At 41.0% G+C, this 144,179-nt stretch overlaps 1 long non-coding RNA gene across 1 annotated transcript; it reads left to right on the top strand.

The window, feature by feature from the left end:
- Nucleotides 1-25,863: 25,863 nt before the first annotated feature.
- Nucleotides 25,864-122,494, top strand: LOC132404805 (uncharacterized). The gene is made up of 3 exons (XR_009515679.1): nt 25,864-26,847; nt 116,880-118,037; nt 122,144-122,494. It is a non-coding gene; the product is annotated as an uncharacterized LOC132404805 (long non-coding RNA).
- Nucleotides 122,495-144,179: the final 21,685 nt, after the last annotated feature.

Here is a 144,179-nt window from a genome sequence, read left to right as displayed (position 1 = left end):
GTACTTCTATTGGGTTATGCATCGGTGTCTGATGCTGCTGAGGAAACAAGACAGCTTTGTCCAACCTTTCCATATAGATAATACTTCCAAATCTAGACATCATCCACACAATGCTGGAGGAACTCAGCAGGTCAGGCAGCTTCCATGAAGAGGAGTAAACAACATTTTGTGTGTGTTACTCTGGATTTCAAATATCTGCAGAATTTCTTGTGTTCATCATCAGAATGAACAACTTCTTCACCCTCTCCAAGGCCTCCACATCCTCCCTCCAACAGGTGACCAAAACTGTACACAGGACTTCAAATGAGGCATAACCTACATTTTGTACAACTGTAACATGACTTCATGACTTTTATTCTCAGATACGAAAGGCATATGCAACAGATATAATGCATTTGGCCTAACCAACTGCTGCCAGCTGGTAGAAGCTCATTGGGCCAAATGTCCTACTTCTGTGGCATTTGGCCCACGTAATCCTGACAAAAACCTTGACCTAAAATCTCCAAATTCATTTGTGAGTGTCTGAAGTAAGAATCAGCTAATATTTCTGTGTTTATTTTACATAGAAATTGGTTTATTACTGTTTTTGTCTGTGATTTAATTGGAGGCAGCACAGATGTTGCTAATTAAATTGAAAATTAGCTACTATGCTGTTTAGTGTTAGAAAATTAACCAGATACATTTTTGGTGACAATGGTGACATTTTTGCTGCTGTATTGTCCTATTCAGCAATCAATAACCATGTTCCCTTAATGATTCATGTAGTGTTTGGGCCATTGCTTAGATTAGCATTTACTGCTCTTCATTAATTGTCCTGGGACTTCTCTGTCTCCTTCCAAGATTCATCCACATGATGGTTTCAATCTTCTAAAAAGCCCTTAGCAACCTTTCACCCACATTGTTTTAACAGTGGAATTACATTTGGTATCATCTATTTGAAGGGGATAATTTTGTATATATGTTATTTATATGTAGACAGAGAGAGAGAGAGCAAGAGATAAGAGAGAGAGAGATAAATTCTAATAGCCTTGAATATATGTGTAGTGTCTCCTATGTTTGTGGATACTTCTTGATACTGAATCAGAAAAGAACAAGGAATGAATTTTAAAATGTTTCATTACGCACTTGCACTGCTCTCACCCAATAAAAAGAATTCAAGTATAGGGATTTTCACATTACCTTTCTAGTTAGTTCGCTAGAAATTTTAGTATCAACTATATTAAACACAGTTCTTGGCAGGCAATTTCTTTGAATTGGATCTTAATGAATGGAAAAATAGTCTTGTTGGTGTTAAGTTGGGGGCACCCCTCTAACGTCTGTTAGAGGTGGTGTGTTAACACAGTAAAACGAAGAGGAGAGGTTGGACAAACTTGGTTACTTTTTTTCCTGGAACATTGGAGACTGAGGAGTGACCTGGTTAGAGAATATCAGGTTACTATGAAAAGCATAGATAGGATAAATAGAGCCTTTACCCAAGGTGTAAATTTTAAAAATCCTGAAGATAAGAGGGGCAAGGCTAAAGGTGATTTACAAGTCAAGAGAGTGATAAGTGCTAGGGGGAAGTGGTGGAAACAGATACAATAATAGTGTTGAAGAGACAAGCACGTGAACAGGTAGTGGTTTGAGAGATCCTGGGATTGGGAGACTGTGTGCATGGGTGGGTGGAAGGGAGGAAGGAAAGGGACTTACTTTGCCATTGTTTTGTTGATAGTAGTGCTCAGCATTGTTCTGCTAAGTATTGTGGGCATGCTAAATTGGCCTCAGATTGTGCGGTGACACTTGCTGGCTGCCCCTAACACATCTGCAGTTTGTGTTGGTTCTCAATACAAACAACATGTTCCACTATTATGTTTTGATGTTCATGTGATAAATGAATCTGAATTATTTTGGATTGGCATCATGGTTGGTGCTGACATCACTGGCTGAAGGATCTTTTACTGTGCTGTACTGCTCTATGTTATAGATCATTCAAATTAATCCTGCAAATACCTGGCAGAATTAGTAATCCGTGTACTGGCTGTTCAGGCAACAGCCTTTCCCACAGGTTATTAATAAAAGACAAGATGTGAAGCACATGACTGTGAAGAATGTGTCTCAAACTGACCAATAATTGCAGGCTGGGTTGGTGGTAAAGAAGACAAATGCTTTGTTAACATTCATTTTGAGAAGACTAGAATTTAACAGCAAGGATGTAATGCTAAGGCTTTATAAGGCATTTATCAGACCATACTTTGAGAATTGTGAGCAGTTTTGAGTCCCTTATTTAAGAAAAGATATACTGGTATTGGAGAAGGTCCAGAGAAGGTTCATGCACATGATTAGAGAATGACAGGATTAATGTATGAGGAGAATTTAATGTCTCTGGGCCTGTACTCACTAGGGTTTAGAAGAATAAGGGGAAATCTCATTGAATCCAATTGAACGTGAAAGGCCTAGAGAGAGTGGATGTGGAGAACATGTTTCCTAAATTATAAGAGTCTAGGGCCAGAGGTATAGCCTCAGAATAGATGCATGTCTGTTTAGAACAGAGATGAGAAGGAATTTCTTTAGTCCGAAGGTGGTAAATCTGTGGAATTCATAGTCACATATAGCCATGAAGGCCTAGTCATTGCGTATGTTTAAAGTGGAGATTGATAGGTTCTTAATTAGTAAGGGCATCAAACATTACGGGGGGAAGGCAGGAGAATGGGGTTGGGGGGATAATAAGTCAGCCAAAATGAAATGGTGTTATAGACTCAACTTGCCAAATGGCATAATTTTGCTCCTATGTCTTATGGGAAAATACATATTATAAGGTGCAGTAGTCCCAAAATTTAGAAATTCTGTGCGACCAATAATCTTCAGAACTACAGGCAGAGAGGCTTGTGGATTGATGCTGGTTTTCTGGATGAGAGCTGGCTCTTTAATAGGGTCACTGGAACACTACCACCTGCGGGCACGTGTGAGGCCAGGGCTTGGAGGATGCTCTATTTCTTACCCCTTTCTTCCTGGATCAGCTGGCTGCCTTGCAGTTCCCTTAGGCACAATAGCAGAAGCAACAGTGCAGACAAGCTGCCAGAAGATAAATTGCCTGGAAGCCTTGGGTAGAAGCTTGAGGCTCTAGAAAGCATCTTATCATAAATGTTGCAGATAATGTAGTTGGAAAGAAACACACAGTTTAAATTAACAAACCATACACTTGTCCACCTGAATGAGAGAGATTGCTTTAAATAGTGCTGCTGCAGCATCTCTTCTGAACAGTTCCTGCATGTGATGAGAGCTTCTTAAAGAGGCTGGAACTGCTGCTACAACAGTGTGAACTTATCAGTACTGTACAGAACCCAATATTGGTCCCTTACTTAATTTGATAGTTTTGATATATGCCAATTCTGAGTTGGCTGACACCATCTCAAAATGGAATTGACACATATCTGTCTAACATTGAGCATGCGTGTTTGGCTCCCAGTATACACAGATCTAGCATCCAGTTACCATTTGACCAAAACAATGTGGCCACCATGAATGAGTATTTCTCTTCAGAGAGTGATAAAACATAGAAAATAGCCATTCATTCCTTAAAATCCTTTATTTTAGGTAAGTTATTTTGTAGAGGACTTTTGTGTTTGAGAATTCCATATTTCAGTCACAAGCTGGCTAATGGTTATTACTTTTCAAGGCAGGCTGAATGGATACCTTTCATTTTTTTCTTTTTAATTTACTATCTCCTGTCTGTGTACACAATTTGGCAACTCAGTATTGTAGTGTACTGCCACTCACTTGTCACTGCTTACCCTTGCATGGATTGTTAATCCTGCAGTGGCTCATGTTACTTGCCAAGGAAACACGTGAAAATACAAACCAAAATTTAAAAAAAGCCCAGGCAGAGCATTATCTATCATTAAATTCCTTAAACAAAAGGATGCATTAACTTCAACTTTGAAGCTATCTGTTTTATGTGCCATGAAAACATTTCTTCATGTTTTTTTTTACTTTAAATGCCTATTTTGAATAATCTGTTGTTGTTAGAAATGTAACACACTTAAGTTTGCACAAGCAAAATGCTGGAGGAACTCAAAAGGCTGGGCAGCATTTATGGAAATGAATAGACAGTTGATGTTTCGGCCCAAGACCATTCTTTGGTACCGAGAAAGAAGGGGGAATATGCCAGAATAAAAGGGTGGGGGGAGGTGAAGGAGATCTGCTGGAAGATGATAGGTGAAGCCAGGTAGATGGGAAAGGTCAAGGGCAGGAGAAGAAGGAATTTGATAGAAGAGGAGAGTTTAAGGTGAACAGATTTCACGACACATGGTGATGATAATAAACCCAATTCTGATTCTGAAAAGTTGAAGGGGAAATGAGAGGAAACTTCTTTACTCAGAGGGCTGTGAAAGTGAGGAATGAGCTGCCAGCACAGATGATGAATGAGAGCTCAATTTCAATGTTCTATTGCACAGAACTGAAAGAAGCTACAGGAAGTTGTAAAATTATTCAGCTCCATCTTAGGCACTAGCCTCCCTGGTGTCGAAGACATCTTCAAGGTGTGGTGCCTCAAAAAGGCAACATCCATTATTAAGGACCCCATCACCCAGGACATGTTCTCTTCTCATTGTTACCATCAGGTAGGAGGTACAGAAGCCTGAAGACACACACTCAGTGATTCAGGAACAGTTTCTTCCCCTCTGCCATCCAATTTGTAAATGGACATTGACCTCATGAATACCACCTCACTTTTTAAAATATATAATATTTCTGTTTTTGCATTATTTTAATTTATTTAACATAAATACATATACAACTGTAATTTATTTACTTTATTTTTCCTTCTATAATAACATACTGCTGCTACTGAGTTAATAAATTTCATGACACCTGCCAGTGATAATAAACCTGATTCTGACTTTAATGATGGGCTCTGTTCTAAGGGGGTAAACTTTAACTTCCTGATGTATTGGAAGATGGGAGTAATCAGGATACGCAGATTATTTTGCTGCAATTTGGATAGAATGAGTTCAACTCAGTCAGTCCACTAGTGAACTTGATAAGATTTCCTGAGCTATTGAAAGACTGTGTGTGATAATAATAATTCCACCCAGAATTTGCAGGGACTTGATAGTTTGATATATTCTCCATACCCAACGTGAAGGTGGAAATGGACTGCAGGCAAAGTAGAGTTTACTTATTCCTTGCTGATGTCATGCTGGCAGCAGGAAGGACTCAGGGAAAGATTATCTTCCCTGGTGACATCACTTCATATTTTCCATATTCCGTCTTTGCAACTGTTGTGGTTCTGTTCTGCATCTGATTTGCAAAGATTTCCTTCAACACCTGCAGATGACACTGAGAATGGAAGTGGCTACAGGTATTGAGAGGAACGTACTCCATATACCTGGCTTCAAAGGCATAACCAGTTTAATCACCTCAGTAAATCAGAAAAGGTGAGCACAAAGAAACTTTATTTAGATTCTGAGCTGCATGTTACTTCAACACTTAACTCTACCCCCTTAACCCCATCATCTCACAGCAAAAGACAGTATTTACTAATCCCTGTCAAAATACATCTGCTCATATTGCTCATCTTCAGTCTCACCCTAACTGAAGGGCTTTACTCTGCCCTTCCTGCCAGTCATCTGTCTCTTCTTTCCTTCCTCATGATCTCCTAAAGCACTGGGAAGAAGCAAGGAGCTAGAAATAGTTCTCTGCAGAGTTGGTTTGTTCAAAATATGTGGCCTTTAAAGATGGGACAGACTCATAGTTACCCAGTGATACAATTCTAACATCCAAATATCTCGCATATAACACTGATTTAGTTGAACTAGATTATAACAAGCTTAAAGTGATTATATGTAATCCATGTAAACAAAGTTTTTGTGACCTACCTGATGCATTTGTTTATGACTTATTGGTAAAAACTTACCAATGGTTCCAAATGAAACCTGCAATAATACCAAAGCATTGCAATGAACACAGCATAAAATGTATCCATCAAATCCATGGTCAGGAAAGCAGCAAAGCTCTGCCACCACCTGATGAGACAGCCTGAATGTCCAAAGGCACTAATATTCAGACATACTGAGGAACAAAACTTCTCACTGTCGACACAGTGTGTGCAGGGTACAGCCTCCTGCCTGTAAGATGCACCTGGATCATGATTCATTGCAGATCCTAAGGCTCCTCTGATTGCCCAGGCACCGTCAGTCCAAGTGATGGTGGCAGGAGTTACACCAATGCTTAGGTGAGGAACTCTGCTCTCCTTACTCTGTCTGGCCACTGTCAGACTCATCCCCTGTGTTTGACTCTTGGCACCTCCAATGTGGCCTAACAAACCACTCCATTGTTGCATCTCACCACCGTCTTCTCAAGGGTAATTAGAGAAGGTCAATGGATATTAACCTGATTGGCAATGCCAAAATCTTGAAAATGATTCAATAGTGAAGATGTATGATCAGCAGTAAGAGTTTTCAATCCATAAATATAGACCATGTATAACAAGATTAGCAAAAGGACATCCAAATCTTTAATAGAGGGATTAATGGACTCCTTGTGAAAATTAATGTTTTGCAGGATTACTCAAGAAAGTGGTAGTGAGGCCATAGTGATTAGAGTAGATGGTCATCTCGCTTTCTCTGCTTCTGCCGGAGTGGGAGCTCCTGCCATTGTAGTCAGCTCAAGAATCATATGCATCCTGGATTAAGTATATCGTGAAAAACCGCAAGTCACTTTTAATAAGCAATTAATGTATTTAAAACATCAATCTGTTTTCCCCTGTGAAGATTTCCAAATTTCTGCAGTTTATGCTCCAATTCAAAAACAAGTCAGCATGTTCAGACTATTCTTCCCAATTTATCCTTCCACCTGCCATAAACCCACCCATTCAGAGGAGTTTAAAATGCCACCCACATCATGCCCACTTCCTGTGTGTGCCCCTGACTTCTGTTTTAAATTCAGGAGAGCATTTGTGAAACAAGACAAAGAAAATAAATGTTTTATTTGCAAGACCTTTTGAATGCTTGATTTCATGCCAAACAACAGAAGTGAATATTCTTGAACAGGGTTAAAAGGTCACAGTTCTATCTGAGGATATAATCTAATTTACCTGGGCCCCTGCTCCGCTTTCCACAGGGATCGCTCCCTCCACAATTCTTTTGTCCAGTCATTCCACCCCACGAACCTCATTCCCGGCACTTATCCCTGCAAATGGCCAAAGTGCTAAACCTCGCAAACACAAGGAAATCTGCAGATGCTGGAAATTCAAGCAACACACACAAAATGCTGATGGAACACAGCAGGCCAGGCAGCATCTATAGGAAGAATTACAGTCGACGTTTCAGGCCAAGACGCTTTGTCAGGGCTAACTGAAAGAAGAGATAGTAAAGGATTTGAAAGTGGGAGGGAGAGGGCGAGATCCGAAATGATAGGAGAAGTCAGGAAGGGGAGGGAGGAAGCTAAGAGCTGGAAAGTTGATTGGCAAGTGGGATACGCAGCTGGAGGAGGGAGACGTTCATGGGACGGGAGGCCTAGGGAGAAAGAAAGTGGGGGAGAGCACCAGAGGGAGATGGAGAGCAGGCAAGGAGTGGATTGTGAGAGGGGCAGAGAGAGAGAGGGAAAAGAAGAAAAATAATAAACAAACAAATAAATAGGGGATGGGTTAAGAAGGGGAGGGGGGCATTAACAGAAGTTAGAGAAGTCAATGTTCATGCCATCTGGTTGGAGGCTACCCAGCCCGGTATATAAGGTGTTGTTCCTTCAACCTGAGTGTGGCTTCATCTTGACAGTAGAGGAGGCCATGGATAGACATATCAGAATGGGAATGGGACGTGGAATTAAAATGTGTGGCCACTGGGAGATCCTGCTTTCTCTGGCAGACAGAACGTAGGTGTTCAGCGAAATGGTCTCCCAGTCTTCATTGGGTCTCACCAAAAGGCCACACTGGGATTCACCGGACACAGTATACCACACCAGCCGACTCACAGCTGGTGTCGCCTCACCTGGAAGGACTGTCTGGGGCCCTGAGTGGTAGTGAGGGAGGAAGTGTAAGTGCAGGTGTAGCACTTGTTCCGCTTGCAAGGATAAGTGCTGGGAGGGAGATCTGTGGGAAGGGATGGGATGTGGTGAATGGACAAGGGATTCACATAGGGAGCAATCCCTGTGGAAAGCAGAAAGGGGGGGGAGGGAAAGGTGTGCTTGGTGGTGGGATCCCATTGGAGGTTGCAGAAATTACTGAGAATTATATGTTCGACCTGGAGTCTGGTGGGGTGGTAGGTGAGAACGAGGATGATAGATTGCCCTATTCCTAGTGGGGTGGTGGGAGGATGGGGTGAGAGCAGATGTGCATGAAATGTAAAGTGCCAAATCTGCCCATACACCTCCTCCCTCACCTGCATTCAGTGCCCCAAACAGTCCTTCCAGATGAGGCAACACTTCACTTATAAATCTGCTGGAGTCATCACAATTGATGACTGGTGGCATGGTTATGAATGTTCTAATGGTGTTTTTGATCTGAGAGTTCAAATGCATAATCAAGGGAGTATTAGGAGGTTTATTGAGTTAAGAGTTGCCAAATATTAGTACTCGGAATGCACCAATCAAAGTTGCAAAGGGCTATATACATACTCAGCAATAACTTGGTGATAGATACAGAGTTTCCTTTTTCTAAAAAATGTGTTCAGTGCTACTTCAAGGAGGGTCGAACCTAAGAAATATTCACGGGAAAGAAAGTTAATCCCAAAAATGCTGGAGCTTAAGCAACAAGAGGCTTCTCAGAGGGAGAGTAAATTCATCAAGCTCTATGAAAACTGGAAAGAACAAGTTAGAGCTACACGTACCAAACTTAAGGATGAGTGCTCCAACTAAGACTTAGGTGACATGATGGATGCTGTTGAAGGGCTGGAGACACAAGTGAGAGATGTATGAAAACGTACAATCCCAATCGGCACCTACTGAGATTAGAAGAAAGGTAGATTCCTGCACAACAGTAACAGCAGATTTGATGGGGCTAATGAAAATACGTATGAGTGAAGCGGGGCAAGAGGATTTTGATGCTAAGGCAGAAAACGCAAGACTTCATATGTTGCTTGATAGAGAGTATGCCCAGTTGATATTTGGGACTGCAATCTCCAAATCCACTGTTTGTAGCCACCATTCAAGCTGTATATCAGAACCTCAAAGCATTACAGCAAAAAGAGCAGAGAGTGCTGCACAGTTTGCTGCAAAGCAGGCCGAAATGGAAATGGAAGAGGCTATTGCTGCACAGAGGCAAGAACTTAAAAGACTGGAAAATCAGAGAGGTCTTCAAGTAATAGCCGCAAAGCTTAAGGTTTACTCTGAAGCTGACTCAGGTGAGGCCTTGTAGGAAAGTAGTTCGGCAAGCAGTGGGCTGGGCAATTGTCTTCCAATACCTTATAAAGACATTAAAGGGGGACAAACATGTAAGAACAATACCAATAAACGAACGAACAATACTAACAATGAAGCATCATTAGTACAAGCCCTACATTACACAATGGTTTTCACTAGACTTCCTACACCCCAGCCCTCAGGACTTCTCAGGGGACCCACTTAGGTTCATAGAGTGGAGCACAAGTTTTAAGGCATTGATAGAATGGTGATGCACAAATCCAGCTGACAGGTTGTCTATCTACAAAAATACATCAGTGGTGAGGCATGATCTGTATTGGAAGGAAGCTTCTACAGAAAGGACGATGAAGCCTAGGACCAGGCGTGGGAGGTTTTGAATGCTCGGTATGGCCACTCCTTCGTAATCCAGTGCGCATTTAGAGAAAAACTGAATAACTGGCCTGAGATTGGCTCAAGGGAGTCAGTTAAACTGAGACAATTCAGTGAATTTCTGACAGCCTGTAGCAATGCCATGCCACATATCAAAGGGCTTCAGGTGTTAAATGACTGTGAAGAGAATAAGAAACTCCGTGATTGGGTGACCTCTTGCTGGAATCACCACATCACAAAGCAGTTGCGACAAACGGAGGAATTCCCCGATTTCAAGGAGTTTGCTGATTTTGTGGCACAAGAAGCAGAAATCGCGTGCAATCCTGTAACATCCTTTCATGCCTTGAAGCCGACAGAAGAAAAGTCATCTAGAGACATGAAGTGCACAAAGGCTAATGCATTCATCACAAACGTGAAAGTGTTGGATAAATCAAACACAGTGATGGAAACATACAGTGCTGTGGAGAACACCTCAAAGGATTCAAACGGATCCAAGGAGGTAAACACTTCATTTTCATCGTCAAACCCAGTCACAGGCATGTGCTGTGGAGAAACCCACTCTATCCACAATCGCCAGAAGCTCTCTGATAAGACTGCGGAGGACAAGGGAAGGTCCATATTGGACAATAACCTGTGCTTTGGCTATCTTAGGAGAGGACACAATTCAAAGGACTGTTAGAGCAAAACTACTTGTGGCATATGTGAGAAGCATTATCCAACACCACTTCCTGAAGACCGTCCTTCTGCTGCAGCAGACACACCTTCCCATGTTATGCAAGCGGAAGCAAATACATCTTCCCTTTCTTGCTGCACAGACAGAGGCGATGGTGGGAGCACACCCATGAGAGTGCCTGTACGGATTTCTTCAATCACCACCCCTAAAACAGAGACCTCAGTGTACGCCTTACTGGATACACAGAGTAGCAACACTTTCGTAGACCAAGAAGTATGTGAGAAGATGGGGGCAGGATTAGAGCCAGTCAAGTTAAAGCTTACCACAACGATGGGAAAAGGTTCCATTGTTCAGAGTGGAAGAGTTAGTGGGCTTAGAGTTAGAGGGTTTTCCTCACAAAGTTTCATCAATTTGCCACCTGCCTATACCAGAGATTTTATCCCACTCGAACGTTCCCACATTCCTACACCTGAAATGGATAAAAGGTGGAAACATCTGAATGGAATAGCACAAGAAATACCAGAGCTGATGGATTGCGAGGTCAGACTCCTGATAGGCTACAACTGCACGAGAGCATTGGCACCACGACATGTCATCCCAGGAGGTGACGATGAGCCATATGCCACATCTAAACTGACCTGGGCTGGAGCTCACCACGGGTCGCAAAGTCAACAGAAGTGACAGGTCTGTGCCATCATGTATCTGTCAAGGAATTTCCACCATTGACACCAGCCACTGTCATTACAGCCCTTGACTCAGACTTCAGAGATACAAACCCTGGGGAAAAGAGCATATCACAAGTTGACCACAAGTCCCAGGTCAATGAGTCACAGTCTTCGGAAGTGCAATCCCTGGAGAACATGCTTACAGTTGAGAAAGGAGAGGTTCACAACTTGGGGCAAGTAAGACACTCACTGCCTGAGAAGCTTCAACAGTTAGAGTTTTGTCTCAGAGTGGAGACTTATGAAAAAGGTGAAATAATTATACAGCTTGAGCAGGAAACAAAAGCTTGACAGCAAGAGACTATAAACTTGAATGAAAAAGTCAAAATTTTAGAGGATGACAAATCTCTCTTCCAGGAAGAACTTGAAAATGCCCAGGAAATGTCCAAAGTCAAGATTGAAAGAGAGTACCTGGAGGCAGAATTACTAAAAAATGTCGACAAGATTGATCAATTAACTGAAGCTCTGAAACTACTTCATATGCAGAATAATTCACTTGTCAATGAATTAAATTGCTTCAGAGAAGAGAAATGTCATTTGATCAAAGAAAGAGAAGCCCAGGAAGTAAAATTGGTAAAAGAGGACAATTTTTTGGAGAGACTTAAACGGTTCTCAAAATGGCATATGGCATTGAATGTGGTTGCCCGGATCCAGCAACTAGCAAAAAGAGCCAAAACAGCAAGACCCATGAATGTCGAAGACAGAAGAAAGGCCAGTCTTGTGCTTGTAAAATTGGCGCAAAGGGATGCCTTCAAAGAGGAAATGCAAATACTGAGTCATGACAAACTGCCACACAACCATCCATTGTTCCAACTTGATCCAATATTGCAAGATGGTGTTCTCAGGGTGGGAGGGCAATTAAAGAAGGCTTCTTTACCTTTTGACTCGAAGCATCCGGTGATCCTACTAAGAGATGGTGTGGTCACACATCTGATCCTAGATTACCGCTATGGAAAAACTCAGCACCAAGGCAAAGGAAAAACCCTTAATGAACTGAGAGGAAATGGTTATTGGGTTGTTGGTGGCAGCAAAGTTGTGGCAAACTACATCAAACAATGTGTTATGTGCAGGAAAGCTCGCAGGCCAATAGAAATGCAAAAGATGGCAGATCTTCCTGCTAACCATGTTGATCCCTCGCCACCATTCTCATACTGTGGGATAGATTGTTTTGGACCATTTCACACTAAGCAAGGTTGTAAGGAGTTCAAGAGATACGGTCTCATATTCAACTATCTGTACTTGAAGGCAATTCACATAGAAATATTGGAAGATTTAACAACTGTTGCCTTCATAAATGCTTTACGGTGTTTTATAGCTATCCGTGGAGCTGTAAGACAAATCAGATCGGATCAAGGGACAAACTTTGTTGGGGCGAGAAATGAACTGACAAAAGGCTTAAATGAAGTGGACAAAGACAGATTGATGGCTTACCTGGCTGAAAAACAATGTGACTTCACCATGAACGTATGTGATGCCAGTCACATGGGAGGTGTTTGGGAAAGGCAGATCAGGACAGTTAGGAGTGTCCTAAGCTGAGTCCTCTCACGGAGTGCTGGAAGATTAGATGATGCTTCTTTGAGAACCTTCTTCTATGAGGCCTTGTCAATTATAAACAGCCGCCCATTCACCACTGACAGTATCAATGATCCCAAAGGCCTAGAACCTCTTACCCCAAACCATTTAGTTACCATGAAAACCTCTGGCCCGCTGCCTCCACCAGGAAAATTTATGGCAGAAGATCTGTATGCCAGGAAAAGGTGGTGCAGAGTGCAATATCTGACAGAGCAATTCAGGAGTAGATGGAAGGAGGAGTATCTAGCAAACATCACCCTCAGACAGCGCTGGCACTCTTCAAGACGAAATGTGACGACTGGAGATATTGTCATTGTTAAAGAGGAAGGGATTCCTCGCAGTGAGTGGAGACTTGGAAGAGTGCTTGATGTTTATGAAGAGGAAGATGGACTGGCATGAAGAGCCACAATACAATTAGGAAATAAAAGGCTAGGAAAAGAGGGTTAATGACTGATTAATCCATCCATTCTTGAACGTCCTATCCATAGATTAGTTGTCCTTGTAGAAAACAACTGTGTTTCAATGGAACTAATTTCTAAATTCCTACCGGTGTAGAGAGTTTAAAGTATCAGTTTGATCTCAGAATCTTTTACAAATACCAATTATTTGGTTCTGCAAGTTACTAGATTTATTCAAAATTTTGTATAAAGGTTATCATAAATCATAGTAATTTGGTGGGAGCGTAACTTTCTCAGAAACATTTTTCATTGCGATGTTTATTTTACATGTTTTTCACAAATTCATGATTATTTTATCATCTTAGAATATTTTATGTAAGGTTTTATTTAAGGACCAGAGTTTAATGGGTCACATGACCAGAGTTTAACAGATCACATGACCATAGTTTACTAAAAGCATGACTGTGGTATTATGGGTCAGAACCAACATGGAAGCAGAGGAAGACCCGTGGTCTTAAAGTAACTTTATTCTGTATGTGGTCCAAGTGGTGCACACAGTAATTGTTTATTGTTTTACATTGTGTATAATTATGTTGATGTGCCTTTATATGGACATTGTGATACGTTTTCAGTGATTTTATTTGATTTCAGTACACTTCTGTTGTGCTGATGTGTTTTGGCCGGACACTAGCTTGAGAGACTTTAAAAGACTGAGAGGTGTACATTTCAAACCTTTTATGTCTTTTATTTTCTTGTAGTTTTCACGGTGCTTACTGAAGAAAGAGAGGGAGAAATAAAATAAATCTTCAAGGACATTTGTACATTGCATGGCCGTTATTTCATTGGACCAGTGCAGTTACACCTCCCTCACCTGCATTCAGTGCCCCAAACAGTCCTTCCAGGTGAAGCAACACATCACTTATAAAGCTGCTGGAGTCATCACAATAGATGACTGGTGCAGCCTCCTTTACACTAGTGACACCCATTGTAAATTGGGGGCTACTTTCTCAAGCACCTTCACACCACCTGTCACAAGCAGTACTCCTCAGTGGCTAAACATTTTAATGCCCATTCCCATTCCAATGTGATGTGTAAGTTCATAGCTTCCTCTTCTGCCAAGATGATGCCACGCACAGCGTGGAGGAGCAACATCTTGTATTCCATCTAGGTAGCCTTGAACCCAATGGCATCAATATCAACTTCTCCTTCTAGTAAACAAATTTCATCCCCCTGCCCCCATACCAGATAGTGATGCAGCCTGTCAGAATGGTACATCTATAGATGCTTTTGAGTATTTTAGGTGGTGAAGCAAATCTCATCCTAATGAAATATAGCCGCAGGCTTTCCTTCTTTACAGCTGCATCGGTATGTTAGCTCCTTGGAGATCGTGACATCCAGAAACTTGAAATTGAAGTCTACTCTCAATGGTAAAAAAAGAACTCTAATCTCTAATGTTGTGTGAGGCTTTTTGGCAGAAGTTTCACTTTAAATCATCTCTGTGCTTACATGGAAAAACCTTATTGCAAAATGCAAAGAGCTTAACAGCTTCTGTAGATTTAGGATCTGGCCAATGTTTTCAAGCCGCTTTAGTAATCTAAAAGTTCTGTTATTGAAAAACTTAACATGCTTTTGAATTAATATGCCAGTACATTGAATTACAGCATTTCCTTAAAATAATGCAACATGAATTAACCAAAAAAACCTTCTCATTACGCTGTCTAAAAGTAGTGATTACCAATATATTGTGTTGTTATGTATTTTGAAAGCATCATTAATTACTACTAATATCACTTGTACTCTTTGAAAAGGCAAAAATTAAATCAGTATTTTCTTTCAAAAAATACCAAGAGGATTGTATATATATAATTCCTATAAATCATTTATTCAATGACACATAATAGAAAACTTCTTAAATGTTGATCTAATATACATTCACACCGAATTCTATATTAGAAATACATTTCTCAGATCTTATATTTGGGATTCTGGTGATGAACATACATGGAAAGTGAAATGACTGGGAATATTTCCATTCAACTACCTGGAATCTATTAGTTATAATTTTGTGTTCCTTTCATCTTTTATTTCCTTTGAACATTGGAATGAGTTCCAATTTTTATTTCAGTTAAGCACTTGTGTCTCTAAGCTTTTCTTAACAACTTTCTGATGTCTCATAATTGCATTCTTGCCTGTATAAGTTTAAATGGTTTCAAGTTGGGTATAAACCATGACTTGATAATATTTTCACCTCCAGTGTCTGAAAGTTAATGGGATCAAGGCCGACATTAAAGCATTGATCATATTTAGGTTGTCTTCAACATATCCTTGACTTTAAAATCTAATTAAAAAATAAGCGACTTAGCACCCTTATTGCTTAAGAATACACTGTGCTAAAATCCCATTGTGTATTTTGTCCAGTATTTTTAACTTACAAAATGTCTTCGACAAATAGTTTTTAAAGAAAGCATTACATGTGTAATTCAAGGTTGCCCCCACCTCCAAGCCACACCCCAGCCTGACCTGGAAGTAGATCACTGTTCCTTCATTGTAAATGGCTCAAAGTACTGGAACCCCTCCCCAGAAGCATTGTTGGTAAACCCAAACCAAACCTCAGGGGCTGTAGCAATTCATGATAACTCACCACAACCTTCTCAAGGGCAAGTTTTGATAGGCATTTAAATGTTGGTTCAGCCAAAAGGTTCTCATCCCTTGAATGGATAGAATAGAATGCCAGAATTGGCCAGAAGTCTCTGTTCAGTACTGAGGAAGAGCTTCATTCTTAAGCTCTTGCCTTTCAAATCTGTGACCAATGCTCGTGTGACTTGTCATATGGACATGAAAAGAAGCTGTATTCTTTCTTACTTCCTGTGCCGTATTTATCCCATAATTAATTCTAATGATTTGGTTATTATTCCATTAATGTTTTTAAAATCCACTGTGTAGAACAGCTGCTGTGGCTTTTTATAAAGGTAGCACTTGAAAAGTACATTACCTGTAAGATGCTCTTGAATGTTTAGAGGTCATAAAAATGCTTTATGAATTTTTTCTTCATTATTATTTCATTCTTTATGAACTTTTCAGGATATAATTATAGGTCAAAATGTACCTAGGTATATAAGTGCACAACAATAAGTTGGCCTGGAAATTTGGTTTTGTAATGCTCTTCCTTTTCTCTATTATGTAAAATTTGATTGGACACTTCCTGAATGATTCATCTTTATACATCCGTGTGATTTTGTTCCATTGCTGCATGAAGTGGCATCATTGTCTGTGTAAACCATTGTAGAACAAAATAAATTAATCAAATTGTTTTTCATATTGCTGGCACTTCTCTCTCTCCTCACGCTTGATGCACCATCAATAACTCACTCTGAGATGTAAAGGCGAGATATCGGCTTTCATTGACTGGAAGAAGGAACAAGCAGTGAGTGACCACCATACTACATCCTGGAGACTGAGAGGCCGGGCTCAGGCCTCAATTGCCTTTATACCGGGGTCTGTGGGAGGAGCCACAGGAGCAGTCAGCAGGGGGCGTGTCCAGGCGGGTTAGCGTAGTTCACCACATTCACCCCCCCTTTGTTTTAAAAAGAGTCCCCATGTGGCAAAGTTTCTTACAGGTTAAGTCTATCAGGTGGTCGAATCTGTCACTGCGATCTACGTAGCACCGGCTGTGAGTGCACAGATGCCGGTGGTGATTGCACAGGAGCCGGTGGTGGTGATTGCACAGATGCCGGTGGTGTTGATTGCACAGGAGCCGGTGGTGGTGATTGCACAGGTGCCGGTGGTGGTGATTGCACAGGTGCCGGTGGTGGTGATTGCACAGGGGCTGATGGTGGTGATTGCACAGATGCCGGTGGTGGTGATTGCACAGGAGCCAGTGGTGGTGATTGCACAGGTGCCGGTGGTGGTGATTGCACAGATGCCGGTGGTGGTGATTGCACAGGAGCCGGTGGTGGTGATTGCACAGGGGCTGGTGGTGGTGATTGCACAGATGCCGGTGGTGGTGATTGCACAGATGCCGGTGGTGGTGATTGCACAGATGCCGGTGGTGGTGATTGCACAGGAGCCGGTGGTGGTGATTGCACAGGGGCTGGTGGTGGTGATTGCACAGATGCCGGTGGTGGTGATTGCACAGGAGCCGGTGGTGGTGATTGCACAGGTGCCGGTGGTGGTGATTGCACAGATGCCGGTGGTGGTGATTGCACAGGAGCCGGTGGTGGTGATTGCACAGGAGCCGGTGGTGGTGATTGCACAGGTGCCGGTGGTGGTGATTGCACAGGAGCCGGTGGTGGTGATTGCACAGATGCCGGTGGTGGTGATTGCACAGGAGCCGGTGGTGGTGATTGCACAGGAGCCGGTGGTGGTGATTGCACAGGTGCCGGTGGTGTTGATTGCACAGATGCCGGTGGTGGTGATTGCACAGGGGCTGGTGGTGGTGATTGCACAGATGCCGGTGGTGGTGATTGCACAGATGCCGGTGGTGGTGATTGCACAGATGCCGGTGGTGGTGATTGCACAGGAGCCGGTGGTGGTGATTGCACAGGGGCTGGTGGTGGTGATTGCACAGATGCCGGTGGTGGTGATTGCACAGGAGCCGGTGGTGGTGATTGCACAGGTGCCGGTGGTGGTGATTGCACAGATGCCGGTGGTGGTGATTGCACAGGAGCCGGTGGTGGTGATTGCACAGGAGCCGGTGGTGGTGATTGCACAGGTGCCGGTGGTGGTGATTGCACAGGAGCCGGTGGTGGTGATTGCACAGATGCCGGTGGTGGTGATTGCACAGGAGCCGGTGGTGGTGATTGCACAGGAGCCGGTGGTGGTGATTGCACAGATGCCGGTGGTGGTGATTGCACAGGAGCCGGTGGTGGTGATTGCACAGGAGCCGGTGGTGGTGATTGCACAGGAGCCGGTGGTGGTGATTGCACAGATGCCAGTGGTGGTGATTGCACAGGTGCCGGTGGTGGTGATTGCACAGATGCCGGTGGTGGTGATTGCACAGATGCCGGTGGTGGTGATTGCACAGGAGCCGGTGGTGGTGATTGCACAGGTGCCGGTGGTGTTGATTGCACAGGAGCCGGTGGTGGTGATTGCACAGGAGCCGGTGGTGTTGATTGCACAGGTGCCGGTGGTGTTGATTGCACAGGAGCCGGTGGTGGTGATTGCACAGGAGCCGGTGGTGGTGATTGCACAGGTGCCGGTGGTGTTGATTGCACAGGAGCCGGTGGTGGTGATTGCACAGGAGCCGGTGGTGGTGATTGCACAGATGCCAGTGGTGGTGATTGCACAGGTGCTGGTGGTGGTGATTGCACAGGAGCCGGTGGTGCTTGCACCAGAGACGGAGGTTGTGCTGGTTCCGGCCTAACTGGAGGTGTCAGCCCACTAGGCGTCAGTGATCCCTCACGCATGTGCGAGGCACCTGGTATATACGCGTACGAAACGCCCGGTATAGGAGTGTCGTGAGGAGTCTGTGTAGGGCTCGGTGTACGCGGTGTCACCTCGGGTACAGGGTTCATAGTTACCGTGGAGTGTACGGGGTAGTGGTCTGCTGCTCTTGCAGGCACCAGGTCGCGGATGGAGACCGTGTCCTCCCGCCCATCAGGTAAGACCACGTAAGCATACTGGGAGTTCGCATGTAGAAGCTGAACCCTCTCGACCAGCAGGGAGTATTTATTACTCCTCACATGTTTCCAGAGCAGCACTGGCCCTGGGGATGTCAGCCAAACTGGTAGGATGGTCCCAGTGGCAGACATCCTGGGAAAAGAGAATAGGCATTTGTGAGGGGTGGAATTGGTGGACGTACATAACAGGGAGCGGATAGACTGGAGTGCCTCTGGGAGGACCTTCTGCCATCGAGAGACCGGCAACCCTTTTGACTTAAGGGCTAAAAGTGTGGCCTTCCACACTGTGGCATTCTCCCTCTCCACCTGCCCATTTCCCTGGGGATTATAACTCGTGGTCCGACTAGTAGCAATGCCCCTAGCCAGCAGGTACTGGCGCAGCTCGTCACTCATAAAGGAGGACCCTCTATCACTGTGGATATAGCAGGGATACCCGAACAGAGTGAAGAGCTGGTGCAGGGCTTTTATAACGGACGTGGTAGTGGTGTCGGGACAGGGAATGGCAAAGGGGAACCGCGAGTACTCGTCGATAATGTTGAGAAAATAGACATTGTGGTCGGTGGAGGGAAGGGGGCCCTTAAAGTCAACACTCAGTTGCTCAAAAGGGCGGGTGGCCTTGACAAGTTGCGCCGTTTCAGGACGGTAGAAGTGCGGTTTGCACTCAGCGCAGATTTGGCAGTCCCTGGTCATCGTCCTGATGTCCTCCAGGGAGTACGGCAGGTTCCGGGCTTTCACAAAATGGTAAAATTGTGTGACCCCCAGATGGCAAAGATGTGCATGAAGGGCGTATAGCTGGTCGAGCTGTGCGCTAGCACACGTTCCCCGGGATAGGGCATCAGGGGGCTCATTGAGTCTGCCAGGCCGGTACAGGATATCATAGTTGTAGGTGCCTAACAGCTTCCACTATGGCCTGGGCTTCTTTCTTCACCACGGAGTGCCAAATTTCAGAGCCCTGAAGGGTACGAGAAAAGAATGCTACTGGCCTGCCTTCCTGATTGAAGGTAGCAGCCAGTGCAAAATCTGAGGCGTCACTCTCTACTTGGAAGGGAATGGTCTCGTCCACCGCATGCATTGTTGCTTTGGCAATGTCCCCTTTAATGCAGTTGAAGGCCGCGCAGGCCTTAGCAGAGAGGGGAAAAGTGGTAAACTTGACCAGGGGTGGGCCTTGTCTGTGTAATGGGGGACCCATTGGGCGTAATAGGAAAAAAAACCCAGGCACTCTGAGGGCTTTGAGAGTGGTGGGAAGAGGGAGTTCTAACAGGGGGTGCATGCGGTCGGGATCAGGGCCAATGACCCCGTTTTCCACGACATACCCAAGGATAGCGAGTCGGATGGTTCTGAACACACACTTGTCCCTGTTATAAGTAAGGTTCAGAGCTTCCGCCACTTGGAAAAATCGTTGGAGGTTGGCGTCGTGATCCGACCAGTCGTGACCACAGATGGTGATATTATCCAGATAGGGAAATGTGGCCTTCAGTTGGCACTGGTCCACCATCCGGTTCATTTCCCTCTGGAAGACAGAGACACCATTTGTGACACTGAAGGGGATGCACAGGAAGTGATAGAGCCTGCCGCCCGCCTCGAAGGCGGTGTAGGGGCGGTCCTCTGGGCGGATGGGGAGCTGGTGATAAACGTATTTCAGATCTATTGTCGAGTACACCTTGTACTGAGCTATCTGGTTGACCATATCCGCGATGCGGGGTAGGGGGTACGCGTCAAGCTGCGTGAACCTATTGATGGTTTGACTATAGTCCACCACCATCCTATCTTTCTGCCCAGTCTGAACAACAACCACCTGGGACCGCCAAGGGCTTGTGCTTGGCTCGATGATCCCCTCCCCGAGCAGCCGCTGCACCTCCGACTGAATAAAGGCCCTGTCCCCCGCACGGTATCTCCTGCTTTTAGTTGCCACAGGTTTACAGTTGGGGGTCAGGTTGGCGAACAGCGATGGGGGAGGGATCTTGAGGGTGGAGAGACTGCAAGTGGTGTCGGTAGCGCAGCTGTCGGCATGGTGCTGGGTGGGACGTGTGGTTCGGTGTGTGTGTGTGGTCAGTAGCGGGGTATATGGCGAAATCCCACCAAACTGAGGATTCCTGACAGTGAGTGGTGGGAGGGGCCCGTCATATGCCATAGTCACACTTTCGAGGTGGCTCTGGAAGTCCAGCCCCAATAAAGAGGCATCATTGTCTGTGTAAACCATTGTAGAACAAAATAAATTAATCAAATTGTTTTTCATATTGCTGGCACTTCTCTCTCTCTCCTCACACTAACAATTTGTTACAACCAGAATGAGGTTCATCGCGGGCATGTTGTGTTGTAATTTGTTATCTTGTGGCAGCAGTACAGTATAAGACATAACATTTACTATAAGTTAGAAATAAATAAACAAATAACTAAACAGTGCAAATGAGGAATAGTGAGATGGTCTTCCTGGGTTCATGGACTATTCAGAAATCTGATGGCAGAAGGGAAGAATATGTTCCTAAAATTTTAGGTCATGGTCTTCAGGCTCCTGTGGCTATTGGTTCTTAATGCTTCTGACCCTTTGGCTTCAGGTCTGATTATCCCGACTTTACCACTGATTGTCCGTCCAGCCTCTCCAGTCTCTTGCTCGGTGGAGGATGATGATACTTTTTTGCTGGTTTGGATAGTGGGATCATGGCCTTGTTTCTGCTTGTGCATGATAGCGGGAGTTAGGAGGGGCTTGGGATTCTCTTGTTTTTACTGTCATTCACTCCTATGTTTTCAAGGATGAACGCAAACAAAAAGAATTTCAGGATGTATATTGTATACATTTCTTTGACATTAAATAATTCTACTGAAAACTATTGAAAAATTCACAGTCCACTTGACCTCTCCCTCCAGCTCAGGCATGGAAGCATTAGTGGAAGAATAAGCAACACACACAAAATGCTGGTGGAACGCAGCAGGCCAGGCAGGAGAAGGACTGTCGACATTTCGGGCTGAGACCCTACGTCAGGACTAACTGAAAGGAAAGATACTAAGAAATTTGAAAGTAGTGGGGGGAGGGGGAAATGCGAAATGATAGGAGAAGACCGGAGGGGGTGGGATGAAGCTAAGAGCTGGAAAGGTGATTGGCAAAAGCGAAACAGAGCTGGAGAAGGGAAAGGATCATGGGACGGGAGGCCTAGGGAGAAAGAAAGGGGGAGGGGAGCACCAGAGGGAGATGGAGAACAGGCAAAGTGATGGGCAGAAAGAGAGGAAACAAAAGGAGGGGGAAAAAAACTAAATATATCAGGGATGGGGTAAGAAGGGGAGCAGGGGCATTAATGGAAGTTAGACAAGTCAATGTTCATGCCATCAGGTTGGAGGTTACCCAGCCGGTATATAAGGTGTTGGTCCTCCAACCTGAGTGTGGCTTCACCTTGACAGTAGAGGAGGCCATGGATAGACATATCAGAATGGGAATTGGATGTGGAATTAAAATGTGTGGCCGCTGGGAGATCCTGCTTTCTCTGGCGGACAGAGCATAGGTGTTCAGCAAAATGGTCTCCCAGTCTGTGTTGTTATGAACCCCGTAACTGGGTCACTTACCAGCATAGATAGAGAGGTCCATTGAAGTCTGATGGTACTATTTTTAACAGTATTTATTGATAAAAATACACAAAATAATATCATTGCAACCATGCAGATGATATACGTCGTCAATACTAAATCTAAACTCGCGGGTATAATAATAATCAATAAGAAATAGCTCGATTGTTGTCTAGGGGATAATGTATTGTCCGATGGAAATATAAAAGTCACTGTTAGTTCGTTCACGCTGCAGCGTTTTGGTTTGAGAGAAAGACGGGTTTGAAACTTGCCCAATCCTTTCATGATGTTAATCCTTCGAGTCGTTGGGAGTTGGTTTCCCCGTTGTTAGCTAAAAGCCGTTTTTCCATGGTAAAGGGCACCGGTTCCGGGGCAAATGGAACCAAACGCACGTGGCCTCCCTCACCGGCTTCCGCTATTACGGGATCGCTAGCGTTTCTTCTGGTGCGTCTGAGGGGCTGTTCCCACAGACACTCTTTTATCCTGACTCACAGGGTCTCAGATGTCAGTCAGGTTGGGGTGATGCAATCCCTCCCTCAACCAGCCCACTTTGCCTGAGGGCTTCCACGTAGCACAGTATTGCAATACACAAGTTCGCCTTCAAGAGACAATGGCCGTTTCCTGTAGCTTTATATCGCCGGGGAACGAGACATTCCGCACGTCTCTCTCTCTCATTTCCTGGGTGTCCTGACCCAAATCAATAGTGATCTTGCGATTCTCACAAAGGAGGGGGATACCCCGCACCTTTTGGCCCCTCAGAGCTGTGGTACATTCATTACAGCATCGGGTCTCACCAATATATAAAAGGCCACACTGGGAGCACCGGAAGCAGTATACCACACCAACCGACTCACAGGTGAAGTGTTGCCTCACCTGGAAGGACTGTATGGGGCCCTGAATGATAGTGAGGGAGGAAGTGTAAGGGCAGGTGTAGCACTTGTTCTGCTTACAAAGATAAATGCCAGGAGGGAGATCGGTGGGAAAGGATGGGGGGGGGAATGAATGGACAAGGGAGTCAGGTAGCGAGTGATCCCTGCGGAAAGCAGGAAGAGTGGGGGAGGGAAAGATGAGCTTGGTAGTGGGATCCCGTTGGAGGTGGTGGAAGTTACTGAGAATTATACGTTGGACTTGGTTGCAGGTGGGGTGGTAGGTGAGGATAAGGGGAACCCTATCCTGAGTGGGATGGTAGACGGATGGGGTGAGGGCAGATGTGTGGGAAATGGGAGAGATGCATTTGAAAGCAGAGTTTGATGGTGGAAGAAGGGAAGCCCCTTTGTTTAAAAAAGGAAGACATCTCCTTCGTCCTGGAATGAAAAGCCTCATCCTGAGAGCAGATGCGGTGGAGGCGGAGGAATTGTGAGAAGGGGATAGCATTTTTGAAAGAGATAGGGTGGGAAGAGGAATAGTCCAGGTGTATATTGGTGAGACCCGACGCAGACTGGGAAACTGTTTCGCTGAACACCTACGCTCTGTCCGCCAGAGAAAGCAGGATCTCCCAGTAGCCACACATTTTAATTCCACGTCCCATTCCCATTCTGATATGTCTATCCATGGCCTCCTCTATTGTCAAGATGAAGCCACACTCAGGTTGGAGGAACAACACCTTATATACCGTTTGGGTAGCCTCCAACCTGATGGCATGAACATTGACTTCTCTAACTTTCGTTAATGCCACTCCTCCCCTTCTTACCCCTTCCCTGATATATTTAGTTTTTTCCCCCTCCTTTTTTTTCCTCTGTGTCTGCCCATCACTCTGCCTGTTCTCCATCTCCCTCTGGTGCTCCCCTCCCCCTTTCTTTCTCCCTAGGCCTCCCATCCCATGATCCTTTCTCTTCTCTAGCTCTGTATCCCTTTCGCCAATCACCTTTCTGGCTCTCAGCTTCACACCCCCCCCCCACCCTCCGGTCTTCTCCTATCATTTCGCATTTCCCCGTCCCCCTCCTACTTTCAAATCTCTTACTATCTTTCCTTTCAGTTGGTCCTGACGAAGGGTCTTGGCCCGAAACGTCGACAGTGCTTCTTATAGTTGCTGCCTGGCCTGCTGTGTTCCACCAGCATTTTGTGTGTGTTACTTGAATTTCCAGCATCTGCAGATTTTCTCGTGTTTGTAGTGGAAGAATAACCTTTGTTTGCAACGAGTGTGCAATGCCTGTCTGTTATCTACAAAGCCACGTGCTGCATCCATTTTAGAGCTTTGCTTCTGTGGGTCTCACACAAGGATGCTGTTGGTCCCTTCGCAGGAACACTTCATGCACTTCCTGAGGGCAACTGCTCATCTTTTATTTTTCACAATGTTTAATTGCTTATTAACAGAAAATTCCATTAAAGGCCAACACCTATTCAGAAAGATAAACTGAGTATTGAAATGTGGTGTGGGAAGAATCATAACTTTCCCAAATGTGAGTTTTGGTTTGTCTTATCTTTGATGGGAACCACTATGATGCTGATGGTGGAGTTGTTAACTCATTGCTACAGTGAGTGACCCAGGTTCAATACTGACCTTCAGTATTGTCTCTCTGAAACTCCATGGGGTTCCTCCGAGGGCTCTGATTTCATCCGAGTTCCCAAAGTCATGTGGGTTGATCAGGTAAGTGGCACTAACATGTATGTGAATTGTAAAATCTGTGGGGAGTTGATGGGAATGTGGATAAAAAAGGTGACAGAGGACAATAACAAGGAAACAGGATTGCTCTATAAACTGGCATAGGCCTAATGGATTGAACTGGTCTTCAGTTTTGTAAGGAAATATGACATATGAAATACTGTAGATGCGATGATGTCTGTTTAAAAATCAGCCAATATTCCCGTTAATAATAGTATTGCATTAGTTTGTGTTGTGAGACGTGTTTAATGCTCTGCAGTGATTGATCTTGGCTCTAATTTCCACAGCACAGTTGGCACTCACACTTCAGGTTTACACGTGATGAAAAGCTATTGCATGGCTCTGCAGTGACTCGATGGTTCCTGGGCAGGAACTCACTGAAATCTGAAATGCCAATCAGTGGCAGGGGAATAGGCAAGGAAAATTACACTTGCATTGCATTTTATTTGACAAATTGAGACTCTGAAAAATCGAGGTCATTTCAGCCACTTTGGAAACTTTATCCCTCATTTTATGGAAAACACATTGGAAAAATGGAAGGATGCTGAAATTTTAGTTTTGAAGCAAGACTAAAGAAACTGAGCAAACACGAGGAAATCTGCAGATGCTGGAAATTCAAACAACAACACACACAAAATGCTGGTGGAACACAGCAGGCCAGGCAGCATCTATAGGAAGAAACACTGTCAACGTTTCGGGCCAAGACCCTTCGTCAGGACTATGGGTCTCGGCTCGAAATGTCGACAGTGCTTCTCCTTATAGATGCTGCCTGGCCTGATGTGTTCCACCGGCATTTTGTTTGTGTTGTCTAAAGAAACTGAGATATTTTTCCAGTGAGATGGTACTTAGTTTTGTTTTAAACAAAGACTAAGATAACTACTTATTAAAGAGCTTGAGAATGCTGTGTTGGAGACAGTGATTAAAGAGGAAACAACAACAGTCTTTAAAATGAAAGTACAATAGATAAATACATATTTTTAAAAATAAATGATTTGGGGACGTCACGTGATGACGTAGGATCGAGACGCTGGAACTCAGCCCTCCCATAAAAAAGTTAATAAATTAATGTTTAAGTGAAGAAAAGTCAATCAATACTTTTTTAAGGTTACTTATAATCTACTCCGGATTGTTTTAAGCTATGCCTCATAAACAGAGGATGAAGAAAACTACTTCCGCGAAGATCGCTCAAGTTGGAACAGAATCAAGGCCTACTTCTACCGAAGAACCGCGGACTCAGGTACAACACACCACCGGTGAAACAGAAAAGGAGACCGCGGCAGCATCGGCCATTTCTAAAGGAAAAGATCAACGAGAACTGCGCAAGCGTAAAGGAACGAGCATGCGCAAACGAGTGTAACCAGAACTACAAAACCCAGCAACGACTGAAACCAACAGTAAAAGTGAGTCTGAGAGAGAGCCGGACTCTCTGGAAAAATCAAAAATAAATGATTTGGGCAAGGTGTGAAGGAACTAGGTATTTAAGTTTCTCAGAGAGCTGATAAAAAGTAGATGAAGAAGTGAGTCAAAAAAGAAAAGATAAAGGCTGAAAATGTGAAAGAAAACCAGAAGATGGTGAAAAGCACAGAGTAGGGTGAACTTGTGGAAAGAAAAGTAGTTTGAGAAACTTTATTAGAGCTACGTTTGTGAGTTGAGTGTCCCCCACTGTCATCCTGAGGCCATGTAACTACTGTGGCCCTAGAAGCAGATCCAAAGCCAGGTATCCTGTGATGAGTGACTCACCTTCTGACTTGATGAATTCTTTCCACCATCAATAAGGCACCTGAGGAGTTCGATGGAATACTCTTTATTTACCTGGATGAATGCAGCTTCAATCACTTTCAAGAAGCTTGACAATCTTGATTTGATTGAAATCCCAATCACCAACCAAATATTCAATCGCTTCTCCACTGGTACACAAGGCCTGTATTTATCTCATGTATCCAACTAATCACCTAGACCAACCTGACAGTATCCCTCAAACCTGCCATCTATTTCGGAGAAAAGGGTAAGGTTTTCTTGATCACACGAACGCCTTCTCCTGAAGATCCACAAACAAGAGGAAAATCTGCAGATGCCGGAAATACAAGCAACACACAAATGCTGGAAGAACTCAGCAGGTCAGGCAGCATCCGTGGAAACGAGCAGTCAATGTTTTGGGCCGAGACCCTTCATCAGGACTGAAGAGGGAGAGGGCAGGGGCCCTATAAAGAAGGTGGGGGGAGTGTGGGAAGGAGACGGCTGGTAGGTGCCAGGTGAAAAACCAGTAAGAGGAGAGATCAAGGGATGGGGGAGGGGAAGCAGGGAGGGGATAAGCAGGAGAGGTGAAGGAGTGTAAGGGAAAGCACTGTGTAGTAGAAGAAGGCAGAATCATGAGAGGTGAAAGGCAGCTGGAGGAGGAGGAGGCAGAGTGAATGTGGGATGGGTGAAGGGAGAGGGAGAGAAGTACCAGAAGTTGGAGAATTCAATGTTCATGCCAAACTCAAATAGACCGCAGCAGAGTAATTCCCTCCCCCTCCCTTCGGCCCAAAATGTTGACTGCTCATTTCCACGGATGCTGCTCCAGCTTGTTGTACGTGTTGTTATAGATGTATTGCTGTGGGCTAAGAGGATCTAGAAGTGGGAGTGAGGAGTCCTCAAACCAACTTGTTTGACCACATGTCTGTCATTATATCTACAAATGCCTATCTGCACCAATAGTCTTCTATGTCCTTAATAAATGTCAGACTTCTCTCCCATAAGCACACTTATGCACTCAGATCATTTATGCAACACTTATCATTACTGTCACTTATGGGTCTCATCTTTCACTTCATACAGGAGCAGCTAGTGATGTGGCATACAATGTGTACAATTAGTTCTGAGGACTAAGATATTATATCACTTGAATTTAATTTCTTTATGTAATGGATTGGTGAAGTGCTGCATACAGCTAACTGCAGTGTGAGCATATGCCACTGTTCAAATAATCAATTAACAGTCAATTTCTGTCGGTCTTTTGATCATTCACCAGCTCACTTTGAAAATATGCAGAGTTAACATGGAGCACAATAGCACATCGCACCTGACATCCTGGAAATTCCTGATGATTTATCCACTTGCAAGAGACAATGAAATTAATTAACTCTTTTAAAACAGAAATCATCATTGCTGTCTATAATCTAAATGGATAGTCAACTGTAAGTTATTGTTACTGTCTCAAGTTTCATTCTGGAATCAGCTGCAAAGAAGCTCCTGATGAAGGGTCTCAGCTTGAAACATCGACTGTTCACTCTTTTCCACAGATGCTGCCTGGCCTGCTGAGTTCCTCCAGTATTTTGTGTGTGTGGCTTGGATTTCCAGCATTTGCAGCTTTTATCTTCTCATTACCAAAGTTACCTTTATTGCTATTGGCAACTTGATCTTTGACCTCCTCTTGAGTTTGTACTTGAGGCTGCAGTGGTTTGTGAGTTTTAAGCATCCTTAGAGCATTGTGATCATTCATATTTAGCCAGTTATTAAGCCAGAGAGTTATGAATCCATGAATTCTTTGCCACAGGCTGTAGAGGCCAAGACTTTATGTACATTTAAGGTGGAGTTTGATAGATTCTTGATTGGCCAGGTCATGAAGCGACATGGGGGGGAGGGTGCGGCAGAAGATTGGGGCTGAGAGGAAAATTAAATCAGCCATGATGAAGTGGTGGAGCAGACTCGATAGGCCAAATGGCCTAATTCTGCTCCTATATCTTATGATCTTATATAAGTTATCTTTAAAGGTCAAAATGCTTTGATCTTACTTAGACCAAGTGAACAGTCCATTTCAAGTTTAGAATTTGAAGAAATATTTGGTCTGTAATTTAATGCAATGCAAACCAGGCACACACAAAATTTGCAATCAAGCCACATCAAGTCGCTCATGCAGATGACAAAAATGTGGAGAAGATTATTTGTAACTCAAGGTTTTAATTGGGGAGGTGGAGAGTTGCTAAGCAATGAATCATCTACTCAAGCCCATCCACACAATTTTAACTGACAAACTTCTGAATTCCTAGGCTAGATTTTACTTCTGGTTTAGCACCACGGACCAATGATTTAGGGAAATTGCAGAAAAAAGTTCCTTTGTTCTTAGCAGGAAAAGCCAGAAAGTGCTATTAGTTAACTGTTCTTGTGAATGGAGGCCTGGAACTGGTGGTGTGCTGGGTCTGTAGTTGTTTGTCATCTATATTAATGGCTTAGATGATAGGGTGGTAAAATGGATCAACAAATTTGCAGTGACTCCAAGGTTGTGGACATAGTGGACAGTGAGGAAGGTCCTCAAAACTTGCAGAATAATCTGGACGGCTTGAAAAAATGTTCTGAAAAATGGCAGAGGGAATTTAATGCAGGCAAGTGTTGGACTTTGGAAGGACAAACCACAGTAGAGCTTACAAGGTGAATGGAAGGGCATTGGAGAGCGGGTTAGAACAAATGGATCTGGAAACACAGATCCATAATCCCTTAAAGAGGCATCACAGGTAGACAGGGGTTTTGACATGTTGGCCATCATAAATCAGAACACTGTGCACGGGATTTGTGATGTGATGCTGAAGTCACGTAAGACTTCAGTGAGGCCAAAGTTACAGTATTATGAGCAGGTCTGGTTGCCTACTGACAGGGAAGATATCAATAAGCTTGGTAGAGTGTGCCGAAAATTTACACAGATGTTGTAACTAAGTTGCAGGGATAGGTTAAATAGGTTAGGACTTTATTCCCTGGAGCAAAGGAGAATGAGGGGAGATTTTATAGAGGTATACAAAATTAGATGGGGTAAATACACACAGTATTTTTCCCCTGAGATTGGCTGAGACCAGAACTAGAGGTCATAAGTTTAGCTGAAAGGTTAAATATTCAAAGGGAATCTGAGGGGGATCTTTTTCACTCCGAAGGTGGCGCCAATGTGGAATGAGATGCTAACCCAAGTAGTGGATATGGGTTCTATTGTAACATCTAAGAAAAGTACATGGATATCAGAAATATGGTGGTTTACGGTCTGGGAGAAGATTGATAGGACTAGGCAGAAAACCAGGCTGGCATGGACTAGAAGGGCCAGAAGGCCTCTTTCTGTATTGTGGTGCTGTATGACTCTATACTTACTACCTGTAATACCATGTGACCTACTGACACCATTGATTGAATGTTTGCTCTAACTAGTTATTAACTACAGATTTCAACCAAAAGATGGATTTAAAAAAAAAGAAAATCAGGACAGCAAGAGATTCTGAACCTGAATCAGGTTTATTATCACAGACATATGTTGTGAAATTTGTTGTTTTGTGGCTGCGGTACCGAGCATACGTAGAAAAACCAGAAATAAAAATATGAAAGAAAATTGTGCAAATAGAAAGCAAGATAGTGAGGTATTGTTCATGGACTGGTAAGAAATCTGATGGCAGAGGAGAAAATGCTTTTCCTAAAAAGCTCTCTGATGGCAATAATAGTGCATCAATTTACTTTAATAACCTATTTAATTTTTATGATAGAAAAGTTGCTTTTCTCTTCGCACTGTGCTGGTAGAAGAAATGTGAGGTTGTGCTCAGTGTGCCCAGAATATCAACCCGTGAGGTCCAAACCCCCACATGAGAACAAAGCATCAATCCAAGGAATTGATGAACTGCTGGAAGTGCCTCAGGAGTTAAAGAGAATCCTGCTTTGGGGTATGGTGGGTGGTTGGGGTTCTGTTTTGTGAGAAGAATTTTAATCTGCTGCTAAAGCAGTGATAAGAGTCTCCAGTTTTTGCTCATTGATAGCTTAGAGTAATAAGAAGCCATTGACGCCACAACCTCTTTATTCATAAAATCAAAAAAAATGCTCACATGCTGAGGAATCATTTCCTGAAAAAAGATCTGTTATTTAAAGCTCTATAAATGCTGAGTTTTAATATCTCTATCCTGTGCTCAAGTTGCCTTTAACGTAGTAGTAGTGCGATCACTCAAGTCGAGGATGATGTTCTCCTAAGGGGTTGTCCTCACATGGCTGCAGAGCCCAATCTGGGGTCACAATGTGGGCAAGAGTAAGTGGTGGCTGTGGTTATTGGCTGTGTCTAAAGTGAATCCAACCACTTTAATGTACATACCTAAAAGATCATGATAAAGCAAAATAACTTAAAGAAATTGTAAAGGTTGGTTTCCAGCCATCATCTTCAGTCCTGTGTCACTTATCACCTCCCAGCCATTCCCATTCTCCTCTCTTCCACTCAGCCTCATACCCCTACCCCCATCACCTGGACTTTCCTATTGCCTGCCAATCCTTGCTCCACCCCTTTCCTCCACCTTTATATTTGCCTTCCATCTTCCAGTTCAGATGAAAGGTCTTAACCCAAAATATTGACTGTCCTTTCCCTCCGTGGATACTGTCTGACCCATGGATGGCCTTCAGTGTTCTTTACATTGCTGTGAAGTAATTAGCTCCAGTACAATTTGCTTAAAGCTGAAACAAGTCTACAGCAGATGCCAATCACCTAGCCCTGCACTTATCTTTGGAACATCTTACTGTATATAACACTATTGTTTATTGACTACAGCTCCAATTTCTGTTTTATAATTCCAAGCAAACTCAACTCCAACCTCCTAGAATTGGGGCTCAACACTGAGCTTTGCAACCAGATCCTTGACTTCCTGACCAACAGACTGCAATCAGTAAGGATAGGCAGCAGCATCTCCACCACGATTATTCTCATCCTGTGAGGCTACATTTTCAGCCCCTGCTCAACACATTTCTACTCACCGCTGCATGGCCAGATTCTGTTCTAACTCCATCTACAGGTTTGTAGTGGGTTTTATCTCAAATATTGCCCACTTTGATGAGTCAGAGCAAATGAAGGAGATAAGGAGCCTAGTGTCATGACAACCTTTCCTTCAATGTCAGCAAAACAATGTCATCATGTTTGAGGAGTGAATAGACTGTCTGGGTTCCAAGCAAATCGATGCCAAGAAAGCTCAGCACTTCTCTTTCCTCAAGAGGCTAAAGAAATCTGTTGTATCCTCTTTAACCAACCAATTTTTATTGATGCATTTTATTGATGCTTCTGGATGCATCACAGCTTGGTATGCTGACTATTTTGCATCAGATCGCAAGATACTGCAGAGAGTTGTGGACGAGCTGGAAACTGGCCTCCCTTCGTGAACTCTGACAATATTTCACACTGTCTTGGTAAAGCAGCCAACACAGTAAAGGACCCAAACATTCTCTCTTCTCCCAGCTTAAATTGAACAGAAGATACAAAAAACTGAAAGCACACACCACCAGTCTCAAGGACACTTCCTATCCCACTGTTATAAGACTATATTTACATTCTGCATAATCCATAGGCTGGCTCTTTATCTCCGTATATCATGGAAGTTATCATTCCCCAGTTACTCTCACCTCCCCCAGTCGCTGCCTCACTTCCACTTTAAGAAGCAATATCTCTCTTCATCGCTGGCATTCCTGCTAATTGCCCATGTGTCATCCTGCAATCCTTGGGCCTTACATATCCCTCTAACAGTTTGCTTTTGCCACCATATGTTCATCTTTGCGGTGCATGTGGTGAATTTCAACCATTTCCTCGAGCTTGCACCAGAATTCTGCATTCCTGCAGGTGACCTTAAGTGAGGGAAGCTCTGACAGAAGCTTTAATTCTCCCGGGGTGGTGGGTGGGTGGGGGGGGGGGGATGAAATGCTTACGGATGTTTATAATCAAAGTCAAGGACTCACTTGGATCATCAGGGTTCTCAAGCTGACATTGCTTGACCTCAATTAATGCCATCCTGACAGATATATCTGGGTCATACCTCTTCCTGAAATATCTTCACATTAATTCCCATGCTACGCAAAATATAAATGATGGATACAAGTTAAACAGTGCACACTTAAAACTGCGGAGTATGTACCCTGCAAGATGCCACTTACGTGCATCTGAACTCCTGATGCCTGTTATATTCCTTTGCATCTAACTGTCACACCAAGGTTCACACACACTCTCAAACACGTTAGTCTAAATATAACCACCCTTCACAACTGGTAGACCCATCTCACCAAATTAACTTATAAAGTTTAGTCCCCCAATGTTTTCATGTGAACAGAGTCACTGGAGGGAATTAGAAAGTAGAAATGAAGCAGTCTGTTTACTTAACAAAATGAGACAGAGCAGGCATCATGTTGAGACCCTTTCAGAGAATGAGGCCTGCTTGACCCAATGCTAATGGCATTTTTTATGCTAAAGGTCAAAGGACAATTCCATATTTACAATGCATCCACAATGCTTCCTTTGAACTACACACAAACTTCACAATTCCTTCTTCACACCCACACTACAGACGCCCAAATGATATCAAATCAGCATTTTCTGGTCTTCCAATTAACTGCAGTTCATGGCTCTTAGGGGCCCATTGCTCAGAGCTACATTTTAAATTTAATCTACTGTCTATAATCAGATCTGAAGATTGGTGGCTGAAGTTAGTTGTTGAAGTTATTTGTTATATGTCCTAACCCCAAATATGACCTAATACCTAGTGTGATAAGGTGGACTTTTGACCTCACAACCTACCTTGTGACCTTACATCTTATTGTCTACTGACACTACACTTTCACTATGTTGTTACGCTTTATTCTGCACTCTATTATTGTTTTACTTAGTACGACCTCAAAGCATTGTTGTAATGAATTGGACAGTATACAAATCAAGTTTATCACCATATCATAGTACACAATCACCATAATAAAAGGATTTACCTATTTTCTGTACTAACTGTGCTGTTTTATTCTCCTTTTATCTAAAATCCATTGATTTCTCAGTTCTTTTCTTAATTCTCTTTATGCATGAACAGTGATATTATGTATCTTGTCTTCTGATACATAAGGAATATGAGGGAATCAAGGAAATGAAAACTAATGCATTCAGTTCTCTTTTCAATTTCACCTTTTAAAACCATTCAATCCAGGTAGTTTGCTTCATTTTTGTTCCATTTTTTTTATCCAGTACCTTTACTGTTATTACTCACCTTATGTTCCCCTTTCTGGTTAATCCCTCGGTTCACACAATTTCCTGGGCTCATTGTGTTCTATATTATGAAACAAATAGAATGGAAGTGTTTCTGAGCAAAAAGCATAAAAACTTGGAGGTGAACTTAAAACAGAAGTGAAAATAATTACCTTCTATTATGATATTTTCTAGAGGTGACAAGGGAAATAATAGAGATAAAACTGCACAATCATTGTCCTTGTTATTCAGTCTACATCATACCATTGATTGCCATGGCAATTTCCTTTTCCCCTTCAATTCAATTATAATGTCCTTAGGTACAATGTAGCAAGAAAAAAATCCTTACTAGATCACTCTTAAAACAGTTGGAACAGTGTTCAGCATCCCCCTTATTTAAGTGCTGTTGTTCAGGACATTGTGACCCCAGTTGTTCTGTGAGCTCAATCTTAAGTTGTTCAAAGAAAAGTATCGAACTCCTCACACCCAGAAAAACAAATCATGCAAACGGAAAAACCGTCAAACCCCAAACCCTAAACTCCTTCCCTAAAACCTAACAAATTGCAATAACTGTCAACAAGAAAGAATGGGTGAAAATACAGAATATGAAAAACATAAAACTGAAAGACTCCACAGACCAATTCATAAATCACAGAACTTCGGTAACATCTTCTGACAGCATTGAGGGTGGGAGAGAGAGAGAGACCATTCGAATGTAGAGGTCTTCGCTCAGGAGCAGCAAGCGATAGGCTGTCACACACAGACACCTTGTCCATCAGAGATCCGTAACAACAGTGAGCAAGAGGCAGGTAGTCAAAATTCCTTGAGTCCTTAATTGTGGAGAAATGGAGTTAATTATGGGCCTCGTCTCTAAGCTTCTTCAACTGCAGGCTGCTCACCTCCTGGAATTTTCTTGGAGACAGCAAAATGCTAGTTTACTCAACCAATCTCCAAACTGTAAACTGCAGGCTTTAACAGATCCAGAAACGCATTCAAGATAAAAAGAAAACATAGAAGAAGTGAAATAAACAGTTTTGTAGATTATCTGGAAGATGTCATCCGAGGAAGCATTGTTCATTGTTTGTAGTCCTGTTGCATACTCCAAAGTTTACCTTTTATGTTGGTATGCACACGAGTGTTATTGCATAGAGCTTACCATACTTCTTCCCTTTAATCCAAAGATGCATGCTATCGTAAAGAAATAAGATCAAAGAGGATAGCAACAATAAGAAGCAGGACCTCAAGGGTAGTAATCTCGGGATTACTGTGCCACATGACATTGAGTATAGGAATAGAGTGAGGTGGAGGATAAATGTGTGGCTGAGGGTTTGGAGCAGAGGGCAGAGATTCAGATTTCTGGATCATTGGGACCTCTTTTGGGGCAGGTGTGACCTGTACAAAAAGGACAGGTTGCTCTTGAATCTGAGGGGGACCGGTATTCTGGGAGGGAGGTTTGTAAAGGCTATTGGGGAAGAGTTTAAACTAGAATAGTTGGGGGGTGGGGACCGAACTGAAGAGCCGGAGGCAGTTGGCTCACAAATAGAGAAAGCTTGGAGGCAGTGTGAAAGGGAGGATAGGCAGGTGACAGCGAAGGTACGTACTCAGACGTTTTGAGATTTGTCTATTTTAATGCAAGGAGTATTATGAATAAAGTGGATGAGCTTAAAGCATGGATCAGCACTTGGAGCTATGATGTTGTGGCCATTACAGAGTCTTGGATGGCTCAGGGTCAGGAATGGTTACTTCAAGTGCCAGGCTTTAGATGATTCTGAAATGACAGGGAGGGAGGCAAAAGAGGTGGGAGCATGGCATTGTTGATAAGAGATAGTGTCATGGCTGCAGAAAAGAAGGAAGTCATGGAGGGATTGTCTACGGAGTCTCTATGGGTCGAAGTTAGGAATAGGAAGGGGTCAATAACTCTACTGGGTGTTTTTATAGACCACCCAATAGTAACAGGGACATTAAGGAGCAGATAGGGAGACAGATTTTGGAAAGGTGTAATAATAACAGGGTTGTTGTGGTGGAGAGTTTTATTTTCCTAAATATTGATTGACATTTCCCCAGAGTGAGGCATTTAGATGGGGTGGAGTTTGTTAGTTGTGTTCAGGAAGATTTCTTGACACAATATGTAGATAAGCCTACAAGAGGAGAGGCTGTGCTTGATCTGGTATTGGGAAATGAACCTGGTCAGGTGTCGGGTCGCTCAGTGGGAGAGGATTTTGGAGATAGTGATCACAATTCTATCTCCTTTACCATAGAACTGGAGAGGGATAGAACAGACAAGTTAGGGAAAAGTTTAATTGGAGTAAGGGGAAATATGAAGCTATCAGGGAGGAACTTGGAAGTATAGATTGGAAACAGATGTTCTCAGGGACATGTATGGAAGAAATGTGGCAAATGTTCAGGGGTTCTGCGTAGGTTCTGAGATAGGGAAAGGATGGTAGGGTACAGGAACTGTAGTGTACAAAGGCTGTTGTAAATCTGGTCAAGACAAAAAGAAGAGCTTACGAAAAGTTCTAAAAACTAGGTAATGATAGAGATCTAGAAGATTATAAGGTTAGCAGGAAGGAGTTTAAGAATGAAATTAGGAGAGCCAGAAGGGGCCATGAGAAGGCCTTGCAGACAGGATTAAGGAAAACCCCAAGGCATTCTACAAGTATGTGAAGAGCAAGAGGATAAGACATGAGAGAATAGGACCAATCAAGTGTGACAGTGGAAAATTGTGTATGGAACCGAAGAAGATTGCATAACTGGAGGATATAGCAGAGGTACTTAATGAATACTTTGCTTCAGTTTTCACTACGGAAAAGGATCTTGGTGGTTGTAGGGATGACTTGCAGCGGACTGAAAAGCTTGAGCATGTAGATATTAAGGAAAGGGATGTGCTGGAGCTTTTGGAAAGCATCAAGTTGGATAAGTCACCGGACCAAATGGGATGTACCCCAGGCTACTGTGGGAGCCGAGGGAGGAGACTGCTGAGACTCTGGCAATAATCTTTGCATCATCAATGAGGATGGGAGAGTTTCCAGAGCATTGGAGGGTTGCGGATGTGGTCCCCTTATTCAAGAAAGGGAGTAGGGATAGTCCAGGAAATTATAGACCAGTGAGACTTACTTCAGTGGTTGGTAAGTTGATGGAGAAGATCCTGAGAGGCAGGATTTATGAACATTTTGAGAGGCATAATATGGTTAGGAATAGTCAGCATGGCTATGTGAAAGGCAGGTCATGCCTTATGAGCCTGATTGAATTTTTTGAGGATGTGACTAAACACATTGATGAGGGTAGAGCCGTAGATGTAGTGTATATGGATTTTGGCAAGGCATTTGAAAAGTTACCCCATGCAAGGTTTATTGATAAAGTAAACAGACATGGGATCCAAGAAGACATTGCTTTGTGCATCCAGAACTGGCCTGCCCACAGATGGCAAAGAGTGGTTCTAGATGGGTCATATTCTGCATGGAGATCAATCACTAGTGGTGTGCCTCAGAGATCTGTTCTGGGAACCCTACTCTTAGTGATGTTTATAAGTGACCTGGATGAGGAAGTGAAGGGATGGGTTAGTAATTTTGCTGGTGATACAAAGATTGGAGATGTTGTGGATAGTGTGCAGGGCTGTCAGGGGTTACAACGGGACATCAATAGGATGCAAAACAAGGGTGAGAGGTGGCAGATGGAGTTCAACCCAGATAAGTGTGAGGTGGTTCATTTTGGTAGGTCAAGTATGATGGCAGAATATAGCATTAATGGCAAGATTCTCGGCAGTGTGGAGGATCAGAGGGATCTTGGGGTCCGAGTCCATAGGACACTCAAAGCTGCTCTGCAGGTTGACTCTGTGGTTAAGAAACCATAATGAAGTTTTGGCCTTCATCAATCGTGGGATTGAATTTAGGAGCCGAGAGGTAATGTTGCAGCTATATAGGACCCTGGTCAGACCCCACTTGGAGTACAGTGCTCAGTTCTGGTTACCTCACTACAGGAAGGATGTGGAAACCATAGAAAGGGTGCATAGGAGACTTACAAGGATTTTGCCTGGATTGGGGAGCATGCCTTTTGAGAATAGGTTGAATGAACTTGGCCTTTTCTCCTTGGATCGACAGAGGATGAGAGGTGACCTGATAGAGGTGTACAAGATAATGAGAGGCATTGATCGTGTGGATAGTCAGAGGCTTTTTCCCTGAGCTGAAATCACTAGCACGAGAGGACATAGTTTTAAGGTGCTTGGAAGTAGGTACAGCAGAGATGTCAGGGGTAAGTTTTTTATGCAGAGAGTGGTGAGTGCATGGAATGAGCTGCTGGCAATGGTGGTGGAGGAGGATATGATAGGGTCTTTTAAGAGACTCCTGGATGGATACATGGAGCTTGGAAAAATAGAGGGCTATGGGTAACCCTAGGTAAGGTAAGGACATGTTTGGCACAGCTTTGTGGGCTGAAGGGTCTGTATTGTGCTGTACGTTTTCTATGTTTCTATTATAGATGTAGCCATCATAATCTCAGATGTGGGTGACCCTTGTCTATTAATCATTATCAATCAGTAACAATTATCTGTCTTTATAATAAGTGCTTTCCATACTTGCACAAATGTAACTTATTTGCAAGTTTTCTCTTTCATTCAGAATGACACCGTTCTGGTGGTGCTTGAATTTCCCCAGTATATTGGTGGCATTTCCCTGTAAGGTTTGTCCCTCTTTGTAAGAAGACTTAGGTTCCAGTATCCACTCATCTTGTTGACCTGGTTGGTCACTGTTCCTTACAACGTGTGGGATCATCTTGATGGCACCCTGATACATGACTATCATCCAGGTAAGCCACGAGTGGGACTGCTGTCAGTATGTCTTGTTTGCTCTAATATCTGGTTGCTGCACAGTCTGTTTTGTTCTCTCTCTTCATTGTTTTGTATAATTTATGCATATTTCATATTCTGTTTGTTGCCTGTGATGCTGCTGCGGTCTGGGAAAATTATAAATTTCCTTGCCATTCTTGGGGAACATCTTTATAGACAGCAGCCAAATCTTACCCTTATTTTTTGTTCTGACTTGGAAGTTGACTGTGATGGCAAACCAGTTGGATTGGCATTTCCATGTTATGTTTCATTCTTTCTAGATATTCATGAATAACCTGAGAGGTACTATATATTCTAGGAATCAAAGGGAACAATAAATAAGGGTTATGAAGCTAAAATAAGACTAGGCCCTTGTAGAAAATAAAGACAGCAGGAAAGGCTATGAAATATCCTTGGTGAACAGGATCAAGGAGAATCCCAAGACATTTTACACTTGCATTAAAAAACAAAAAAGATAACTTCGGAGAGGGTAGGTTCACTGGATGATAAAGGAGGGAATTTGTGATTGGAATCAGAGCACTAATTGAGTACTTTGTGATGGTATTTGCTGAAGAAAAGGAATTCGCAGATAGTGAAAAAGGAATGGGTCATGATAAAGTGGCAGGCCATTTTGAGATTAAGGAGGTAGTAATGTAGGGTCTTCATCAAAGCATTAAGCTGGATAAGTTCCCAGGGCCTCATGGCATATATCCAAGAATATTGAAAGGAACAAGTGAGGAAATTACTGGGGCTTTATCAAAGATCTTTGTGTCCTCACTAGCAAAAGGCAAGGTCCTAGAGAACTGGGGAGTAGAAAGAAGGTTGTTTTAGAAGGGAAATAGGGATAATCCAGGTAATTATAGGCTGCTTGGTCTCACATCAGTGATGGAAAATCTGTTGCGCTGTGGAATGGAAATCATGAACTTTTGGAAAGGTATGCCCTGCTTAGGGTCAGGCATTTCGGAACAGTGAAGGGGCAGGTCACGTCTTACAAACATAACTGAGTTTTTTGAGGATGTGAAAAAGGACCTGGATGAGGATAAGTCATTGGCTGTTATCTACATGGACTTTAGTAAGGCAATTGATAAGGTACCCCAAGCTAAGTTGATTCAAGATTGAAGACTGGAGATTAAAGATTGTTTATTGCCATTCTTCAGTATACAAGTGTAAACGACATAGGAAGAGAATTTAGGCCATTCAGACCATTGAGTCAGTCCACTATTCCATCATAGCTGATTTATTATCCCTCTCAATCTCATTCTCCTACTTTCTCCTCGTAATCTTTGATGGCCTGACTTTTCACAAATCTATCAACCTCCATCTCAGCAATAACTCAGTCTTCACAATCTTTGCTCCGTCTTTGCTAACTGAAATTCTGCAGCATGTGGGATACCAGACAGTTCAGATGCGTTGTACAAATGAATCAAAAAGCACTCCATTGAACTATGAAACAACTTCTGAAATGGGACAGCCTAAGAATGGAGTAGAGACCTAGTGAGCTTGGCTCTGTAGTGTGTATTTTAAAGAGTTTAATAAGCTGCCATTTATTAATGGTCTATCCTTCAGGAAAAGGAAAATGGAGATGGTATAATGTCATGGATTTGCAATAGATCCTGCAATTCATAGGCTAGGAGCCAGGAATTTTTCCTATCTCACTTTTGGTATTGAAGCTGGAATTAAATAATATTAATACCTACTGTATACTATTGTATAGTATTAATTGGCTTTAGGGCCTCTTTAATAGCTCTTATTAGATTTAAGGGCATCTGCATGAATCACTGTATAGGAAAGCAGCATCCATCATCACAGATCCTAACCACCCACGCACACTCTTTTCTCACTGCTGCAATCAGGTAGCTGGTACAGGAGCCTCAGGACTCACACCACCAGGTTCAAGAACAGTTACTACCCCTCAACCAACAGCCACTTGAACAAAGGGGATAGCTACACTCACTTGCCCATTCATTGAGATGCTCCCACAGCCAATGATCTCACTATAAAAACTCTTTGTCTTGTTAGTTCATGTTCTTGTTATTTGTTGCTGTTCATTTATATTTGCATTTGCAGTTTGTCATCTTCTGCATTCTAGTTGAACTTTCTTTGATCCTGTTATAGTAATTGTTCTATAGATTTGTTGAGTTTGCCTGCAGGAGAATGAATCTCAGGGTTGCATATAGTGACATGTCTGTATAGTACTTTTATAATATAATTTACTTTGAACTTTGGATGGATGGTTCTGTTCTTCATATTAATGATTGGTCATGGAGAATTCACTGTGTCTTAGTTCTCAGCTCTTGATAGTCAAGTTGATTGTAAAACTGCTTCCAGTTTTTGTAGGGTAGGATTTAACATCTGCTTCCAGAGATACCACGTTCAGAATCTTTTCTTAGCATTTTAAGAATCAAGGTGAGCATTTCCATGGCGCTTATATTGACATCAGATCTGAAGTTCAAAGGCATATCATGTTGCTTCAACATATGAAAAAGGGTTCAGCAAACAGTTGAATTTTCTTCTTGGTCTTCTCAAAATAAAAGTATTATGAAACTTTCTTCTTTACCTGCTCCAAGACTAGTTAATTTTTGTTTTCAGTCCTTGTCCTACTGGCTGTCATTTCTTGTCAATTCTACTACTGCTGTCAACAGTGGAAGTAAACACCCCTCTCTGATTTCTAAGTATGATACAAGTTTATTTCCTTGGCTTTTTTGGGTGTCTACCATAGGGCAAGTTTTTCTGACTTCATCATACTGCTGATGTTCCCTCACTGTCATCAGGCTGGACATCTGTTGCTTTACTTCAATTTATTTATGTCATACATTCTACTGGAGAAAATTCACTCTGAGCATGTAGCTAACTCATTGTGTAACATGCATCAGAAATAGTTCTGAGATGCACGTAGAATTTTCTTAAGTAGAAGTTTATGGGGATTCAATATATTCACACATTTTAGATGTTTTGTTGACAGCATTTTGATTTGTTTTTATAGTGCCTTACATGTCAAGGGCATCCAAGATGTTTCTTAACAACATCTTTAATGTTGTCCTAAAAAGTGTGTATGTATTTTGCCATTAAAGTTAAGCATGTGTTTTACAGTTTGTATAAATCAGTCCTTGCCTGGTAATACAGACACATTTATAGAAAAGGAAGTAAAAAGTAAAATAAGCTACAGTAATTCAAATCCAATAGTTCTGGATTTAACCCAGACTTGTGTTTTTATGGTTTGCAAGAAGCACAAAGCATTGCAATTAATAATAATTCATTTAGGTCAAAATAATTATGTTTATTCTTTGAAAATAAGCAGAGAGGTACAATTTGCATCACTGTTTGGAAGACTCTTATAATCTAGTAATTCTCATCTTGTACATCTTGTAAAATTCAAAATGCTATTGATTCTAATATAAAATTTCAAGTATCATCTTGATTTTGCTTGTCAAAGCTGTTGCTGTTACCTTGGGGAGAATAGCAATATGGACAAGAACCTTTTCTATAGTTTCATTAAGTAAAATGTGCTACACATTGATGAATTGAAAGCTTCGAATTTTATTCATATTTGTTCACAGATTAGAGAGGCTCTCATGAATTATGAGCATTTGTAAAAGAAAATGAAGCTAACAAAATGCTCTTTCATTTCTTAATGATAACACAGCCTGTGATTTAGTTTCGGTTATATAGAAGCCAACAAAAGCAAGGCAAATTTTACTAAGTGGAACAATTTAGTATTACCCAGCTGTAACAAAGATAACAGGCACCATAAATTGTGTCAGAAACTTAACCCATTTATACAACAACTGAATAATAACTTTAATCCACAATTTAGAATCACTAATAGTTTTTTTTTCACATTTCTATATTTAATATTTTCAACATTAAGTACTTACATCATAAAGAAGTATTCCCTATATGGTAAAGCTTCCAAGGGAGTCAGCATTTCATGTTAAAAATTTTTGATATTATAAAATGTTTAGCCTAGAGTAAAGAGGCAACACATCACCATTTAATACAAATAAAATACTTCAAAGAAACCTTCTAGCCCTTTTCCTATAAGCAAAAATGGATCCTCCTCTTACTTGTCACAGAACATATTTTCCATCGTTTGCTGTCATGACCCATGAGCAGATTTAAAAGCATACACAAAATGTTGGAAGTACTCAGCAGGTCAAGCAGCATCTTGGATGGGAGTAAATACTTGACATTTGGCCTGAGACCCTTCATCAGGGGCAGAAAGGAAGGGGGCAGAGGTCAGAATAAGAAGATGCTGTGAAGGGAAAGAGTACAAGCAAAAAGATGATGGGTGAAGTGAGGAAGAAGGATGGGTTGTGAAGCTGGGAGATAATAGGTGGAAAAGGGCTGAAGAAGAAGAAATCTGATAGGATAGGGGAGTGGACTATGGGAGAAAGAAAAGGAAGAGGGACACTGGAGGGAGGTGATTGGAAAGTGAGGAGAAAAGAAGGGGAGCCAGAATGGGGAATGGAGTAAGAAAGTAAGGAGAAGGGGTAAAATTACTGGAAGTTAGAGAAATTGATGCTCATGTTGTCAAGTTGAAGACCACCCAATTGGTATATGTGGTGTTGTTTTTCCAACCTGAGAGTGGCCTCATTGTGGTAGTAGAGGGAGCCATGGACTAACATGTCGGAATGGGAATGGGGAGTGGAATTAAAATGGTTGGCTACTAGGAAATTCTGCCTGTTGCAGATGGAGCGGACAGATTTAGAAACTCTCAATACCAAAGTGCATGTAAACAAAATGCTTTTATATCCGCATAAGATGCATTATTATCCACCTTGCTAATTTTGGCTTTGCTCTTGCCACTTAAATCATGTTGCTAAACAAAAGTTGCAAAATGCCTGTTTTTCTTTCAAATATCTATCTACTCTTGGCTTATCCACACAAACAAGTGAAGTAGTTGCCAGATGAAAATCACCTTCCTTTTGGCTGTTTTGTTGGTATTATTTTGTTTTATTTAAATGCCTTTAATATTGGAATGTAGGCAACAGAGCATCCCATTGATAGCACAGGCAAGAACTTTCAAGCATATAGCTCACAATCTTTAATCTTCCATAGATGTCGCCTAAGTACATACAACTAATATTGATCAACCCATGAAGAAAAGCTGGTGTACCATGATAGTAAAGATTAACCATGATTAAAGATTAATAAGTTATGAGTAAGGCTTAGCAATTATGAGGAACAACGTTTCCAATATCTCTGCCTCCATTTTCCCTTCTATGTTAGTCATCAGCTTGAATGTAATGTTGTGTAATTTGCTAATGGCAACTTCCAGGAATTATCACAGTGAGTGCAATCTTCTTTAGCAAAGCATCATGACCAATGAATGTAGTCTACCTGGTGTTGGTCAACATCTGAGAAAGGAACTCTTTTATCGTAAGCTTAAAGGCATTTCAGAAAGATTAAAGCCTGAAAATGATTTACATTATTTGGAATGCATTTATATATACAGTTTTTTTTAGGCTAGCATTTTTTTCTCGAAATTTGCAAGCAATCATATACCTATTCGGTGAACAGCAAATGATAGCCAGAAAACCAATGGGGAAAATATTCTCCAATCTGAAGAAAACAATGCAGTGATCCTTAGAATACTATCCTTGTAATGTCTAATCTGGCATAGGTTTAAATGAACTGCATCGTTGAAGAACAGTATTGAATGTTTCAGCTGAAAGGAAATCTGGAGGAGTTAAGAACGTTGTATTAATGACTTGATCTTTGTTTCTGTGCCCTGAGTCTCTCCTTTAAAGGTTTAAAACAAAAGGTCATAGAAGAAGTTACAGATAACATATCCATCTTTATTGATTACGTTCATGTTGATCTATTTTCCTGTTGATTATAAAGTAACATGACAATTAGCAAGAGTGGTGCTGTATGTTTGTCCATTCATTTCCAGCAGAGGGCTCTGTGAGAGTGGTCAATAGTCTATTGAGAATAATAAAACACTGCAATTGCTGGACATCAGAAATAATGTCAGAAATCGTTGGAAAGATTTAACACTTCAAGTAGAATCTGTGGCAACACTTTCAAGTTAAACAGCCTTCAACCGTATTGTCAAAAAAGTTCAGAGAAGACTGGAGAGGGATGGATAGGACAAAAGGAGGGCTAAAGTAGGGCTAAGTTTGCCATGGAGATGAGCTATCTCACCATCACCAGCATTACCTAGTTGTTCCTAATGTTTACTAAGTTGTCTGGTTAATAGATTGATGAGGGTAGTTCGAATAAGGGAGAACTAAGAAATTCAGAAAGGCTGTAAAAAGCAGCCTGTTACAGAGAACTGAAAGTAAAAAATGAGAGAAAATTATTATTGATGTTTTGTTTTGGGCTTGAATTGGAAAGTTTCACTGACAAAAATTTAATTACTTAATAACAGTCATGTTGAGAATCATCAGTAACACCATTGTTACAACGTTCATTCCATCTCAACCACATGTGCTCATGATGTTAAGGCTAAAGCCTTGCAGCTTCCAGGACAAAGGTTGGACATTGAATAGATCAGTTAAAGATCAACTACAATTTTGGCCACCTAATTCTGACCCACATAAGAATGGTCTGAAGGTGGGATGAAGCTGGTGGAATGGGATGGGGTGGTGCTAAGAGAGGTTCTGCTATTTCTCAAACCAAATCAGAATCACTAGTACATGCTCCTTGGCAATTGCTGTTGCCTTACTGGAGATAATGGATGGTGGAAATGTTATAATTAAAAAATAATCTGTACTTAATCTCTTCAGCTTGACACAAAACATTTTAAGGTAATCAGGTTTCCTGAGTATACTTACATTTGTCTTACAAGGTATTTTTAAAAAATTGGATAGGTATATGGACAGGAAAGGAATGGAGGATTGTGGGCTGAGTGCAGCTCAGTGGGACTAAGTGAGAGTAAGCATTCAGCACGGACTAGAAGGGCCGAGATGGCCTGCTTCCGTGCTGTAATTGTTATATGGTATCACTCTGGAAGTTGGGGCAATAATCTATTTTGTACTTATGCAGACACTGAGATCCCAGCTTCTTTGCTTTTTACCCAGTCTGTCATCCCATTTCACTATTCAGACAGTTCTTCGTTTATTTTAATTCTTTTAGCTGTTACAATAAATAAGAAGTCAACTAAGATTTTGTTCAAATGATAGGGAATAAAAATTAATCAAGGAAACCTTTGAATATAGCAACGATTTTTCGATTTGATTTAGTGCTCTATTAATAGTTCCATTTCACCATAATCATTTCTGGCCTGCAGCACATTATGGCTAAAAGCTGCTGAGGGTGAATTCAGAGATCAATGTATCCTTCAAGTACAAATACTGAAGCACTCTGAAGGTAAGATACAATGAATGCCTTCAAAGGTAGAAATCTCATGCAAAAACAGAGACTTCTCCAGTGACATTCCAAATGTTTAGCTTCTGCAAAGAGAAAGGGGAGGCTGCATTTTACACATGAGAAAAGATAAATAACTCATTTTGATTGCCTGACCTGTGATTGTTGTTTGACAGCACGTAGAATAAGTAAATTCAAAAAGCAACCTTTAAGTGGAACAGCAATTACAGCATCATAATTCCCTCAGAGTGAATATATTGAGAATTCAGGAGTTCTGATGTTAACAGCTCAAAGCCCAATGTTTCAGTTAACAGGAATGCTGCTTTTTTCATCTCTGTTGGTGATATTTTTTCCCTTAACTTGCTACCTGAAAGCATGATCTTCATGTTTTGTCTCGGTTCCATGATCAGCTCCTGTCTTCCATCAATGCTTCATGTGAACGTGTGTCACAGGTTAGGTTCACCCAGCAGGGAGATATGGATTGTAGAAACTCACATAATTTCTAGGCAGTTTGGTATTTAATATGCAAGTAGATAATAAAGATACAATTGTACTGGAAAGGATGCAGAGAACACTCAGCTGGATCTTGCCTGGGTTGGAATGCTTCAGTATTAACAAGAAATTAGACAAACTGGAAGATGAGAAAATCTGTAGATGCTGGAAATACAAGCAACACACACAAGATGCTGGAGGAGCTCAGCAGGACAGGCAGCGTCTATGTAAAAGAGTAAACAGTCAATGTTTTGGCCCGAGACCCTTCATTAGGAAGGAAACATCGAAGGTCTACTCTTCTCCATAGATGCTGCTGAATTCCTCCAGCATTCTGATGTGTGTTGACTAGATAAGCTGGGTTTGTTTTCCACAGTGCAAGAATTGAGTAGGAACCTGATTGAGGTATAACTACAAGAGATATAGTTTATATAGATTTTAAGTACTTCTTCCCATGGCAAAGGTGACTAAGACTACAGAGCATTGAATGTGAGGAATAAAAGGCTTAGAGGTGAAGACGTCTTTCACCCAGGGAATATTTGGAATCTTGAGTGTACTGTCTGAGAGCTGATGGAAGTAAAATGTTGGTAAATTAGTAAATTGGTTTATTATTGCCACATGCACCAAGGTGTAGTGAGAAACTTTGTTTAAATGCCATGCCAATAGATCATTCATTACAGTGCATTTGAAGTAGAACAAGGGACAGTAATAACAGAATGTAGAATAAAATATTTGTGGTAGCTTTGTGACCTACCACGTACTGTTCTGTGTGGTTTATTTGTGGTTTCTCTTTTTATGATAATAAATTAGGCTTGTTACTTTGTGCTTGTACAGTTATTACCACATCTCCTGGACACTCAATTAATTTGGGTCTGGTCAATGCAGTCCATTACAGGTGTGGTTAGTGAGCTGAGGGAATGCTATTTCAGTGTCAGAAACATGGATACACCCGTGGCCTGCTCAGTAAAATCCTCACTGACTTGATTTGCTGTAAATGATGCACTTCACTCAATGTTTTGATATTTTGATGTACCTGTGACAAAGAAAGCTAATCTTTAATTTTTTAATCTTCATTCTTTACTCCAATCAGCCTAATTGAGGTTTCAGTCTTCAATGTCTCCTGTTTCATGCAAGTATGGGCACTGCCTTTCACAGAATTAGTGAGCATTCCTTGTCCCCTGGGGTCTAAGTGGATCTTTGCTACACTCTGGTGAAAGAATTAGGCAAGTTTGAATAATAAAGGACAAGGACTACTTAGTGAAGGCACCGTGGCTGATTAGTGTTGACATTCACAGTCACATGTGGGAATGGTGTGGGTTCCTTACATTTACGTTACCCTGTTGATGTGAATTTCATGTACATGTTGAGGTACTTTCAGTGTTTCAGTTTCTGTCAACTGCCCCCTCTTGTTGGAGGAAACTAGTGATCCCATTGAAATCAACAGACCTCGCCCTTTGGCACATTGGAGACATGTCACAGGTGATGAAGTCAGAAGCTCAGTTTAAACTGACAGGCAAGACCTGCTGAATGCCAGTTCTTGCAGTGTTCTGGAGGATGCTGTGACCTGCTGAATATAGGCTCTCACAGAGCTTGGGTGAAGTTGTGGATGTCATTAGTCCCCGGCTCAAATGACTACCATGCATAAAATTTGAGGGCCACTGTGACCTTCATTAATACTGACAAGGCCCTGCGGGTGTTAGAACATGGCTAAAGGTCACCTTTTAACATTTCAGTAAGGCAGCTGATTGCCACTTTACTAGAGCAAGAGCCTCCTCAGTCACAGTTCCTCCGACATTATTTGGAAAGACAGCCTCTGCCCATAAACTCTCCAGGATAGGTAATGCTTCCTCCTGGCCAGCTCCTGGTACAGTGCTTGACTCTACATTTTTCTTCCTTGCATTGGCCTCCTAAGCTTTACAGTACATACATAAGCAGTTGGATGTCTAATTGAAAAGAAGATTGTACTTGTGTGGGTTTTCTGTCTGATAGGCCTCTTTAATCACTAGCAGGGCTGTTGATGTCAGACAAATGTGAAAAGGCTTGACATTCTGAACTTATAGATGTTTCTACAGAGACCCTATCTCCTTTAAAATCCAGGCCAATTAATGGTACAAAGACAACACCTATGTTTCTCTGTCAAGTATAATCATTGCATACACAGAGGCTTTACCACTGTCAATGAAAATCCAGGCCAGGAGATCAGCTTCCAGATGCTAATGTTGAAGAGCCAAATCTCGAGTTTGATACCCGCATTTAATCTTACATCAGCTAACCTCAAATAACCAACCTCAGTGAAGACAAATATTGTATTTACTCATTTCTCACCCTACAGATATTTTGCTAATTACATTGGTTTTGGCACAAAATCATTCAGAATCTTTTCCAACCAGATGTCGTGGCAATCCGCTGAAGGCCAGGAGAGAAGTGTTCAAGTCTGGTGACCAAGGAAGTTACAAGAGGTCCAGGTATGATCTCTGAAAATTATCTCACGGGTGAAGTGGCAATTCCATACTAAACTTGAATCAACGAAGGATGCTTGACAGTTGTTGCAGGTCTTGAATGCTATCACCACTTGTAAAGTAAAATCAAGTGACTTATGTGACAACAGGGCTTTGCTTCCAGATGAGCTCAATGACTTTAATGCTCACTTTGACCATCAAAACATGGAAGAACTATCACAAGTTCCCACATCACCCAGTGATAAAATGATTTCAGTCTCTGAGGCTGATGTGTGAGCAGCATTCAGGAAGGTGAACCCATGAAAAACAACTGGCCCAGACAAGGTTCCTGGCCAGGTACTAAAGACCTGGGCTGATCAACTGGCTAGAGTGTTCACTGAGATCTGAGATCAGTTCGGCAGTCTGATGTACCCACCTGCTTCTAACAGGCTTCACTTACACTGGTGCCTAGGAAGAACATGGTAATGTGCTTCAGTGGCTATTGTCCAGTAGCACTTACATCCACAATGGTGAAGTATTTTGAGAGGCTGGTGATAAAACAATTAGGATCCACTCTGAGAGAAATGATTCTTAAGGAGTCCATTTAGAATGTGCTGACACAGAAAGAACGTGCAAAGCAACTTGCAGGGCAACGTATAAACCAATTTGCAAAATCAGGATGAAACAATAGCTTGCTGATTAAAGAAGCGATACAGGTAACGGGAAGACATGCTTAACGGTTGAACAATAACGGTGTTAATGCGCTGAGGCTGATAAGTGGGCCAAAGGGTAGTCATATTTGTAATTTTGTAATGAGATTAAGGAAGAATGTCTGCACCTCACATGGGTGCAACTCACAAAGTCGTAAACAAGTAGGGTATAAAAAACTGTGCAAAGTGTAATTCGGCACTCAATCTAGCAGGAGCTGGTTGGGTCCGACTCTGCAGACTCGAAAAATAAAGTTTACCGTTCTGCAAATTGCTGAGACTCAGTGTGTTTCTGACAACGTGGGGGCTCGTCCGGGATCCACACTCCGGCCGCGGTGGACACGAGGAAGGACATCGGAGACGGTGCACCCCGCCGAGTTTGGCGGTCCCTGACTCCTTGCTCGTCGCTCCAACGCGGCTTGAGCGAGTGATATCCGGACAGCGCAGAGCGGTAAACGGGGAGAAGGGGACAGTACCTGGTACTGGAAGTCCCCAGGACGCACCGGGTAAGTGCCTACTATTATAGTAGAAGGGTGCGGGAATAAGTAAGGACGGAGAAGACCGGGATCGCTACCCGGGGGTCCTCCTGATAAAAGTCCTTGGGACGCACCGGGTAAAGTGCCTACTGTTGCAGTAGGAGGGTGCGGGATTAAGTAAGAGCGGAATAAGATGGGAGGGGGTGGCTCTAAAAAGAAAGAGGAGACGGAGAAGACCGGGACCATACCCGGGGGTTCCTCCTGATAGCCCCCTCGGTAGAATGTTTGAGAATTGGGGATGTGGAAGACTAAAAGGGAAACAAAAGAAAAAAATGATACAGTACTGTTTAATTTGGTCGAAACAGCCGATAGAAAAACCTGCGGTCTGGTGGCCGCGGCTTGGGTCTGAGGAGGATTGGGTACGACAAGCCTTAAACATTTACGTTAATTCAAAACCAAATGTAAAACCGGAAGAAATTGCTTATGCTTTTTGTTGGGCTCCCTGGCCAGGAGTAACAACAAAGAGTTTTAAATTGGGCATTAAAGGGGAGCGGAAGTGGGACCCACTCGATCATTTACCCCCTCCCTATGTCCAGCCTTCTGCGCCCCTTGCGGGAGCAGAGGGAGGACGTGAAGAAAGTGAAAAAACAGAAGAAATAGACCCGGAGAGGGATGTTAGGGAAAAAGCAAAAGCAAGGATCGAAACAAGGAGTGTGACAAGAGCAGATAAGAAAAAGAAAGACGAATTAAAAAAGGAAGAGGTACAGCTGTGTCCCCTTCGAGAGGTTCCAATGGGAGGAGAACGGAGAGGAACAGGATTTGTAAACGTCCCTCTGACAAGTACCGAAGTACGAGGATTTAAGAAAGATATGAAAACTTTATTAGAAGATCCAATGGGACTGGCAGAACAGTTGGATCAATTCTTAGGACCTAATGTTTACACTTGGGAAGAAATGCATGCGATTATGGGAACGCTATTTTCTGCACAAGAGAGGCAAATGATACGACAAGCTGCAATATCAATTTGGGGAAGGGAACAGCCGAATGAGTTACCGGGGGACCAGAAATTTCCAGTAAACGACCCACAGTGGGACAAACAAGCAGAAGAGAGAAGACGGCAATATCCCATTGCCATGGAAGGGAGGAGGGGATTACAACCTGTAATTGAGACATTAGTATCAGATGGACTCCTGGAAGAATGTATGTCACCCTTTAATACCCCCATCCTACCGGTCCGAAAGCCCGACGGCACGTATCGAATGGTTCAAGATCTGAGAGGCTTAAATGCGGTAGTCCAAACACGATACCCGGTAGTGCCTAACCCCTATACATTAATGAGCAAAATACCTTCTGAACATGAATGGTTCAGTGTGATAGATCTAAAAGATACCTTTTGGAGTTGCCGTTGGAGGAAGGTAGCCGAGATATGTTCGCATTTGAATGGGAAAATCCCTTCACTGGGCGGAAGAAGCAACTCCGGTGGACCGTCTTGCCCCAAGGGTTCACGGAGTCCCCAAACCTATTCGAACAGGTACTGGAGCAAGTATTGGCTGGATTCCATTGTACCGAAAAGAACCAACTATTACAGTATGTCGATGACCTACTACTATCGGGACCAGCAGAGGAGGTAGTGCGAGACGATACTATAAGACTCCTGAATTACCAAGGAGAAAAAGGATTGCGGGTGTCCAAGAAGAAACTGCAATTTGTCGAGAAGGAAATAACATATCTCGGACACAGAGTCAGTAAAGGGCACCGCCAAATAACCCCAGAAAGAATAGCGGGAATAACTAAAATACCGCTTCCCAGGACAAAGAAGGAAATAAGACAATTTCTGGGCTTAGTGGGCTATTGCCGGATTTGGATAGAGAATTATACCTCCCTGGTGAAGTTTATGTACGACAAATTGGCAAAGGAAGACCGGGGAATAATCAGCTGGACCGAAGAAGAAGAACAGAAGTTCAGGAAAATAAAAGGGCAACTAATTCGGGCCCCGGTATTAACACTGCCAGCACTGGAAAAGCCCTTTCAGCTGTATGCAACAAACAATGAAGGAACTGCGTTAGGAGTACTAACCCAAGAAAAAGGAGGAAAGCTGCAACCTGTGGCCTTTTTATCAAAAATGTTAGACCCGGTATCCCGGGGATGGCCGACGTGCATACAAGCCGTAGCGGCAGCAGCCGTACTAGTAGAAGAAGCACGGAAATTAACCTTTGGGGGAAGAATGACGGTGTATACCCAGCACTCCGTTAGCACCCTCTTAGCCCAAAAAGCTCAGCGGTGGTTGACGGACTCTCGCATACTGAAATACGAAACCATTCTGATGGTCGGGGATGATGTAAGCTTTGAAAGGAACAATAGTTGTAACCCGGCACAGTTCTTATACGGGGAATCAACAGGGGAGCCCGACAAACATCAGAAGGCGAGTGGAAGACCCCCGACGGACGGCAAGTACTGAATAAGGAAGTAACTCGTCATATACTGCAACAACTACACCAACAAAGCCATTGGGGAGTGCAAGCTATGTGCGACACTATCCTAAGGGACTATGTTTGTAAAGGGATATTCACACTAGCTCAACAGGAGATGTGGGGCTGTTACACCTGCCAAAAGGTAAACAAGAAAATGATGCGTGCCACCCATAAGGGGGGACAAACACTAGCCGTCCGACCGTTCCATCGGATCCAAATAGACTTTACGGAACTACCACAAGTTCAGAGATGGAAGTACCTGTTAGTAATTGTGGATCACTTCACTCGGTGGGTGGAAGCATTCCCAACCACTAAAGCGGACGCCCCTACAGTGGCACGGATCCTATTAGAAAATATAGTCCCAAGATATGGAATAATGGGGTCTATTGATTCAGATAGGGGAACACACTTTGCCTCAAAAACACACCAGCTAATCTGTGACGCCTTAGGAATCCAGTGGAAGCTGCACACCCCCTGGCACCCTCAGAGCTCAGGAAGAGTTGAGAGGATGAACAGTACTTTGAAGACGCAATTGACAAAACTAATGACGGAACCCAAGCTACCCTGGACCAAGTGTCTACCCCTGGCCCTACTAAGAATCCGCACGGCTCCTCGAAAAGATATAGGAGTATCCCCTTATGAAATGTTGTTTGGCCTTCCATATTGGAACAAGGTGGAGGGCTATCCTTCCCTGCAAGGGGGAGATGTCTTTGTAAGGGACTATTTACAGGCACTGTCTCGTTCTTGTGCAGAATTGCGCAGGAAGGGGTTACTCGCACAAACCCCACCTCTGGACTTCGCACTCCACCGAACTCAGCCTGGTGACTGGGTCCTGATTAAGACTTGGAAGCCAGAGAAGTTACAGCCGCAGTGGGAAGGCCCATTCCAGGTGCTACTGACCACCGAAGCCGCAGTAAGGACAAAAGAAAAAGGGTGGACCCACGCCGCGAGAATCAAGGGACCCGTAAAGCCCGAAGAAGGTGCAGAATGGACTTGCGTCCAGGGAGAAGACCCGATGGTGCTAAAGCTCAAAAGACGGACAGAATGAACTTTGGGACTGTAATGTATATACTGCTATTGTTGAGAAGCGCTGAAGGGGGATGTGATAAGTGCAGGACGACGGTAAGGGTGGGCATGACGGTTTTTCCAGGGTCCTTTGTATCACACTCGCATGTAAACGAGAAATGTTATGACTACAACAAAAAGGAGGAGTATGTGGAAAGTTTAATCTAACCAACTGCTGCTTAAAGATAGATGACAACGGAAAGGTGGTTCAAAAAATATCAGATAAAATAAGGAAACTGGCCCACGTGCCGGTACAAACCTGGAAGCCGCTGGGGTATTGGGACTGGCTGGACGGATGGTTGAAAGGAGGCTGGTGGCGAACCGCTTTAGGGGTTATAGGAGGGGGATTGATGGTCCTCCTTCTGCTACCATGTCTGATCCCCTGCTTGCGGGAGCTAGTAGCTAGGGTGGCAAGACAAGTCATGCAACCAGGGGCCCCAGCTGATCCTGTTCAGGTACTCCTACAAAGGGAAATAGAGCTAGAGGAAGAAGCCTATGTAAACCCGTGGCAAAAGCCCAACTGATAGCACATTCTAAAAAGAAAAAGGGTGGATTGAGAGAAATGATTCTTAAGGAGTCCATTTAGAATGTGCTGACACAGAAAGAACGTGCAAAGCAACTTGCAGGGCAACGTATAAACCAATTTGCAAAATCAGGATGAAACAATAGCTTGCTGATTAAAGAAGCGATACAGGTAACGGGAAGACATGCTTAACGGTTGAACAATAACGGTGTTAATGCGCTGAGGCTGATAAGTGGGCCAAAGGGTAGTCATATTTGTAATTTTGTAATGAGATTAAGGAAGAATGTCTGCACCTCACATGGGTGCAACTCACAAAGTCGTAAACAAGTAGGGTATAAAAAACTGTGCAAAGTGTAATTCGGCACTCAATCTAGCAGGAGCTGGTTGGGTCCGACTCTGCAGACTCGAAAAATAAAGTTTACCGTTCTGCAAATTGCTGAGACTCAGTGTGTTTCTGACACACTCCAATTTGCCTACCAGCACAAGAGGGCCACAGCAGATGTCATCTTATTGGCTCTTCACTCAACCCTGGAACATCAGGATAGCAAAGGTACATATATCAGGATATTGTTTATTGACTACAGCTTGGCATTCAATGCCATTATCATCTGAAAACTAATTAGTAAGCTTCAAGACCTTTGCCTCAATACCTCCCTGTGCAATTGGATCCTCAATTTCCTCACTTGCAGACTCCAATCAGTTAGGATTGCGCAACATCATCTCCTTCAGTACAGGTGCACCACAAGGCTGGGCACTTAGCTCTCTGCTCTACTTGCTTTACCCTCTTGACGGTGTAGCTAATCACAGTTCCAAAGCCATATTCAAGTTTGCAGATGACAACACTGCCATAGGCCAAACCAAAAGTGGTGATGAATCAGCATATAGGAGGGAGATTGAAAATTTAGCTGAGTAGTGCCACAACAATGACCTCTTACTCAATGTTAGCTAGACCAAGGAGCTGTTTATTGACCTCAGGAAGAGGAAACCAGAGGTCCATGAGCCAGTCCTCATTGGAGGATCAGATGTGGAGAGTGTCAGCAAATTTAAATTCCTTGGTGTTATCATTTTGAAGGCCCAGCACTTGAGTGCAATTATGAAGAAACCATGGTACCACCTACACTTCCTTAGGAGTTTGTGAAGATTTTGCATGTCATCTAAAACTTTGACAAGCTTCCATAGATGTGTAGTGGTGAGTATATTGACAGGCTGCATCACAGCCTGGTATGGAAACAACAATGCCCTTGAATGGAAAATCCTACAAAAAGTAATGGATACGACCCAGTCCATCATGGGTAAAGCCCTCCTCAGCACTGAGTATATTTAAATGGAACATTTCACCGGAAAAGTGGCATTCATCACCAGGGACCTTCACCACCTATGTCATGCTCTCTTCTCACTGCTGCCATCAGAAAGAAGGTACGGAAACCACAGGATTCACACCACCAGGTTCAGGAACTGTTAATACCCCTAAACCATCAGGCTCTTGAATTGAAGGGATAAATTTGCCGAACTTAACTCGCTCCATCACTGAAAATGTTCCCATAACCTATGGACTCACTTTCAAGGACTCTTCATCTCATATCCTTGATATTTATTGTTTATTTATTTCTTTGTATTCTTTCTTTTTTTAAATTTACATAATCTGGTGTCTGTACCACACTTTTTGAATGCCCAAGTGGGGGTGGTCTTTCAATGATTCTATTATGGTTATTAATATTCTATTCTGGATTTATTCAGTATACCTGCAATAGTATATGGAGGCACTTATGTACTTCAATAATAAATTTACTTCTAATTTTGAACTTTGAACTTTTGTCAAAGAAGCCTAAATGCCTGAACGTCCTTTCTCTGTATTTGAAAGCAGATGTAATCAGTTCAATTCTTATTAAGTATTCATCTTACTTTATAATACAATTGTTTGGCTTAAATTTAATTAATTAAAAAAATTCTATAATTCTTGCCAAGGGAAATGTTTTACAATACTTTTTCCATTGCACCTGATCATCATTTTTACTTACAGAATCAACATGGTACTTGATTTTGAGGATGCTGTGGTGTCCCACTGGTAAAGTTTGATGACCTGAAAGCTTATTTATTCCTACTCTGTTTTCTGTCTTTTAACCAATGTTCTATTCAACCTTATGAGCATTTATTTTATGTGACAACCTTCTTTCTGATATAATTTTAAATACTTCTATCAGACTTGTTGGTTACTTGCACAAGAAATTAACTAGACTTGCTGGATATAATGAAAGCAGAAAATGATGGAAACACTTGGCAAATCAGGTGGCACCTGTGGAAAGAAAAACAGTTCCTATTCGGGCCCTCTGTCCTTCTAGGAGGCCCCAATTTATGAATTAACTGTGTTATTCTTTCTACAGACATGCTCAGTATTTATAGTATATGTAAATTTATCTTTATTGTGGATTTTTAGCATCTGCAATATTTTGATTTTGATTTGCAGAGGTTTAAAAAATCAATGCTGATCATGGAAATAATTCCAAAGATGTGTAACTTGGGGGGTTGGTGTAGCTTGATGGTTAAGTTGCAATTTACTCGCAAATGTTTTATCATCATGCGAGGAGACATTGTCAGTGTGCTGATGTCTACTCCCATGGTGGTAAAACATTTGCAAATAAATTGCCATGAATGGAGAACAACTCAACCCAACCAATACTGATCATGTTAGGATTTCAAAGCAACTCTTTATCATGTCCTTAATTTAGCCTTTTATTGAAAACAGAGACGAAAATAATTGAAGCACAGGTGAACTATTTTCTCTGTCCTTCAACAGCAGTGTTATATTTGCTGGGAAACTATCAAACTCGGAAGAACTTTGTATTCATTTTATCTTTGCATCAACCTCTTTTTGAGCTGTGGTATACAGGCCATTAGATTTAATGTAATTGCCTGTTTTGTATTCTTTTAATGACTTTATATTTCTGACTGCCAATAAACCCCCAGTTTTACTCTTTCTATTATCCATTTCTGTAATGAAGGCAGGTGATAACTATTTGTTTAATTGATATACTAATTATATCTCCTTTCTTTGAACCCGCATTTATTTCTGTTTCTTGCCCTTTTTATGTTATTGTATATAATACTACTAATATGCATTTAAATACGTTTCCTCATTTCCCTTTTATGTATTTGTTTTGCCCATTTAATCTTACTAATATAATGAAAGAAGAATGAAATAATATAATGAAAGAATGTGTTTCTGTCCTGAACTATGGAGTTGAATTCCATTATTAACTTCTCAAAGCAGGAATCACTGCTCTGAGTCACCATCTTGAAAGTTATTTAGACATAAGAGGATGAGAGGCTCAAACATCAGTGTAGTAGGAGTGGGTTCCAGTTTGAAGGCTCTAGCATCCACTCTTAACAAAGTGGGGAATGTAAGATTGGGATGGTTCATGCCCGAATCATAGTAGAAACAGTCTTTTAACAAGATGTATAACTAGAGAGCTAGAGAGGATTTTAAACAAAGTAGTTGGGGGGTGGGGAGGTAACAATTAAAATTGTGAAGATGTGGTGAACGAAGTAGAGATGATGCTGAAAGAAAGAGATGAATGGATGAATATAAGAAATAATAAACAGACTGAAAGAGATAAAGACCATGTTCAAGAATAAACTAATGAATGAAGCTAGAAATTACAAATCTCATAAAAGGATGAATGTGTAATAATGTACAAACTAGGTGTGTATTAAAATAAGAAAACAGAAGAGCTGAGAGCACAAATAGAAACAAATAAGTATGATAGCTATCACAGAGTTTTGGCCCAGGATAACATATAATACTGCCTGAATATTGAAGTGTGTATGACATGTTGGAAATTCAGGAAGCTAGGAAAATGGAAGAAGTGGCTTTATTAATCAATGTGATCTTGGAGCAATGGAGTGGAATGATTTAAATTCAGGAAATAATAAAGCGAAGCATTATGAGTAGATGTCATAACGAATAAGGGCAAGTTGGGTGTATACATCTTCAATACAGTAGGAGAGAGTATTATGGGAGATGTTAATCTGTGTAAACATTAGGATAAACAGATAGGAAAAGGAAAAGGAATCAAAATGAAGAGTTAGGATAGACTTTCTGAATGAACTGCAATGACCTCCTTAATAATGAATTCCAGAATTTTCATAATGATAGATATTAGGCTGACTATAGCCTCCTTATTTAAACATTGAATGCAAAGCAATACAACACAGGTACAAGCCTTATGGCCTACTATGTCAGTGCTGACAATGTTGATAGTCTAAATTCATCCCATCTACATACACCACATCCTTACCTCTCTATTCCCTGCCTGTTCTTGTGTTTGGTTAAATACCTCTTGTATCTTGCTGTTATATCTGCTTCCACCACCTCCTCTCGCAAATCCAAAGAACAACTCTATTTAAATATTCCCTCTGTCACTTTCAAAATATGGTAAATGGACTCCTGACTAACTACTGCATCTATGCCCTTCAAAATTTTATGTATTTTTACCTATTGATACCTCTACCTCTGATGCCAAAAGCAATCCGAGTTTGTCCATTCTCTCCCTGGAGCTACTACACTCTCATCGAGCCAATATACTGGTGAATCCCTTCTGCACCCTTTCTGTTGCTTCCATATCATTCCTTCAGTGTGACACACAGTACTCTAAATGTGGCCTTATTGAAGTCATATAGTTGCATTTGCAGTTTTCTAACCTTGCATCTTTCACGATCTTAGTTCTTGTACTGTACTGTGACATGTGCTATAGAAAAAGAGGGACAAATGGATGTTTTGTACTTAGATTTTCAGAAGGTCTTGAATGAGGTGCCACATCATAGGACAATGTAGATAGTTAAACACATGATGCAGGAAGTAACAGATTGGATGGAATGTTAATTTGTTAACATGAAACAAGAATAGAAAGGTGTTGGTCCTCTTCAGGTTGAGAAGATATAATGTGTGGCGTTCCACAAGGATCAATGCTAGGGCCTCAGTATTTCACAGGTTATGCCTATGAAGTAAATGAAGGCAGTGAAAGTATGGTTGCTGACGACATAAGGATAAGTAGCAAGTGAGTCGTGAGGGGAACATAACACTACACAATGAGGAGTCAACTATCCAGCCAATTAAGTATAATGTGGGAAAAATGCAAGATTGCTCATTTTGGCAGGAAAGATAAAAATGAAGTGTATTATCTTGATAATGAAATATTCCAGAGTACCAGTGTTCTGAGATGCAGAAGGATCAAGGTGTACATGATTCACAAAAGGCTTGTGAGCACATATTGTGAATATTCGTAAAGTGAATAGAACATCACTGTTTATTACTGGAGAAACAAATACAAAGACAGGGAGATTATACTTGAGTTGTATAAGTGTTGATATGTAGTGTTGTGTGTATTTGTCAATGGATGAGGCAAAGAAATAATTCAGTCAGGGATGTGAATCTTCAGAGCTTTCTTCCTCATAGGGCAATGGAAGCAAAGTCTTTGGATATTTTTAAGGCACAGAAGACAGTTTCTTGACAACGATGGGGTGACAGATACTACAAATATTAGGGAATGTGGAGCTGAAATTACAGTTATATCAAACGTGATCTTACTAATTGGCATAGGATGATTGAGGGACTGAGTGACATACTCCCGCATTTAACGTGAGCTTATCTATTGGTGCAATTGGCAAATGAATAGATACTTGACTTTGTTAGTTTAACACAAGAGTATATTTTTTTCAATAGGTTAATAGATACATTTAAATGCCAACCTGAAGAATCTGATTTAAGCTTCAACTCCTTACTGACTAAAACTTCTAAGCTTTTTCCTCTTGCTGAAGGAAATTGTTCTTCTGTAATAACAGCAATGTTGCTTTGAAAATTTCTGCTATGAGTAGAGTAGACCACAAGATGCATTTCCTGATACATTATTCACCGCACCTCACATAATACAGATATTGAATTTTTGACAGGATGCTGCTAACTGTGATGTGTATAATAGTAATAATAATAATAATACTTACCAATGTGCCTCCCTGGTGTTGTAAATTATTTCCTTAACAGTTTCAAAGTAATCTTAAGTAATGTGCTTAAATGTTGTTTTTGAGCTAATTATTAGAGGATAAATTGAAAGAATATATTGCTTGTAAAGCTACTCAAGTGAAAGTGTTTAATCTTAAATGACACATCTCTGGCTGTTTTTGTTACCTACACACTTGAACATTCCACCTGCTTCTACCGAACATGGATGAGTAGGAGCTTTGTAGAAACAGCTGTCTATTGGGACCTAACACCATCAATTATGGGTTGGGTTCTCTGAATCATTGTGTTCCTGTGATTCCTTCAGGAAGTAGAAAATCTACTTTAATTCATTATGCTTTGACCTGCAGTACTGTGCAAAAGTGTTAGGTATCCTAGCTATATATATGTGCCTAAGCCATTTTTTACAGTACTGTATTGTTGTTCCATCATTTTGCCAGGTAGAAAATTAAATTGAAATATTTAAAATCTGTTTGATTGTTTGATCATTGCAAAGGAAATTTCCCTTGCTCCATTTGATTTATCTTCATGCTGAGATTCAGGCAAGAGAAAGTGAAGGGATTATTTCATGTCAGAGACTATTCCATGTGATTTGGCATACCTCTGCTTAATACTTTTAACATATCCAACTATCTGGTTGAGCTTTCATCATATTGATTTCTCTAGTAAATGCTCAAAGACATTTCTCTCAGGAGGGTTTGAGCTGGAGCAGGCCCAAAGCATTTATAGAAAGATTAATTATCTTGCTTGAGTTACTTTTCCTTTTGGATTTGCCATCAAATCACTTTTTATGCACTTGAAGCACTCATGTCCAATAACAGTGATGGCCTTGTGGCAGTCAAAGATGTGCTCTACATACCACATGAGAAATGGAATATATTCTTGACGTGTACTCATTGTGCACCTAAAGAAAAGAAAGATCAGCACCGAAGTCAAGCAGCAAGTTATTACAACTCCTATCAAAGCTTAGTTTTCATGTTTGCCAAATCATTTGGAGACTGGCTTCTGAAAGAAGTGTCTTCTGTGAACTAAAACATCACAAAGACCCCTTGGTTAACTAAAAAGACATGATAATGAGAGGCAGTAAAGCTTTCTTAAAATATTAAGAGAATATGGAGCCACATGTTTGCTTCCTGGTGGCACCTGAATGGATGTATGCATGTTAAGTAGTAACAAAGCTTTGTTCAATTAATGAGCAGCTGGAGAAACTAAGATATCATGGTTTCAGTAGAGTGCAAGCTCAGGATTGGTTTTCTACAAGTTTGATCCAGCCTTTTACATAATTAAGACACAAGAGACTGCAGATGGTAGAATCTGGAGCAAAAAAAAAACAAAATGTTAGAGGAATTAAGTAATGAATGCACATCAATATTTAGTGTATATAAACACTTTCCTATGCATCTTTCTTCGCCAACATTAACCAGTTACAGTTGCTGCATAACTTAAGTAGCAAAAACTTTAATGTAAACCATACATAGTTGTGAAGGTATGTGGCTGCAAAAATACTGATTTTATGATTGTGTTTACTTATTTTAATGCTCTGGCTATGTTTTTGATGACTGGACACAATATTGGAGTAATTATCCACCCTCCTTTAATGCTCTATTCCCCAATCTGACCTCCTGAAAAAGTTGGGAAATTAGCCAAAAACATATGGAGAATGCGTGGACGCCGTTGTTCCTGTTAGAACTGTTCGCTGCTATCCCAATAATAAGCCCTGGATCACTAGCCACATCAAAGGCCTAAACCAGAAGAAGAGGGCCTTTAAAGATGGCGATCAGTTGGAGCTTAAAAGAGTTCAGAAGGAACTCAGAGTACAGATCAGGGGGGCAAAGGAGCAGTATAGGAGGAAGCTAGAAGAAAAGCTGCAGAACAAAAGCATGAAGGAGGTGTGGGACGGGATGAAGATCATCACCGGATGCGGTGCAAAGTGGGGGCAAACATAAGTGGAGATGTGGAGAAAGCGAACCAGCTGAATAACTTCTTCAATAGGTTCGATAGCACAATCTCATCCTCACCGCAGAACTCCACACCAGGCTTGTCTCTCTACTCGTCCTCCCTCTCACTTCCCTCACAGGAAAATAGCCACTCACAGGAGACCTTACCCACGCCCAAGATTACGGCTGCACAGGTGAAAGGTCAACTGAGGAAGATCTGTACCAGCAAGGCGGCTGGACCGGATGGAGTATATCCACGATTACTGAGGGCCTGTGCGTCTGAGCTGGGAGAGCCCCTTCAGCGCATCTTCAACATGAGCCTGGAGCAGAGGAGGGTACCCAGACAGTGGAAAACATCCTGTATTGTCCCGGTACCGAAGAAACCACAACCAAGGGAGATGAATGACTTCAGACCTGTTGCTTTGACGTCGCACGTGATGAAGACCATGAAGCGGCTGATAATACAGAATCTGAGGCCACAAACCAGGCACGCCCGGGATCCTCTTCAGTTTGCGTATCAGGAGAAGGTGGGAGTGGAGGATGCTATCACGTACTTGCTGCACAAATCCCTCTCTCACCTGGACAGGGTCAGTGGTGCTGTGAGGATTACATTCCTGGTCTTCTCTAGTGCCTTTAACACCATCCAGCCCAGGATCTTAAGGCACAAACTAACGGAGATGGGGGTAGACTCACACATGGTGGTTTGGATAACTGACTACTTGACAGACAGACCTCAGTATGTGCGGTTGGAAGACTGTAGGTCTGACACGGTGGTCAGCAGCACAGGAGCGCCGCAGGGGACCGTGCTCTCTCCGGTCCTGTTCACCCTGTACACATCAGACTTCCAATATAACTCGGAGTCCTGCCATGTGCAGAAGTTCACTGATGACACGGCCATAGTGGGGTGTGTCAGGAATGGTCAGGAGGAAGAGTATAGGCAACTGATACAGGACTTTGTGATATGGTGCAACTCAAACTACCTGCGTCTCAATATCACCAAGACCAAGGAGATGGTGGTGGACTTTAGGAGGCCTAGGCCTCATATGGAGCCAGTGATCATTAATGGAGAATGTGTGGAGCAGGTTAAGACCATAGGTATCTGGGAGTGCAGTTAGACGAGAAGCTAGACTGGACTGCCAACACAGATGCCCTGTGCAGGAAAGCACAGAGCCGACTGTACTTCCTCAGAAGGCTGGCGTCATTCAATGTTTGTAGTGAGATGCTGAAGATGTTTTATCGGTCAGTTATGGAGAGCGCCCTCTTCTTTGTGGTGGCGTGCTGGGGAGGCAGCATTAAGAAGAGGGACACCTCACGTCTTAATAAGCTGGTAAGGAAGGTGGGCTCTGTCGTGGGCACAGAACTGGAGAGTATGACATCGGTGGCAGAGCAGGGGGCGCTGAGTAGGCTACGGTCAATCATGGAAAACCCTGAACATCCTCTGCGCAGCACCGTCCAGAGACAGAGAAGCAGCTTCAGCGGCAGGTTGCTGTCAATGCAATGCTCCTCAGACAGGATGAAGAGATCATTACTCCCCAACGCCATTCGGCTCTACAATTCAACCACCAGGGGCAAGACATGTTAAAGTGCCGGGGTTAGGACTGAGCTTAAGTTACCACTCAATGCACTTTAGTAAACTATTTAAGAACTTTTTAAAAGCTATTTATTAATGCTTTTTGGGAGGGTGAGTTTAGATGCATATCATATTTATACTGAGTTAAATACTGTATGTAATTAGTTTTGCTACAATAAGTGTATGGGACACTGGAAAAATGTTGAATTTCCCCTTGGGGATGAATAAAGTTTCTATCTATCTATCTATCTATCAATGGCACTTGGCACACAAACTCGTGCACTAAACTGGAACCTTGGTGGTTCCTGTTGGATCTCATGCTGTATCTTTGATGTGTTAATTCCTGGGAAGCGACTGAAGTCAAAGAATACACTCTCCATAACAGCCAAAGTACAAAGGCAGAAAAGGCTGCTATAAAGGTGAGATGTTTGGTGAGTGCAAGGAGGAATGGTGATGATGTAGGCTACATTGCATTCTCCATGGTATCTGGCTACCCCAGGATAGACTGAACAATACACAAAATGCTGGAGGAACTCAGCAGGCCAGGTAGCATTTATGGAAGAAAGTATAGTTGACATTTTGAATGGAAACCCTTCAGCAGGATTGGAGAAAAAATGCTGAGGAGGAGATAGGATGGACTGGCTTGGTTGACCCTTAATCCAGGAGTGGTTGCTTATCACTGGTGCTAACACATGGAGTGTGGTCATTGCATGTGGGTCACAACAGGTACTTTAAAAAGTCCCCGAACAATAAACAGAGCTCCAGTGTATTACCTAGTTCAATGCTGGCACAAGAAACTTGAGGTTGCGAGATAATACAGACCCTTTAATTGCAGCTTACTCCTGTTTAATGGGTTTATGAATTAACATCAATTGTCTTAGGCATCCCCTAAAAGTTCACGTTTCTGATATCAACAGTAGGCACAGTTTCTTCAGAACATCACTCACTGCATAACTGATGCTGGGAAGCGTCAGATGCACTACAATACATTTTGCTTAACTTTGCCTTGGGTAATTTTCCTGTAGAAGAATCCTAGTACAATTTAATACATGCAGGGTTATTTTATGCATAATCTGCATGCAGAGAAAATGTACAATATGCACATATAAATCTAATTTCAAGGCCATGAAGAGATACTTCAGATGTCCACAGTATGTGGTAGATCTAAACCCCATGTAGTTTTCAAATTTCAATGTCATTTAAAAATATGTACAAGCACCAAGATATAACTAATAAATGGAAGAAAAACTTGTAAACATTTTGTAGATATCTTTGTAAAAATTGCATTATTTTGTTAATATCATCTTGAAAAGGAAACATGTTGTTGTCAGATTTGTCTGTGGGAGACTTTCATTCATGGTACTCACCTCCTCTGTATGCCTGTTACAGGCAATGGAATTCTAAAATAAAGATGTATGTCCTCTTTAAAATTAAATTGAGATTTCATGTTTTCTATTGAATATTCCCTCATTTCCGACCAGAGAAGGTCAGTATGAATCCATAAAGGCAAGGCTAGACTTGACTGATTTTGTTCTTCATACACTTAGGGAAACGTATACATTACTTATACAACCTTCTCAAAAGCAATGGATTACACTCCCTCAAAAGAGGCTGTTAGCTAAGATTGAAACCTGCTGATGGTAATGATGCAGAAAGCCTTCAAAGGTGGAGGTGAGGATAGAGCAAAATGAAATGTCATTCAGCATGCATTTTGAAAAAATAGATTAAAGGAGTATGTTCTAAAAATACACAAAGTAGCTAAATACAATGGAACACTGAAGACCCTTGAGAGCAGATCCTGAATGTCCTTGCTCACAAATCATTTAAAGGTAGCATGCTGGAATAGCAAACAATAACAAAAGAACAGTTTGTTGGATCTATACAAGACCGTTAGAGTAAAGATTGCAATTCAGATTCAGAGTCAGATTCAGTTTATTGTCATTTAGAAACCACAAATGCAATGCAGTTAAAAAATGAAACAACGGTACAATACTCCAGTAATACTAATTTGGATTAGGTCTGTCCTCCCTAACTGAGGAAGGAATAGTTGTAATAAAGGGAGTGCGACAAAGATTTATTAGATTATTCTTGAGATGGAAATTGTTCTGTGAGAAGACTTTAAATGGATGAGCACTAATGCAAGACTAATGAACTATAGCACACTTGCCAAAGCTGGCATGTCCAAAATCTTTGTTGTCATGTGGTATACAGTGCTACCACTCAATTATTTAAAACCCATTGATAGTAAAAATATACCTAATGATTACCTTTACTGCCAAATGAATCAGCGATTTTTTTTACATCTGAAAAAGTGGTTGGTAAGTTATTGGAGAAGATCCTGAGAGGCAGGATTTATGAACATTTGGAGAGGCATAATATAATTAGGAATAGTCAGCATGGCTTTGTCAAAGGTAGGTCGTGCCTTAGGAGCCTGATTCTATTTTTTGAGGATGTGACTAAGCACATTGATGAAGGTAGAGCAGTAGATGTAGTGTATATGGATTTCAGCAAGACATTCGACAAGGTACCCCATACAAAGCTTATTGAGAAAGTAAGAAGGCATGGGCTGCAAGGGGACATTGCTTTGTGTATCCAGAACTGCCCACAGAAGGCAAAGAGTGGTTCTAGATGGGTCATATTCTGCATGGAGATCAATCACTAGTGGTGTGCCTCAGGGATCTGTTCTGGGAACCCTACTCTTTGTGATATTTATAAATGACCTGGATGAAGAAGTGGAGTGATGGAGTAGTAAATTTGCTGATGACTCAAAGGTTGGAGATGTTGAGGGACACCACGTGATGATGTTGGATCGAGCAGTGGAAATCCAGCTCTCCTGTAAAAAACCAGTAAAATAACGTTTAAGTGAAGATAAGTTAGTAAATATTTTTTAAAAATTACTTATAAACTACTCAGGATTGTCTTAAGATATGTCTCCTACAAAGAAGCAGAAAAAAACTACTACTTTGAAGACAACACAAGTTGGAAAAGAATCAAGGCCGGCCGCCATCAAAGAACCTCGGGCTCAAGTGCATTTTACCTCCGGCGATACAGAACAGGAAACTGCGGCAACATCAACCGTGTCCAAAAAAAAAGAGCAACAGGAATTGCGCATATGTGAAGGAAGGGGCATGCGCAAACACGAGCAACCCAAACTACAAATCCCAGCTATGAGCGGAACTGAAAGTGAAAGTGAATATGAGGTGGAATCAGATTCTCTGGAGAAATCAGACGAACTTGTAGAGACAAACAAAGAAGAGCAACAACAAGAGGTTGGAGATGATATTGGAGACATAAAAAATCTTTGGTGCAAATAATGCATGAATTAAAAGCATTAAATTAATAAAAAAGATATTAAAAATTTGAAGATTATGTTTGATAAAATGATGAAAAGACAGGACAAAATAGACAAGAAAATTAAAAACTTGGAAGAAACAATGGGAGACACCATTGATAGAGTAAATAAAATGGAAGATAATATTTCTGCCTGGACATCAGAAAGAAAACGGTTGTTGGAAAAAGTGGATGTACTTGAAAATTTTAGCAGAAAAAATAATATTAAGATTGTTGGACTTAAAGAAGGTATAGTGGGAGAGGATCCAATACATTTTTTTCAAAAATGGATTCCAGAAATTTTGGAAATGGAAGAAGGAACCCAGTTAATTGAAATTGAAAGGGCTCACAGAGCTTTAAGATCAAGACCTCAAGTTGATCAAAACCCACGATCAATTTTGATAAAATGCTTAAGATATCACGATAAAGAAAAGATTCTGAAGGCAGCTGCCCAACGTGCCAGAAAGAGAAACGGGCCATTGATGATAGAAGGGAAAACAGTTCTTTTCTATCCTGATATAAGTTATGACCTTTTGAAGAGAAAGAAGGAATTTAACCCAGCAAAAAAAGTTTTATGGGAAAAGGGTTATAAATTTATATTGTGCCACCCGGCAACCCTGATAATTTTTTTGGATGACGGAAAAAGAAGATTTTTTTTACTGATTATTGGGATGTAGAAGAATTTGCACAAGAACTCCCAAATATTCGCTAATCACAGCCAAAGATTTAAAAGTGAAACAGACTAAAGATGAAGACAGGGACAGTGAATGGAGTTGATGGATGTTTAAGGACAGAAGAATATTTAAATATATTCTTAATTATATGATACAGGGGGAGAAAGGTAAAAGTTTGAGAAATATTAATTGAGAGTAGTGATATTATTTTTTCTTCTCTTATATATACTTTTTTATGTTACGGGGAGCGGGGGGAACTTCGGATCGATTGCTATGGGATTCACATGTGTAATCATGGTGATTGCCATGACCCGTACAATGGAGGAGGGTAATGTGTTTTTTTTATTCACAACATTAGTAGGGGGTATTTTTTTTCTTTATAATCCAATTTTCATTAATCTTTCTTTCTTTGCCTGGACAATTGGGGGGGGGGGAATGGGTAGACACATAGCAACACGGAGAATTTTAAAAAGATTTCCCAAGGAACTACGAAAGTTGAAAAGTTAGGTATTACTATGGACTGGAGTAACCCTGTTAAAAATAATGACTAATATACTGAATTTTTAAAGTTTTAATGTTAATGGGCTTAATGGACCGGTGAAAAGGAAAAGAATTTTTAACATACATTAAGAAAATGAAAATAGATATTGCTTTTTTACAAGAAACACACTTAACAGAGATAGAACATCAGAAATTAAAGAGAGATTGGCTCAGAAATGTTATTGCTGCTTCATTTAATTCAAAGGCGAGGGGAGTTGCAATTTTGGTTAATAAAACTTTACCAATTAAAATACAAAATGTATTAATTGATTCTGTGGGGATATATGTAATTATACATTGTCAAATTTTTTCAGAACCCTTATGAATATTTATGCACCAAATGAAAATGATGTAAAATTTATACGAGGCCTTTTTGAATTTGGCTGATGCACATGACAAAATATTAATAGGTGGAGATTTTAATTTTTGTCTGGACCCAGTTTTAGATAGATCAACAAAGGTTGTTACAAAATCAAAAGAAGCAAAATTAACTTTATCATTGATGAAAGAGTTAAATTTGATTGATATATGGAGAAGAATTAATCCAAAAGAAAGAGATTACTCATTTTATTCAAATAGACATAAAACTTATTCAAGGATAGATTTTTTTCCTATTATCAACGAATAGTCAAGACAGAGTGAAAAATATGGAATATAAAGCAAGAATATTGTCAGATCATTTCCCCTTGACAATGACAATGATAATGATGGATAAACAGGAATCGATTTACAGATGGGAGATTTAATTCAATATTATTAAAACGTCAGGATTTTTATGATATCATGAAAAAGCAGATTCGGTTTTTTTAAAATACAAATTTACATTCAGATGATGATAAATTTATAGTATGGGAAGCATATTTGAGAGGCCAGATAATAAGTTATACTTCTAAAATTAAGAAAGAATATATGGTAGAAATAGATCAATTGGAAAAAGAGATTACAAAATTAGAAAAATAATCTCAAAGATATATGACAGAAGAAAAACGAAGACAACTTGTTAACAAGAAGTTGCAATATAATACACTTCAGACATACCGAACAGAAAAAGCAATTATGAGAACTAAACAGAGATATTACGAACTAGGTGAAAAATCACACAAGATTCTTGCTTGGCAGTTAAAAACAGACCAGATTTCCAAAACGATAAATGCAATTAGAACAAGTGTAAATAAAATTACTTATAAATCTTTAGAAATTAATGAAACTTTTAAGAATTTTTATCCTGAATTGTATCAATCAGAATCACAAAGTGATAATGTTAAGATAGAAAGGTTTTTATCACAAATAACTCTTCCAAAATTGAATTCGGAAGAACAGAAGGGATTAGATATGCCTTTTACATTAAAAGAGGTTGAAGGAGCTTTAGGATTGCTTCAGAGTAATAAATCCCCAGGAGAGGATGGTTTTCCACCCGAATTTTATAAAAAGTTTAAAGAACCTTTTTCGACAGCTATTTTAATAGTATTGCCAAAACAAATGCCAAAATCATATAGAGCTATTTCTTCGTTGAATACTAACTATAAAATAATGGCAAAAATTTTATCTAATAGATTATCTAAATACTTACCAAAATTAATGCATATGGATCAAACAGGATTTATCAAAAATAGACAATCGGCAGATAATGTAACTCGGTTACTTAGCATAATTCATTTGGCACAAAAGAAGGAGGAAATGAGTGTGGCAGTTGCCTTAGATGCAGAAAAAGCATTTGATAGATTGGAATGGGATTTTTTTATTTAAGGTATTGGAAAAATATGGATTAGGAGTATCTTTTATAAAATGTATTAAAACCTTAAATACTAATCCCAAAGCTAAAGTAGTGACAAATGGTCAAATTTCAACATCATTTCAGTTAACAACGTCAACTAGACAAGGTTGTCCATTGTCACCTGCTGTATTTGTGTTGGCGTTAGAACAATTAGCTGAATTAATTAGAACGGACCCAGATATTATGGGTTTCAGAGTTAACCAGGAGGAATATAAGATTAATTTATTTGCTGACGATGTTTTGCTTTATTTAACAAACCCATTGTATTTGCTGCGTAAATTATCTTGATTGGAAGAATATGGGAAAATATCAGGCTACAAAATAAATTGGGATAAAAGTGAAATTCTACCCCTTACTAAAGGAAATTATAGTCAACGTCGACTAATAACTCAATTTAGATGGCCAATAAATGGTGTAAAATATTTAGGTATAAGAGTTGATAATGATATAAAGAATTTATATAAATTAAATTATTTACCATTATTGAAAAAAATTCAAGAAGATCTTGATAAATGGATTACATTACCAATAACATTAGTAGGCAGAGTAAATGCTGTAAAAATGAATATATTCCCTAGATTACAATATTTATTCCAAACACTACCAATGCAATTACCGCAGAAGTTTTTTCAAGAGTTAAATAAATATGTGAGGAATTTCCTTTGGAAAGGCAAGATGTCAAGAATATTGTTGGAAAAATTGACATGGAAATTTGACCTAGGAGGGTTACAACTTTAAGAATTATTATAACTTTAAGAATTATTATAAAGCAAATCAACTTAGACTTATTGCATCTTTTTTTGATGAGGATAAACCAGCATGGATTAGAATAGAATTAGATAAAATAGGAGAAAATATACCAGAAGATTTTATACATAAGTGGGAATCTGAATGGATACGGGAAAAGAAAGAATCTCCTATATTAAGACGTTTGATTGATTTATGGGATAAGATAAATGTTGATTATGAGATAAAGAAATCTTTATTAACAAAGAGACCTTTAATTCAAATTAAACTTATTCCTTTTACAATGGATAACCAACTTTTATACAATTGGTTTCAAAAAGGGATTAGATATATAGGAGATTGTTTTGAAGGAGATATATTAATGTCATTTGATCAATTAAAGAATAAATACAACATATCAAACAACACTTTTTTGTTATTTCCAATTAAAGGCTTATTTAAGAGATAAATTGGGTCAAACAATGTTATTGCCGAAACCTAATGAAATAGAAACTTTAATTCAAAAAGGAAAAATTAAAAAAATTATTTCTTGTATGTATAGTTTGAGTCAAAAACAGGCAATTAAACAAGGAATTCATAAGTCAAGACAAAAATGGGAAAGTCATTTGACTATTAAAATTGAAGAAACAAGTTGGTCAAGACTATGTCTTGACAGTATGACAAATACAACAAATGTCCAGTTAAGATTAGTGCAATATAATTTTTTACATCAATTATATATTACACCACAAAAAATAAATAAATTAAACCCAAATTTATCTGATCAATGTTTTCAATGTAACCAAGAAATTGGTACATTTTTACATTCTACTTGGTCTTGTTTTAAAATTAAACCTTTTTGGACAAATTTAAGAGTTTTATTGGAGCAAATTATTGGAACAGAACTTCCACGTAATCCAACATTATTTTTACTAGGCAATATTGAAGGGATAAAACCGAAATCCAAACTGAATAAATATCAGAAAGAATTCATAACAATTGCATTGGCAGTAGCCAAAAAGGCTATTACAGTTACTTGGAAATTGGATTCATCATTGGAAGAATGAAATTTTCAGCTGAATTCCACTTGAAAAAATTACTTATAATTTAAGAGAAAAATATGAAATATTTCTGAAAATTTCACGCTCTTATTTACAAAAACCAGCATTAAATATATATGTGCTCTGAAGATAAAATAATCGGTTATTTGGGGAAAGAAATAAATATATATACTAAAGCTATTATGAACTCCGTGGAGCATGTGGGGATCTTCCGATATCCAGGCACTCTTTCTTTCTTTCTTCTGTTTTTTTTTCTCTTTCTACAGGGATAAGTTAGGGGGGAGGGGTTAAGGGGAGGGGGGAAGGGTTGATAATTTTTTTTCCTTCTGTAACTATTTGAAAATTCAATAAAAAAATTTATTAAAAAAAGGTTGGAGATGTTGTGGATAGTGTGGAGGGCTGTCAGAGGTTACAGTGGGAGATTGATAGGATGCAAAACTGGGCTGAGAAGTGGCAGATAGAGTTCAATCCAGATAAGTGTGAAGTGATTTAATTTGGTAGGTCAAATATGATGACAGAATATAGTATTAATGGTAAGACTCTTGGCAGTGTAGAGGATCAGAAAGATCTTGGGGTCCGAGTCCATAGGACACTCAAAGCTGCTGTGCAGATTGACTCTGTGGTTAAGAAAGCATACAGAGCATTGGCCTTCATCAATCGTGGAATTGAGTTTAAGAACTGAGAGGTAATGTTGGAGCTATATAGGACCCTGGTCAGACCCCACTTGGAGTACTGTGCTTAATTCTGGTTGCCTCATTACAGGAAGGACATGGAAACCATAGAAAGGGTGCAGAGGAGATTTACAAGGATGTTGCCTGGATTGAGGAGCATGCCTTATGAGTATAGGTTGAGGGAACTCGGCCTTTTTTTCGTTATTCAAATTTTTATTATTATTTATTCTTATTTTACAAAGCAGCACAGCATATCATAGAGCAAATACAGTACAGCATATTTACACAGTCATCCCATGACAAGAAAGCATATAAAACTAAGAAACAGAAACAAAATTCTAATTTAAGTTTAAATTAACATACAACCAAAATTGATCCCACGCATCTTGCATTTTTCCCTCACTGTTAATTCTTCCCAACATGTGTTCATCTTAAACATTTCCTCAGTGACGGAGGATGAGAGGTGACCTGATAGAGGTCTATAAGATGATGATAGGCATTGATCATGTGGATAGTCAAAGGCCTTTTCCCAGGGCTGAAATGGCTAGTACTAAGAGAGGACACAGTTTTAAGGTTCGTGGAAGTATGTACAGAGGGGATGTCAGGGCTAAATTTTTTACTCAGAGAGTGGTGAGTGCGCGGAATGGGCTGGCAGTGACAGTGATGGAGGTGGGTACAGTAGGGTATTTTAGGAGACTCCTGGATAGGTACATGGAGCTCTGAAGAAAAGAGGGCTATGGGTAACCCTAGGTAATTTCTAAAGTAATGTTTGGCACAGCTTTGTGGGCTGAAGGACCTGTATTGTTTTACAGTTTTCTATATTTCTATGTTTCAATGTTTCTAAAATCAGTGAGGTGTGTTCATAGGAAATGTTTTACGTCGGCTGAGCACCCAGCTGGATGGTTGTTAGAAAATGTGATGTTAGGTGATAAATTTGAAATATTTGCAGACCTTGTGTGTACCTCAGTACATGGATAATAAATGGTTACAATAACAATACTATTTATAAATTACATTATTTTCAATTGTTTTTAAAAGACTAATATTAATTTTTAATAGCTGATCTTGTACTAACTGAGTTTAGATCAGTTTATATTTACAAAAAAGTGTTTCACAATATAAGATGATTGTCAAAACTTTTTGCCGTCTAATTTTGTCCAGAACTCCGGCATTGAACTCACTGTCTGCAAATTAATCTTCTTCAAAACACAAGCAATTGCAGTTTAGAACTCTGATGGAATTTGATTGCTTATTTTAATCCCTACATATCAAGTTTCCTTGTTCATTCATACAGCAGATGGTTACATGTCCTACATCAAAGGTTAACAGTGGGAATGAGCAATAATTGAAAACAGCAATAAATAAATTCAATAACCTGAAATGAATGGAGGCAGAGCCTTCAATAAGCATAATATAATCTGATCTGGGAAGAAAAATCTTGCTGAAGGCAAGTTGGCTATACCAGCCGTGATAAAATATAACCAAGGGAAAATTCATAGTGCAACTGCAGTAATTTATTTAAGTTTCACTAAAAAATTAGCAACTTTTTTTCAATTACCTCAATTGTCATAGGACAGAGTTGCCCTGATGAACATACAATGCAAATAATTACTTAGCAGATTTATCTAAAATCCTTCTTCCTGCTGTATCAACCAAGGCATTAACCCATTTATTTTAAATAGGATAATGTCATCTAAAATGAGAGACTGGAATAAGTTAAGCATACATCATTCAAGAAAGAAATTTCCAGGCCAACAATGTTCTAACGCTGCAATGTCAGTTTTGCAAAATAAGTCTTAGATCTACTAGCAAAGGATTATTATATCATTAACTTTGTATTCACAGTAACTGAACTAACTATGAAACTAAAATGGGGTATGGGTGCTGATCAAATAAATTACCTCAAAAGCAATCAGGTTGCAATTTCATAGATGTAGGTGCTTTTCAAATGAATTCTGTGATCAGCTTAATATGTAAACAAAATTAGAAGTTAATGGAAATACTCAGCAGGTCAGGCAGCACCTGAAGAGAAATAAAGTTAACAATCTAGGTCCAAAACCCTTTGTCAGAACCGGGGAAGATAGAGAACATTAATCTTCAGTGAGAAAGAAGATGAGTGGAAGTGAAGTGGTGTAACAGAAAACCTCTGTTCAGGTGAGACGAAGTAAGTAAATATATTAGTTAGAGGAGCAGCTGAAATCAAATTATTCTTCATTTTCTGTTGTTAATAGCGAGACCGTGCGATATGCCCAACAGGTCAAAATACAAAAAAAAACAAAATCTGATCCAAAACAATGACAGCCACAAGTACCCAGGTCTAAATGGGACTGAAAGAAATAGGCCCATTGTTAGGAATTTAATACTGAGTTCAGAAGGCTGCAACCTGTCCAAAGTGTAGATAAGCTTTTTCTTCTTCAGCTTCTGCTGTGTTTCCTTGTAACAGAGTAGGAGAATACTGTGAGAAAGGTTAGGGTGGGAGTGAGATATTGAATTAAAGTGGCAGGCAGCAGAAAGTTCAAGGTCACTCCAATAGACTGTATGCAAATATGCAGTAAAGCACTAGACTTTTTCAGTATTGAGGAGAACTCAGCAGGAACACTGATTGCAGCCCCGTAGGTTAGAAGAAGTGTAAACAAATTACTGCTTTACCTGGAAATATTGCTGGATCCTTGGATGGTGGGTTACCCCTCAAGTATCAGGCTCTTGAATTAGAGGGGATAACTTTACTCAACTTCACTTGCCCCATCACTGAATTGTTCCCCTGACCTATGGACTTACGTTCAAGGATTTTTCATCTCATATTCTTGATATTTATTGCTGCTTTACCTATTATTATTGTATTTTTATGTTTTTCTTATCTCAATCTGGTAAAACCTGAGATACAGGCATAGACAAGCACACTCATTTCTCAACTGCTAGGAATTTTCAGACAATTATAGTGGTGTTTAGTATGGTGGCTTTCAGGAGATTTACATAAATATTGCTGTGTCGGCATAATTGTTTATTGCTATGAATGTAGTGACTTTACAATGATTCCAGATGTAGATATTACTATGGCGACAAGGTATGCCCTATACATATTCCATAGTCTTTCAATTTCCTCTTTTAATTCAGCATATTTCTGTCGATTTTCACTTGCTAATATCTGTATGTTATGTGTGTTTGGAATGACTATATCTAGTAAGCAAGCTGTTCTTGTCCGTTTATCCTTACTATTATATCCAGACTGTTATTATGGATTGTCCTATCTGTAATAATGGATCAGTCATAATATGATTTGTAGGACTCTGACTCTAAAACAAGATCAGGCTTGTATTTATAGTAAGGTATGAGTTTGTATTTTAAAGCAAGATTTTGGTGAATAACATTTGCCACCTAATTGTGTCTGTGTAAGTAATCAGATTGAGTTAAACTTCTGCCGGATCCTGTCATGTGTTGGATTTTTTCTGGTTTCTCTTGGCGTTTTGTGCATTTATCATCTTGAATATGTAGGTTTTTAATGTATTTTTAATAATTTTTTTGTGTTAAGCACCTGGTCCTGTGTTGCCTCAAGAAACCCCTCTGTTTCTGGGAGGAGATCTCCAAATCTGAGCCAAGCATCTGACGCTTCCTTGTTGACATCTAGTCTGCTCAGACCATAGGGAGGTCTTCCATGGAGAGTCATACTCTTCCATTGGCTAACTTTTCCTTCAATAATGATAATTTCTTCATATTTCTGGGTTGTGCTTCCATTTAACTTTAGTGGTGTGAGCTTATCAGAATTCCATATGGTCGCATGGAGTGCTGAATCCTGTTTTTGTTGGTGAAAAATAAATAAGTTTGATCCAACTGTTGTGCATATTTTTTACGTCTATTATTCATCTTCCTCCTTCTCTCTTAGGTAGTGTTAATCTAAGTGTCTTTGAGTGTACATAGTGTTTTCTAAAATTTGTCATTTCAGTTCTTTTCTTTGTAAAATTTCCAGATCAGTTTCGGACCAAAGTATTAGGCAAAAAGAATATGGGCATAGTGAAAGCATTTGTTGCATTTGTTATATTTTTACTATTGAGCTCTGTTTGGCTGATTTTCTTAAGATTTGAAATAAATTCTGTTGATAGTTATCCCTTTATCAGACTATGGTCTATTTTCTTTGTTGATATCCCAGATACTTATATGTTTCATATTCATCCATTGGTTGTATTGTATTCTGCTGCTCTGTTTTCTATTCTACCAGTTCTATTGCATCTTTCTTTCTGTTTAATGTTCTACACTTATCTAGTCCAAAGTTCATGTTTATATCTTTAGAAAATAGTTCTACTATTTGAATTAATTGCTTTAGATTTACTGATGAAAGAATGTATATTTCAATTGTCCATGCATAGAGATGAAGAGAAGATGAACGAAATGGGGGTGAAGATATGAAAGATGAGCTAAGGAAGGAAAAAACCAAGATAGATGTGCAAGTGGATGATGCTCATATAGATTCAGGTGGCTAAGGGTGTAGTAACAGAGCATGAGAGAGAAGAGGCATGGAAAAGGTCAATGAAGGGAGAGAAATAGTAAGACCATAAGACAACAGAGCAGAAATAGGCCATTTGGCCCACTGAGTCTGCCCCATCATTCCATCATGGCTGATTATATTCTCTCTCTTTCTCAACACAATACTCTTGCCTTCCCCCACAACCTATGACGCCCTGACTAATCGCGAATGTATCATCTTTCACTTTAAATGTACCCAATGACTAGACCTCCACAGCTGTTTGTGGTAATGAATTTCACAAATTCATTGCCCTCTGGCTAAGTAAATTCCTCCTCATCCATTCTAAAGTAATGTCCTTCTATTCTGTGCTGTGCCCTCTGGTCCTAGACACACCCCACTATTGGAAACACACTCTCCACACCACTCTATCTAGGTGTTTCATATTCTGTTGGTTTCAATGAGGTCCCTCCTTCATATTTCTAAACTCCAGTCAGTAGAGGCCTAGAGCTATCAAATGCTCCTCATCCCTGTCATTCCTGGAATCGTTCTTGTGAAACATCTTTGGACCCTCTCCAATGCCAGCACATCTTTGCTTAGATAAGGGCCCAAAACATATCATATGGACATAAGAAATAGGAACAGGAGTAGCCCATCTGGCCCATTGTTCAATAAGGTCATGGCGGATCTGGCCATGGACTCATCTTCATCTATCTGCCTTTTCCCCATAATGTTAATTCCCTTACTATGCAAAATCTGTCCAACCTTGTCTTAAATATATTTACTGATGTTGCCTCCACTGCTTCATTGGATAGAGAATTCCACAGAGTTCCTCTCTGGGGAAAAGCAGTTCCTCCTCATCTCCATCCTAAAACTACTCCCCTGAATGTTGAGACTATATCTTCTAGTTTCACCCAGCAGTGGAAACAACTTTCCTGCCTTTATCTTATCTATCCATTTCATAATTTTCTAAGTTTCTTTTTTATAATTTATCTTTTTATTGAAGTTCATCATCAAACAAACATTTCCATAAGATGTATTTCAGACATTGTAGATATGTATCATATAATCATATATGTCACAAATCTACACATAGTATTTATCTGAGGTAAACACTTATAGAAAAGAGTGGAAAGAAAAAACAAGCAAAAGGAAGTAGGGAGTGATCTTTTTTTTACAACATACTCATTGATTTGTGAGAATAAAATCAGGCCTATGACCTATGAGGCATTATGTAGTTAAAACATTTTCCCAGTATGAATCAAATTGTTCCAGCTTATGATTAACAGATGCTGTTATCTTCTCCATTTTGTAAATGTCCATTGTAATTTTCATCCATGTATTTAAAGTTGAGCTCTCCTGTGATAACCATTTGTGATAACAAAATGGGAGAAGGAAGGAGGGGTAATTATATCTGAGGAAGAATGGACAACAATATGGAGATATCAATGGAAGTGTACCAGTTCACAGAAATGGAGGGAGTTTGGATGGAAAAACTTGATAAGATGTTTTATTACCCCCTCTCAGAAATCCCATTATGATAGTAACCTCCCTGTTTGCTGGAGAAATTGTGGAAATCAAAATGCAAATCATTATCATACTTTTTGGGACTGCCCTGTTATCAAAAACTATTGGAGGGGGATACACAATGCCCTACAAGACATCTTTAAATGTGAAATACCCTTAGAGAGTAAGACCATATATTTTGGATATATGCCTCAAGAATGGTTGAAAATGAATATACTGTTGGTGGCTGGTAAAAAGACTCTTACTAGGAAATTTTCTGTTTCTATAAGATCTCCTCCCATTCTTCTGAATTCCAGTGAGTGCAGTCTCAGGTGACTCAATCTCTCCTCATGGTCTAATCCTCACATCTCTGAAATCAACCTGGTGAGTATCCTCTGTGCTGCCTCCAAAGCCGGTATATCCTTCCTCAGGTAAGGAGACCAGAACTGCACGCAGTATTCCCGGTGCAGCCTCACCAGTACCCTGTATGTTTGCAGCATAACCTTCCTGCTCTTGGATTCAATCCCTCTAGCAATGAAGGCTAACTTGGCTAATTTGCCTGCTGCACCTGTAAACCAACGTTCTGTGACTCATGCACAAGTCCTTCTGCACAGCAGCATGCTGCAATTTTTTACCATTTGAATAAAAATCTAATCTTCCATTTTTCCTTCCAAAGTGGATGACCTTGCATTTACCAACATTGTACCCCTTCTGCCACTCAGTTAACCTATCTATATCTCTCTGCAGACAGTCAGTACCTTCTGCACAATTTGCTTTTCCACTCAATTTAGAATCTTCAGCAAACTTAGATACTCTACACTTGGTCCCACCTTCCAGATCATTAATGTATATTGTGAACATTAATGACCACTGTGGCACACCGTTCACCACTGATAGCCAACCAGAGTAGCACCCATGTATCCCAACTTTCTGCTTTCCTTTATCCATGCTAATACATCACTCCCAAGTCTATGCATCCTTATCTTGTGAATAAGTCCTTTATGCAGCACCTGATCGAATGCCTTCTGGAAATCCAAGCGAATAACATTCACCTGGTCCCCCCTGTTCACTGCACTTGTTATATCCTCAAAGAGCTTCCGTAAGTTTGTCAAGCAGGACCTGCCTTTGCTGAATCCATGCTATGTGCGCCTGATGGATCCATTTTTTTCAGATGCCTCGCTATTTCTTCTTTAATGATAGCTTCAAGCATTTTCCCAGCTACAGATGTTAAACTAACTGGCCTGTAGTTACCTGCCTTTTGCCTACATCTTTTTTTGAACAATAGCATTACATTCACCATCTTTCAATCCACTGGGACCTGCCCAGAGTCCAGAAATTGAGGTAAATTATCACCAAAGTTTCTACTATAACTTGTGCCATTTCTTTCAGTACCCTGGGATGTGTTCCATCAGGACCAGGGGACTTGTCTACCTTGAGGCGTAGGGGACTTGTCTATCTTCAGGCACACAAGTTAGCTCAGTACTACCCCTTTAGTGATAGGTATCGTATTGAAGTCCTCACTTCCCATCGCATCCATAAGATTTCAAAGGCACATTTAATGTCTGAGAAATGTGTACAATATACATCCTGAAATGCTTTTTCTTCACAACCATCCATAAAAACAGAGGAGTGCCCCCAATGAATGAATGACAGTTAAATGTTAAAACTTCAGAGTCCACCCCCCCAGATTCCCCCCCACACGTAAACAGCAGCAAACAACAATCCCCCATCTTCCCACTGGCAAAGAAAAGCATCGGCACCCATCACTAAGCACTCAAGCATGAGCAAGGCAACAGCAAAGACACAGACTTGCAGTTACCCCAAAGACTACATTGTTCACACAGCTTTTGTCATACCACTGGCCCTCTCTCTCCCTAATGAGGGAGAAAGAGATGTTTCTGTTTCACAGCGAGAGGGGAAACATAACGAACAATTCTCTTGTTTACGATGTTAAAAGTCCATTACGTCACTCTTTCCGAGCTCTGTGCCCAAAGATCTCAAGTCTCTGGGTACACAGCTTTAGACCTTCCATCTCCCCCAACACACCGGTCTTCTTTTCAGGCTCGACTTCTGATTCCCCGTCTCCAGAGCCACAAAAACTCGGTCCTCCAAAGGTGAGCGGAGCTCTTAGGCCAAGCTCTTGGCGTGCCGAACAATGGCCAGTTATGAAACCTCGAGAGGGGGTCCCATTCCCACAAAGAACCATAGCCAGTGTGTAACTCCAGGTCAGAGTCTTCAAAAGAACCCTGAAAGGGAAAAATAGAGATATTGAAGATGGAAATAGAACTGTTTCCAAAGCTGCAAGCGAAGGAGTTGCCGGTAGGTGCCATTAACCCTCCTAGGCTCTGCCATAACATCTCTCTTTGGGATGTTAGACATGTCCTCCACCATGAAGACCAAACACAAAATAGTAATTCAAAGCCTTGGCCATTTCTTCATTACCCAATATCAATTCCCCCTTCTCATCCAGCAAGGGACCTACGTTCTCTTTAGCCACCCTTTCCCACTTTATATAATTATAAAAAAACTCTTGCTATCCATTTTTATATTTGTGCTAGTTTATTTTCATAATCTAGCTTCCCTTTCTTTGTTGCTTGCTGGGAGGTACTTTGTTGCTTTTTAAAGTTTTCCTGATCTTCTAGTTTCCACTACTCTTGGTGACTTAGTTTGCACTAGCTTTTAGTTTGATGCCTTCTTTTATTTCCTAAGTTATCCAAGGCTGGATATCCCCACTCTTACTGTCCTTGCTATTAAGTGTAATACTGTACACTTTTGTTGAGTACCATGAAAAATCTCTTTGAAAATCTTCCACTGTTCCTCAACTGTCCCACCATATAACCTGTGTTCCCAGTCCACTCTAGCCAAATCCTCCCTCATCCCATTGTAGTCTCCATTGTTTAGGCATAATACACTGGTTTTAAATCAAACTATTACACCCTCCATTTGTATGAGAAACTCAATCATACTGTGATCACTCTTTCCAAGAGGATCCCCAACTACAGGATCACTAATTTCACCTGTCTCATTACACAGGACCAGATCTAAAATAATGTGCTCCCTTGCAGGTTCAGTAACATACTGTTCAAGAAAGCCATCATGGATGCATTCTATGAAGTCCTCCTGAAGACTGCCTCAACCAACTTGATTCACCCAATCTATGTGCAAGTTAAGGTCCCCCATGAGAACTGCTGTTCCATTTTTACAGCCTCAGATATTCCTCTGTTTATTGTCTGTGCCACTGTAATGTTATTTGGTGGCCAATAGACAACTCCCACCAGTGATTTTTTTTTCCCTTTACTATTCCTAATCTCTACCCAGATAGATTCAACATTCTACTCCTGAGATCTTATATCATCTCTCACTATCGCCCTGATCTCATCTTTAATTAAGACCATGATGCACCACCAATAACTCTCAGAGACGTGAGGTGAGGTATAGGCTTTTACTGTCTGGAAGAAAGAACAAGCAGCAATTGACCACCAGTCTACCTCCTGGAGACTGAGGCCGGGGCGGTGTCTCCAATCGCCTTTATACCAGGGTCTGTTGGAGGAGCCACAGTCAGTGGGTGGAGCCACAGGAGCAGTCAGTGGGGGGGGGGGGGGCGTGTCCAGACAGGTATATGTAGTTCACCACAGAACACTACCCCACCTCCCTTATCTTCCTGCCTATCCTTCCATGTTACCTGATGTCCTTGGATATTTAATTCCCAATACTGTCCACCCTGCAACCACATCTCTGTAATGGCCACTAAATTATACCCTTTTGTACTGATTTGTGCCACAAGTTCACTGACCTTGTTTTGAATACTATGGACATTCAAATGAAGTCCCCTTGGACTCATTGTGCTTTTAAAATCTTGCAATATTTTATTCTTTTGCACTTGACTTCTCTTCACACCACTCTTACTTTTCTCTTTTTTATCTTTTGCTTTTACTTTTTCTTTATCCACACTTTGGTATTTTATTTTATCCATACTTCTCCAATCTGTTGAACCCAACTGACTACTATTTAGTTTAAAACCCAACCCACAGCCCTGGTTATGCGATTCGCCAGGATCCAGGTCCCATCAAGGTTCAGGTGGAGCCCATCCCATTGGAACAGTTCCCTCCTTCCCAATACTAGTGCCAATTTCCCATGAATTCAAACCCACTTCTCCCATGCCAATCCTTGAGCCACACATTTAACTCTAATGTGATTCTGATTCTCGTTCTGATTCTGATTCTATCCCATCTCTCTATACTGTCCATTTCCCTCCAATCTCTCTGCATCTCGAATTACCTCTTGAACAGCAATATTCTGTCACTCTTACAACTACCCATGACAGTGCCTTCCAGGCACTACCACTCTCTGTGTATCAAGAACAAAAATTGCCCTGCACATCTCCTCTAAATTTTCGCTCTGTCACCTTGAATGTATGTCCCCTATTACTTGACATTTCTACCTGGGAAAATGACTGACTATCTACCCTATCTATGCCTCTTACAATTTTATAATAAGACCATAAGAGATAGGAGCAGAAGTAGGCCATTCATCCCATCAAGTCTGCTCCGCTATTCAATCATGGGCTGATCCAATTCTTCCAGTCATCTCCACTCTCCTGTCTTCTCCCCATACCCTTTGATGCCCTGGCTAATCAAGAATTAATCTCTCTGCCTTAAATGCACCCAATGACTTGGGCTCCACAGCCGCTCATGGCAACAAATTCCACAGAATTACCACCCTCTAACTAAAGTAATTTCTCCGCATCTCTGTTCTAAGTATTCGTCTTTCAATCCTGAAGTTGTTCCCTCTTGTCCTAGACTCTCTACCATGGGAAATAACTTTGCTATATCTAATCTTTTCAGGCCTTTTAACATTCGGAATGTTTCTATGAGATCCCCCCCCCCCCCCATTCTCCTGAACTCCAGGGAATACATCCCAAGAGCTGCCTAACTTTCCTCATACAGTAACCCTCTCATTCCTCGATTAATTCTCATGAACCTTCTCTGAAACTTCTTCATCCTTTCTAAAATAAGGAGCACAAAAGTGCACACAATACTCCAAGTGTGGTATCACAAGCGCCTTATAGAGCCTCAACATCACTCCCCTGCTCTTATATTCTATACCTCTAGAAATGAATGCCAACATTGCATTCGTCTTCTTCACCACTGACTCAACCTGGAAGTTAACCTTTAGGGTATTCTGCACAAAGACTCCCAAGGCCCTTTGCATCTCTGCATTTTGAATTCTCTCCCCATCTAAGTAATAGTCTGCCCATTTATTTCTTTCACCAAAGTGCATGACCATACAGTTTCCAAGATTGTATTTCATTTGCCACTTCTTTGCCCATTCCCCTAAACTATCTGAGTCTCTCTGCAGGCTCTCTGTTTCCACAACGCTACCTGCTCCACCACCTATCTTTGTATCATCGGCAAATTTTGCCACAATTCCATTAATCCCATTGTCCAAGTCATTGACATACAGTATTGTAAAAAACACAGCGGTCCCAACACTGACCCCTGTGTAACTCCACTAGTAACCGGCAGCCAGCCAGAATAGGATCCCTTTATTCCCACTCTCTGTTTCCTGCCGATCAGCCAATGCTACACCCATGCTAGTAACTCCCCTGTAATTCCATGGGCTCTTATCTTGCTAAATAGCCTCATGTGCGGTACCTTGTCAAAGGCCTAATGAAAATCCAAGTACACCACATCTACTGCATCTCCTTTGTCTACCTTGCTTGTAATTTCCTCAAAAAATTGCAGTAGGTTAGTCAGGCATGATTTTCCTTTCAAGAAACCATGCTGGCTTTGGCCTATCTTGTCATGTGCTTCCAGGTACTCCATAATCTCATCCCTAATAATCGATTCCAATAACTTCCCAACCACTGATGTCAGGCTAACAGGTCTTTTCCTTTCTGCTGCCTCCCACCCTTCTAAAATAGCAGAGTAACATTTGCAATTTTCCAGTCATCTGGTACAATGCCAGAATCTATTGATTCTTGAAAGATCATTGATAATGCCTCTGCAATCTCTCCAGTTATTTCCTTCAGAACCCAAGGGTGCATTCCATCATGTCCAGATTTATCCACCCTCAGACCATTAATTTTTCTAAGCACCTTCTCAGTTATAATTTTCACTGAACATACTTCACTTCCCTGACACTCATGAATGTCCGGATACTGCAGAGGTCTTCCACTGTGAAGACTGATGCAAAATACACATTCAGTTCCTCTGTCATCTCTGCATCTCTCATTACAATATCTCCAGCATCATTTTCTATTGGTCCTATATCTACCCTCAACTCTCTTTTACCTTTTATATACTTAAAAAGCTTTTAGTATCTTCTTTGATATTAGTCACCAGCTTCTTTTCGTAATTCATCTGTTCCTTCCCAATGACCTTCTTTGTTTCCTTCTGCAAGTTTTAAAAAGTTTCCCAATCCTTTATCTTCCCACTAGTTCTGGCTTCCTTGTATGCCCTCTCTTTTGCTTTTAGTTTGGCTCTGACTTCATTTGTCAGCTACAGTAGTTCCATCTTCTATTCAAAAATTTCTTCTTATATGGAATACATCTGTCTTGCACTTCCTTTGTATTTTGCAGAAACATCAGCTAATGCTGCTCTGCTATCATTCCTGCTAGTGTCCATTTCCAGTCTACTTTGGCCAGTACCCCTCTCATGCCATTGTAATTTCCTTTATTCCACTGAAATAGTAACACATTGGAATTTAGTTTCTGCTTCTCAAATTTCGAAGTGAACTCAGTCATATTGTGATCACTGTTCCCTAAGAGTTCCTAACCTTAAGCTCTCTTATCACCTCCCGATCATTGCACAACACCCAATCCAGCACAGCCAATCCCCTAGTGGGCTCAACAACAAGCTGTTCTAAAAAGCCATCCCTTAGGCTTTCTACTTCCCCAACAATTGTCATGACATTCCCTTCTGACATGACTTTTCTATCTCCTGCTGTAATTTGTAATCCACGTCCTGGCTGCTGTTTGAAGGCCTGTATACAACTGCCAGTAGGGTCCTTTTACCCTTGCCATTTCTTAATTCTACCCATAGAGACGCTACACCTTCCAATCCTATTTCACCCCTTGCTAATGATTTTATATTATTTCTTATACACAGCACCACACCACCCCTCTGCCTACTAAACTATCTTTCTGATACACTGTGTATCCTTGGACATTCAGCTCCCAATGGCAGGCATTCTTTAGCCAAGTTTCAGAGATGGCCACAACGTCATACTTGCCAATCTGTAGCTGAATTTCAAGATCGTCCATTTTATTTCTTATGCTGCATGCTTTCAAATATAGCACTTTCAGTCCAGTATTTGTTGCTTTCTGTTTTAACTGCACCACGCCTCTATTGCCTTGTAGATCATTACACCAGCTGTGATTATACCTCATCTCCTCCCTATCCTTTCTATCATCTCTGTTGCAGGCTATCTTTGATTTATTTCTGTTTTCCCCTTCCTCCGCCCTATCACTCTGGTTCCCATCCACCTGCCAAATTAGTTAAAACCCCCCTGAACAGCTCTCTTTAACCTGCATGCTAGGATATTGGATCCCTATGGGTTTAGGTGTAACCCGTCCTTTTTGTACAGGTCATACCTCCCCCAATGATTCAGAAACCCAAAGCCCTGTCCCCTACACCAGTCTCTCAGCCACGCATTAGTAAGCCTTATTATGCTATTCTTGCACTCGATAGCATGTGGCACAGGCAGCAATCCTGAAATTACTACCTTATTCAGGTGAATTCAGAGAAAGAATAAGGCAAATGAAGGACACAACTTGCTACATAAAGGTGGGCAGAATGTGCTGACTGGGCAGATCAAGGCATGAACAGATTTGAAGCTAATAGACTTGAGCTGATCCCTTTTGAACACAGGGAGTCAACAAACCTTGGCAAGGATTGGGGTGATGGATTTCTGTACCATTGTGCAGTGTTCTGAATAAGTTGACTGGGAAAGCTGCCAAAGGGATAATAGGATGAAATTTATCCTCGGAGCAACTGAAGCACACTTTAAGAAGTTCATCAGCAGAGGAGCTAAAATATAAATGAGGGCAGGAGATAAGCCTGGGACTGAAGAAGGTCAATTTGGTGATGGACTGGATGTATATTATGAATCTTGCTTTAGAGTTGAACAGAATACTAAAGTGAAGCATTAATGGATTCAGCCTGATAAAGCAAACAGAAAGCCAAAGATAAATGGTAAAATTGATCAAGCTGCCATCAATCCGACTAAAACTGAACCATGTTATGACTTATATAGGACTTGATTTTAGATGAGTTGTTAGTAGAGAAAGAGGCAAATGTAGTCAGCTTACAAACTAATGTTATTCCTTTGGTTAACAATTCTACAGATCAGTAGCATATGGATGCAGAATGGAGATGGATATATGATCACATGAAATAGATGGTGTTGTTGAATTGATTTTGTTTGTTGCAATGTTGTAAAAGCAAATTGTTGATATTCCGCAAACATTAGATGGCTTAGCTTTCTTATACTTCTACTAAACCCGTTGGAACAACATTTATTATTAAGTGTCTTCAAGCCTTTCATGTCAATGAACCCATGAACGCTACCTCATTATTTTTGTTTTTCTTTTTGCTCTCTTTTTGCACTACATCCATAACTTAATTTTTAATAAATATATTTTTATTTTAATTTTTCATTTTTAGTATGTATTGCAATGTACTGCTGACACAAAACAACATTATTTCACACATTTGCCTGTAATATTAAATCTGATTCAAATTCTTTTCCTGAAATGATCCTACAATGAACCATATACATCCTACCCTAATGTCTCCACTCCCATCACAACTTACCTTTGCAGGAATGCTCTGCATTAAGTATTCAATTTTCTCAATGTTCCCAGGCAACAATCCCCTCCTACTTCATTGACTATTTCAATGTCTTTCTCTATTGCTTTCAGAGAAGGCCAACATTAATGGTTTTAGATTCCCAGAAGTGCACATTTGCAGATGGCCAGGAGGCAAATGTAAAATTATGAATAAAATGTACATAAAAAATAGTTTGATGTTAAAATTTATTATCAAAGTATGCACACCAAATATAACCTTTGAGATTCATCTTCTTGCAGGCAGCCACAAAACAAAGAAACACAATAGAATCATTCTGGCCAAGGTGGCGACAGTGAACAGTGATTCCTTGGGCAACACCTCCCAGAGAGCAAATCTTTCCAATTATTTCACTTTTACGAAGTCTTCTGCTTGTTCTTGTTGTCTTGTTTGTGTCAGGGAAACTGTTGGAGCCTTTGACGTACAGTTGGAACTCGATTGAAGGATCAAGTGCTATGCAGTATCTGGAGGAGCTGCCTTGTGGAGATCAGAGACAGTGGGGGTGGTGGGCCAAAGAGGACCGAGAACACGAGCTGACTCGTGGAAAAGACCAGACAAGGCAATGGGTCTTGAATGACTCCACCTTGAAGCATCAAGGTGAATGTGGAAGGGTCAGCGATGGCTCCCAACAGAGACAGTCCGCAGCCCGATTGGCACGTTCGGACCTGCGTCAGTGCTGTTGGTCCATGGTCAGCGCACTCAGCTCTGGATTGGTACAATCGATCCCAGATTAGCAGGTTTAACCTAGATTGATGCATTCGATCCCAGATCGGCACTTTCAACCTGGATTGGTAGCGTTCGGATCCAGGTCGACAGTCACTTTTTATGGAAAGACTGAGTTCATGAAGCTGCTCTCCTCTTATGTAAATGAAAAGACCTTTCCCTTATTCTGAGATCTATGTGATTATTGGGCTGTACCTTACATTGGTTTCCTTCAGTTTTTTTGGTGTTTCTTGTGGATCATTGGTGTTTGGATGATCGGTTTGGGTTTGGGTTTGGGTATTTGATCCTCCGCAACATTCCGTGTGGGAATTTAAACTGGAGGTGGCAGTGTTTTTTTACAAGGTCAAGTTGCCAGCTCAACATCAACCCGGTAAGGATGGAGAGCGTGCTCGGGAGCGGTCTGTCACTGGATTGAACTCAGGAACCTCCGTTCTCGATCCCAACGCTGATCTCACTGCGCCACTAGCTGACCAGATGTTAATTCTGTGTGTAAGAGGAGGGGGTTTGGGGTTTGGTGCTACTGTCAATGTTCTTTTCTGCAAGTTAGGGGTCGAGGGTTGTTATGCGTAGGGGGTTGTCGATTGCTATTGTGGCTGTTTTTTGCTGTGAGCAGGGAGGGATTTGGGATCTGCAGGTTTTATTTCTTTGCTGTGCTGGTTGATGGGGGGCGGTGTAGTTGATGTCTTTTCCTTTATCAACTCCCATGGTCTTTCTGTATTTAATGGCTATCTGGAGCAGAAAAATATCAGTTGTATTACACATGCTTGCTTTGACACTAAAATGAACCTTTGAACCTTTGAGACTCCTTGATAAACCACACACAACAAAGAGCACCAAACATCTAGAACGTCCAGAATCAGAATCTGGTCTAACAACACCGGCATATCGTGTGACATGGGCTGCGGAGTCCCCGAAAGCCAACCCACTAGCCACAGAGTCAGTTCAGTGCCGAGCTGAGTGAAACCGGTCCAGGAGTACGATGGCTGCAGAGCAACAACTGCTCCCGGACTGGGCAGCTTGGGTCCCAAGACTCCAGCCCCTCCTGTGGGAGATGAGACAAATGCAGGCAGAGAGCATGGATACAGGAGGGGATCTTGGTTGGCACGGAGAAACACGCTGGTTCATTTTCTGTTCTGCTTTAATCTGGCTCGACACTTTAATTGGCAAGTAGTAGAGCAAGGCACAGGCTGCTGTTCCTCTCTCAGGTTTCAACACAGTACCCCTCCAAGCAATGGCCAACCTGGCGATAGCCATACCTGCATTCTCAAGACTCAGGTTTGTTCCATCCTTCCAGAGAAGTTCATTTCTCCTTGTGAAACAAACTTCTGCTTTTTCATTTCAATGTTTCAAAATTACATTTCTTAATGGGAAATTACAAGCTGCATAGCTTCTGAACAATGCAGTGATCATAGATCAGAAGAAGTCTATCTAGTAGCGATCTAGCAATTTTGTGAAGTATTTGCAAAATGCTGCCGTATGTCATCAGCACCATCTTGAAAGTGGGACAGGATGGAATTAGTAGCTCTTTCTGAATGTGATAGGCAGAATTGCTCTCTGTTTCATAAATTGCATATGATTCTGATATTGCACTCCCTTATGTTCCATGTGATTGATTGATTGACTGAAAATGTTATACTTACCTTTACTGGGTAATCAGTAAGCAGAGCTGACAACCTGGGTGAAGCAGTGTCACCATATTTTGATTCTATATCACTGTATCTGATTCTGATATAAATTTCAGTTGCTGTGAACTGCTTATTCTGCAGAAAACACACAACCAATTCAATGCTTTTAAATATTATCTGTATCGAACATGCACTTGCATTGATTATACAGAGGAAGCTGGAGAGGACTGTACAATTACAATATTTGAAATAAATTTGGACAGGTATATGGTTACAGGTAAAAGGTACTAACCCAGATGGACATTTTGGTTGGCATGGATGAGTTTGGTGAAAGCGCTTGTTTCTATGACTCGATAGCTTCATGAAGCTATTTCATACTTGTTTTCCCAGTACCACAGAATGTTGGAAAACTTGGGGTTTGATCCAAAATGTTGTGTTATTAACAGCACACATGCTACAGAAGAAATACAGAAAATGTACTTAGATTGTAGCTTTCATTTTCAGGCTAGTATCTGTAATTTACAATGCAGATAGTGGGCATTTATTTAGCTTTCTGAACTATTCATTTAGGGGAATATGAAAAAGAACTGGGTTCTTGAAAGGAATAAACATATTACTTACCTTGGGGTATTTTGCCCAGGAGAAGAGGATGCCTGTCCAAAATGAATGTACAAAGTGGATTTCATGGAATTATTTTATTTCAAACATAAAAATGGAAAAATAATTTGATGCTATGTTATTTACAAATGACTGCAATCTTCCAATAATTTTCTACTTTTTGTCAGTACAACATATTCCAGAATCTTATAATGGTTTTTGGAATAGGGATGAACCTTGTAAAGGACTGCCAGACATTAATTACAAATGAGTGATAAAATTGAAATCCAGAGTAATATTGAGAAGTTCTCTCCAGTATGGTATTTTATATAAAATGTTGTGGAACACATCTTTCAATACTAAGTGTAATATTTCCAAGGAGCAGTTGTATTAACATTCTTCTAGTAAAGAAGAATCTTAATTTTCTGGGGCTTTAGTGCACCATACAGTATATCAGTGCACACCACATAGTAAAGATATCACACAGGAAATTAGACTCTAATTTCGTATTTTATGCTCATATTAGTGCTAAATACTTCTCTTTTTTTCCAATCAGAAATTTTCAATTCACAGTTAACTGATTCTGTGCTGTACTTTTCTATGACTATGACACAATAAAATCTGAGAAAACCTGTAGTTGTGCAGATTTAAAAAAATCATTTCCCACCATAAGAGTGAAATACGAAACCTCTGTGGTTGAAAATATCCAAGTTAATCATATGTGTGCTTTACGATTTTCCTCTCATCATCTATAGGTTGTAGCGCTGTTGACGTTTCGGGCCAAGACCCTTCGTCAGGTCTCGGCCCGAAACGTTGACAGCGCTTCTCCCTATAGATGCTGCCTGGCCTGTTGTGTTCCACCAGCATTTTGTGTGTGTTGTTGTTTGAATTTCCCTCATCTGCAGATTTCCTCATGTTTGATCTATAGGTTGTTATGTTTTGTAGCTCCAAATTATAAATGTAATTGATAGAAAAACACACAGCTGGGAGATTGTGTATTAGTTTTGTTTTAATTTTAGCAAGGTGCATACTTATGACATAGTGGTGTAATGACAAATGCCATTCATGTGCTTTTACTTATAATGTATATAAACTATGAAAAGAATGCTTCACTAAGCAACTTACAATATTACTCAAATATTACTGAAATATTAAATATACTACACTCCTCCCTGCTTAGATATAAAGTCCAACTCAATATAGAAATAAATCTCAACTCAAGTATGTAAGGTTTTTCTCTCCAGTCATCATTCATATACACAGTATACTATATAATACAACTACTATATAGACATTGACAGCATAGTAAATTTTGTATCGTCCAACTCAGTCCTTAAGACATAATTGCAGCGGAGGATTTCTTACACCTGTGGGATAACGTCTTTCCTGACAAGAGGGGCTTACTCTACTTGGCAGGTGAGATTTGTTGCTGTGAAGCAATCTCAGGTTACGGGCCTCCTCTGTGGCGGTTGTAAAAGATGATGTTGAGCTTGCAGGAAGAGGTTCTGACAACTCTGGACACCTTACTTCTCTAGCAGTTAACTGATCAATATGTTGTTTCCAAGTACCCACGCTTGATCATCTCTGTAGTTCCTCGCAGGAACTGCTTGTCCAGGATTGAAAGCTCAAATGTTCTTGATTGAGGAGCTTTCAATTTGTCTCAGCTGTTTGTCCTCCATACTCCTCCTGTGATTTGGCTTAAAGAGATCTAAGTGTGAGTGCAAGGGATGACCCAGGAACAACATAACTGGTGTGGAGCATTCTGCATTGTGATAATGCAAGGAGGAAATTGATGAACTAATGATTCAGTGCAGTGTGTTTCGCTGATATTGATCTTTAGACTCTGCACAAACCATTCTGCCAAGTCATAGAGAGCTAGATGGTACGGCGCAGATATAATATGCATTATTCTATTCATTCTCAGGAATGACGAAATAGCTCTGCAACAAACTGGTCTATTGTCACTGACAAAGTGTTGTGGAACACCAGTCCTTGAGAAGAGGCTTCTCGGCACATCAACAGTGTGGGAGGCTGGAGTGGAGGCTATTGGGAACCCTTCTAGCCACTTTGTAGTGGTATCCACTACTACCAAGAAGTTTGTGCCCATGAATGGTTTTTAAAAAGCATGAATCCTGTGCCAGGGCAATATGGGCTATTCTCAGGGATGGAGACACACTGTTCTTGGCATCTTCTGGACATGTTGGCATCATGAACAGTGCATGGCAGGGCAACTTGCTCAGTCTGCTGTTGTATCCATGCCACCAGTCTGAGCTTTGAGCTAATGCTTTCAATTTGACCACACCTGGATGAATGGCACGTCGCTCCTCCAACACTTTAGCTGTCAGCTGGGATGGTACAATAAATCTCAATCCCCACGTAAGTTCATGGCAAGATCGTTCTGGTGCTGACAAAAATGGGGGAACTGGAATTCCTGCTGCACTTTCCAGCTAATTTGGATTGTCATGTCAACCTGAGACAGTGAGGTCTTTTCTGGTTTCCCTTTGAATCATCTTTGCCATAACAGGGAGAGTTTTGATTTGCATTAGGGAGAATATGTTGAGAGGAGTGCCCTCTTCTGCAAATTTTTTAGTGTCTGTACTATCTTGCAGAACCTGGTCCATCACTTTCTGCCAGCATGCAGCTGCAGATGCTACTCCAAAAGTAAGCCTATTATGTTGATAAAGCCCTTTGTGTGTTTTTATGTTGAGAAAAACTTCGGACTCTTCTTTCAACTCCATCTGTAGGCCTCCACTGTCTACTTTGCTGGTGTTTTCCTCCAGAAAGGTTTGCAAAGACGTCCTCTATCCTGGCAGAGGGTATTGATCTACTTTCAGTACTGAGAAGATGTTGACCTTAAACTCATTGCAGATCCTGAATAAATCCATTCTACTTGGCCACTGGGACTACTAGTGTTGCCAAGGGCTCCACTCAAACTTGGAAAGAATTCCTTTCCTTTCCAATTATCTAGCTCATTGGCTAGTTTATTATGAATGGTATAAGAAATGACATGGGCTTTGTAATACATAGGTGTGGAATTTTCATTTAACACTATTTTACCCTTGATATGTTTGAGTTATCCGATACAAGCTTGAACACTGCTGTGGCATCATTCAGTATCTTTCTTAATTTGCTTTTAGTTGACTCTTTTACAGGGGATATGGCATGCAAATGGTGGATAGATCTCCAGTCAAGTTGTAGTTATCTCAGCGAGTTCCAGTCCCACAATACTGGCCTTCCCGCTTTTACCACATACAAGCCCAATGTGGTAAATTATTTCACAGTTACAAATGTCATTCCCACAGAGTTAACAATTACCCAAAATAAGACTTATTTGGATATTTGCAGGCTTCAGTTCAGTATCTTTGAAATGCAATTCAAACTTATTTTGTGGAATCACTGAAACAGCTGGGTTAGAGTCTAATTCCATTTTAATTAATTTGTTATTCACTTCTGGTGTAAGCCATATTGCTTGTCTATTGTTAGTTTTGACATTGTAAATCCCAAGGCTACCCAGTCATGTGTACCTCTTATCATTGTCAGATTTTTCCTCAATAACAAATTGACTCCTTTTGAAACTGCAACTCCACTTTTTAGCTTTTTTGCTTCCTTCTGCAGTCCACATATATTTTTGTACTCTTTGTATGTGCCCTACTTTGCTGCATCTTCTGCAAGTTTTGTCTTTAAATTGACAACGGTCTGGTGTGTGTGAGCCCCTGCCACAGCAGTAACACAGTTTGTTTGGCCAGGCTGTTTTCTGTTTAAACTTTGCTATTTTGTTCATGCTCACTTTCATTCCTGACTGCAACTCTATGTTATCCCTGTCTGTTGTTTCCATTGATATAGCAACTTCAACTGTTCTTTTAAATGTCAGTTCGGAGCAGTTTTTGACTGCTTTCTTGTAAGATTCCACAGTCTAAATGATCTCAGTGCATTACTAATCCCATCACTGAATTGAAATGCTCAGACAATCTCTTCAATTCACCCACAGATGCTGAAATAGTCTCCCCTTCCTTTTGCAGAATCAAAAAATGAAACCTGAAGATTCTGCAGTCAATAATGGCTTTGGATCTAAATGCTCCAGCATTACTTTCACAATATCAGCAAAGCTCTTTTCAGCTGATTTGGTTGGAACAGCCAATCCTGCAAGTGAACTGTATGCTTTTCAACTCAATGCACTCAGGAAAAACTGGCACTCGCTTTTCATTGACTATTTCCTTTTCTTCAAAACTCTGCTCAATTTGCTCAGTATACATCAACCAATTATCTCTTGTGCAATCAAATGCATCTAAACTTTTCAATGTACCCAGCCATTCCTGCTTCTTTTTATTTATAATTATTATCACCCAGTACTCATTGTTTATGAACTCATGCACTTGTCTGTTTTCTTTTTTTTAACTCAACTATTTTACTTCTCTTGCAAAGAAAAAAAAACTTTGCTGTTTTAAAAAATTCAAATGCCTTTCTGTGCTTTGTTTTAAACTCAAACGCCTTACTGCAATTTTTTAAAACTCAGATGCTTTGCTGTGCTTCCCCAGGTAGGTAGACACCTTGGGTTTATTTAAAATTTCCTTGTTGCCACTTTTATGCTTTGTAACTCCAAATCTTAAAACGAAGTGAAAGAAAAACACGACTGGGAGATGTGTGTCTTTGGTTCATTTTATTTTTGCAAGGCACATATTTATGATGTAGAGTCATAATGATGTATGCTATTCACATTCTTTTACATACATCCCTCTGTGAACTATACAAATAACAAAGATTGCTTCACCAAACAACATATTTATGATATTACCCAAATATTACTAAAATATTAAATTCACAATGTAGGTATTATGTCCCAAATGGGTAAGCACACATCTAACTCTCTGCTCATCTGTGCTTCCCCCAGTAGCAATTATACAAACCAGGTTCAACATACTGGTTCCTGATCTGATGGACTGCTGAAGAGAGTTGGCCAACTAAGTCTGCATTCATTAGACTTTGGAAGAATGAGTGGATTAGAAAAGACAGATAAAGATTAGCTTTATTTGTTACATGAGCATTGAAACATGCAGTGAAATGCATCACTTGTGCTAAATCGAATCAGCGAGGAGTGTGCTGGGCAAGTGTTACCATGCTTCTGTATCCACAGGGCATGCCCACAAGTCACTAATACTAACTCTAATCTTTAGAATGTGGGAGGAAACCGAAGCACCTGGAGGACACTCATGTTGTCATGGGGAGAACACACAAACTCCTAGTAGACAGCAACGTGAATCTTATAGGCTGGTGCTGGAAAGCAATTGCACTAATGTCTATGCTACTGTCTTCACTACAGTGCTGCCCTTTACACTACCATGCCATTCTTTCAAAGAGGTGAACTCATTGAAATACAATTCTGATAGGAATTGACAGAGTGAATACAAGAGGATGCTTCTCCTGGTTTTGAAGTTCAAGTTTAATTATCATTCAACCATAGATGAACATAGCCAAATGAAATAGCATTCCTCTGGGGCCAAGGCGCAAAACACATAGTACATAAAGCACTTATTGTTACAATTTCAGAAAGACATAGTCACAAAGAAGAGAAAAAATTATATAGCCCAAATTCCTGAATGGCATGATTGTAGATTATCTTGGTCCATTTTGTTCTTCCATTGAGCAAACACTGCAGGGCAACACTGCGTGAACACAGGAGGACAGCACTGACAGGAGGGGCCAGCCTCCAACGAAGCATGATTCCAGCATCCCCAGAAGAAGCCATTTCTCTTTCCCCTGAGCTGCTGCAACAGGTCGTTGCATTCAAGGTGACCCCTTGGCCAAGGCTTAATTCCTATCACAACTGAAGCAACGCAGCTCCCCCACCATCGCTTGTTCCCAATGAACAGTTTTTACATTATTCTATTTTACCATTGTCCAACAGGGTCTTGTGATCTCAATAAAAATGTCCAAGTTAATCACTCATTCCATTTGTTGGATGATGCACCATCTTGGCATAATCCAGGTGATGCCACAAGTCCAGCTAACAACACAACAATAATACACATTAAGTCCACCTCCATCACTATCGAGCAACTCGCTGATGGTATAGACCTGTGATACTTGGTGTTCTTAGTATCCAGCATGGCTTGCGATCATAAAAAGACTTATAAGACAAAGAGATGCACCTTTTTTTGGACCATGAATGGCTGCTGCATCTGAGCATGCTGCCACCCTACTGGAAGTTAGATAGTTTACAAGAAGCTAGAAGGGTTAAAGATGAAAGGTTATCATCTCAGAATGTTGGCTAGGACACTGAGGACCAAAATGATGAGAAGTTTTTACCAATTAGAGGCTGAAGAATTTGTGGGATCCTCTACCACAGAAGTCCATAGAAGTCATATTTCAGAAGGAGATAAACACAATTTTAGACACAAAAGGCATCTGGGGTTACAGGAAGAGAATGGGAATAAGGTATTAAGATAGAGGATCAACCAGGATCACACTGAATAGGAGAGCAGACTTGAAGGTTAGAAAGAACTATTACTGCTCCAATATTTCTATGATTCTAGGTTTCTATGCCTGGGCTTTAAACACAACAATAAAAAAAATGACACTGATTATTAGTCATTTGGTTTTGAAACACTCATCTCTGATGTCTAAATTATTTACACCCTACTATTTATCATCCAAACAAAAGTGTCTGCAAACCAGTACATATGAAAACATCAATAATTGGATTAGTGTTCTTCCTCGCTTTATATGGTTCTTGAAAGTTTATAAATATCTAATATGTATTTTTCTATCCAAAGTAAAGCATCAGTTATTTAAAAATATACATTATTTTAATGGTGATTAAGAGTTCTTCATTAGCTGTTGCCTTGAAAAATTTTCAGTTGTCATCTAATTGCATTCCAGGAAAGCTTGCTGTACTGTTTTCCTTTTGTAGGTAGCCTATTGAAATGAATAAATTTATCCTGACAAAAGTGACACAGCCAGTCGCTTCATGCTGCTACCTGCACAAGTTTGAGTGATTTAGTTGCGTTAATATCAGATTCATTTTTTGGGCTGTATATGGTGACATATATGTACTTTGCTAATAAATTTACTTAGAAATTTTGAACTTTGATATAATGGAAAATAACACAACTCCTCTTCAAATTATATTGGCACTTAATTTATGACCACTTGCAGGTATTTAAAGTTATTGTTTTCTAAATGAAGTTTCAGATAATATAATTTGATGGGATGATAAGGTCTTTGGTGAAATTAATGTTCTGAAATTTGAGGATTCATTTTCAGATAATTGTTTTCTGAAGATTAGTGCAGTAGACCCAACAAACTTATTTAATGTCAATTGAATTTCCCTGGATATAATGGTCTCTCGCTCTTAGAACTGTATCTTCCTAATGAGTATATTAAAGTGGTTGAATTGGCAAACATTTCCCTATGCAGTCTAATCTATGTTCATTGTTAAAATTAACTTATTTAATTTGCAAAAGTAAGACTGTAACTCAAAATATTGTAATGTATTTCTATTATACACTAGTAGCTGTAAAGTTTTAATCTTCATTGTAACGTTACCAACCTAAAGAAACAAAACATATTCAGTAATAATTATATGAATATGACCTGCTTGATGGTTTATCTCATGGATATAGTTGAAAATGCAGAAGAGTTTGTGACAATAGGAATGAATCAAGATACAGTATGATTAATTGCAATCCATCTTGATTATAAAGTGCTTAGAATAGATATGGATGTGGCATTGGATCTCATGTAAGGTTGGGAATGACACTGGATGATAAAGGAGTGAATAGAAGCATAAGTCTGCATGGTGTACAACTTAGCCAGTTTGTCTCCTCAATCCTCACATCCACTGGAGCTAAAAACCTAAAATATGCACAAAAATATTTTGCCAGTCCTCAGCAGATGAAGTTATTCAAGAGTAACTGCAGTTTCAAAATTTGTCACTGTTCTAATGCAGCAAACCTTGGCAGACATTTTACAGAAAAATACTGTACCATATTAATCATTTATTTATTATGCAAGCTTGGAGGTATACAGTATGTTGGACAGAGAAAAGTCCCATCTTTAATTGATGCCTCCTGGTCAGTTAGATAAGGTCTTAGTTTAATGCATGTTTGGCTGCACAGCACTTTTCTCATCTGCATTGGTTAGTCAAACTAGATAATATGCTTAGCAAGACACCATTGGTCATAATTTGTATTTTCCATGAGGTAGTAAGCTGTAAGAAGAGAATGGATGTTGAGGATGAAAGGGTTCTTTTGTTTGGAAGGTTTGGAAGGTTTTGTTTGGCTACATTCATTTTAACTGTAAGGTAGTTTTGTGAGGACTGGGTATCGTTTGTTACATTCTTTTCTTGGGAAGGGTCTTACTTTTGACCCCTTCACCCTAAGTTCCACACCCTCCATGATGCTGAGTTCATTTCTGTCCCCTCTGTCTCTGAGTCCACTTCTGTGGTAAGAATTTTCAACCCTGCACCAATGACCACACGTCCCGTCTCCAACCCTCCTCCTCTTCTTGGACACCTCACTCTGCCTGCTCTGGATCTGTTCATTTCTAATTGCTGATGAGACATCAACTGGCACAATTTCAGCACTCTGTACTCTTCCTCGAACCTTATCCCCTCTGAACGCATTGCCCTCCACTCTTTCTGCACCAATCCCAACCTCACCATCAAACCCACAGACAAAGGATTGTTGCTGTGCGGTGGACTGACTTCCACCTTGCTGAGGCCAGGTGACAACTATTAGACACCTCTTGACAGTGTTCCCACTATGGACCATCAGAAAATTGTCCCCAACACCATCACTAACCTCAACTGTAGACAACTTCTGTCTACTACCGTAGTTCCCTTATCCCTCATTCCATGTTAGTACCACCCACCCAAGGTCCACAACCCGGACTCCCTGGGTAGCCCATTGTCTCGGCCTGCTCCTGCCTCACTGAACTCATGCCCACATACCTCAACTCCATTTTATCCCCTGTGGTTCAGTCCCTTCACACCTACATCTGCAATACTTCACATACTCTCGATCTGCACAACAATTTTCAATTCCTTGGCCCTGACCACCTTATTTTCACTTGTCCTTATACATTTCTATCCCACATCAAGACAGCGTTAAAGCTCCCTGTTTCTTTGCCAATGAAAGAACCAACTGGTTCCCCTCCACCATGACCCTCCTCTGTCTGACAGAACTAGTCGTCACCCTCAACAATTTTTCCTTCGGCTCCTCTCATTTTCTCCAGACTTGAGGAGTAGCCATGGGCATCCACATGAGCCCCAGCTATGCCTTCCTTTTTATTGGCTAGATAGAACAGTCCATGTTCCGAGCCTTCACTGGTAATGCTTGCCTACTCTTCCTGCACCACATTGATGATTGCATTGGTGCTGTTTCATGCACCCATGTTGAGATCAAATTCATCAGCTTTGCCTCCATCTTTTACCCTGCCTTGAAATTCATTTGGTCCATTTCTCCTTTCTTGATCCTTTCTTCGTTTTCATCTCTGGAGATAATCTCTCTGCTATCATCTTTCATAAGCCTACCAGTTACTGTTATCTTGCCTATACCTTTTCCCACCCTGTCTCCTGTAAAAATGCTATTCCCTTTTCTCAGGTCCTTTGTCTCTGCTGAATCTGTTCCCAAGATGAGGCTTTCCTTTCCAGGACATCAGAGATGTAGGTCCTTCTTCAAACAATGGGGCTTACCTTCCTCCAACATTGATGTTGCCCTCACCCGCATCTCCTCCATTTCCTGGACACCCCTGCTCATCCTATTTTCTTGCCGCCTTTACAAGAATTCCTCTTGTCCTCATCTACACCTCTTTCTCCAGAACTTCTGCCATCTTCAAGTGGATTCTACTGCCAAACATATCTTTATCTCCTCACCACCCTCCAATGTCTGCAGGGATTGGAATGGTCTTTGATTCTCTTGTCGATTCATCCTTCCCCACTAATCTCCCTCCTGACACAAATCTTTGCAAGGGACAGAAATGCTACACTTGCCCATTCACTTCCTCCCTTCAAGGTCCCAAACAGTCCTACCAGGTGAGGCAACACTTCACCTGTGAATCTGTTGGGGTCATCAATTGTATGCAGTGTTCCCAATGTGTCTTGCTCTACATCGATGAGACCTGTCCTAAATCTGGAGGCTGCTTTCTTGAGCACCTCTGCTCCACCTGCTAAAATCAGAGTTTTCAGTTGCCAATCATTTTAATTCTTATCCCCAAACCTGTTCCAACATGTATGTCTATAGCCTCCTCTTTTGCCACAATGAGGAGTAACTCCTCATATTCCATCTAAATAGCTTCCAGCCTGATGGCATAAACATTGACTTCTTCTTCTGCTAATTTTTTCCTTCTCCCTTCTCTTATTCCTACTCTAGCTTCTCACTTCTCCTCACCTGCCTATTACCTCCAACTGGTACCATCCTTCTTCCCTTTGATGCATGGCTCACTCTCCTCTCCTATCAGATTTCTTCTTTTATAGCCTTTTACCTTTCCTACCCACCTACCTTCACATATCACCTCTTAGTTAGTCCTCCTTCCCCTCCTTCCACTTTTTTCTGGAACTTTCACCCCTTCCTCTCCAGTCCTGAAGAAGGGTCATAGCATGGACCATTTATTCATTTCCATGGTTGCTGCCTGACCTTCTGAGTTCCTCCAACATGTTGTGTTTGTTGCTCTGGTTTTCCAGCATTTGAAGAATCTTTTATGCTTAGGATTCAGAAGCTCACTCACTTGAAAGCTGGCAGTGAAGTCAGAGCTGCCCATTTCTTTTACTTCAGAGATTCCTGCATGCAATCTAATTGAAGCCTGTCACACAAAATAACATTAGGCATACTTTCTGAGATGCTAACAGCTTAAGCATTCTATCAGATGAAGCACAAAATACTGAGAATAGAGTCTACAAAATACATCGAAGTTTATCATCAAGAATGCAGTTTCAATACATTCATGAATAATTTAATTTGAAAAATTGTTGGATTCATATTCAATAATTCGTATTCATATTCAAAATTCATATTCTGACGCTACTCAGAAACTTGGCCTAGGACCATACAGATAAAAATGGAGGAGAATATGATATGATAAGAACATCTCAGAGAAGAAAGAGGTAGAAAGGATGTGGACTTTCAGCTGCAAAGAGATCAAAAACATGTTCATGGAGGTGACAATTTGCCCCTACAGTTGGCTTCTCCGTTTAAAAATCTGCCTGGAACTACAGAAGTTGTGTACCTGGGATCCTAGATCTCTGTGATTCATGTACAAAGGCAACCAAAAATACTTCATTTACACGTGGCTTTAAAGATCTATTTGTGAGGAGCACCTGTTTGGAAACAAAGGAGCAGTATGTTTGGAAACGTTAACAAATAGTGACAAATCTTTCAATTACAGTCCAAAGTTAAAACTCAGAGTCAGATTGGTTCCAGAGTTTATTCTTCTCCCTAGATGCTACCTGATCTGCTGAATTCCTTCAACATTTCGTGTGTGTTGCTCTGGATTTCCAACATCTGCGTAACCTCTGCATTTGTGGAATAAAATACTTTAATCTGGATCCTAAATCTATTTACTTAGAAACTATTTGCTCTTAAGTAAGTATGGATCCATCAGGGTAGATGTAGAAAATGCATTTCCACTGGTCAAGGACTTAGAGAACAAAGAGAGTTTCTTTACCTTCATCTGAAATAAACTCATACGTGTTTCATTATTTTATTGGGCACTATGCCTTGACCCTGAAACAGTTTAAAAAAATACATAAAAACTGCTTTTTCCAAGATCTTTAAAAACCAAGATTTCATCCCTTTGAGAAGCATTAAAACTCACCATGCATGACTCAGCAGGAAGTTGCTGTAAGATTTGCAACCTGACACATGGGAAACAAGTCAGCCTGCCGAATGAGTTCTTTCTATGTAGATGCCAGGGGAAAATAGGAGAGGAGGGGGAGCTTCTCTTTGGAGTTGTGAGATCAGTGAAGGATTGAAGAAAATAGAGAAGAGGAAGAAAGGATGAGAGGGTATTTGGAGTGTGGGGTTCACCTCCCTGACACATGGAACACCCAAAGGCAGTGGAGGCCTCTGTGACCTGAAGATAGCAACACTGGAAGCATGCTGTAAGGAGTTAGTACGTTCTCCCTGTGACTGCATGGGTTTCCTCTGGGTGCTCCTGTTTTTTCCCACAGCCCAAAGATGCACCCATTGGTTGGTTTAATTGGACATTGTAAATAGTCCCATGATTAGGCTGGAACTAAATGGGGGGTTACTGGGCGGTGTGGCTCCAAGGGTCAGAAGGGCCTGCTCTGCGCTGTATCTTAATGAATAAGTGATGTCAAAATGCAACTACATCTTTGCTGTAGTGAAATGTGGCAGGAAGTGCTCAATCCCGTTTTTTTGATGAGTTCACAGAGAAAAGTAGGAGTGCTTTGGCCCAACTTGTTCATGCCAAAGAAGATGCCTCGTCCCATTTCCCAGCATTTAGCTCCTGCAGTGGCTACAACCACTGGTTCTTCCTGATAGTGACCATAATCTAACAAAATAGTTTGTTAGAATCTATACTGTGACTTTCAGGATGATTGAGCAGAGGCATATTTGCTTTGTTCCTGAAAACAAATAGTATCCTAGGTATATTCAAATAATTTTGGCTTTTATAAATCTTTTCAATCCATATACTTAGCCAACTGCCTTTTAAAGGTTGTTATTGTACTTGCCTTCAACCAGTTTCTCTGGCAGCTTATTCCACATACGTACAACCTTTTGGGTGAAAAAAATTGCTCCTCAAGTTGCTATTAGTTATTTCCCCTCTCATCTTAAACCCATGCTATCTTGTTCTTAATATCCCCAACACTGGGGAAAAGTCTGTTTGCATTTTCTCTATCAATGTCCTTTATGATTTTATACACCCCTATAATAGGAACAGGGTGCACATGTTTAAGAAGGGTGTATTGCCAAAATTTCAAGGCTAATTTATGAACTCTGACAGGTTTTCTGGAAATAGTTTCTTAGTCTTGTTTTATCTAACCATTCCCTTGATTGAGAAAACAATAAGGCAAAAATCAATGGGATGGAACCAGAACAATTTGATTTCATCCTACTTAGATTGTACATTGAGCCTGAATGTTGCGTTAGATCTTAATAGAAAATCAAAACAATAGACTTATGGAGTCTTATTTTAGGGAGCATTGAATAATGCATATTTTATTTATTTATCAGCTTCATTTCTATTTGATTTCCCCAAAGCTGAATAGTTTATTTACTACGGAAAAATAGGAACATGGTAGGAGGCACAATGGGAAGGTTTACTTTGGGACACAGCCAGGTAGAAAAGTGAAAGGAACAATCTAAAGTGTGAAAATGCTGTCACATTGTTGGACAGCTTAACATACTTTCCGTCAAATAAAGCACATTGACATATAAAGCTGAGAATGCATTAATCTCAATAGAAACTCTACTGCTTTGAAGCAATCTCAGGTTTACATTTAGTGCAGATTGATGATGATGAAAACAAATGAATGCTAAGGGAAGTAAAAATGTCAGGGCCACATGAGATCTGGTCAATCAATTGATGGTCATGTTGGCAGTAAACTAGGATATGTCTTCTTTTTATTTGATGGATTTACAATCCTTTTGTTTTGTAAATGTTTGATGGGTGAAAGAAATGTGTAGCTCTGTTGCTTGGCATTCATTGCTCTGTAGCCGAGTTATGTTCCCACTCAAATGGAATCTTATGAAAGAGCTCCTGCAGAGGCTACAACCACTGGTTCTTCCTGATAGTGACCATAATCTAACAAAATAGTTTGTTAGAATCTATACTGTGACTTTCAGGATGATTGAGCAGAGGCATATTTGTTTTGTTCCTGAAAACAAGTAGTTACTATCCTAGGCATATTCGAACAACTTTGGCTTTGCCATATTGAGCCTTGTGGAATTCCCGTGGACAGGAACAAGACAAACATTACATGTGCTGACTTAGCCATATAACAAATGAAAGAAAGCAATATTGCACTTTGTTTTCCGTGTTGCTTAAAGAAACAGAAAATGCCATACAACTAATTTTCTACGATTGTAAGTTTCATGGCAGGGTTCTCCCTGCATGTAATTTTATCTAAATTGTCAAATAAAGTGGCCATTGATAAGCATTCTACAATTGTTGGAAAGCGTAAGGCAAAGTGCAGTGATACCCTGGAGTATATCAATGATACCGTGCAGACCTACAGTAAACACAATAGTATGTTGGCCTGTCTTTGGAAAAGAAATCACCATACTTCAATGAACAAACGTTTGAAGATATGGTCTGTGTCTAATGCATTGCGCAATTCTAGCCTCTCCATCCAACTCCTCTACAACGTTACCTCCGATGCAAGCTGCAGAATTATGAGATTTAGATCTGCAGGACAGAATCAAAGATAACACACGTGCATGTGTAAAGTCCTGATCATGTTCAGTTGACCTGAACAGTGAATTAAATGTGATTATAATAATCCCCTTAAACATTCTTAAATTCATGTTGTATTGGTAATACAATGCTTTCAAGGTGCATCTGTGGAAGATTGCGAATGTCTTCGGTGATGTACCAAGTTTCCTCAAACTCCTAATGAAACATAGCCACTGTTGTGCTTTCTTTGTAATTGCATCAATATGTTAGGCTTCAGATAGATATTCAGAGATGAATACCCAGGAACTTAAAAATACTCATCCTTTCTAGCCTTGATTCCTTCATGAGGAATGGTGTGTGTTCCCTCAACTTTCCTTCCCTGAATCAAGTAGTAGGTTGGCACAGGTTTTCAGAGCCTTACCAACACTCCATCAGGTCTTGAAGCCTTGCGAGCAATCACCTTCACTTCAAGCATTCATGAGCTGATAATACAAGGATTTTGACAATGCTTTCCTGGATCAAGTATTAAATTTAGCAGTTAATTTAATCCATGCATCCCTTAGGCACAGTTGTGTGCATTCTGAATAGATATTGCTTGGAAGTTAGTGAGTTCATCAGAGAGTGCCGTGATACTGAGGAGTATATCAAATTTAAAAAAGAGGCCATGAAATTCTATGTGCTCAGCCACCACTGTTCACACTGTTGACACATGACTGCACTGCTAGATCCAGTTCAAAATGAATTATCAACTTCACTGATGACACAGCAATGTTGATCTCATCAACAATGATGACAAGACGCTGTACAGAGAGGAGATAGAGTGCTGATAGAATGGTGCCAGCACAACAACTTGCATCTTAATGTGGACAAGACCAAAGAAATGATTGTGGACTTCAGGAATGTGCAGGCTGATCACTCCTCACCGCACATAAATGGCTGACTTCTGGTCAAGATGGCACCAGCAGTCTCCCATATAGCAAATCTATCCAATTATTCCACTTTTCCTACATCTTCTGCTTGTTATTTTTGTTTTGCTTGTGTTATGGAGACTGTTGGAGCCTATGATATACAGTTTAAAGCCCGATCAAAGGGTCCAGTGCTATGCTTTATCCGGGGAACTGCCTCATAGAGATTAGAAACAAGAGCCTGAAAAGGACCGAGAACATGGCTGACTTGTGGAAAAGATCAAAGATGGTGAGGAAGATTGAAGCATTGAGATGAAAGCGGAGGGGATTGGTGATGGTTCCCAACAGAGGTGGTCCACAGCCAGATTGGTGGTGTTCAGATGCAGATCAGTGTGTGCAGCCCCAGATCAGTGGCATTAGGAACTGGGTCAGCAGTCACTCTTTCCGAGTTCGTGTGGCTGATCTCCTTGTATGAAAACAAAAAGATGTCTCCCATAATTTGAGATTTATGTGATAATTGGACATTTATTTATATTGATTTCCTTCATTTTTGTAAACATTTTCTTTCTTGTTGATGTTTGGCGTGTGGGTGATCTGTTAGTTTTTGAGTGTAAGAGGAGGGGGTTGGGGGCTGGGGGTTGGGGCTTTGGTGCTCCTGTTACTTTTTTTTTCTACAAGTGAGGGGGTTGGGGATTGCGCAGGGTGTTGATGATTGTTATTGTGCCTATTTCTTGCTGTTGGGGAGGGGGAGTTTTGGACTGTGCAAGTTTTGTTTTTTTTTTGTGCCGGGGAGGAGTTGACGTCTTCTCTTTCATCAGCTCCTATGGTCTTTTCGTATTTAATGGCTCTCTGGAGTAAACACATATCAGTGCTGTATTGTATATGGACACTTTAACAATAAACTAAACCTTTGGCCCTCTGTGGAGAGAATTAGGAACACCAAATTTCTGAGAGTGCACACCTGATCCCTCAACACCACCTCTTTGGTCAAGAAAGCACCACAGCATCTCCTCTTCCTGAGGGGTTTGAGGAAAGTGAGGCTCCTCCACCTGCCAACTCCATCCTCATTTTAACCAATTTTTACAGGAGCACCATCGAGAATGGCCTGCCCAGCTGCATCACCATCTGGTACAGGAATTGCAAGGCATCTGACCCCAAGTCCCTACAAAGGATTGTGAGGTCTGCTCAGTGTATCATCGGGGTCTCTCTTCCCCCATCACAGATATTTAGCCAGATCGTGGCCCATGCAGGATCCTTAGCATTGCCAATGATTTCCTACCATCTTGTTGACCCTCTACCATCAGGTAGGAAGACGGCAGCATTAGGACACGAACCATTAGAATGGGAAGCATCTTCTCGCCTCAGGCCATAAGACTACTGAGCACCCTGCCACCACCCAGGTCACGTCATACATGAAGCATCAGTAACATTATATTGCTTACTTTTTAACTTATGTCGTACATACACCTTATTATTTGTTAACCAATTAGTGACAATGTTACTTTATAGAGTCATAGAAAAGAACAACACAGAAACAGGTGCTTCAGCCCATCTAGTCCATGCTGAACCAGTTAAACTGGCTACTCCCATTGACCTGCACTGAGACCATAGCCCTCCAAACCCCTACCATTCATGTACCTATCCAAACTTCTCTTAAACATTGATCTCTGAGTTAAGATGTTTCCTCTCATGTTCCCCTTAAACTTTTCACCTTTCACCCTTAACCAAAGTCCTCTAGTTGTAGTGCCTTCCGACGTCAGTGGAAAAAGCCCGCCTGCCCATTTACCCTATCTATACCCCTCATAATTTTGTATACCTCTATCAAATTTTCTCCTTTTCTTCTACATTCCAAGGAATAACGTCCTTTTCTGTTCAATCTTTCCACATAACTCAGGTCCTGCAGTCCTGTCAACATCCTTGTAAATCTTCCCTGTACTCTTTCAACATTATTTACAGCTTTCCTATAAGAAGGTGACCAAAACTGTACACAATACTACAAGTCAAGCCTCACCAATGTTATAAAACGTCAACATAAAAACCCATGCCCTATACTCAATAGTTTGATTCATGAAGGTCAATGTACCAAGGTTTTCTTTATGACCCTATCAACCTGTGATGCCACTATTTCCTACCTGCCTCTCGCTTCAATACATCTTTTAAAAAAAGACCAGGACATCATTATCTCTTGAAAACCGTGATACCCTACATCTGTCGTTTTTACACTCCCACTTTCCAAGTACACCTATGACAGAGAACAGCCAGTCACAATCCACACATGCCAGATCATTTCTGATACCAACAAAGTTGACTCTATGACTCTAACCTCTCCATTATCTGTTCAGGCACTCTGCTTCCCATTCCCCTGCAACTCTATTTTAACCCCCCCACCCCCACCGTGCAGCAGTAGGAAACCTTTCCACTAGGATATCAGTCTCCTTTCAGTTCAGGTGTAAAACGTCTCTTCTGTACAGGTCTTACCTTCCCTGGAAGAGACCCAATAATCCAGAAATGTCGATCCTACACCATCCCTTTAGCCACATGTTAAATTGCTTAATCTTCCTATTTCTGGCCTCACTGGCACATGGCCTGGGTAGCAATCCTGAGTTCATAACCCTGGAGGTCCTGTGCTTTAACTTAGTACCTAACTCCCTGAACTCACTTTGTAGAACCTCGTCACTCTTCCTACCTATGTCACTCTGACCCAGAAGCAACATACCATCTGCAAATCTCGTTCTCATCCACAGAACCTCCATTCTGTTCCCCTTATGCATCCCCAGACACCACAACTCGCCTCTTCTCCCTCCTTCCCTTCTGAGTCACAGAGCAAGACTCAGTCCCAGAGACTTGGCTGCTCTGACTTTCCTCCGCTAAGTGATCCCTCCCTAACAATATTCAAAGTGGTTTACCTGTTGTTGAGGGGGATGGCCAAAGGGGTTCTCTGTGCTGTCTGTTTAATCTCTTTCCCCTTTATGACTGTCACACAATTTCCTGTGTCTACACCTTGGATGTAACTAGTGTACCACTCTATAGGTCCTGTCTATCAACCCCTCAACCTCCTGAATGATCTGGAGTTCATCCAGATCCAGCATCAAATCCTTAACACAGAGTGTCAGAAGTTGCAGCTGGTTCCCCTTTTGCAGTTGTAGTTGTCAGGGATACTGGAGGTCTCCCTGCCTTCTCACATCCCGCAAGAGGAGCATTCCACTATCCTGGTTGACATCACTGCTGTCCTAGCTGAGCAAATATAAAAAAGGAAAAACAATAAATTTTGGGAGGAGAAACTATACCTACAGCTCTTTTTGCCTTCTCATACACAAGCCTCTCCTTACTGAAGCCTTGAAGAGCTGAATCCTCAAAAACTCCTCAAAAACTAAGTCTGACCATTTGCCCATGCCTTACTATAACTTGTCAATCTATCCTGAACGCTGATTGGCCACTGTCTCAATGGACCAAACTGCCGCAACTCTGTGCCTTTTCTGCTGAATCAGCAAACCTGAGTGAGCTCCATCTTCTCAGGCTTCTGATCTCCGAATGGCCGCTGCTCAAAACTCCAAACTGCCACGTGTCACTGCCTTTTTTACTCAATCGGCAGAAGTGATTGAAACAGATAAGATTATTAAGGGATTGGACACGCTAGAGGCAGGAAAAATGTTCCCGATGTTGGGGGAGTCCAGAACCAGAGGCCACAGTTTAAGAACAAGGGGTAGGCCATTTAGAACAGAGTTGAGGAAAATCTTTTTCACCCAGAGAGTGGTGGATATGTGGAATGCTCTGCCTCAGAAGGCAGTGGAGGCCAATTCTCTGGATGCTTTCAAGAAAGAATTAGATAGAGCTCTTAAAGATAGCAGAGTCAAGGGATATGGGGAGAGGACAGGAACGGGGTACTGATTGTGGATGATCAGCCATGATCACATCAAATGGTGGTGCTGGCTTGAAGGGCCGAATGGCCTACTCTTGCATGTATTGTCTATAAGTGAGTGAGCTACGTCTTCTCAGGCTTCCGATCTCTTAGTGGCCACTGTTCAATGTGTTGTGTGTGTGAGAATTATGTGTACTGTGCATAATGTAATGATACTTATAACTGTATATATGTGCTGATATGTTAGACAGTAATATAACAGCATTGTCCTGAGAAAAATTGTTTCCTTTGGTGGCCAATGTGTGTACGGTGAATAACAATAAACTGAACTTGAACTGGAAGTTCAAACTAATGCTGGATCTTTAAGACAGGCAACAGGGATGAGGCAGGACACAACAGAAAAGAGAGCGTTAAGTCAGTGGTGAGAAAGTTCCTGGAAGTAATTCAGAGAGGTGGGATTTATTTGTGTTTGGAAAGACAAAGACTTATTATGAATAGTCAGCATGGCTTTGTGCATGGGACATCATGTCTCACAAATTTGATTGAGATTATTGAACAGATGATGACAAAGGATTGATGAGAGAAGGGTGGCAGGCATTGAACTTTAGTAAAGCCTTTGATGATAGGCTTGACCTGAAGGAGAGACCATTTTGGATCTCGGGGGAGTTAGCCAAATGGATATAAAAATGACTTGGTGGTAGATCCAGAGGGTGGTCATGGATTGTTGTTTTTCAGGCAGATGGCCTGTGACCAATGGTTTGTCACAGGGATTGAAGCTGAGTCCATTGTTGTTTGTCAAATCTATTACTGGATTGGATGCAAATGGACCAGCTGGAAAAATGGCAGATGGAATTTAATGCAGGCAAGTGTAAGAGGACTCTGGTAAGATGGTGGCAGGTTTGATCGCATTAGGTTCTCCAATAATCAAAGATGTTATTGTACCTTGGCACCAGAGTAACGTTATTTCATTTGGCTGTATTTAAAGGTATTCATGCATGGTTGAAAGACAATTAAACTTGTTACTTTAGGAGGACAATCCAGGGAAGGATGTACACAATGAGGTATGCATTAGAACAAAGGAATAAGATCCGAAAGGAGAATGGGGATTTTACATCGGATCTCTTAGAAATCAATGACGTATTTAAAAATTTTTACTCTCGGCTTTATTCATCAATCTCTGAATGAGAATATTTCTGTTGATCTTTTCTTAAATAATCTGAATATTCCTTCGCTTTCATCTGATTTTAAAGCAAAACAATGAGCCTATATCGTCAGAAGAAATATCTTTTGCAATTTCTGCATTGTCTTCAGGAAAATCTCCTGGACCTGATGGGTTCCCCGTAGAATTTTATAAATCATTCTCTTCACTCCTTTCTCCTCAGTTACTCTCAGTACTATCTGACTCATTTAATTATGGTAAATTGCCACTCTCTTTTAATGAGGCATGTATTATTCTTTTATTAAAAAAGCGTAAAGACCCAACAGAGTGTTCCCTGTACAGGCCAATTTCTTTGCTTAATGTTGATGTTAAAATCTTGGCCAAAGTTTTGGCTCATAGATTAAAAACTGTTATTCCCTCTATTATTTCTGATGATCAAACTGGTTTTATTAAAAACCATCTTCCTTTTTTTTAACATTCGGCATTTATTTAACATTTTATATTCACCTTCAACTGGGATTCCTGAATGCATTATTTCTCTCGATGCGGAGAAAGCATTTGATCGTATAGAGTGGATCTACCTCTTTGCAGCTTTAGAAAAAATTGACTTTGGTCAAAGTTTTATCTCTTGGATCAAATTGCTGTATCTGTGTCCTACTGCCTCTGTTTTGACTAATTTTCAGCAATCCCAGCTATTTAACCTTAAACATGGCAACCTTCAAGGATGCCCGTTAAGTCCCTTTCTCTTTGATTTGGCTATAGAACCTCTGGCGATAGCATTCCGAAGCTGTCCTGAACTGACTGGGATTTGGGGGGGGGGGGTTCGTATTGAGCATAAGGTTTCTCTTTATGCTGATGGTCTATTACTTTTTCTTTCAAATCCATCCACATCCTTACCGCCAATGTTTTCACTTCTTGATCAATTTAGCCAGTTTTCTGGCTATAAACTTAATTTACATAAGAGTGAACTTTCCCCAATTAATAAAGAAGCACAAGTATTAGCATTTCGTGACCTTCCCTTTAATGTAGTTCATAATCAATTTACTTACCTTGGGATTACAGTCACAAGGAAGTTTAAAGATCTTTTTCGTGAAAATTTTGCCAATCTTTTATATACTACAAAACAGAGTCTGTCACAATGGTCACCTCTATCTATGTCCTTGGTAGGTTGTATTAATGTTGTTAAAATGTATGTTCTCCCTAAATTTTTATATTTATTTCAATCTATCCCAATTTTTATTCCTAAAACCTTTTTTGATTCCTTAGACTCTATTATTTTGTCATATCTGTGGAAGAATAAGTTCTAGAATTAATAAAGTTTATCTTCAAAAATCTAAAAAAGAGGGTGGCATGGCCTTACCTAACTTTCGTTTATACAACTGGGCAGCTAACATATGTTGCACTACCTTTCGGTCTTTTTTTCATAGCCAACCCGAGTGCCCTAATTGGGTGGCAATGGAGTTGAATTTCACTAAAGATTTATCTATTTCTGCACTTCTTGGCCTAGTAGTTTGTCTAGACTAATTGTTAATCCTCTTGTCAGACACACTTTGCGAATATGGGCCCAGTTTAGGAAATTTTATGGTTTTTATGGTTTTTCCCCTTCTAGTCCTATCTTACATAATCATCTTTTTTTACCTACTATGTATGATCCAACATTCTATGATTGGTATAGGAAAGGCATTAGACATTTTGAAGATCTTTTTATCGATAATCGCTTCGCATCCTTTCAACAGCTCTCAGCTAAGTTCAATCTGCCTAATCCCCATTTTTTTTTAGATATCTCCAAATTAGACACTTTATCAATCCTTTAATTCCTAACTTCCCTGAAATGCCTGAGACAAATGTTATGGATTTCTTTCTTTCTATTAATCCACTGGGTAAAGGTTTAATATCATTTATTCATGATAAATTAGCATCCTTACGGCGTGCCCCTGTGGATAAAATTAGAATGGCTTGGGAGCATGATTTAAATATCTCTTTATCTGATGAGATTTGGGACTCGATTCTCAAATCGGTTAATTCAACCTCTCTTTGTGCTCGCCATTGCCTTTTACAATTTAAGATTGTTCATAGAGCCCATATGTCCAAATCTATATTATCTCAATTTTACCCTAATATTAGTCCTCTTTGTGATAAATGCAAAAGGGGTGAGGCTTCTCTTAGTCATATGTACTGGTCCTGTCCTAGTTTAGAGAAATTTTGGAAAGATGTTTTTATAACTTTATCCTGTATTCTGAATCACCACTTAGAACTTAACCCTTTAATTGCTCTGTTTGGTTTTTTGGGTCAGGCAGATATACGTTTGAGTTCGACTAAGTGTTGAATATTTTATCTTTTGCTTCTCTCCTGGCTAGACGTCTAATCCTCCTTAGATGGAGAGATGTTGCCTCGCCCATGCATGCTCATTGATATTATGTCCTGTTTAGACCTTGAAAAAATCCATTATTCAATTCTTAATTCAGATATAAAGTTTCATAAGGTCTGGGGACCTTTTATTGAGTACTTTCATAACTTCCTCTTAATTAGGTTTTTTTTTCAGTCCCTTACTTTCAGCTCTTCTTTTTTTTTGGTAGTAGGCATTATTATCTTCTGTTTTCAAGTGTATTTACAGTTTTGGGGGTTTGAATGTCCTGATTTATATTCTCTACATTTTGCCATAGTTGGTCTGGAGTTTTTTTTTGTTGTGGGGCTTGGGGAGGATACTAACTTTACATGACTTCACTTTGGGTGCTTTCTCAATTATCTTTTTTGTATTATAATATTATTGTATGTTTATTTTGCACTGTATTAATTTTCTATTTTGGTCTGGGTTTTTTTTATTTGTAGTGTTGTAGAAAATGCATTAAAAATCAATAAACTTTTGTTTTAAAAAGAACAAAGAAATCTCGGAAAACAGATCCATAATTCCTTGAAAATGGCATCACAAGTAGATAAAGATAGATTTTGGTGCATTGGCCTTCATAAATCAAAGTAATGAGTCCATGAATTGGGATGTTATGTTGAAGTTATATGAGACATTTGTGAGGCCAAATTTGGAGCTTTGTGTGCAGTGCAGGTCACCTACCTGAAAGATATCAATAAGATTGAAAGAGTACAGAGAAAAATTACAAGAATCTTGAGGACCTGAGTTATAGGGAAAGATTAGATAGGTTAGGACATTGTTCCCCAGAGTGTAGGAGAATGAGAGGAGATTTCAGCAAGGTATAGAAAATTATGAGGAGTATAAATGGAATAAATACTACCAGGCTTTCTCCACTGAGGTTGGGTGAGACTAGAACTAGAGATCATAGATTAAGGGTGAGGGGTCAAATATTTATGGGAACTTTAGAAGAAACTTCTTCACTTGAAAGCTGGTGTGAGTGTTGAATTAACTGCCAGTGGAAATAATGGATGCAGGGTCAATTCCCAGATATAAGAGAAGCTTGGAAAAGTACGTGGATGGGTGAGGCATGAACGGTTATATTCCAGGTGCAGTTTGATGGGACTAGGTAGAATAACCATTTGTCATGGACTAGATAGGCTGAAGGACCTGCTTCTGTGTTTTAGTGCTCTATGGTTCTTGGACCCCATGATTCATCTCTTAAATGTAAGATTCTCCTGCAAGAGGAAGCATTCTTTCCACATCAACTCTGTCAAAACCCCTCAAGATCCTATATATTTCAGTCAAATTGTTTCTTACTCATCTAAACAGCAGCAAGAATAACCCTAGCTTGTCCAACCTTTCCTGATGAGACACATTGGCCATTCTAGGTATTAGTTTAGTAACTCTTTTTTTGAACTAATTCTAATGTATTAACATTGTTTATTAAATAAGGAGACAAATACTGTGCACAGTTTCCAGATATGATCTCCCTCATGCTCTCTATAACTGAAGTGTAAGCCCCTAACTCTTGTATTCAATTCCCCTGGCAATAGACATCACCATTCAGTTAGCTTTATTACCCCTTTATTACTCATTACCCCAGCACAATAGCCTTTTGTGAATAAGCTAGATTCTTTTGTACCTAGAACCTTCAACATTTAGATGATATATTTTTCATATTTCCCCACATGATACTCTACTTTGCCAAATCTTCATCCACTTACTTAATCTATTACTTAATTACTTAATTAATCACTTACTTAATTCTCTATTCTCCATATGTCCTCTTCAGAATTTACCTTCCTCCCAATCTTTATATAGTCAACAAAATTAGCTGCTAGAACTTAAGTGCTTTCATCTAATACATCCAAACACCAAGTAAGAATTCATGGAAAAGGAAGAGTAAACTTTTCCATTGCATAGTTTGCACATATTTCTTCAGGGGAGTAACATCTGTTAATAGGCACTCCCCATTATCCATTTAAAATGGAGATGAGGAGGAGTTTCTTTAGCCAGAGAGTGGTGAATCTGTGGAATTCATTACCACAGGTGACTGTGGAGGCCAAGTCACTGGGTATCTTTAAGGCAGAGGTTGATAGGTTCTTGATTAGTCAGGGCATGAAGGTTTAGAGGAAGAAGACAGGAGATTGGGCATGAGAGAGAAATGGATTACCACGATGAAATGGCAGAGCAGACTTGATGGGCCAAAGTGCCAAATTCTGCTCCTATGTCTTATGGTCTTATTATGGAATCAAACTGAATAACTTAATGTGCCCAATTTGAAAGCTGAAATTGAAGGATTTCTGATGGCTTTCTGATGTCTCCTAATTTTGTCAACATTAAAATCCTCATGCGTACCCATACATACGGAGTCCATTGTGTTTTAGTATATCACTTGGGTGCTCAAAATACCTGATGAATGATGGCACTGATGCCTGATTCCCTCTAAAAAAAAAATAAAAACATAAATACTCATGTTCATGATGAGAATAAAGAGTTTATCCTTGTAAGTATATTAGAATATATTATGAAAGTTCACCTGTCAGCTGGTGGCGCAGTGACATCAGCGCCAGACCCCAGAACGGAGGTTCCCGGGTTTGAATCCAGTCGGGCCGATCCCGAGTACACTTTCCATCCGTGCCAGGTTGAGTGTTGAGCTCACAACTCGACCTCGTAAAAGAAAGGAAAAAAATACTGCAAAATTTCTGTGTGAGGAGTGGCGCGTCACACAGTCTTTCGTTCCATGCCTTGTAAGGCATGAAAATGCCCAACGCTGGCCTTTCAGGCCTGAGTTGACATCATCATCACCTAACAAAACATCTAGGAAGAAAAATACAATCAAAAATAGCTAGCATGGATCTCTAAATAGAAAATTGTGTTCAATGAATTATAATAAATTAATTAATAAAGAACAAAAAATAAAGAGCAAAAGAATGCCATCTTTCAGACACATTGTCCGTAAGAGCCACAGAAAAAAACGTGGAGGTAGGGCTTACATAACAGAATTGATTGAAATATTATTGCAGTAATTTTTTAAGAAGTTAAGCCATGAATTTTTCAAATTCATTAGACTCTCTTAGCGGAGACCTTTCAAAAAGCCTGAAGCACAAGTGTGAGTTAATGGATTTAATATAGATAGCGAAAAGATAATTGGCATGGACATGGTGGGCCAAAAGGTTGCTTTCTGTGCTGTATGTGCCTACAATCCACAAAAGCTGGAAATGGCATGGGTTGCCCGATTAATATTTCGATCCCGTCCATCCTATCCTGCTGGGCATCATTTCTTTAAGGTCACTGGTCACTGTTGAGGACAGAGGTTTAGAAGAAGTGTTAAATAATTACAAGGGGAAAATAAAGATAAATAACTATAAACAAGAGAAAATCTACAGATGCTACAAATACAACAATGCACACAAAATGCTGGAGGAAGTCAGCAGGTCAGACAGTATCTATGGAAAAGAGTACAGTTGACATTTTGGGTCAGGACCCTTCATCAGAACTTAACTAAAATAAATTAATTGTGCTATATTTGGAATCATTGATGTATTTATCTCAGGGTACTGCTGCGCTCTTCACAGCATCATTGATATCAAAATGGAGACTGTTATAGAAACAGAGGAACACAGAAAAGTCATTAGGTAACATGTTTCAGAGACATTGGCACATTCAACAGGGCAAGGAAGCTCAATAAAAGTTGTATTTTTACCCACAGTGAATTCAAGTGCGTATTTATGAGGGGTGATTATGATAATATTACGTTGTTGCATTTTAATTTTCTTTATATCGTTGCAAATACATCCTAAAGGTAATGGAAGTCCAACAACTTTATACTTTGAAGCACTACTATGTAATCCAAATATTACACAAAATATCTTAACTTAAATTTTGTTCTTCCTTACCAACTTTGATTAATTTTTTGACTGCTCAGGGATAAATGTGTCAAAAATACCTCAATCTCTATATTTAGATTTTGTGAGTCATATGTATTTACTGATATTACAGCTGCTTAGCGATGATGAGTTTAAAATGCTTTTGCACTGGTTATTAATTAATTTTATTTGTTGGTCCCTTGCAGGTATTCAATGAGAGGTTGGCCTAATACTTGTTATGACATGCACCCAACTGTTTAGATGCTCTAATTCGCTAGAATATGGATAGCTGGCATGACCCCTTGCTCATTGGCAATCATGTTTTGGGTGCCAAGAATTGAGTACTTAAAGAGCTCCTGAACTGAGGTTTGATGCTCAATTGTAAGCCGAACCAGAGGTACTGTTCAGCATTTTGTTTTTGTTCCAGCTTTATATCTGTTTGGAAATCGATCAGCGTGTTCGCAAGGCCCAGGCACAGGTGGAGTCTCCGAAGGAGGCCATACTTAGTGTTCCTGTGGCTGAAAACCCTGTCTGATGCTGCAATGAGAAATGGTCAGGGGGGGATTTTGTTAGCCTCTATCCAGAAGCCTGAAATAAATGCTAACTGCAAGAGAAGGCAGGGACAAGTTTTGCAACCAGGGCAATGGGTCTGGCTGTCAACACAGGATTTGCCTCTCTGGGTATAGTCTAGGAAACTTGTGCCCAAGTTCATTGGACCCTTCAAGGTTCTTAAAGAAGTGCATTTGGCAGCTCCCAAGACCTTCAAGATCGATCCCACTTTCCCTATTTCCCATTGAAACCTGTGAGTACCAGCTGTTTAGCTACACCCCCATCAAACCCACAGCCAATCAGATTTGTTGATGAGGAACAACTTTTCCCAGTAAAAAGAATTCTGGATTTGAGAACGGTTCAGGGTACTCGGCAGATCCTCATGGACCTGGGAGGAATTTGGAATCGAGGAATGGTGCGGGTTCCTGAAAGGGACATCTTGGATCCAGATCTAATCTATGACTACCATCATTGTCCCTCTGAGCAGCCAGTGTGTAGGGGAGGGGTCCTGTTATGGCAAGCATCCATCTGTACCAGTTTTCAGAGTTTATAAGCTCTAACTCTTCAGAATATAGAAAGCTGGTGCGTCCCCTGAAACAGTTCAGGACCATCCTGCTAATTGGCAATCGTGTTGTGGGTGCCAAGAATTGAATATTTTAAGAGCACCTGAAATGAGCTATGATGGTTAATCAAAAGCCTAACTAGAGATATCATCCAGCATTTTGTTTTGGCTCTGTTATCATTCCAGCTTTATACCATGCCTCGAGCCAAGCCTTGGATACTCAAGCACTTGGGTCTGAACCATCCTCGTCCAGGTTTGTAATCACAGTACGACAATGTATATCTCCTGTCACTGTTATAATATGCACCTTTGTTCACCTGTATTATTTGACTTCTTTGTTCTTTATGTAGAGTCAAACGGTATCTGCTGTTTTCTCCAGCTCAATTAGTGGCAGAATAAAGGTATATAGGACCATAAGACACAGGAGTAGGATTAGGCCATCTGACCCATTGAGTCTGCTCCACCATTCGATCATGGCTGATTCTTTTTTTTCTGCTCCTCAACCCCAGTTCCCAGCCTTCTCCCCATAACCATTGAAGCCATGTCCAATCAAAAAGTTATCAATCTCTGTCTTAAATACACCCAATGACCAGGCCTCCACAGCTGCATGTGGCAACAAATTCCACAAATTCACCACCCTTTGGCTGAAGAAATTTCTCTGCATCTCTGTTTTGAAAGAGTGCCCCTCTAACCTGAGGCTGTGCCCTCTTGTCCAAGACTCTCCCACCATGGGAAACATCCTTTCCACATCTACTCTGTCTAGGCCTTTCAACATTTGAAAGGTTTCAATGAGATCCCCCCTCATCCTTCTGAATTCCAGTGAGTACAGACCCAGAGCCATCAAACGTTCCTTGCATGATAACCCTTTCATTTCTGGAATCATCCTTGTGAACCTCTTCTGGACCCTCTCCAATGCCGCACATCTTTTCTATGATGAGATGCCCAAAAATGTTCACAATACTCAAGGTGAGGCCTCACCAGTGCCTTAAAAAGCCTCAGGATCAGATCCTTGCTCATGTATTCTAGACCTCTTGAAATGAATGCTAACATGGCATATGCCTTCCTCACCGCCGACTCAACCTGCAAGTTAATCTTTAGGGTATTCTGCACAAGGGCTCCCAAATCTCTTTGTATCCCAGATTTTTGGATTTTATCCTAATTTAGAAAATAGTCTGCACATTTATTTCTACTGCCAAAGTGCATGACCATGCATTTTCCAACATTGTATTTCATTTGCCAATTTCTTGCCCATTCTCCTATTCTGTCTAAGTCCTTCTGCATCCTACCTGTTTGCACAACAGTACTTGCCCCTCCACCAATCTTTGTATCATCTTCAAACTTGGCAACAAAGCCATCTATTCCATCATCTAAATCATTTATATACAGTATAAAAAGAAGTGGTTCCAACACCGACCCCTGCAGAAAACCACTACTCACTGGCAGCCAAACAGAAAATGATCTTTTTATTCCCACTCACTGCCTCCTACCAATCAGTCAATGCTCTAACCATGTTAGTAACTTTCCTGTAATACCATGGGCTCTTAACTTGGTAAGCAGCCTCCTGTGTGGCACCTTGTCAAAGGCCTTCTGAATATCCACTGAATCCCTTTTATCTATCTTACTTGTAATCTCCTCAAAGAATTGCAACAGGTTCGTCAGGCAGCATTTTCTCCAAATGAAACCATGCTGACTTTGAAACCATGCAGACTAGAAGACTGTTTTGCCGAACACCAGTGCTCAGTCCTCCTGCAGTGGCGGGATCTCCCAATGGCCACACACTTCAATTCCACAGACCACTCCCACTCCGATCTGTCTGTCCATGGCCTCCTCTACCGTCAAGATGAGGCCACACGCAGGTTGATGAAGCAATACCTTATCTCCCGCTTAGGTAATCTACCTGCCGGCATGTACATTCAACTCACATACCTCTGTTGATACCCCTGCCCCCACCTTACCCCACCCCTATCTATAGTTTTAGTCTGGATCTCTTTTTCTCTCTTTTTCCCCCCTCACTATAATCTCCCCCCAGCCCTACCTTTCTTTCTCTTTTATTTCCCATAATTCTCCACCTTCCCCCTAGCCCATTTCCCTCCAGCCTATCACTTCCCAGCTCTCTACTTTATCCCTTCCCCCACTTCTTATCCCCCCTCGACCATCCCATGTTACTTCACTCCTGATGAAGGGTTTCGGCCCAAAAAGTCGTCACTACCTCCTCCCATAGATGCTGTCTGGCCTGCAGAGTTCTGCCAGAATTTTGTGTTTTTTATTTATTTCCAGCATCTGCAGATTCACTCATGTTGACTTTGTACTTCTTGTCCTGTGCCACCAAGTACTCCATCACCTTATCCTTAAAAATTGACTCTAGCATCTTCCCAACCACTGAGGTCAGGCTAAATGTTCTATAATTTCCTTTCTTAAAGAGTGGAGTGCCATTTGCAGTTTTCCAGTCCTCTGGCACCATGCCAGTGTCCAATAATTTTTGAAAGATCATCTCTAATGCCACCACAATCTCTAACGCTACCTCTTTCAGAACCCAGGGTGCAGTTCATCTGGTTATGTACCTTTAGGTCTTTCTGCTTTTTGAGCACCTTCTCTCTGGTAATAGTAACTGCACCCACTTCTCTTCCTTCACCCACTATAACATCAAGCATACTGCTAGTCTCTTCCTCAGTGAAGACTGATGCAAAATACTCTGATGAAGAAGGTATGTCAGCAATTTTACTTTTTTGGGAGGTTGAGAAGATGTATTATGTCACTGAAGACCTTCAACAAATTTCTACAGATTTCTACAGTGGAGTACATTATGACTGGTTGCCTCACAGCCTTGTGTGAAGGTTCCAATGCACCGATTTGCAAAGGCTGCAGAGGGCTGTAGACTCAGCCAGTTCCACATCATTTACACCTCCCCACCACTGAGGACATCTTCAAGAGGTGCTGCCTTAAGATAGCAGCACTCATTACCAAGGATCCCTAGCATCTGGGAAGTGCCCTCTTTTCATTTCTACCATCAGGGAGGAGGTACAGGAGCCTGAAGACCCACACTCAACAATTCAGAAATAGCATTTCCCCCCTCTTTCATCAGATTTCTGAATGCTCTATGAATCCATGAACCCTACCAAGTTATTCAATTTTCTGCACGCTTTTATTCTTGTACTTTATAATAGTTTTGTGACTTTGTACTGTACTACTGTCACAAAGCAATAAATCTCACATCACCCAGTTCAATGATAATAAATCTGATTCTGATTCAGATTCTTGACAGAAGATTGGCAAAGAGCATTCTCGGCAATAATCTCTCAATGTTGCCTCTGAAAGTCGTGTATTTGACCTTTAGATTATATTGATACTATCATTCTTTAGTTAATGAATGCAGCTCTACTAAAGCCATTAGTTTTCAAATAAATTAACTTGTTGGATTATAAGATTTGATGGTTCCTATTTTTGGGAAATTGAAACGAGTTGAAATCCTACCATTGGCACTCATCATATTGACGTTTATGTTGAGACTGGTAGGTTTTTGATTCCTCATGGAATCATGTGAAATGAGGATACAGTGGGAAAATTCAACTGATGCAAAGGATCAGCATAATCTTACTGTCAAATGGAACTCAGTTGAAGACATTGATAATTTTCACTTTGAACTTGTTTTCTTCTTAATAGACCATGGTTTTACTGACAATCAGATTACATCACCAGAATTTATTTGTTGCTAATTCAAAGAGTAAACTCTGCTACCTTAAACTATTATGCAATTACTATATGATTAATGATCTACTGTATGCTAAATTATACTGGGAATAATATGCAGTGAAATGTTAACTAGAAGTCAAAGTTAAGGTTATCACCACAACAACAAAAGGTTAGGGCTAGCTAAATGTACATATTTACACAGAAACTTTGGTAAAAGCTGTCGATGTTAGCTTTAACAGGAAAGTGAATAAATATGCAGAAATGAATAATTTAACAATCTCCCTCTATGTTGCAGAACACAATGTGCACAATGCGGCTACTCAAAGAAACACATACAGTGCATCAAAATCCCTAGGCTATCCTTATGACTATGTGGCTGTAACTCACTTAATTATATTATACTTTCCTCACCAGTGAACCGTGCACTTCCCAAATTCCAAACTGCCTTCTGATCATGGTGCCCTAATCCTCCTTTACCCAGTGATCTGTGCTATTCATCTTAACTACTCATCCATGTTGCTTCAAACCCCATAGGTTTTTGCATTGCTGGCCAAGCAACACCAATAAGCCTGATAATTTTGCTTGAATCCTCATAAGTTGCATTACCCACTGTGAACTGATAAATCACATTTCTTAATTTTCAAAGTAATACAAATTATTATTTTCCAGCTCTGTTGGGTTCTCATTACCCCACCGAAACAGCCAATCCTGAAGAAGGGTATCAGCCCAATCCTTTGACTGTTCATTACATAGATGCTGCTTGACCTGCTGAGTTCTTCCATCAGCTTGTGTACGTTGCTTTGGATTTCCAACATCTGCAGAATTTCTTGTGTTTATAAATAGTCATTTTGCCAGATTAAACTTACTTTATAGTTATTTATCAGTGGTATGTAAGAGAAATTTTACTTGTTGCCAGTAAAGTCCATGAGATGCCCTAAGTTAACTAGCAGAACACAAAATTGATCACTTTGAAACAATGATAGTATGAAATGTGAAATGAATGTATATTAATTATATAAACTGCAATCTCATTTTATCATTAAAATGTATTTTGAAATATGTTTTATATTTTAGATGAGTTTATAAATAGAGTCATAAGTGGGTATTTATTTCTCACTGCAATTAAAAATATATACATGATTGGAAGTGACTGTGGAGGGTGCTTCAAGAAGGCAGCATCCGTCACGAAAGACCCTCATCATCCATGATGCGCCCTCTTCGCTTACTTCTATCAGAGAGGAGTTACAGGAGCCTGAAGATGCACACACCAGCTTCTTTCACTCCGTCATCATGTGTCTGAGGTCCATGAACCCATGAACACTACCTCATTATTTGTCTTTTGCATTACTTATTTAGTTTGGCAACATAGTAATTCGATGTATCACACTGCAATGTTGCCGTAAGAAAACAAATTCAATGACTTAACGGCAATTCAAATAAACCTGATTTGGGTTGAATTTAGAGACATGCAATATTCCTTAACTTTGGAAAGCTAAACAAATTCTTTTTTTAATTTATGAAAAAGTTAGGAGAAACACAAACACTCGTGCTAATTTTAGATACCTCCAATGCAAGCAACACAAGAGACAGAGTAATGGATTAAATGACATCTTGTGCACACTGTGTGATTAAAACAGGAATACATTGAAACAGAATTAAAATCCTTAACCTCCAGACATCCTGATTCCTGTAGAATTCAAAAGGTCACCCTAGAATATGTTTAATAACAGCGTATGAGCAGAATTGTAATCCAGAAATCAAAGGCTTTCATCAGACTATCATGTCTTACCAACCCCTCACAAAGTTTGCAGAGATCAGCCCATCTTTCTTAATTTGCCACTTCTTCAATCATCAGCCAATCAAAATGCATGACACTCACTGACCCACCTCCCCTCTTAAATGTGATAGAGAGAAAACAACAGTGAATTAATTTGCAGTAAAATAAAAAAAGTAACTAAATTAAAGCAAAGAATATATGTAACACATTGGAAATGAAGAAGGTGTGTTTGCTATGGCTTCCTTAAAGAACAGAACAAGATTAATGTGCCAGTGAGCTATTTAAGTTGGTTTGATGTGCCTTTGAACACAAGATGAGTAAACACGTGAAAAAGAGTTTTTTTTTAGCTACACTGTTCTGTAGAGATGTGTTTGGCTTCTTCATTACAAGCAGGAAATGAAAATTGCAAATCTGATTGAAGGATTACATCTTCCATTTGGATGCCATCCCATTTCAAGATTTCTTTCATACTAATTTGTTGGAGATTTAGCAATCCGTTTCTCTTCAGTGCATGTTATAATGAAATGTCAACTGATGATGCTGACTATTTACTCAACAGATATGCACTGTTTATGAGAATTTCATTGACGTATCTCTGATACTGTTAGCTTGCACTCCTTTCCCTTCTCCTGACCTTCTCATTCTTCCTTCTACCCTTTTCCTTTCTTGTCATGAAGATGTGTCTTGGCACGAAACATTAATGATATATTTCCCCCAGTAGATGCTGCCTGACTTCATCCTCCAGCATTTGTGTGCCTTGTGTGTCTATGCTTTTGCATCTAAATCCACATCTTAGGTTCCTTTAGTTGCAGGATTGCTCCTGATGTGATAACAGCTAAAATTAATTTTTCATAATTGCTGTAAGACTGTGTTCAGGATTAACAGAGACTGCATTAGCATGACACAAAGTCCACATTTGCCATTTTAGCTACTTCTCAGGCCTCTGCCTATCATGGCAAACACAAACAATCCTATGTTATGGTGATCAGCATACCTAGATTCAACTCCCTGGGCATAAAGATGAAACTGTCTCTTGTATATTTCCCGAAAAATGTCCTTTCGAAAATTTCAGGGGCACCACTTGGACAGTACTACCAGGCCCACACATGCTGTGGTGGAGGTTAGCTTCAACTCCCACTTACAAGATGCCTCTGCATTTGCTAAGACTGATCCTCTTCCTTCAATGGAAAGAATGGAAGCAGAAAACTCCTGGATTAAGTTGTTTGTGCCGAGCTGTCATTTTCCTTATAAAGGAGAGGAAAGTGTCATAATAACAAGGCAGGAGGAAATTTCCAGAAATGGTGGAAATCTAGTGTAAGTTGACAACTTTTGTTTCTTCTTGGTCCCCAGATCCAAGAAGTACTTTTTCCTGAGTTACCAACTTCTACCCTGTCAGAATTCATAATTAATTGTCCTTTCCATGGGATAGTAGGTGAGTAAAAGTAATCGACAAGTTTGTACTGTTTCCATTCACTGGACATTTCAAAAGAATCTGTTCAGCTGGAACTGTTTGGGAAAATCTGACAGCTTGTGCCAAACTGCAGTTTAAGTGCAGTCCTGTTTAAGTGCTATTCAGTTTCTGGTTTCAATAAAACAGCACAAATTTTAAATCTGTTGTGAATTCTTTGCCAGCAGCCCATTGATTTTACTCTTTTATTGAATGCTATGTAGAGTCTATTGGCAGAGAAATTCTCCAGCCATTGTGCTAGGTGAACCTCCACGAGACTGGCAGAAAATAGGCTGCTGGAGGAACTCAGAGGATCGGGCATAGTGCATCATATGTTGTGGCCATGCTATGTTGGCACTGGAAGCACAGTAACACGTGTGGACTGTCTCCAGCACAATCCTCATTCAGAGTTGGTTGTTGATGCAAACAGCATATCTCACTGTATGTTTTGATGTTTCGATGTGACAATTAAAGTCATTCTTTTCTAAGGAGGGAATTGACAATTGATGTATTGTGTTGAAAGCCTCCATTTGCCAATTTTCCTCCACAGAGGCTGCCTGGCTTGCTGAGAACTTCCAGCTGTTTGTTTTGACTCCAGATTCCAACACATACGAGCATTCTCTTATGTCTCCACTTTGATAAGCCTGGCACAGAAATTATAAATCAGCTCACTTCATGCAGCAGAGTTCCTGAGACTGGAAGTACCAAATAAGTTTACTTTTTGAAGAACTGGGCACCAAATTTAACATTTTGAATCAAGCATCCTTGATACCTAGTGCTATAATATTTTTACCATAAATATGCTTAGTAGAGTTTTTAATTGTTTCTGCTTTTAATAGTTTTTGTATGATTTTAAGCATACACAGCCAAGGCATCTAAATTCTCTGATTGATTTGCACTAGGTCTCTATATACAAGAGATGCAACATCTATATATGAGAGACATCTTGTATATCTTGTATACAAGAGATGTTTCTATATACAAGAGACATCACACAGCAGAGAAACTTCTGCATCCTTGAACTTGATGTCAGCCAACCACAGGCCCATGACAGCTATCCCAAAAGCCTGTACCTCTGGGCTGGTAGTTTGGTCAGCTGCCATACCGGCATAATCAACCTCAATATGTATGGTATCAACAGCAGGCCATGAGAGACAATCAGACGCAGCGTTATTTTTCCCTGTGTGTCAGTTGTGATTTCTGAGATGTGGGCCACGCGGTGTTGTTGCCATGCAGACCAAGAGTCTGTTGCTTTGGCCATGAGGGAGTTGTGGTCCCTGAATGGCGTGAAATTGCCGTGAAAAAGAATAGAGCTTTCACCAGAGGCCTATCAGGGAACATCGGAAGTTTGGAGAGGAGGGAACTTCAATCAGGTCCACTGCCTGAGAAGAAAAGGCAGCAGTGGTTCATGGCAGTGTAATAGAGTTGCAACTCGTGCCCAATTAAAGGAAGGCAAGGGCTGGCATAACAGCCATCGTCTAAGTAGACATAATCAGAGTTGTGATCTTAAGGCTTTAGCTCTTCATGGCTTCAGCAAGGAAAGGCTTCGCTCAGACAAAGCAAAGAAAAGGAAAGCTCAAGTATTTTTTCTTTGTCTTCTTTATATCTGTTCTGCGAGGTAGAGATGGCAGGCAGGATAGTACAATGCTCCTCTTGTGAGGTGTGGGAAGGCAGGGAGACCTCAAGTACCCCTGACCACTACAACTGCAAGAAGTGCATCCAGCTGCAGCTTCTAACAAACTACGCTAAGGGTTTGGAGCTGTATGCTCATTCAGGAGGCTGAGGGGGTGATATAGAGAGGTAGTTACACCCAAGGAGCAGGACACAGGAAACTGGGTGACAGTCAGGAAGGGGAGAGGGGTTAAGGAGCCAGTGCAGAGAACCCCTGCGATCATCCCCTCAACAACAGGTATATCACTTTGGATACTGCCTGGGGTATGAGCTAACAGACAAAAGTCACAGTGGTGAGGTCTCTGGCACTGAGTCTACCTCTGTGACACAGACAGGAAGGGGGAACAAGAGACAGGCTGTGGTGATAGGGGATTTGTTAGTCTGGGGAATGGACAGGAGGTTCTGTGGGCGAGAACAAGTTTCCCAGATGGTATGTTGCTTCCTGTGTGCCAGGCTCCGGGATATGTCAGACTGAATCCTCAGCATTCTTAAGTGGGAGGGTGAACAGCCAGAAGTCATGGTTCATGTAGGTACCAATGACATGGGTAGGATGAGTGACGAGGTTCTGCATAATGAGTGCAGGGATCTCCATGGTTGTAATCTCAGGATTCCTACCATACCACATGCAAGTGAGGTCAGAACAAGGAAGATTATTAAGTTTAATACATGATTAAAAAGTTGGTGTAGGAGGAAGGGAATAAGATTTCTGAGAATGTAGGACTGCCTTAGGAACTCTAGCTCCAGATTTTTCTTCAGGTTTTACTTCTGAAGCCTTGAACGGCTGGAGGTTTCAGATCAAAGATTCCCTTCTAGATGAGCTGCCGACCCAGCCTGACGAGCCCCAACTGCCCGGAGCGATTAGTTTTAAAGTGCCAGCAACAGATCTTTGCCCGTTTTCCTGTCAGAAGTGGTTCTGAGGGCTGCAGTAGCTGAGACACAAGTGAAAACCAGGAGCTGGACTTGGTTGTTAGAGATACACACCATTGAGAGCATTTAATTGGGCCTCTGACGGTCAGATGTGACCATGGATATTACGTCCTAGCGAGCCTGGGCAGTACGATATGGAGAGCAAACTGTTGCCCATGCAGCAAGCTTCCCCTCCCCACCCACCTGATGATCCCAAAGGAACGGCAGAGATCGATACAGTTTGGTACTAGCAGTGTTACAGGAGTTGCCAGTCAGCATTGAACTCAATGTAGGACTACTTTAAACACTCCAGCTCCAGATTTTTCCCTCGGGGTTTACTCCTGAAGCCTTCCGTGTGAGTGGGTATAGCCACAAGGCAGCAGAGGTTTGTGATCAGATAGTTCCTTCTTCTGGATATGCTGCCAACCACGGCTGATGAAACCCATCTGCCTGAAGCAATTGGTTCTAAGGCGCCAGTCTCCTGCCTTTACCCTCTTCCTGTCAGTAGATACAGTTCCGCTGGGCTTCATACCTAAATCACACACCTAGGCCAGGGGTTGGACTTGGTTGTCAGAGGCAATTTGAGTTGCACGCCATTGAGAGCATTTAATAGGTAGTGGGAGTTTGGGACCCCGGCAATAACAACCTTAAGGAACCAGATTACTAGATAACTGAAAACCCAGGTGTAAAGTGAGAATAAGCTTCAGGCTATAAAGTAGATACTGTACATTTTACATAGAAATAGTTATCAGATGGAAAGAGGGACTGAGAAAGGACTGAGACAAGGTTGTTTTAAAGTCCAGACAGCATTCGGTGCCAAAGTTCTTTTGATCCTAAACTATCTTGTGATCTTGTAATCACAAGTCATTAGTCCCAGATTAAACTCACAGCATCATTATAATGGGGATTAACTCTTTTAAACATGATTTGTTTAGAACTTTAGCTTCAATAAAAACGTGAATTGGTCATATTGCCAGTCTGTGCTTACCCAATGAGCAATTTTAACTATTCAACACTGGGAACTCCATGTGAAATCTTGTGGTCAGCAATTTGCTTCAGCCATTTAAATCACGCTGTCAGAAAAATAAATTTCACATTCATATTCACATTTACAATGAACAAATGCTCTTGTAGTCTCAACTGTGACACAATATAGTTCAAGAGTGGAAATTCAGAACAGTTCCAATAATGAATAAAAAAATTGAATCAGATTTGAGATTGTGCAGATTATACACTATGATTGTAAGATTTCTTTTTGATTTCCTGTGAAAACAAATTGATAAATTTGATGTCCTCTTCTGTGAGATGAAGTCAATGAATGATGGCAGGTTTGGGCCTCTGACATTCCCATTGAGCAGACAAGATGAACTATATCCCCAGGATATTCCAGGAAGTGCAGGGAAATGTGATCAAGGACTTGTAGTCACTGATCATGTATGAAAGCACCAACAGATGAAAATAAGTCATTTATGCTGTCCAGTGGATCATGTGAGGACATTTAGGGGTTGAAACATGAAGCAGAAATACAGAATCATAGATGCATTATTGCATTAAAAGAGACTTTTGGCCCATTAAACCCATGCTGGCAATACATATAGTTTCATTTCTTAGCAATATATTCATTTTTCTCTGCAAATATTTACTCAATTTCATTCGAAAAGCTATGTAATGTATCTGCTTTTACTGCCCTATCAGGCAGTACATTTCAGATCCTAACTATATACTACAATCAAAGGTGTCTCCTCAATTTGCTTTTGCTCTTTTTGTCAATTACATTTAACCTGCGTTCGCTGACTCTCGTTTCTCTTGTCTGTTGGAACATTTTCTTTTATTTACTTTATCTAGACTCGTCACAATAAAGAACAATTACAGCAAAGCCTTTAATCTTTTCTGTTATGAGGAGAACCACCAAAGCATTTACAGTTTGTTTATGTAACTGGTCACTTATCTCTCAAAACATTCTAAAATCCTTTTGGATGTTTTTTCTCTTGACAGTATTTAACTGATGATCAGCCAGACATAATTTCTTACCAATCGTCCTCATGTTGCAATGGGACTAAATTCCAGAGCGATAGACCCCTCTAACAAGGAGACAGGCACGTTGACCCTTCAAATCCATTAACTATCCATTTAAAATCAAACTTACATTAAACCCATTTTATATTCTCCCCACATTCTCTTCAATTTCCCTAGACTCAACCACTCATCTACACATCTTTGGGAGATGAGAGGAAACCAGAGCACCTGGAGAAAACACACATGGTCACAGGGTGAACATGCAGACTCCAAGTAGAAAGTAATTGAGGTCAGGTTTGTATCCAGCTCTACTGTGCGATGAGGCGATGGATCTACTAGCTGTGCTATGGTGCCACTGTGTCCATCAGCGTTCACCAAGATACCTTTTTCAGATGGCAGTAGCAGTCAAGGAGGAAAGGGCAAGGGCCAAATTCTCTTCACTGCCATTACAACAAGTTAGATAATAGCAGGATAATACTTCTTTGGTTAAAGAAGAGCCAGGTAATAGATGTTACCTTATCCTTTGAAGATGGTATTTTATTTTGAATATGTTAGCTTTAGCCTCTACTGTTGCCTAGATGTTTCTTTCATAATCACCCATCTACTCGCTTCATGCGATAGTCACGCCTTCCCTGAAGGGGATCATTGGACATCATTGTGGTATCACTATTCTGGTATTAGTTGAGGTGACAGTGCTTATTTTTGTAACTGTTTACTTTTAGCAAGCATCATAATAAAGTAATGAATTGCTCTAAAAGAGAAAAGTAAGCAAGACAGCATTCTTCCAAGATATCTTAATAAACTGAAGGCAGTTAAAATATACATAAACCAACAAAGATATTACAGAAGCAATTTTTCCTCAGGACAAGAACAATGAATATGCCTAAAAGATTAACTTTTCTTGGAAAGAAATAACAGAAATCAAGACCACTCCATCTGGCTACAGAAAGTATACAACCCAAGGGGAGACATGACTCAACATTTTAAATCATGAAGGCAGTCAGCGAGATGGGTTGGTTTCCAGGGAGAAAATAATTTTCAGCATCGTTCTGAGCTAAGGAAATAGCAAAATGGATTTCACTTTTTGTCGTGCTTTCTGCTGCTTGTTGATTCTCTAAAAGAGGGAACAACAACCAGGGGAATCAGGTTATAACATCTGCAATATCATAATGTCACTGTGTCTATTTATGAGGGCAAAGAAGGTGGAATAATAACCAGTCTTTGCTGGTTTGCTAAATTAATGGTTGTAGTGGCTGCAGTTTGATGTAGTGGTGTTCGCCAAGCCTGGCAATTGGCCTGCAGATGTTTTGTCACCAGTCGAGGTGCCATCTTCAGTGTGAAGTTGGTTGGCAGTGTTTCTCTCTGTGAGTATTTGCATTTGTATAGCCACCTCATTCACTTGCTTTGGTCCTGATTGGAAAACCCTTCAATTAACCTTCTTCTGGTTCGTGTTTCTTTGGTTTGTAGGGCTCCGTAGGTAGTGTCTATTTCCATATGTTTGTTATCAGAGTTATCAGAAGAGAATTATGCTTCTAAAACTTCTTGTGCCTGCTCTGTGTTTGCCTGTGCCAGATCCTCCACAGTGTCCCAGTTAAAGTGATGCCGTTCTTGGTGTTCATGTACTCAGATCAGCCACAGTGGATCAAGTCTCAGTACAGTGGATCAAGTCTCTGTACAGTGGATCATGGCTCTGCAAAGTGGATTGTGTCTCTGCATAGCGGATCATGTCTCTGTACAGTGGATTGTTTCTCTGTACAGTGCATTGTGTCTCTGTACAGTGGATCAAGTCCCTGTACAATGGATCATGTCTTCGTATAGTGGATCATGTCTTTGTACAGTGGATCATGTCTCTACACTGGATCAATCCTCTGTACAGTGGATCATGTCTCCGTACGGTGGATTAACTCTCTGTACAGGGGATCATGTCTCTGTACAGAGTATCATGGCTCTGCACAGTGGATCATATCTCTACACTGGATTAATCCTCTGTACAGTGGATCAAGTCCCTGTACAATGGATCATGTCTCCGTACAGTGGATCATGTCTCCGTACAGTGGATCATCTCTCTGTAAGTGGATCTTGACTCTGTACAGTGGATCATGGCTCTGTAGAGTGGATCATGTCTCTGTACAGTGGATCAAGTCCCTGTACAATGGATCATGTCCTCGTATAGTGGATCATGTCTCTGTACAGTGGATCATGTCTCTACACTGGATCAATCCTCTGTACAGTGGATCATGTCTCCGTACGGCGGATTAACTATCTGTACAGGGGATCATGTCTCTGTACAGAGTATCATGGCTCTGCACAGTGGATCATGTCTCTACACTGGATTAATCCTCTGTACAGTGGATCAAGTCCCTGTACAATGGATCATGTCTCCATACAGTGGATCATCTGTACAGTGGATTGTTTCTCTGTACAGTGCATTGTGTCTCTGTACAGTGGATCAAGTCCCTGTACAATGGATCATGTCCTCGTATAGTGGATCTTGACTCTGTACAGTGGATCATGTCTCCGTACAGTGGATCATCTCTCTGTACAGTGGATCTTGACTCTGTACAGTGGATCATGGCTCCGTACAGTGGATCATCTCTCTGTACAGTGGATTGTGTCTCTGTACAGTGGATTGTGTTTCCATACAGTGGATCAAGTCTCCGTACAGTGTATCATGGCTCCGTACAGTGGATCATCTCTTTGTACAGTGGATAATGGCTCCTTAAAGTGAATTATGGTCCCATCACTCTGCCAACAGTGCACAACAATTCTTAGACAAGATAAAAGGCACAAAAGATTGAAGATAAAATCATATTTATTTTTTCAATGTCACTGTACTGTTTACCTCAATTAACCTGGACCTGGCAAGAGAAATCATGTATGAACTGCTAATGGAAGCCGAACATAGAGTGTAGACACTGAAACCTTGCAGTATAGGTGAAGTACTTTACCTCTGTCTGTCAACACATTTCAAGTTCAATAGTTGGGCAGATTTATAAACAACTCAAAGGAACACCAAAGGGATCAAAGATATCAGGTTTTACTGCCAAGGCTGCTATGCAAAAGCTAGAAAAGATTGCACTTTTGGTCTTCGAGCCCAAATCCCGGGTAACTTACATTAATGATTCCTTTGTCATACTCAAATGAAATGAAATAGAAGACATCTTCTCTACTTTGAATGGTCATAGGCCAGATATTCCTGAAATCAATTGATTTCCTCAAAAGGGCTTGAATCTCAATTCATAACGAGTTGCTGTGGCTTCAGTGCCTGACATTCAAAGCTTCCTTGCTAGAGATTTGCCTGGGGATGCCCAGCTTGTTCATCTCATTTAAGTGAGGCCCATGAATTAGTAATAGATGTGCCTTGAGCCAATTTGTTCAAGCACAAGGTTTGCACCCCTACTGCCTCCTCACCAGGCCAGTTCACATTATCTGCTAGCCTGCAATCGCTTGCTTTGAATTTAGAACAAATAAACAACTTTTTTATTTGTATGTTTTTCATTAGTTGCTACTGTTTATTTCATCATTCCATTCGATTGCTCTGAATTTGTGATTTCAAGCGAGACTTCTTCACGGATTTTAATGACTTCAGGTTATGAGTACATGTCTACTCTGATATTGTTATTCTGTAGTCCAGTCAGAACTGAGTGATACTCTGAGTTGAGGAGGTGTCATATAGACTTGGGGGGCCTTCTTGTGAAGTAAACACCTGCAGAAGAGTGCGAATATAACTCATACCCTTCCAGGTGATCCTGATCGTCTGGCGATCCATTGATCCGTTTCTTTCTGCCCTTCGTCAGCTTTGTCAATGCCACTCATTATTTTGTGGTTCACACTTGTGAGCCCAGAAATTCAATTGCTTATCACACACTTTTTAAGCATCACATGATGAATTTGTAGTGTAAAATCTATTGGGATAGATGACTGCTTTCAGTTCACAGCCAGACTTCTAGTCATAATCTTTTACTAATATATGCTCAGACATCCCCCACCTCTCCCGGAAGTTCCAGCAGTCTCCCACACATCTGTAGTGGCTCCCTGACGCCCGCAAGTTATATACAATATCCCGGAAATTGGCTTTTTTGAGACAGAGAGGGAGAGGGAGAGGAAGAGCGAGAGCGAGAGGGAGCATCCTGATTGGTCTCTCTTCGTGCTAAGTAGACCTATCAGTTTTCTCTGTGGGCGGGCTTTACAGTCGACCTCAAAAATAATAGATAGATAGATAGATAGATAGATAGATACTTTATTCATCCCCAAGGGGAAATTCAACATTTTTCCAGTGTCCCATACACTTATTGTAGCAAAACTAATTACATAAGTATTTAACTCAATATAAATATGATATGCATCTAAAATCACCCTCCCAAAAAGCATTAATAAATAGCTTTTAAAAAGTTCTTAAATAGTTACTAAAGTGCATTGAGTGGTAACTTAAGCTCAGTCCTAACCCCGGCACTTTAACATGTCTTGCCCCTGGTGGTTGAATTGTAGAGCCGAATGGCATTGGGGAGTAATGATCTCTTCATCCTGTCTGAGGACAGTGTTGCTCACTGCACTGTTTGCAACTGTGACTTTTCTATTGCCCATGGTGGGTTAAATGACTGTAAAAGACAAGTTGAGGTGAGTTTAACAGGTGTCATTCGTTCATTAGCATAGCTAACGTTATTTAAACTAGCTGGCTAGCTGCTAAGGAGCTACACAATTGGTGTCCTACATGATGAGGCCAAACTCCCTGTAGACTTGCTTAAAATTGCAATAAAATAAAGTCGACTCCATGATAATATAATATAAGTACATATTTTAATGTCACATTTTCTGCATATACCCAGCTTGGTTTATAGATTAGACAAAATCACGAAACAAAGCATTACATATGGCTTTGGAGGGGGAAGGGGTGCTACCTCCGTGAAATGAGTTTTTGCAGGGTGGGGTGTCTGTATGCTCACTTCCCACTGCATAAAAGCCACGATGGAAGTTCTGAACACAAGGAGAGAGAAAATGACCTCATGACCTTCACCAGAAAAAAAAAGTTATGCTGATTTGTCAAGTTTGTAGGATCCCTGAAGATTCAGGGAGGTAGAGATTGTCATCCTTGGTTCAGTCCTTCCCCACCTACATCCGTGTAATTTCACTCGTTCTTGAGCACTTCAATCACTTAAAGTCTCCTGCCCCTGATCACCTCAGTTTCACTATGAAATTCCAGTCCCTACTCACTTCTATCTGTACTGGGACCTCTGCTGTTTGTGTTACATGTACATGACCTGAATGAAAGTATCGTGGTGAGCATTTGGTCCATAATGACAGACGACAAAGTTAGTTGAACTCAACAACCGTTTTATTGTGATAAACACACAGACTGGATACTGTGACCTGGAGGGTCATCCTCACCAGTCTCAATCAGATGGGAGAGGTGACCATCACACACCCCAGTGATCCACAAATACACAAGCTGTATAACCCAAGCTAAATTGTACCAGTAAATGAACTAGAACTTTCCACCGTAATCCCACAAAAGCATTTTAACACAAGAATAATAAACAGAAATGCAGGGGCAGGCTGTCGACCATGCCTCCCTGGAGCATCACTCTTCCCCCATCCGAGGAGTCAGCCATCCCCGGCAACCCCAGAGACCATAACAAAGTCCAAAAGTCCTGATGGGCGTTGACACTGCCACCTGTCTGTGTGAGGCAAGAGGCAGGGCACTCAGAGTGTTCCTTCCTTCAGCCTCGCTGGGTCAGTGGTGGCCAAGGCCTGACACAGTGCCAGTCGGTCTCAGTGCAGCACCACTGCCTGATATACCACATCAGAGGTGCGGTCAAGCACCTACCTCAGCCCCTTCCAGCGGCTTCCAAGCCTGGGAGATAGTCCCTCCGTGCGGGAGGGGCAGTAGGTTTATACTGGGGCCCCAACCGGGCACCGTTGCATTGGCACCCCAGACTGGCGGGCCAGCACCTTCTGGGACTTGCAAGCTTCGCAGCAGTGCACAAACATCTCCACGTCTGGCCTGTTCCCAGGCATTCATGCAGCCTGCCCAACGTCTTTGCAACTCCGAGATGGCTGGCCCTCAGCAGCCCATGCACTAATCGCAGCACCATGGTGCGGAGCCCCCAAGGGACCACTAGCTGCAAGAGATGTCTGTTACCATCGGACAACTGCCGCCACTGGAACACCAACCCATCACACACCTCCAGCGTTCCCCACTGCGAGCATAGGGCTCCGGTCTCTGAGTCCAGGGCAGAGACCCATGATCAGCCATTCCCTTACCCGGACCAGCACAGAATCGCTCACCTGCTCGCAGTGCAGCTGCTCCTGGTCCATAGTGGGGAGGTTGCCGCAGGCTGTCACTGTCGCTTGCCTGTGGTTCAACTGAGCTGCACCGGGCTTCTGCCAGGTGTGCTGCAGTGCCGTGGGCTGCTGTGAATCCGGTGGTGGTTGTTGCCCCTGCTGCATCCACTTCCTGGAGCTGCCCTGCTGGAGAACCAGTACTTCAGCACCGAGGTAGAGTGTTGTCCCTGACACATCCACACGGGCCCTCCAGCGGGACAGCAGGTCCCAGCTAATGACGCAGGACTCTCGGATGTCGGCGAGCCACACCTTGTGCTCCACTGCGTTTCCCTTGCTGCTACGCACAGCCTCCTCTTCCCTCTCATTGCCGCACAGTCACCACTGTCTCGGAGGGGCTCCATCTATTGTGCCATGAGGCAAGTTTGACTTGCGCCAGGTGTGGCTTCAAGCGGCTGGTACCGTTGTATCTGGGGAGGTTCAGGATAGACCTTGAGGCTCAGATCATCAAGGCCCCTTGACCTTCGTCTTGCTCCAGCAGCATCTGCCATGGTGCCCATCCTCCCATGGCTAAGGCATCTTGGGTTCCCCGGTGTGCATCACAGTGAAGGTGTGTGTTGCTCTCCGCTCCTTTAATCTGACTTGCCAAGGAATTTTCATGACCCTTTCTGGTATGCCTAATTTATTTCTTGAGCTCTTTTCTGGTTCTTCGATAATCTTCCAGGGCTCTGTTTGATTCTAGCCTCCGAAGTTTTACATGCTTTTACGTTTTCCTCTTGACTAAATTCCTCACCTCCCTTGACATCCAAGGTTCTCTTATTTTGCAGTCCTTGACCTTCCTCCTTACTGGAACATACATGTGCTGTGCTGTGTGTAGTTGGCTTCTAAGCACCCTTCACATGTCAGATGAAGACTTGCTGAAAAATAGCTACTACCATTTAACTATCCCCAATTCCTGCCTGATCCTCTTGTGATTTGACCTGCTCCAATTCAGTACTCTCCTGCAAAGTACATACTTATCCTTATCTATAGTTATCTTAAAACTTACAGTGAGGTTCACTGTTTCGAATTGTTTACCCACCGAATGTTTGGTGACCTGGCCAGACTCATTGTCCAACACTAGGCCCAGAACAGCCCCTCCTCTCATTGGACTTTCTACATATTGATTTAAGAAACCCTCCTGGATGCACCCAACGAATTCTGCCCCAGCTAAACCACTTGCACTAAGAAAGCTTTGGTTTATGTTAGGGAAGTTGAAGTCCCTATAGCAGCAACACCTTAACTTAACCTGCCTGCATATCTGGCTCTCAATGTCCGAGTAGGTATTGGGTGGCCTGTAGCACAATCCCATCAGTGTGATTGCACCATCCCTATTTAGAATTGTATCCATGTAGACTCAGTGGACTGGCCCTCCATTATGTCCCCTCTTAATGCAGCTGTAAAAGTGTCCCTGATTTAGTAGTGTAACTCTCCCATCTCTTTTACATCCTTCTCTACCTTTTCTGAAACATTAAGACCCTGGAATATTAAGCACTCATTCCTGGCCCTCTCTCAGCCAAGTCTCTGGAATGACCACAACATCATAGTTCTATGTACTGTTCCATGCTGTTAAGTGCATCTCCTTAATCTGTAATACTTATAGTACTAAAATATATGCATTTCAAACTATTTTTCCTATCACATCTATTACTTTGATCCTGTCTCTATTTACTGGCTTTGACATCTACCTTCCTCTCCATCCCTCCATCTTCTGACCTGGTGCTCTGGTTCGTGTCCCCCTGCCAAACTTGCTTAAACCCTCCCAAATAACTCTAGTGAACTTCCAAGCTATGATACTGGTCCAACCTGTCCCTCTTGTACAGGTCACACCTGCCCCCTAACAGATTTCAATTATCCAAGGACCTGAAACCCTGCCCTTTGCTCTAATTCTTCAATTACTCATACATCTGTACTATCATCCTATTCCTGCCCTAACTAGCATGTGGCTCTGGTAGTAATCCAGATTGGAGGTCCTATACTTTCAGCCTCTTCTCTCACTCCCTATACTTCCCCCTGTCTACCTATGTCTTTGGTGCTAATAAGCACCATGTCCTCTGGCAGCTGACCCTGTATTCTCCAGCTGCTCTAGCACCAGGAAGGCAAAACACTACCCTGGTGTCTCTTTCGTGGCAACAGAATCTCTTGTCCATCCCCCTAACTACTGAGTTTTCTATTACTTTCACCCTACCTGCCTTAACCCTTCTCTGCTAAGCCTCAGAGCTGGCCACAGGTCCACTGGTCTGGTAGGTTATGCTCCCCAGCAGTATTCAAAAGAGTATACTTTTTGTGAGGGAATGGCCACAGGGGAACCGTGCTCTAACTTATAGTAATCCTTATATCCTGAAATTCTTTTTCTTTGCAACCATCCACTAAAACAGAGGAATGCCCCAAAAAATGAATGACAATTAAATGGTAAAACCCCAGCTCCCCCCACCCAGGCTTAAGCAGGAGTAAAACAATGACCCCCACTCCCCCACCAGCAAAAAAAGCATCGGTGCCCCCCAGCGAACACTCAAGCGTGCTGAAAGGCATCAATAAGGACACAGGCCTGCAGTACCCCAAAGACTACTCATTCACCCAGTATTTCGACATACCACAGGCTCTCTCTCCCTAATTAGGGAAAAAGAGGTGTCTCTGTTGCACAGCGAGAGGGGAGACTTAACATCGTAAATAAGCGAGTTGTTTGTTATAAGTCTGTTGCGTCACCTTTTCCAAGCTCTGTGCCCAAAGAACTCAGATTTCTGGGCACACAGCCAGCAGCTACTTTGCTGCTTTTGATCTTCCATCTCCCCCAACACACTAATTTCCTGTGGAGGCACCGATCTCGAGTTCGTCCATCTCCAGAGCCACGAAATCCCCGAACCCTGAAGGCGCACTCCTCTTCTAGGCCACATCCTTGGTATATCAAACAACAGCCTGTCGTGAGACCCCGAGAATGGGTCCTATTCCTGCAAAGAATCAAAGTCAGCATGTAACTCTAGGTCAGGGTCTTCAAAAGAACCCTGAAAGGAAAAATTAGGGATATTAAAGATAGAAATGGAGCTGTTCCTGAAGATGTAAGCAAAGAAGTCGCTGTTACGCACTATCGTCCTCTTAAAGTGAAAAGTACATTGGCCCATTCCAACAACGGCCACTCCATTTACAACACAGTTCTCTTTATTGCTAAGTTACTAATAAACCAAGCAATCTCCCATTCCATAGACAAGTCCTGACAGGAACCAGTTGCTTTTTAAACCTGAAATTTAAAGTCCAACTTTTCAAGTTCAATTGAAGCAAAACCCTCTCCCAGCAGAGGAATTTTAATTTAACAGTCTACTCCACTTAAATGATTTTCCTCAGGAAATCATTTACATTTATTATAGGCACCAAATGTACAAATGAGGATAATTAAAAGTTCTAAGTTCAAAAGCAAATTTATTATCAAAGTACATATATGTCACGATATAAAACCCTGAGATTCATTTTCTTGTGACCAGACTCAGTAAATCCAAGTGTTATGAATCCCGTAACTGGGGAACTTACCAGCAAAGATAGAGAGGTCCGTTGAAGTCTGATGTCACTATTTTCAAACGTTTTATTCATAAAGGGACACAAAAGTAAGGTTAATACAAACATTCAGATAGTGCACATTGTCAACACTCAATCTAAAGCGCGGGTATATTAATAATCATCATTAAGGAGTGAGCTCTGCTGATGTCTAGGGGTTAATAGATTGTCCGTTGGAAATATAAAAGTCACTCAGAAGGCTGCAGGCCTCAGCCCTTTGAAAATCGCTGGGTTTCACGTGGGGCGACCGAGAGAGAGAGATTGGGGGAGAAGAGAAAGAACTTGCCGAGTCTTGATGAATCCTCCGTGAAATCGGGGGAGCGTTGGTTTCCTCTCCCCGATGTTCGTTAAAAGTGGTTTTCTGTGATTCCAGCCACAAATTCCAATCCCGGAATCTAACGCACATGGCTTCCTTCAGAATGGCTTCCCGCTGCTGCGGGATCACTCTCTCGTGTCTTCTTGGTGCGTCTGAGGGGGCTGTCCCCCTGAGACTCTCCTTTATACTTCCTCACGGGGTCGCAGGTGTCAATCAGGTTGGGATGATGCAATCTCTCTGTCAACCAGCCCACCTTGCCCGAGGGCTTTTCACGTGGTCTCCATGAGACAATAGTCGCTGTTGTCTTATTCTCCATCCCGGGTGGGACGTGCAATTCGGCACATTTCTCTCTCTCTCTCCAACTGGGTCTACTGACCCCCCCCCCCCCTTTCGATGGGTGCTCTTGCGATTCTCACAAAGAAGGGGGCTGGGATCATAACACAAGAACCATAATACAATCAATGAAAGACTGAGGGTGGACAACAAACTGTGCAAATACAATTGAAAAAAAAGTCAAAACTAAGCAATAAATATCAAAAAATATGAAGAGTCCTTGAAAGTGAGTCCATACATTGCAGGAACAGTTCAGTGTTGGGGCAAGTGAAGTTCAATGAAGTTCAAGAGCCCAATGGCTGAGGGGTAATGACTGTTCCTCAGCCTGGTGGTGTGAGTCCTGAGGCTCCTGTACCTTCTTCCTGATGGCAGCAGTGAGAAGAGACCATGACTTGGGTGGCGGGGGCCTCTGATGATGGATGCTGCTCAATGTGGGGAGGGCTTTACCTGTGATGAACTGGGTCACATCCACGACATTTTGTAGAATTTTCCATTCAAGGGCTGGGATACAACCAGTCAATATTCTCTCCATCACACATCTATAGTAGTTTATCAAAGTTTTAGATATCATGCTGAATCTTAACAAACTTCTAAAGAAGAAGAGGTGCTGCCATGTTTTCTTTGTAATAGCACTTGCGAGCTGGGCCCAGGACAGGTCCTCTGAAAGGATAACACTGAGGAATTTAAAGTTGCTGATCCTCTCCGCCTCTGATTCCTTGATAAGGACTGGCATGTGGACCTCTGGTTTTCTCCTTCTGAAGTCAATAATCTGGTCTTGCTGACATTGAATAAGAGGTTTTTGCTTGGGCACCATTCTTCCAGACTTTTAATCTCCCTCCTTCATGCTGATTCGTCATCACCTTTGATGCAGCCTATGACAGTGGTGTCATCAGGAAACTTAAATATGGTCTTGAAGCTGTACTTCGTCACACGGTCATAAGTGTAAAGCAAGTAGAGCAGGAGGCTCTACAGCCACAGGAGTAGAGGCTCCTGTGCTGATGAAGATTGTGAGGGAGATGTTGTCAATCCAAATTGATAGGTATCTGCAAGTGAGGAAATCAAAAATCCAATTGCACTGTGAGGTAAAGGACCTCCTATTCACACTCCAACATTTCACACTAAGTCTCCTCTACTGTCACTCTACAATAAGGCCATTCTCAGGTTGGAGGAACAGCACCTCATATTCCTTCGGGATAGCCTCCAACCTGACGGCATGTACATCAGTTTCTCCAGCTTTTGGCTGTCGTAGTCAGGAGAAGCCGATTTATCACATTTACCAATCAACTTATGTGCTGTAAAAGAACATCGGTGACTATCCATACATTGAACTTCTCCTGCATCTTGTTCACTTTCTCCAGATCAGAAGTGTAGCTATGGGTGCTCACACAGATTGAAATTACCTTGTATTTCTATAGGATACATATAGCAGTCATTGTTCCAGTCCCACTCACCCTGTTGTTTCTCTAGTTTGTGGACAACCGCATTGATACATTTCCCACCCTCATACAGAACTCAAAAATGTCTTCACTGTTGCTGCATATTCCACTCAGCTATATCTCCGGCACTTCCTTTAAGAGATTTAGAAAGGCACAAGGATGGATGAAGATGGAGGGCTATGCGGTAGGAAGGGTTAAATTGTTCTTTTACTGAATGGGCTGTACTGTGCTGTACCTTTCAATATTGCATTGTCTATGTGTTTCCAGTCTAGTGTACTGTATTAGGTGGTCATAATGCAGACTGAGTGCTTGCTTTGTAGTGCCCTAGTATTCAGTCTGCAAAAATGACCATGAATTCTCTTTCCTGTCACTTTAATTACTGTTCCACTCCCACGCTGACTTTCTGTTTGTAGGCTCCTGTAGTGTTACAACACAGCACAGTAAGCCTAATGCATTATGCTTTATTTTCTGTCCAGGTACATTGCAACCTTCATGAAAGAATATCTAATTCTTTATGTTTAGGTAACAAATTCTCTCTTTCTGTTTGTATTAGAACTGGCTATTTCTGCATGTAATCTCTATAGTCAGTTTTTCCTTTCTTTTGTATGCTTGTGTGGTGAACTACATATACCTGTCTGGACATGCCCCCTGCTGACTGCTCCTGTGGCTCTTCCCACAGACCCCGGTATAAAGGCGATTGAGGCCTGAGCCCGACCCTCAGTCTCCAGGATGTAGTATGGTGGTCAACTACTGCTTGTTCTTTCTTCCAGTCAATAAAAGCCGATATCTTGCCTTCACGTCTCGGAGAGAGTTATTGATGGTGCATCAGCTTGTCCCACCTTACCACAAGCAGCATATCAGACAGAAAAATAAGTTTAATTTTATCTTCCTCTCCTCTGCTATCAGATTCCATTATCTTCAGCTGCTACTTGCTTCCACCTATTGCCTCCCAGCTTCTAGCACTATTCATACTCTCCCTTCACTCTTCTGCCTATCACCTTTCCTCACTGGGATCTACGACTCGCCTGCCAGATTTTGCTCCACCACTTCCCTCCACCTTTCTATACTGCCTGCCTGCCTACCTTTCAGTCCTGATGAAGGGTCTCAACCTGAAACATCAACTCTCGATTTTCCTCCATAGCTACTGCCTGTCCTGCTGAGTTCCTCCTGCATCTTGTGTGTTGCCCCAGATTCCAGCATCTGCAGCTTCTTGTGTCTCACTTAAATCTAATTTTAACTGCTATATTCAGTCATCTAATCTAACTCTATCGGAGATTCCCTTTGTTTGAAATATCTTCCCCCCAGACTTCTCTGAGAATGAAACCTGTTTCCCTATGTTCCCAGTTCTGATGAAGAGTTCTGGACCTGAAACATTAACTATTCTACTTTCCACAAATGCTGCCAAACCAAAAGCTTGGACAATACCAATCAACTTCCTTGACATTGTTACACTTATTTATTTTCAAACAAACAAATGTGGATTCAGAGATTGTTACTCTCTGAGTGTCTTTGTTTACTTACTCATAAATAAGATTTCACATAAGTTAGACTAGACGTCAAAGCAACTTTCAGTTAATTACATCTCTTTAATTAATAATAAATTCCTGGGTCATTATTTGTATGGAAATAGTAAATCTTTTAGCATAAATCAATCAATGCCTGCATAAAATGTGAACATTCAATGAAATATGGAAGCATTTGATTTTAAGATGATTATTTGGTTTCCAGATATTTGGCTGCATCATCATCTCGTATGATGAAATTACAGACCAGACAGCCTGACATCAGTAGTGAGAAAGTTAATGGAAAGTATTCGAAGGGACCTGAATTTGGATCGACACTGAATAATTAAGAATAGTCAGCTTGGCTTTGTGCATGGTAGGTCATGTCTAACCAAACTTACAGAGTTCCTTGAGGAAGTTACCAGGAAAGTTGATGAAGGCAAGGCAGTGGATGTTGTCTACATGGATTTGAGCAAGGCATTTGACAAGGTCCCCCATAGGAATTTAGTCAAGAAGGTTGAGTCGCTCGGCATTCAGGATGAGGTAGTAAATAGGATTAGACACTGTCTTTGAGGGAGAAGCCAGAGAGTGATAGTAGATGGCTGCCTCTCTGACTGGAGCCTGTGACTAGTGGAATGCCGCAGGGTTCGGTGTTACTCTTTATCATTTATATCAACAATCTGGATTATAATGTGGTTAATTGGATCAACAAATTTGTGGGTGACATCAAGATTAGGGGTGTAGTGGACAGCGAGGAAGGCTATCATGGCTTGCAGTGGGATCTGGACCAGCTGGAAAATGGGCTAAAAAGTGGCAGATGGAGTTTATTGCAGACAAGTGCAAGGTGTTGTTAGGACCAACCAGGGTAAGTCTTACACAGTGAACAGTGGGGCACTGAGGAGTGCAGTAGGACAAAGGGATCTGGGAATACAGGTTCTTAATTCTTTGAAAGTAGTGTCATGTGTAGATAGGGTTGTAAAGAAAGCTTTTGACATATTGGCCTTCAAAAATCAAAATATTAAGCACAGGAGAAGGGATATATGTTGAAGTTGTTTGAGACACTGGTGAGGCCTAATTTTGTGTGCAATTTTAGTCACCTATCTATAGGAAAGATGTAAATAAGGTTGAAAGAGTACTGAGACAAGAATGTTGCTGGGTCAGGAGGACCAGTGTTTAAGGAAAGATTGAGTAGATTGGGACTTTATTTATTGGAACGTAGAAGACTGAGGGGAGATTTGATGGAGGTATACAAAATTATGACGAGTATATGTAGGGTAAATGTAAAATGGCTTTTTCTGCTGAGCTTGGGTGGGACTACAACTAGAGGTCATGGGTTAAGGGTGAAAGGTGAAAGGTTTAAGGGGAACGAGGGGAAGTTTCTTCACTCAGAAGGTAGTGGGAGTGTGGAATGAGCTTCCAGCCCAAGTGGTGCATGTG

Source organism: Hypanus sabinus, chromosome 14 (assembly GCF_030144855.1).
Source record: "Hypanus sabinus isolate sHypSab1 chromosome 14, sHypSab1.hap1, whole genome shotgun sequence".
NCBI classification, from domain to species: domain Eukaryota; kingdom Metazoa; phylum Chordata; class Chondrichthyes; order Myliobatiformes; family Dasyatidae; genus Hypanus; species Hypanus sabinus.
Note: the sequence above shows the minus strand (reverse complement) of the source record. Positions and strands in the feature narration are given on the sequence as shown.